Source organism: Pipistrellus hanaki (genome assembly GCF_964339955.1).
Source record: "Pipistrellus hanaki genome assembly, chromosome: 18".
NCBI lineage: Eukaryota > Metazoa > Chordata > Mammalia > Chiroptera > Vespertilionidae > Pipistrellus > Pipistrellus hanaki.
Window position 1 is genome coordinate 3,823,392 of NC_140520.1, and position 116,544 is coordinate 3,939,935.

Below are 116,544 nucleotides of genomic sequence, written 5' to 3' on the forward strand. Positions count from 1 at the left end.
AGGAAAGCTGCGGTCCAGTCCCCCGCCCCCTACACAATGAAGCTGTTGTGAGTCCCCGGGCTGGGAGAAGGTGGCTGGGTTTCTGGAGCTCCGTGGCCACAGTCTTTCTTGCTCCTTTCTGAACCCCCTCTTCTGGAGACACGCCCTGCAGGGCACGCTGGTCCGTGGAAGGAAATCCTCGTAGTCCCGTCTAACCCACAGGCAGCGATGCCGACCGGGAGCCACCGGCCCTCGTGAGCACGCGCCTTCCTGTCACCGGGCCGCGCGGGGAAAACGACTTTCCATCGAACCGGGAGCGCCCTCCCCGTGCCCGGGGCTCGCCCTGCCCCTGGTGACCGTTTCGGTGGGGGAGCCGCTGGACAGCTGGGTCTTTTTGCTGCGCTGGCTGGATTCTGTAAGCTACCCCCTCCAGGAATGTGCTGGATGGATGCCCATCTGATTGCCAGGGTCCAGAGGGACTTCTGTGCCTACTGCTCACGAGATCTAATCGGCCGGCCCCCGACATGGCTCTGACCCCTGTCTCTGCCAAAAATTTCCCAAATGACAAATGGCTTTTCCTGCTGAACCCCTCTCTGTGCGACCGTATTTTTCTGCGCGTGAAGCGCCAGCAGTTGACACAAAAGGAAACTGAGGCTCTCAGAGACGGAGGCAGGCGATGCGTCCGATACGGCACTAACACGGTGGACACCTGTTCGGTGCTGGCTCTGTGCCAGGCCCTGGTACGGGCTCTTTGGGAGTTTAATTCACTTCATCCTCAAAGTGGCTATCTGGTAGATGTCACTGTCTTCAGCCGTTTAAGGTTGAGGAGACGGTGGCCCAGAGAGGTGATGTCACGGAGCTGCTGGGTGGTCGGGCCAGGACCCCGTTGTGGTGCTCGGAGCCGGACAGGGTGCTGATTTCCCGTGAGCGGGTGGCCCCCTCACTCTCCTGCCTCTCGGTCTCCTGAGGGCCATGCTGTGTTTTAGTTCTGGATCCGGTTCTTGACTGTTGTCTTTGTGCTCGGGTTCCCAGACATAAGATGGGCAGAAAGTAATGGGAGAGTCCATAGGGATGGAGGGTAAGGGAAGAAGCCATGTATTGAGTAAACACACGTGTGGGTGCGTGCACACATATATATCAACACATGTGTATACAGGCGTGCACATGCACGTGCATGCATGTGCACAGACATGCATGCACACACACACTCTCGCTCACAGGCCGGCCCATTTGTTTACTTTCTGTTCCCGCCCGGCTCCAGGCCCCTTTCCTGCCAGGTTATACATAGTCCTTCCCCGGGGACCGGCCCTCTCCCCGCCGGGCCCTGGGAAGGGGCAGGGGGGAGCGGCTTCCTGCCCGGGCCGCCGGAAGGCCGCGTTTGGGGCGGAGCCGGACCAGCACCGTCCGTGAGAGCAGCGGCCGCAGTGCCCCGGCACCCGGCCTGCCTCTGGCTTCCGCAGGGCTTGGACAGAGCGGACCCAGGTCCCCCTTCTCCCAGCCTCCGGCCTCCCTCCGCGTCTCCCCGTCCCCGTCCCCGTCCCTGTCCCCCCGTCCCTGTCCCCATCCCTGTCCCCGTCCCCGTCTCTGTGTCTGTCCCCCCCGTCCCCGTCCCTCCCATCCCTGTCCCCATCTCTGTCCCTGTCCCTGTCCCCGTCTCTGTCCCTGTCCCCCCGTCCCTGTCCCCGTCCCCGTCTCTGTGTCTGTCCCCCCCGTCCCTGTCCCCGTCCCTGTCCCTGTCCCCGTCTCTGTCACCGTCCCTGCCTCCGGCGCCCCCTCTGAGGCCGGCAGTGCCCCTGACACCCCTACGGCCCAACAAGGGCTCCAGCCTGTCAGAGTGACCCACCCGCTGGGTGCCCCTCACCCCCTCTCTCTGGGGGACCCCTCACCCCCCTCTCTCTGGGGGACCCCTCACCCTCCTCTCTGCGGGGACCCCTCACCCCCCTCTCTCTGGGGGACCCCTCACCCCCCTCTCTCTGGGGTCCCCTCACCCCCCTCTCTCTGGGGACCCCTCACCCCCCTCTCTCTGGGGGACCCTCACCCTCCTCTCTGCGGGGACCCCTCACCCTCCTCTCTCTGGGGTCCCCTCACCCCCCTCTCTCTGGGGACCCCTCACCCCCCTCTCTCTGGGGACCCCTCACCCCCCTCTCTCTGGGGACCCCTCACCCCCCTCTCTCTGGGGACCCCTCACCCCCCTCTCTCTGGGGGACCCCTCACCCCCCTCTCTCTGGGGGACCCTCACCCACCTCTCCGCACGCTGTGGCCCGAAGGGCGCGGGAGTTGCGCCGCAGGAGCGCGAGGGTCCGAGCGGGCCTGACAGATGCAAACCCCGCGCCGCGGCCCCTCGGCCTCCGGGATGGGTGGGCAAAGCTGGGAGCCATGGCAGCCTCGCAGGTGCTGCTGAAGAGCCAGAACCGGCCCTTCTGGAGCCGCATGCCAGTGCAGACGCTCAGCTCGGTGACTTCCGGGAGAACCACTTCCGGGAGAACCACTTCCGGGAGAACCACTTCCGGGTGAGGAGGTGAAACTCTGACTCGCCACGTGGGCCGCTGGCCCCAGGCTGGCCCGGCACGTGTCTCTTCCAAAGGCTCCCCCTCCGGCAGGACCAGGAGCCCAGACACCCGCCGCCTCCCTCGGTGTCTGGCTTTTGCCTCCGTCTCTCCCTGAAGCTACCAGCCATTCCTTCCACCACCTGAGCCCTCTCCCAGGCATTGGGTCAAAGGGAAACAATAAAGCTTTTTGCAAAAAAAGGAAAGAAGCAAGAAGAAAAGAAGAAGAAAATTGCCAGTGTAGCCGGGACCGGTTTGGCTCAGTGGATAGAGCGTCGGCTTGGGGACTGAAGGGTCCCGGGTTCGATTCCGGTCAAGGGCATGTACCTTGGTTGCGGGCATATCCCCAGTAGGGGGTGTGCAAGAGGCGATCGATGACTCTCTCTCATTGATGTTTCTAACTCTCTATCTCTCTCCCTTCCTCTCTGTACAAAATCAATAAAATATATTTAAAAAAAAAAAAAAAGAAAAAAAAAAAAAAGAAAATTGCCAGTGTAAAGGCCGGGCCTCTGGGAGTGAGAGGCACCATCCGCAGCTCGCAGAACCTGGCAGGAAATCCTCTGTGCTCTCCTTGAGCAAAGCAAACCCCAATCCCAATGGGTCACCCCACACGCGCCCCCAACCCAGGACCCCAGGATTGTCATCTGGGGACATACTCTTTTTTTAAAAAAACATTTTTTTATTTTTCAATCGCCATTGGCATACAACATTGTATTAGTTTCCGGTGTACGTGGGGACATGAGACACGCTGTCATGTGCTCTAGTGTCTTGCACCCTGGACTTGAGAACAGCTCCAACCCTTACAACTATCCCATGGAGAGCTGTGCCGCCATTACAACCAAGGAGGCTGAATTAATCCTGAAAGATGCCCGGGGTGTGCTTATCAGGTGAAATAAATTTTCAGAACTGTGTGCATGGCACAATCCCATTTGTGTGACAAAGATAACACCTGCACCTTAACAATAAGAATGCACAGTAGGAATACCTACCCAGGCTTATTATGCACTTGCCATTATACTAAGTATATTTATTAATGTATTAGTCCTCAGAAAACAGCCCTAGGAAATAGATACTCAGACCGCCTCAGTTTTATATGAAGAAGTCCAAGTACAGAGAAGTTAAGTAACCTGCTCAAGGTCACCCAACTCAGAGGCCACGTCAGGATTCAAACCCAGGCATCCTGGCTCCAGAGCGTCTGTCACTGAGCAGCACAAGCTACGAAGGCAAAGGACAATTCTAGACCAGCACACGGCACCCTACGAACAATGGCTGGCTGAGAGCCGTGGAAATGGTGGGTGGGACGAAGGACGACACGGGGATTTTATTTTTATAATCCTACTTCTGTACTTTTGGGCGTTATCCTTCTTTTGTTGTTGTCGTTCATCCTCACCCAGGATATGTTGTTGTTTTTTTACAACTGATTTTTAGAGAGCTTGGAAAAGAGGGAGGGATGGGGCAGAGAGAGAAACATCGATTGGTTGGCTCCCGTCAACACTCTGACTGGAGCCAGGGATCGAACCCAGGGACATGCCCTTGACCAGGAATGAAACCCAGGACCCTTCTGTGCATGGGCTGGTGCTCCAACCACTGAGCGACAGCAGCCAGGGCCTTGGCATTGTTCTTAAGCTATCTTATTATCTGTACAGTTTTAAAAACCCTCGAAGGGCTGCAGGCCACCATTGATTCCAGGGTAGCGCAGCCAGAGGAAGAGGTTCCACAGACTCGGTTTCTGGGAGGACAGAAGTGGGCCGGGCTCATGAGCAGAAGGAAAGAGCAGAGTGTGACGTGAGGATAAGAGGAGGTAGGAGGGGCTTAGCCAAATCCCAGAGACAGGAAGCGGATCGGCCCGCGGGGCTGGGGAGGGGGATGGGGACGGGGAGAGAGAGGGGCTCAGTGTCTAACGGGTGCTGAGTTTCAGTCACACAAGGCGAAGAGCTCCGGAGGTGGAGGGTGGTGACGGCTGCACAGCGGTGGGAACGCCGCAATGCCGCCGACCTGGGCACTTAAAGACGGTCAAGCAGAGCCCTCACCAGTTTGTTCAGCAGATAGAGCACCAGCCTGCGGACTGACGGGTCCTGGGTTCGATTTCTGTCAAGAGCACATGCCTAAGTTGTGAGCTCAATCCCCAGTATTGGGTGTGCAGGAGGCAGCCAAGCAATGATTCTCCCTCATCATTGATGTTTCTACCTCTTTCTCCCTCTCCCTTCCTCCCTGAAATGAATTTTAAAATATTTTTAAAAATGGTGAAGGTGGTAAATGTTATCTTAGTATCGATTACTAAATTAGGAGCATTGAGGAGATGCCTGGCCAGGGTGGCTCAGTGGCTGAGCAATGACCTCAGTCCAGGAAAGCCATCCTGCGTTGCCACGGGTGACAACAGAGGGGATGTGGGCCCAGCTCACTGAGGGAGGAAGTCACTCACTCAGGCTACGCGGTGTCGGTACTTTCTCCCTCAAGATGTTTTCCTGAGACACCTTCCTGTCTCTGAATGTTTCATGAACCGTGTATGTGTCTCTGTGTGTGTATCTGCGTGTATATATGTGTGTGCACATGTATGCATGTCTGTGTGTATGTGTGTTTGTGCGTGCATGCATGTGTCTCTATGTATGTGTCTGCGTGTGGGCCTGTATGTTTGTTTCTATGTGTGTGGTGTGTGTGCCTGTCTGTGTGTGTGTGCGCACCTGTGTCTGTGTGTCTCTGTGTGTGTCTGCATATGTATGTGCATGTGTGTGTCTGTGCATGTGTGTGCATGTGCATGTGTGTGTCTATGTGCCTGCGTGTGCATGTGTGTGTGCTCACGTATGCGTGTGTGTGTTTGCATGTCTGTGTGCATGTGTGTATGTGTGTGCAGTGGGATGAGACCACAGTGGGCTGGGGCGGAGGATGGACAGAACCAGGGGAAGCCGGGCTGGCAGTGGCCTCCCTCCACCAGCAGCTCCGTTCAGAGGGGTGGAAACGGCGCCTAAAATAGTGGCGGCCTCCACGGCCCCTGAGGCCAGCAGCGCCCAGGGGTTGCACGTGATGCCCGGGCTGGGCGGGGAGACAGGCACGGTTTCTGGCTTTCCCAGGCCCCCTCACCCCATCCGGTGTCGGGAGGCGTCAAGCCCTCTGCGGGCAGACCCGGGCCGCCCCAGGCGGGCACGGATGAGGCTGCGGCCCACGGGAGCCTGGCCCCTCGGCGCCCGGCCCGCTCCGGGCACCCACCCGGCCTTCTCTGCCGAGGAAGCCGCTGCGGGCGGGGCGGGGCAGCCCCGGGGAGACAGGCCAGGGGTGGCTGGAGGGCCGATGGGGGTGGGTGTGCTCCCCACGGCCCCGCACCCCCCTGTGGGCCTCTCGGAGCCACCGGCCTCCGAGCGCGGCCCCCGCACGCGCCCCCCGCATGGCCGGCGGGAGGAGGGCTATTTTTAAGCCGATCTGGGTGACTTCCTTTGGCCTCCATCCTGCGCTCCTCTCTCAGAGGCTGACGGCGGCTTCCTGCTTAGATCAGCCCGGCCCGGGCGGGGTGCGGGGTCCCGGGGGGCAGGGTGCTGTGTGCAGAGTGTGCTGGGGCGGAGGAGGGAGCCGCGGCCCGGCAGGCAGAGTCCAAACCCAGTATGACAGGGCTGTCGGAGGCCTCCCAGCCTCCCAGCCTCCCAGCCTCCGCTCGGGTCCCCATGGGGTGGGGGAGGGGGCTGGGTCGGTCCCCAGCAGCGGCCACAGGGCACCTGCGGCTCTGGCGCCAGGTCCCGGCTCGGCGGTGGGGAACACCCTCCGTGCCCTGGCCGGCGGCGTGTCCGGAGGGTGGGCCGGCATCCTCACCTTGTGCCCGGTGAGTCACCGACAGCCCCGCACACCGAGCGCCCGGGGGCCCCGGGGACGCGGCCCCGCCCATCCCTCTGCCTCCTCCGGCTCTCAGCCACCGCTGGGCTCAGCCCGCTGACCGCCCCGCCGGGGGCTCGCAGCCCCTGCCCCAGCGCTGCCCACCGGGGACCCCGGCCGCCGCTGGGCTGACAGCTCAGGGCGGGGCTCGGCCCCCAGCAGGCGGGCATCCCGGTGCCCGGGCACAGGGAGACGGGCGGGAGCGCCCCTGTGTGCCCGGGCCCGGTGCCCACGGCGTGCCCAGGTGAGGGTCGGGGCCAGGGCCGGGGCCCGCTCGCTAGAGGCTCCTCCTCCAGGGGCAGAGCCAGCCCAGGCCGTCCTCCTGTTGGACCCTCAGCCTCGGGGACTCTGTGCGGAGACTGGCCGTGGCCCCCGGGCCAGTGTCCCTGCAGCAGGCGGGGAGCCCGGGGGCCTCACCCTGGGCCGGGACCGCCGGGCTGGAGGCTGGCTCCCCGCCCCCGGCACTGCAGCCTCCGCAGGTCACACAGCCCGCCCCAAGGTCAAGGCCCTCACCTGCAGGAAGCAGATGGGAGGAGGGGGCTGGGGGCTCCGGGCGGGGCCACACCCGGGACCATGGGAGAGCCCGCGACAGCGCTGGGCACGGTGCCAGGCCCAGCGGAAGCCCAGGAGGTGGAGCTGCTATTTTTGTATGACTGCTGAGGAAAGTCCCGGGCCACGCTGCACACGCACACGCACACGCACACGCACAGACACACACGTGCACACGTACACCCACGCACACACACACACACCCACACACGTGCAGGCACACACTGTGCTAGGCGTTACTTTATTTTTTAATTTTTTTAAATAAGCAGTGCTTATTATTTTATCACATTTTGTGATTTGGTTCTTTTTGTAAATATGTTTTATTGATTTTTTTTTTAACAGAGAGAAAGGGAGAGAGATAGAGAGTTAGAAACATCGATCAGCTGCCTCCTGCACACCCCCCACTGGGGATGTGCCCGCAACCAAGGTACATGCCCCTGACCGGAATCGAACCCGGAACCCTTCAGTCCGCAGGCCGGCGCTCTATCCACTGAGCCCCACCGCTTTTGGCTGGGCGTTACTTCAGACTTTGCTGCTAACGTAGGCACATCTGCCTCCTCTCCGGGCCTCCGTGTGTGACGTGGGGCTGGACTTGCTGTTCTCGAAGGCCCGTGGCAGCATTCAGCGAGCTCAGCACTCAGAAGGGCACCACACAGGGCCCTGCAGACCCCCTTCCTGTGCGGGCGGAGGGAGGGAGAAGTGGGGGGCCTTACCCGGGGCCTCTCAGCCTCGGGCGGTCGGATCGAAGCTGTGCCCTCTGCCCTCCCCGAGGTTCTGGCATCTTCCCCCCCCCCCAGCCCGGCCCCAGCCCCTGCCGCCGCCTCCCGGCGGGCTCCCAGCCTGTAGATGGCACGGGGGCCACGCCGGTCACTTGTTCCATCTGCTCAGGAACAACGGCCGGCATTATGGGCCGCGGGTGGGGAGGGTGCCAGCTCCACCGGACACAAAAAGCCCCAGTCAGGGCGCCAGCGGGGGCAGGCGGGGGGCAGGCAGCGGCCTCAGGCCCGGGGCTGCAGCTCCAGTCCCGCTCTCCCCGGGGCAGGGCCGCGGCCGCCCGGGGACTCCCCTCGGAGGGACAAAGATGGGGTGTGATTCCGGCTGCGGAGGGGCCAGGCCTGATGGGAGTCCAGCCCGGCCCTGAGGCCGAGCCCTCGACCCAGGCAGGACAAATCCTATTTCTTTGTTTCTTCGAAATCAGGAGAGAGCCCAGGGTTGACGAAATCAATACAAATATATATATTATTATTTTTTTAAAGAGGAAGCTGGGTTGTGAGGAGACCCAAGGTGCTTGGAGAACTCACAGGTTCCGGATGGGGAAAGGTCAGCCCGGGTCCAGCACAGGCCGGGAAGCTGGCCAGGGGCCCTGTGTGCGGAGCAGGGAGCGGGCAGGCCGGAGGTGAGGCAGGGGTGGCAGGCAGGTTGCTAAACAGCCCAGGGGAGCCTCACCCCGGCAGGCCCTCACCTGGAGTGCGGGGGCCGGTGGGGGGAGGCCTCTTTCCAGCGGCCTGGCCTCGGGCAGCGCTCTCCGCCTCCGCTTCTCCCGCCCTGAGATGAGGTGGACGGCGCCCGCCTCGCGGCGCTGCTGGGTTAATTTAGTGAGGAAAACGCAGACATTGCTTTTATTGGAACAACCACGGGTTTGAATGGGGAAGCCGCCTCTGCTCAGCCTTCTTGAGCCAAAAGGATGGAGTGTATCTTTGTCTCCTTTGCCCTTAATTCTCACCTTTTTTCTTCTTCTCCTTCTTTCATTTTCTGCACGTCCTGAGGTCGCGGCTAAGGAGGGCTTGAAGCAGGGATGCCACTCAATTCTCGTTTTTTTCCCCCCAGCCTGCGTCCTGCGTGGCAGTGGGGCAGTGCTGCCACCTGGTGGTCACTGCTGAGCATAGCAGCCAGGCAGGGATACAGGAAGAAGCTTTTCAAGCACTTGAAGCTGGTGCCTGCTAGCTTCTACCCACTGAGACTCACGCAGTTCGAACACCTCTCCCTTTCTGAGGGCCGAGAACCGGGACTGGAGGGCTAGCCGACCCCTTCTGTGGGTTCTCCGCTCGGGCCCGGAGACCTGGCACACCGCTGGGGGGGGGGGGGGGGGGAAGTCCAGTGGGAGGGGTGTGGTGCCTGGAGTGGTTCCCCTTTGCTGGCAGGATTTCCTGTTACTCAGAGTGAAGCAACACACACACACCACACACACACACACACACACACACACACACACACCACACAGCCTTCCCAGGCTCTAAGGGAGCCTCCTGAACTCTGCAGGTCTCAGGAGGCCCTGGCTCTGGGGCCACCGCTGGGTTGGCTCAGGTCACTGGGCCGCATTAAGAAGTCCCCCGGGGACAGGGGCTCCAGGCCAGCACCTGCAGAAAGCCATCTGACGGGCCCAGCCTCCACCCTCTGGCCGGAGCGGCGAGGAGGGCAGGCTGCCGGGAGCCGGGAGTCAGGGCCGGCCACCTCGCGGGGCTGACCGTGGGTCCTCGTCCTTCCTAAGCCCCTGCCGTTGGCCAGCAAGACTAAAGCTCTGCGAGGTTTTGGGGAAGTCGCCCGGAGCCGAGAGGAAGTGAGCACACTGATTTTGTGCAATTCCGCAGGCAGCTGTGGGCCCGGGAGAGCCAGCCCCACAGAAGCAGCCACCTCCCGCCTGCCCGACATCCTGTCTCGGCTGCCGCCTGCACCCGCCGTGGGGCCCGCCTCCCTGCCTGGGCCCTGCTCACGCTGCCTCTTGCTGCCTTTGCAGGCTGGCTGCTGGGGTTTCCCCGACTGACCTGAGAAGCTGCAAAATATCTGAGAGTCTCTGGCCAGCCTCTCGGGATGTTAAGCAGAACCCCAAGGTCAAGGCTACAGGCTTGTGGGTGAGCCCTTGGCCAGGAGGCTCCGACCCAGGCTGGGTACAGGGCAGGCCTTTCCTCAGGACTCCAGTGGCCTTTCCTCCCACAGCCTTGCCTCCTCTACCAAGTTCAAGTTCTTTAGTAAAACTGAAACCAACATGACACTCCTTTTATGGGAAAATCCCTCAGCCACATTTCACTTGTAGTTTATTTTATTATTTAGAACTAGAGGCCCAGCTGAAAACGGTTTGGCTCAGTGGATAGAGTGTTGGCCTGCGGACTGAAAGGTCTCAGGTTCAATTCCGGTCAAGGGCATGTACCTTGGTTGCAGGCACATCCCCGGTGGGGTGTGCAAGAGGCAGCTGGTCGATGTTTCTCTTTCATCGATGTTTCTAGCTCTCTGTCCCTCTCCCTTACTCTCTGTAGAAAATCAATAAAATATATTTTAAAAAAAGAAGAAGAAAAGAAAAGAAAGAAGAAGAAAAGAACTAGAGGCCCAGTGCATGAATTCATGCACCAGTGGCCTGTGGGATCGGGCCTGGCCTGTGGGATCGGGCTGAAACTGGCTCTCCAGCTTCCCCCAAGGGGTCCCGGGTTGTGAGAGGGTGCAGGCCAGGCCAAGGGACCCACCGGTGCATGATCAGGGCCAGGAAAGAACTCAGGATGCTGGCCAGCTGTGGGGAGGGCTCCAGGGTGTGTCCAGCCATCTTGCTCAGTCCCTATCAGCTGGACCCCAGCAGCAAGCTAACCTACTGGTCAGACCTTCTTCCCCCTGGTGGTCAGTGCACATCCCAGCAACTGGCCTACCAGTCTTCTGCCTGCCCCCGGTGATCAGTGCATGTCATAGCGAGGGGTTGAGCAGCCTTAGCATATCATTAGCATATTACGCTTTGATTGGTTGAACGGCCGATCGGTTGACCATTCATATGAGGCTATTCATATTGGTTAACCGTAACATATGAGGCTATTATGATATAGGATAATACTTTCTGGCATCTTGGTCCAAAGGAGGCTTTTCTTTGTGGCCGAGGTCTCCCTCGGACCCCAGCCCCAGTGGCCGATGTGTGTGTGTGTGTGTGTGTGTGTGTGTGTGTGTGTGTTTGTGTTTGTGTGTGTGTGTGCAGCGTCGTCTGCCTGGTGCCTCCCTCTCTCCCTAACCCAGGGCTGCAGCCCGACCTGCCTATACCTGCGCTTCACTCCCATGGCCTTGGCCACTCCTTTCTTTTCCGGACGTGAGGTTAGGACCTTCCCCTGACCACACGGCGCCCTCAGACCTCGGGGCTCATCCACGGAAGCCTCGCGAGGTCCTTGGCCAGCTCATTCCCTCAGCGAAGGCCGAGGTTCGGACCCTGTGCCCTGCAGCCAGGGCCCCGGGCAGGGACCCCCCACGCCCTCTCTGTGCGCCACTGGGCAGGGAGCGTACCCCCTCTGAGCCCAGCTGGCTCAGCGGGGCAGACGGTCTGTCTTTCATGGCAGAGCAGTGAGTCAGGACGTGAAAGTCCAGCGGCGGACACAGCAGCTGTGACCATGGGGAGCGGTCCTGGCGAGTTACTGGTGCTGAGTGCAGCCCCGGCTCCCGGAGGCGCTTGCCCAGCGGGTCACGTCCCGTTAGACTGAGCGCCCGCCACCCGCCAGGCCCTGCGCGGGGGACAGGCAGCAGGCAGGGAAGTCGGGGCGCTGCCCTCCAGAGCTTGCAGGAGAAGCTCAGCATCTCGGGGCGTCAGGAGGGGCGGCGCCTGGCACTTTCCCCCAGGCCTGGCTCCCGGGCAGCCCAGGCCTCCCGGCGGGCCCGGAGCCTGTGCAGGGGCGGGGAAGTGAAAGCTGCCTCCAGCCCCGGGGATCCGCCCGGGGGCCCGTGGTTTCTGGGAAATCAGGCAACGGGAGGCTGCAGGGGCCAGGAGACCCCATCGCAAAGGGCCCCCTGGCCGTTCCAAGGAGCGTGGACTTGACCCTGGGGGCCGCCGGAGGCTGTGCGGGAACCTGGCCTCCGGGGTGGGCGAGGAGGGGGAGGAGGTCCCCTCACGAGGTGGTGGGGCAGCTACGTAACCAGGACTCCTGTCCTCTGTCCCCTGCGCCCTTTGGCGGAGAGGACACTCAGGCCCCGTCCTCAGCCCCGACGTGGAGCGACCCCGAAGGCTCTCTCCGCTCAGAACGAGCAGAGAGGCAGTCCCAGGTCTGCACAGGGCGTTCTGGAGACCGAGTCCCGGGTGTGACGTGGTGGCGTGGTCGGTGGCCCCCAGCAGGGGTTAACAGGGGTTAACGTCTCCCGGGCTATCCTGTCCCCACCACGCTGCTCTTTCCCTGGCTTCTCTCACGCAGCTGAGCGGGTCCCCTGGGCACCGAGGGGAAGAGAGGGGCAGATGCCATAAAACGCGCCCCTCAGGGACTGGCTCCGTGGCTTGGACACTTCCCGGCCTGACCACCTCTCCATCGGCACCTGAGCTTTGCTTGTAGGAGCCCTGTGTCACCCCCAGCTCTCCCACACGGAGCCCGCCTCCCTCGGCAGCCGGGCTGGGTGCGAGCGGACCTGGCTCCCCTCCTAGAGGGCCTTTCTCCAGGCTCCTGGCTGCCCTGGGCGGGAGGGGCGGGGGGAGAGTGCGCTTTTCAGAGTGACTCAGAGATTGCTGCAGAGTGAGAGCAGCCGCCCGGTCAGCACGGCCTCCTGGACATGGCTCCTGTGGCTTCCTTCTCTGGGGAGAGATAATGAGAGCGGTTTCAGGGGAGACGTTGACAAGTGACCACGTGGAAGCCAGGAAGGGGATGCAGTCAGAGGCCCCTTCATGTCTGGGGAGTTGGCTCAGGGAGACGGGGCAGGGCAGGCGCTCAGACAGACGTGGGCCTGCCAGCCTGGGGCGCCGTGGGCCCCCGGGGGTGGCCAGGAGAGCCTGGCAGGCCCCGGCGGAGGCGCCGCTCAGTTGACCGCGGGAGGCACTGGGGGCTGTGCGTAGGCTGGTGCTTTAAGGTAAATATTCCAGACCTAAACCCACCGTGTGGGCTGAGGCTCAGCTGTTCTGTAAACGACCCCTTTGGGCGGCACAGAGAGGTGCCTGGACGAGGTGGCCCTTGCCTAGCAATCACCCCGAGTGGGTGGTTCCCTGGAGCGGAGACCAGGTGAGCAACTTCAGGGAAAGGGCCCGGTTCCCAGACAGACACTTGTTCCTCACAGTGGGGTGGGCTTTGGGCACCAGAGGGGCCGGGGATGCCCTGTGATCACGTGAACACATTGCTCTTTCCCTCCTTTTTGCACGTCCGGCCATCCTGCCATCCTGTTGGCCCTCAAGTAGATTTGACACAGGTGGTTGTATGGTGGGGTGAGGGCTGGGAAGGGGAGGTGGGGTGAGGGCTGGGAAGGGGAGGTGGGGTGAGGGCTGGGAAGGGGAGGTGGGGTGAGAGCTGGGGAGGGGAGGTGGGGTGAGGGCTGGGGAGGGGAGGTGGGCTGAGGGCTGGGGAGGGGAGGTGGGATGAGGGCTGGGGAGGGGAGGTGGGGTGAGGGCTGGGAAGGGGAGGTGGGGTGAGGGCTGGGAAGGGGAGGTGGGGTGAGGGCTGGGGAGGGGAGGTGGGGTGAGGGCTGGGAAGGGGAGGTGGGGTGAGGGCTGGGAAGGGGAGGTGGGGTGAGGGCTGGGGAGGGGAGGTGGGGTGAGGGCTGGGGAGGGGAGGTGGGGTGAGGGCTGGGAAGGGGAGGTGGGGTGAGGGCTGGGAAGGGGAGGTGGGGTGAGGGCTGGGGAGGGGAGGTGGGGTGAGGGCTGGGAAGGGGAGGTGGGCTGAGGGCTGGGAAGGGGCGATGGAGCAGACGTGATGCCATGGGATGTGCCGCATCTTCTGAGCAGGGAACCTTCGCTTGTCCCCATGACAAAAGACCTTTACGTGAAGGCTGGGTCCCACTTGTGCCCAGCAGAGCAGGTGGTTTATAAACAAGAGGCTGGGAAGTTCAAGATCAGGGCTCGGGCAGAATCGGCTCTGGCAGAATCCGTGTCTGGTGAGGACCACTTCCTGGTTCATGGATGTGGGAGGGGCAGAAGAGCTCTGTGGGGTCTCCTATAAGGACCCTGGTCTCATTCCTGAGGGCTCCATCCTCATGGACTAACAACCTCCCAAGGATCCCGCCTCCACAGACCATCGTCTTGGGAGGTGGATGTCCATGTGTGAAATGTGGAGGGACACACAGTCGGGCAGTGGGAAAAGTGAATTCTGGGTAAGGTGAGGGGCCACTTCTTGTTCCTCTGGGTCTCTGTTTGCCTCGTTGTCACGGGATCTTCTGCTAAGCCAGCAGAAAGCCAGAATAGTTCGCTCTCAGAGCTCCCGGCGCCTCTCCCATCCCATGCTAGGCTAGCATCCAGCATCCGGTCCTGAGCGAAGAATGCTGAGCTTTCCCCGGGCCACTCACACCCCCTCCTCTGTCCTCTCCATCTTCTTGCTGAGGGTTCCTGGCTCTGTGCTTCCTCTTGGCCCATCTCACTTCCTGAAACACCCTGCCTGACGGGGGCTGCTTATCTTGATGGAGCTTCGTGAGCCCTATGGACTGGGAGAGGCGGAGCCCTTGAGCGCATCTGTCTGGGGAACTAAGAGCAGCAGCTCTTTCAGATCCAGCTCGAGGAGCTTTTGGGAGCCCGGGGATGTGTGGCCGGCCGAGGGGCTGGAAGTGAGCCCTGTGATGGGCTCTCTCTAGAGAGCGGACATCCTCCAGGGGAGCGCCCCACCAGAGACCAGAAGGCATGGGCGAGTGGTGAGCATCTTAACCATTAGGCGGCGGCTGCTGCACCTGGGCCTCCAGGAAGAGCTGGACTCCCCGGCCCGCCCGGAGCCTGTTTGTGCACCTGTCACTTGGGAAACCAAGATGCCTGACCACAGCACCACCCTGACGTTGGCCAACATAGTCTACATCGCCATGGAGATTGTCATCGGGCTCTGCGCCATCGTGGGCAACGTGCTGGTCGTTTGGGTGGTCAAGCTGAACCCCAGCCTGCAGACCACCACCTTCTATTTCATTGTCTCCCTGGCCCTGGCGGACATTGCTGTTGGGGTGTTGGTCATGCCCCTGGCCGTGGCCATCAGCCTGGGCATCAGGGTCCACTTCTACAGCTGCCTTCTCATGACCTGCCTGTTGCTGGTCTTCACGCACGCCTCCATCATGTTCTTGCTAGCCATCGCTGTGGACCGATACCTGCGGGTCAAGCTCACGGTCAGGTAACCTGCTGGAAGAGGGGCGGGGAGGGGCGGTGATGGAGGTGCCTGGGAAATGGGGCTATCAAGTTTCAGGCCCCAGACTTTTTGAACAAAAGCAAATCCAAATTAGCCCCTGAGCCCGAAAGAGGTTGTGTCACCATTGGGACTGTGGGGGCTTCGGCGGTGACGTGCTGAGACTCGGGGGCGAGAAAGGGGACTCAGGGTGTGGGTGCTGGATCAGCCAGGGGAGCCAGCGATGATAAAAGCTTGATGCATTTTTTATTAGCAAAACAACGCTCTGGACTTTTAGAAACGATGATAGAAACCTACTAGATAAGATAAGGAACAGACGTCTAAGATAAGCTCCAGCTTCTCTTCTTTGCAAATAAGTGTGGGTTAAAGTTGTTTCCATGTTGCTTCCTCCTCCATGTCGAGAAGGGGACCAAAAAAGTTCCCCATTGCTCAGAGTAATGACAATCTTTCGTGTGACCGAGTGAGTGGAACAGACCACCTCATGGAGGAATCCGATTCCCCTGACTGCTTCCGTCTTGTGTTTCTCCTCTCTCCTCTCAGGGAAGGATCTCAGGGAGGGAGCTGTAGACAAGCTTTTGATACAAACAAACCTGGGTTCAAATCCCAGACCTTGAGATCTGATCTTGGGAATATGATAGAACTTTCTCTTCTTCGATTCCTCATCTTACCCCATAATGGTTAAGATGCTCTGCGCCTTCCCTCTTCTCAATGTGAGCTGCTCCACTTGTGATCTGTACACGTTACTTAACTTGTCGGGTTCATTCTTCTCATCTGTAAAAGGGGGACAGTGATTGCACCTTCCTCATAGGATTAAGTGGATTAACACTCGCAGAGCTCTTAGAACAATGCCTGGCCCGCAGTCTAGGCTCAATAAATGGTAACGCTACTATTTATTTCCCCTATTACTAATGAAATGGAGATTCTCATAAAAACTGTGAGATTTCATTAAGAGAAAGTCTACTAAGTGCACAGTACTTAACAAAGTCTGTGTCCTTCTGTGCAGAACGTTGTCAGGAAGGATGGTTTAAGGAGAAATGGAGACTCTCGATGGATGAGCATTTATGGTCCTGAAGCATTTCAACATGACCTTCCCAACTCCACAGTCACTGAACTCAAACACCAGTGTGGTGTCAGTGTAAGAAGAGAAGCAGGGTATTCAAAGGCAGAGGGAGTGTGGGGGGAGGCAGAGTATAATTAAAGCACTTCAGAACAAAAAAGCAACCTGACAAGCAGAGGATGCAGGCAAACAGGCTTTGAGATCATTTCTCACCAGGTAGGCGACCCCAGGAGACTTAGATGACTCTTACCTCCCAGGAACTGAAGAATTCTTGGCCTGGAAATGGACTTGTGAGTTAAGCATGTGAGCACCTGAGTCCAGGTAGCATATTCCTGATCCATAACAGACCATACTTCTTTTTTAAAAATATCTTTTATTGATTTCTCACAGAGAGGAAGGGATAGGGATAGAGAGCTAGAAACATCCATGAGAGAGATACATCGACCAGCTGCCTCCTGCACACCCCCCACCGGGGAATCGAACCTGGGACCTTTCAGTCCATAGACCTATGCTCTATCCACTGAGCCAAACCGGTTTCAGCCATACTTCTTTTAAGTATGTTTTTTTAAATTTATTTCAGAGAGAGAAAGGGAGAGGGAGAGAGAGAGACAAACATCAACGATGGGAAAGAATCATTGATCGGCTGCCTCCTGCACACCTCCTACTAGGGATCGAGCCCGCAAACCGGGCATGTGCCCTGACCGGGAATCAAAACAATGAGCTCTTGGTTCAGAGATTGGTATTCAACCACTGAGCCACACGGAGAGGGCCAGATCATGCTTCTTTAGAAAGCTCCCCCAGAGAGGTTTTCGGGTTTTCCTCTAGTTGTTGTTTGTTCATCTCATCTTCAGATCCAGCAGCATTTAGCCAAAATCATCATAGAATACCAACTCTCCACATTCCTCACTCCTGGGCCAGCTCCGCCTCCCCCCGTCCTTGAGCAAATGCTGTGAACTCACCCACTCTCTCCCGTTCAAACAGATACAGGAGGGTCACCACTCAGAGGAGGATATGGTGCGCCCTGGGCCTTTGCTGGCTGCTGTCAATCCTGGTGGGGTTGACCCCCATGTTCGGCTGGAACACGAAACTGTCCTCGGAGTCCCCCCAAAATGAGACCTTCATTCCTTGCCAGTTTCGTTCTGTCATGAGGTTGGACTACATGGTGTACTTCAGCTTCTTCACTTGGATTTTCATTCCCCTGATTGCCATGTGCGCCATCTATGTCGACATCTTCTGCATCATCCGGAACAAACTCAGTCTGAACTTTTCAAACACCAAAGAGACCGGTACATTTTATGGACGGGAGTTCAAGACAGCCAAGTCCTTATTCCTGGTTCTCTTCCTGTTTGCTTTGTCCTGGTTGCCTTTGTCCATCATCAACTGTATCACCTACTTTAATGGTGAAGTGCCCGAGGTGGTGTTGAACTTGGGTATCCTGCTGTCCCATGCTAACTCCATGATGAACCCTATCGTCTACGCCTTTAAAATTAAAAAGTTCAAGGAGACCTATCTCTTGATCTTCAAAGCCTGTATGAACTGCCAGCCCTCCGATTCCTTGGACCCAAATATTGAACAGATTTCTTAGTAGTTATCCACGAAAGATGATTGTCTGCCCAACTAACCTTCAGATTCAACATCAACATTCAATTCAGGTCCTGGGCCAAGGTCTTTCACATCCTTAATTCCCCCCACTGATGTGGGGAGCATTTGGCCGGCTATCTCCAATTATACCTCTTCTACTACCCTCTGCCTCTAATTTGATTTTTTACAATACCTTTGTCAATCCTCCCTAATTCAATTCTCTGGATGCCTGACTTGGGTAAAATGTTCTATTATTGTTAATATTGCCCATGTTCCTCCTTCCCCCCAAACGGAGCCACCGAATCTGAAGGATGCCTCACTGACTTACTGACAAAAGTTTCAGTTCAGGCTGAACATGTGTGTGGTGGTGACTCAGTCCTACTCCACGGACCCTGCTCTCAGTAGATGCCCGGGAGACGGCGGGGACAGGAGTGAGCTGAGCTTAAGGGGGTACTTACATTGCCAAATCCGTCTGTAAATGTATCTGAGTCAATAAAAGATGAAAACCAGCGATTGTGGAGCTCTTTGGTAGGGGCCAGGGTCACTTGGGGCTTGAAGATCCAGCTCTTGGCATTCAGCCTACTTGCTACCCGGAGCCACGTGGCATGTTCACCTGTATGAATTCTGGGCCTCTCACTGCTTACCCCAACTCACTCTGCTCCCTTTTCCTGGGCTGATCGGAGCACTTGGTCAACTTTATGATCCATTCATGGATTGATAAGGAAGGAATGATTCTCCCTCGAGAGCTGAGTCCTAGTAGTTCCTCTGGTGTTTCATTGTAATGGGAGTAGTGGGGGCGGGGCAGAAAGAGACAAGGGCATAGTTAGTATCTGTTGGGTACTTTCAATGCACTAAGCTCTGCGCATTCATTATCTTTTTAGATCTTGACAATCTTTGAGGTAGGTACCACCAGTATTATCACCTCCATTTTGCAGATGAAAGAACTGAGAGGTGAGGTCCATGGTCGGCAAACTGTGGCTCGAGAGCCACATGCGGCTCTTTGGCCCCTTGAGTGTGGCTCTTCCACAAAATACCGCAACCTGGGCGAATCTATTTTGAAGAAATGGTGTTAGAAGAAGTTTAAGTTTAAAAAAATGTGGCTCTCCAAAGAAATTTCAATCGCTGTACTGTTGATATTTAGCTCTGTTGACTAATGAGTTTGCCGAACATTGGGCTAGGTAATCTGTCTATAGTCACGCAATTAACAAGCAGGAGAACCAGGATATAAACTCAACCCTGACTTATGGGAGGACCCCAGATTCTCAGCACCTATTCTCAGACATGAAGAGGGACTCGGAGTTGCCCCAAAGTCCAAACTCTCAAGTTCACCTAATGGACCAGTAGCAGATGCATGGGCACAAGCTATGATTTGTGTACTCGAGGGCTGCTGGCTTCCTCTTCTCCCCTCCCCCCCCTCCCCACCCCCGCCTTAGTTATCTCTTATTAATCAGTACACCACATGGGGACAGAGTTTATGTCACATCCTTCAAGCACTGAATGTGGCTTTGGAGAGTCAAGGTGACATCTCTGGCTTGTCCACCCAAATTCGCATCTGTGGACTCTCACTCCCAAGACAGTAAGTACATTAGCTTGGTGAGAGCCGCAGGATGGGGATTTCAGTGAAACCATGTCCCACAGGATAAGTCGCTGAAATGGTGTTTATTAATTCGTAGCTACGTCCTGAAAGTTTCTCCGGACCACCATCGTAGGCTGGAGCCTGATGATCATGTTTATCTGGTTAACGTTTCAGGGAAGGGTCCTTGTTTCTCCTCCTGTCACCCCAGGAAGAATCAACACTGGGAAGTTCAACTTGGTCACCCCACCCGCCCACTTCCTGGCGTCACTCACAATCACATCTTCCAGGGAGAAGAACCGGAACAGCCCCCACTGTCCCCGTCGGTCCCTGGGCGTGGGCAATGGCTTTATTCCTGACAATCTCTCCCGTTCAACATTTTGGGGGATATTTTTCCTTAAGAATTGCACGCACTGCCCAGGTTTTTTTCTTAGTGGTATCCCCTTATTCGATTAAATGTCTGTGTGTAGTTAGAAAGCCCCTCCGGGACAAGGCCCTGGGCTGCCTCTGGGGCTGCTGGTGACCCCCGTACAGCGATCTGCCCAGGAACCGCCTTTCCCAGATGGCTACTTGAGGGAGGTACTGGTTCCTTCTCAGTCCCCACTGGTCTTCACATGAGCTTCTTCATTTGCAGTCTCGCACTTCATTGCTGTAGCAACACTCAGCATCAGCCCTTTTTGGAAACTTGATATAAAGTGATCATTTCCCATCAAACAAAACAGCAGTCTGTCCTGGGTCATCTGATGTCATTCTAGGGGCTGTAGCTCCTGAGAGTCAGGAAAACACTGTTTTCTTTTCTCCCTTCCTCCTCCTCCTCCTCCTCCTCCTCCTCCTCCTCCTCCTCTTCCTTCTCTTCTTCCTCCTCCTCCTCTTTGTTTTTCTTCCCAATGGAGCTATTTTTTAAATTTATTTTTTGGTCATGTGGGTGTCCCCTGAGCTAAGGAGTCCCACCAGCCCAGAAGTAGCCATTAAAGTAGAAATATCCCTAGGAGTGAATTTAAAAAAAGATGAACCAAGAATCACGCGTGAGGAGCTTGGGTAGAAGCGGCGAGTCCCACGCTGGCTTCAGGTTTAGAGATAACACCACAGGGTCTTCCCGACTCCAGCTCCTGGCTAGCGCCCTTCGGCTGCACACCGGAGGGCAGCTGTTAGGCTTTTATTCCGAAGGAATAAGGTGGGAAGACCACCCTGACACAACGAAGGTTCCTCCTCCCCTGTATGGTTTCCCCGGAATCCAGACCGATATTGAGTAGGTGGGTCTGTTTGCCCATTGTTTTATCAAGGCCGCTATGGAAATAAGCTAAGACCAGATGAGAATAGCCAAGGCCATTTCTTCCGGGTCCACTGTAACAAGGGAGTCAGCCACCACCCTGCGTCTTGGCAGAGACTCAGAGGCGGGCGGAGCAGCGGGGAAGCTCTATGTGGGGAGAAAGGAGGCTGCGGGGCCTGGCCGGAGGCTATTGTCCTGGGGAAGCTGCAGGCGGGCTAACTACAGGGGCACCTCTTGTGCGCTTGGTTAGGGGGGCACATTGGCCTTTCTCTGGCTGCCCCCAAGCTGGAAGCAGGAGGAGAATGTAGGGGAGCTGTCAGTTATCAAGTCCTGGCTGCTCGGGGCTGATGGTGGATGGGTTATTGTTGGGAGGTCTGGGCTAGTACTAGCTTCCTGCTCATCTGACTTCTGGCCCCTGAGCCTCTGACTGGAGATAAGGGGCTGGTTTCCTGGGCTGCTTGTGGGCCTGCTCACGTGTTGCAGACACCACCGGACACATCTGCTACTGACAGCTTCATGTTCCAGCCCTGACCCCACGCCCAGGGAGGCTTCTGCGTCCACTCGGGAGGCAGGGGAGTTAGGAACCTCCTTGCTAGTCTTCCTCTGCGCTAAAGAGGAATTGAGCAAGAGTGGTGGTGGGCCCGAGGAGTGGCCTCTGGGATACCCGGAACCTTGGCAGGGCGAGGCACAGCTGCACACATGAGCATGTGCCAGCGACAAGGTGCCCATGTGCTCCTCTGATTGTGTCCAGGTGGATTTATCCAGGTTGGGGATCTCCATGCCTGCTTGGGGCTCTGCCAGGAAGCCCAGAATTTTCTCAGCTGCCACACTTTATCCTATACATTCATGTCCATGAGGGGCATTCCTCCGATGAGGTACCCTGGTGCCATCATGTGATGGACACCTGAACATGGCAGCAGTGCCTGGACTAGGCAGCTGTTCCCTCTCCCCTGGTTTCTCCAAACAGGATAGAACCACCTTGAGCTCAGAGATACCTGTTTCTCTTAAACAGATCCAGGATTGCTGAGACCCCTGGGTGCCTCTGGCCAGTGCAGGCTCATTTCCGTCCAGCCATGGGGCTCTTCGTTCTGCTCTCCCTGACTGTCCTTTCAGGTAAGACATGGGGAGAAGTGTCCCCAGCCTCCCCAACCTCCCAGGGACCTTCCAGTACCACCTCCTCTCCTCCTTATTAGCTCCCGCTGCCAAAGGACTGGGATGGGAAAATAGGAGGCAAAATAGATCTTGCCCAAAAATAGTTCTTGTTCTTAGCTCTGACTAGAGAGCTGTGGGGAATTTGAAACCCTCGGCTAAACTGAGGGCCCTGCATTCTCTCTTTCAGTTTAAGTTCCTCTTCCCTTCCCCCGTATTCCCTTCAAAGAACGTTTCTGCAGATATACGAGAGTGAGACCTTTCCCTTCCTGCCCATTCTCTTTTTTATTTATCACAGAGAGGAAGGGAGAGAGAGAGAGCTAGAAACATCAATGAGAGAGAAACACCAACCAGCTGCCTCTTGCACACCCCCCACCGGGGATGTGCCCGCAACCAATGTACATGCCCTTGACCGGAATTGAACCTGGGACCTCTCAGTCCGCAGACCGACGCTCTACCACTGAGCCAAAGATGAGACTGGGAGGACTGGGCTGGCCCTGACTCTGTCGCTCCAGCCGTGACCTTTGAGAGTTGCTGGGGTCTCTCTGGGTCAGCGCCTCTTCCTGTGAACTGAGCATCACATGATCTTCCTTGTGAGGTGGATATGAGAACAAAATACCAAATGGTATCCATTGGTACCAAGGACACGAGCCTGCCTTGCAGGCCAGTCCCCGCTCACCGTGAGCCACGCTGGAGCTGGCGTTTGAGGGGATCCCAGCGCACCTCTGGAGGCTCACACAGATGGGCTGCCGCCCCCCTCTCTTCTCCTTGGCTGGACACTTCCCCAGCCGCGGTCAAGCTGGACGTGGCGTGCACGGCTTCCTCGTTATGCAATATTCTCAGTGACAGAGGTGCTCGTGCTGGCCTTGCAGGGAGGAAATATAAAGTTCCTGGCCTCTAAGAACCGCCCCATACAGTCAACAGAAGCCCCCAGACCTTCTCATTTTCTTTCTGAGGGTCCGGGGTGGACTGTGGGGGAGCGTGGCTGAGGGCAGAGGATCTGTGAGTGGTAAGCCTCAGGCTCTTCAAGCCTCCCGCCAAGCAATGGTGAGAGGCCTCCTCAGTCCTTGCAGACGGGGGTGGGGGGTGGGGGTAGCGGGGGCATATTTTACCTGTCCAGAGGCCAGGGGGGAAGACTTCTCCAGGCTGCTGTGTTCATTTGCTAGGCATTTGCTAGGCCTGCTGTAACAGGCCTCACAGGCTGGTGGCTTAGACAACAGAGATTTAGTTCCACGTGGTCATGGAGGCTGGAAGCACAAGGTCAAGGTGTTGGCAGGTTTGGCTCCTCCTGAGGCCTCCCTCCTTGGTTTGCAGAGGGCCGCCTTCTTGCTGTATCCTCACACGGTCATTCCCTCCGTCGTGTGTCCTGATCTCCTTTTTTAAGGACAGCAGTTATGTTGGTCTAAGGCCCATTCTAACAGCCCCATTTCAATGTAACTGCCCACTTAAAGGCCCTATCTCCAAGCACAGTCACATTCTGAGGGACGGGGGGTAAGCACTTCAATGTATGAGTTTTAGAGATCACACCACTCAGCCCCTAAGAGTTGCCAACCCCCAACAGGCAAAAATCAGCCTCCAATGTTTTCATTAATTTTCCTCAAGGAGGGCAGAAGCTACAACCCGTTCAAAGAACACTGGTGTTTTTGTATGTGTGCGTGTGTGTGTGTGTGTGTGTGTGTGTGTGTGTCATGTTTTTTATTGAGTTTATTGGCGTGAATTAGTTCATAACATTATGTAGTTATGAACTACATAACTCTATAATATATCATCTGTACACTGTATTGTGTGTCCACCACTCTGAGCCAAGTGTCCCCATCACTGTTGGTCCCCCCTTACCTCTCCTGTCTCCGTGTTTTTGTTTTTTTTACAGAAGCCATAGTCATGGACAAAAAGCTCAAGGAGAGCTCTGTGCTGGACACGGTGTCTGCCGTCTGCAGCTACGCCGCCCGCTACAAGGACCACCTCAAGTACTGGTGCCGAGGCTACTACCGGGACTACTGCAGCATCATCGCCTTCACCCCCAACAGCACCGGCCGCGTGGCCCTGAGGGACACTGGGGAGCAGCTCATTGTCACTGTGTCCTGCCTGACCAAAGAGGACGCGGGCTGGTACTGGTGCGGCATCCAGCGGGACTTTGCCCGGGATGACATGGACTTCACTGAGCTGGTCGTGACTGACTCCAGAGGAGCCCACACCGGTGACTTCTGGTCTATGAAGGGTAGGGGCATGCCAGGGGTCCATGTGGGGGCGCCCCTACAGCGGTGGCTCAGCGAGCAGAGTGCGGTGTCTCGTTCCCTCGACCTCGCTCCCTGCAGGGTACCTGTCACGCCACGGTGCGTAGTGCCTCTGCATGACCAGCCATCACGCACGCGGTGGAGATTGAAGAATGCCAGACGGAGATGCAGAGGCCAAGGGTGGGCCTGGGAACAGGCCTTGCTTGGCTCTTAGCAAATCCTTTCTTTCTGATGCAGATGCACCAAGGAACACGAACAGAAGCTGCAGGGCTTCCAAACTCGTGTACAAGGCAGATCACTACTGGTGAGCAGACGCGACCATGGACTCACATCCGCCACTTTCAGAGGCATAGTTTCTCCACCTCCACGAGGTCTCCCCAACGTGACCATATGGTTCCTTCCCAAAGGATACAGTTTAGAGCTCTTGGTCACAAGATGCCGCAGCCTGTTTTCATTTGAAAGGAGGAGAGAGCGGTGTCTCACAAATGCAAGGGCAGGACGCGGCCGCCCTCAGTCAGCGGGAACTTCCATCTCCGTCTCCCATTGGCTGGTCTCGCGTGTGTTTGCTCCCCCCACCCTCCCATCCTGCTCCCTGTTCTTCATGTTGCCCTGGGAGAAGATATCCATGTCTAGCTCCTGAGTTCTTGTCTCCCCTTCGAAGGCCTAGTTAGTCTGAGACTGGATCCTTCTCCTCCAGGTCTCAGGTTGGTTTCTGAGGAAGGGACTCAGCCCAGCGAGGACACACACTCGCCCTGGGTGCGATCAAGTGCGGCCTGGAGGGCGGCGGCCCCTCGGAAGGCATACACACACTTGGCAGGAGCTGCTGGAGAACTGGCCGGGGCAGGAACAGGGCGGAGGGGGCTGATCTCAGACAAGGGGATCCTGAGCAGAGAGTCAAAATGTGGTCTCTTCCAAGGGACATAAAAGTGTCTGTGGTTCCTTCCAGGATGTCCATTCTTATCACCTGCGTACTGATCACAGGCGTGGGGATCATTTCGCTAACGACTCACTTGTTCAGAAGGAGGAGGAGTCAAAGAAACAGAAGAAGTAAGCAGTGGTTGAGAGGGGGGCGGGGGGGGGGGCAGTGTAGGGGAAAGAAAAAGGGGAGCAGCTTTCAAATGGGTCAACGTGACCTCTTCTTATGGCCTGGACCCCTGGAAGCCAATGCGGCCGGCCAGGGGATTGGGGAGGTCCTGCTTCATGGTGACAAAGGCATCATGAGATGTGACAGAGACAGCGCTGTCCCCTCGCAAGCGGGGGTGTGTGTGGACCAGGGAGGAGGGCGGCCCGGAGACAGCCACAGCACAGCGGCCATGACGAGGGGCCACCTCCCTGCCCAGCACCCAAGCTTTGGGAGGCAGCCTTCCTCTTGAGACATTTCGTTCTCTCTGGAGGGACTAGAAGCCACACCTCCTGTCAAAGGGAAGCCCCAGGGGGGAGGGGGCATAGAAAGGTCATCTTGAGAAGGGTCAGGAGCGGAAGAGGATGGGACCACCAGCCTCAACCCTAGTCCGGGGTCCTTGAAGCCTCTGCCTTCGGGCGATTCCAGGTAAAGGCCTAGCTCGAAGCCAGAACACCAGGCAAGCTGCTTCTGCGTTCGCCACGCCTCTGGTAGGTTCCCTCCTTGGCTCTTCCGCCTGAGCCCTGTGCCCCACAACTCCCCAGTCTTTGGGGCTCCCCGTTCCTAACCAGAGAGCAGGGGCTCCCTGCGGGGCGGGCTATGTGGACCTGCCCACCTTTCCTTTCCAAGTAATAGCCAGCTGGTTTCAGCCCTGAAAACAAACTGCGGTGTTCCGGCCCCGGGAAGCCCTCAGGGGAGAGCTGGTAACTTTGGCTCAAGAGACACTCGGCCTGGGCAGGCCGTAGATCTCAGCTCCCTTTTTCCTTCTGTTTCCCACAAAGTAAACTACTCTCTGAAGCCCCCCTCGTGTGTCCAGACTCCAAAGAAACTGGCTCCATCTGGACAGATGTGACTGAAGGTTTATTTAGTTCCTAAGCCAAGTGATGCTCCAGTAGAATCACCATGACAACCAGCCACATCTACAGCTAGGTAAGAACAGTGGCCATGCCTGCGCAAGGCTAGTCAGAAGACACCTCAAGATCGTGGTTCTCATGCATTGAGCTGGCTGGAAGCAAAGAGGAGGGGCAGAACTTATAGTCAGGGGCCCAGATTACTTGTATTTTATTTGTGAGCCAATAAATTTCTAACCAGTGTTGAAAGTACTCCAAAATATGACTAACTTCTCTTGGGATGTTATGGGGAAAATATTTCTGGAATTTTCTTTTAAAGTATAATATTCCAGCTGAAACTGGTTTAGTTCAGTGGATAGAGCGTCCGCCTGTAGACTGAAGGGTCCGGGATCGATTCCGGTCAAGGGCATGTACCTTGGCTGCGGGCACATCCCCAGTTGGGGGTGTGCAAGAGGCAGCTGGTTGATGTTTCTCTCTCATCGACGTTTCTAGCTCTCTATCCCTCTTCCTTCCTCTGTGTAAAAAAAAAAAAAAAAAAAAAAAAAAAAAAAATCAATAAAAAATAAAATAAAATACAATATTCCAATTAATTCCTGAATTAATATTACCTGCTATCCTACCCAAAGAAAGGGAGAGAGATAGGCTAGATCCTTGATTTTCAGATTCTCTTGGTGAAAAACTGCTCTTTGAAGACTGAATGGATGCTGGTTTTAGTCAATGAGAAACCAAAATGCAAAAGCTTTAAATGAGATATTCATTCAACTCAGGAACACAAGTCAAGACAGAGGCATCAGCCGCTGTAGGTGCAAGTGAGGTTATATTGTCATTAACACCCAAATTACCAAATTAGCTCCCACCAGCATGTCTGCAGCCACCTCTCTTACCTCCCACCTCAGGTCTGCACCCTCTTTCCCCATTAGTGTCTCTCCTGCTATTTCAGGGAGTTCCCAGGGTCTCGCCATACTGCTTCTGCTGTCCTCATAAAAACCCTGCTCTTCTGGTCTCCTCCAATAGGGTGCGGCCAGGCTCAGTGCTCAGGATACTCAGCGGCCCTGTGGCCTGAGCTGGGCCAGGACAGGGAGGCTGGCTCGATTCTGCACACAGGTTGCAGGTTCTGGTCCAGGCTGTCACCGAGCCCCCGATGAACACAGCTCCTTCCCCACCCATCCTAAAAAAGCCCTCTCTCCACAGGGAGGGAACTCGAAGCCAGCCAACAGCCTGAGGAAAAGGGGAGGGCATATGGGCATAACCCCGTTCCTGCATCTTCCGTGTTTCCATATAGCCAGTCCCCCTTCCTTCTAGAATCTTAGATCAAACATCAAAGTGCTGCCTTATCCCTCAGCCGCACACCAGCCCCAACCCCTTCCCTGTGGCCATGCACCCAACTCACTGGAGGAGCCACTACAAAGAGCGACCCAGTCCAGGCTCGGTTAGAACCTCCTACGACACCAGGCAAGAGAGCAGACAGCCACCTTCCCCGAAAGACGAAGCCACTCTGGATGTCTTGGGAGAGTCGCTCTTACCTGTGTGGGAAACTACCTCCCTGAGGGCCCCGGGGGCTTGTCTGCTTCCAGGATCCAGGGCCTCGTTTCTCTCCTCACCTGCAGATTCCCAATCAATGGTCAGTCATTCACTCACTCATCTCGCTCTCTCCAGCAAGGCTAGCTGCACACCACTCTTCATGACGGAGACAGAAACAAGACTTTGAAAACAGAGCTCTGCTGTTAAAAATGGGAAGCTTCATGAACAGAGGGAAAACAATGAATCTGATGGTTCACATGCACGTGGCTAAGGAGCTGGTTCCCAGCTGTTGCTAAGGAACTGGCTTGAACTGAGAAGCAAACTTGGCTTCTAGCGTAGGGGTGGGTAGGATTGTTTGATGTCATTCTATAGTTTGGGAACCTCTGAAAATAAATGAGGCTCAACCAGTGTGGCTCAGTGGTGATGTGGCTCAGTGGTTGAGCATCAACCTATGAACCAGGAGGTCACAGTTCTATTCCTGGTCAGGGCATATGCCCTGGTTGTGGGCTTGATCCCCAGCGCACAGGAGGAAGCCATTCAATGATTCTCTCTCATCATTGATGTCCCTCTCTCTCTCTCTCTCTCTCTCTCTCTTCCTCTGAAATTAATGTGATATATATATATATATATATATATATATATATATATATATATATATAATTTTATTTATTTATTTATTTATTTTTTTGCCGAAACCTGTTTGGCTCAGTGGATAGAGTGTCAGCCTGCAGTCTGAAGGGTCCAGATTCGATTCCGGTCAAGGGCATGTACTTTGGTTGCGGGCACATCCCCAGTGGGGGGGGGGGGGGGGGTGTAGGGGGCAGCTGATCGATGTTTCTCTCATCAATGTTTCTAACTCTCTATCCCTCTCTCTTCCTCTCTGTGAAAAATCAATAAGATATATTAAAAGAAAAAACTTTTTAAAGAGAAAAAGTTAATCGTAAAAGAGAAAAGTAAAGGAAGTGAATGAGGCCTCCTGCGGCAGGGGAGGGGGAAGTAAGAGGGGGAGCTGGTGGCGCTCTGCTGCCCTCGTGGGGCTGCCTGCTCTGCTGAGCCCAGGCCTTTTCGCAAGCCTGCATCCCTAACGTGTCTTTCTCTTGGACCTGTCAGCCCCCTCGATCAAACCCCAATTCCATTTTCTCCTCCAAAGCCAGCTGTCAGCCGAAACCGCTTTGGCTCAGTGGATAGAGCGTCGGCCTGCGGACTGAAAGGTCCCAGGTTCGATTCCAGACAAGGGCATGTGCCTTGGTTGCGGGCACATCCCCAGTAGGGGGTGTGCTGGAGGCAGCTGGTCGATGTTTCTAACTCTCTCTCCCTCTCCCTTCCTCTCTGTAAAAAAATCAATAAAATATATATTTTTTTTAAAAGCCAGCTGTCAGGAGCAGCTGCTCTGTCTCAAAATAACCACACTCTCCTGCCCGTGTGGCCTGCCCCTCACCTGTCTGATTTCTCTGCCCCTGTTCGTGCTGGGGCAGCGGGCAGTGCAGGCCAAAGGCAAGAATCAGAAGTCAGAGGATCTGGTTTTGATTTTGTTCTACTACATGCTGGCTGGAGACCTTGGGTAGATTATGTCAGCTCTACGAACTTTAACATTATTTAATATATTTTTAAAAGAGGTTTGAGGAGGAGGTTCCCCCCCCTGCCCCCCCCCACACACACTCTCTTGCTTCCTGCTTCCTTCCCTGTGCACTGAGCCTCATTGGGGTGACACTCCTTAGCGATGCCCCTTCGGAGGTACAGTGACCTATGTGAAGTGGGAGACGGGCAGAACTGGGCGTACCTACTCTGTGCTTCCTCTTTCTTTTTTCATCTTTGGTGTAGCTTACAAAGAGCACGTGCCCTGTTCTGAAGCGCATGGGGATAGCGGGCGCCGGATGGGTGGGCAGGGGACCTGCCTCGCTCAGTGCAGCTCTGTCCCCACGGGGCTCACTGGTCTGAAGCCCACTGTCTGCAGCTCCAGGACACGCTGTCCTCTCCAGCGTGAACTCTGTAATAAAGATGGCACTTTGTTCTCTGTCTACCGAGTCCTCTTCTCTCTCAGTTGGCTCAGAGTTCTGGTGGGGAAATGAGCACTAGATATCAGGCCCCTGAAGATGCCCAACAGGTAAAGGAAGAACGTTAAAAGTTACAAAAGGCCCTACCTGGTTTGGCTCAGTGGATAGAGCGTCAGCCTGCGGACTGAAGGGTCCTGGGTTCAATTCCAGTTAAGGACACATGCCCGGGTTGTGGCTCCCTCCCCAGTAGGGGGCATGCAGAAGGCAGCCAATCAATAATCTCTCTCGTCATTGATGTTTCTCTCTCTCTCCCTTCCTCTCTGAATTCAATAAAAACATATTTTTTAAAAAGTTACAAAAGGCATTTAAGAGAAAGCCTATGTCTTTCCATGCCACCCCTCAGTCCCTCAGATACCAAGTGATTAGGGGTGATCACTAAGACCAGTTAATAGTGTTTCCTTCTGGGAACAAACTAAATATCAGATGTTCCAAAAAATGTATATACACCCTCTGAATAATTATAAAGGCAGTGTTCATTAAAATACATTTCATTTTCAAAATTGAGCTATCAGCTAATAAAATGTGTATACATTTTTTTGAATACTCTGTATCTAGGATACAAACACAGGTGTGCACGCATGTATGCGCCACACACACACACACACACACACACACACACACAGGTATTTTCTACATGAATCAAGAATATGCAAAAATCTGTTCAACTGCATGCCTTTTCCTTTAACATCACTTGAAGATCTTTTGGCCCTGGTATCTGGAGGTAACAGGGTCACATGATGAAGAATTGCCAACATCACAGAGGGTTTGCTTTTATTTGTAATTCTTGATAGATTGTTAGATTGGTTGCCTCTTCCCAAGTTGATCGATGACACTGAGTGAGCACTCTTGGTGCACTGAGCCTGTAGCACACACTGGAAGAGGACACAGAGAGGCAGTCTCGGCCCTCAGGGGCCTTCGTTTTGTTAGTCCAGGTGGGAGATCCAGGAAAAAAACTGACCCTGGTCACAAAACTGACGGCTAAGGTTGCCAGATCACACCCAAACAACTCCATCTGCAGTTTCACCCAGACTGCGTGCACATCTTCTACAGAGGAAAAGCCATGTATGAAGATGCAGCTGACGTGAGAGGAAACGGATTCAAGCCTCATTGGAAACTCAGGGAAAGTTTGCCCCTTTAATCTGAGCATAGACAACGGAGTTCGAGTCTGAAGAAGGATTTGCAATCAAGTCGTCTCTCTTTCCTTTTGAGGTTCTGAGTGCCTCCTGGGTGGATGGCAGCTACAGAGGAAGAAGGAGGAGGAATGAGCTAGTTCAATTTGGAGAAATGTGTCTCTTCAGAAGCAACTTGAAAGCTTCAGTCAAGAGAAGACCCAGCGACCAGAAGAACCCTTCAAAGCATCACTGCCCAGCATCCAGAAAGCAATGCTACTGTTTAGCGGAGAAGCCATAGAGCATAGAGGGAAATTCCAATAGCAGCAGGTCTCCAGTTTCATGGAAACAGCGTGGTCATCTTACCTTGGCAAGAGAATCTGAGTGAGGATCCAGAGCTCGGGGACTTGAGTGATCTGCCAAGGAAAGGGCCAGGAAAGAAAGGGACACATCTCACCAATGGGGTCTGGAGGCCTTAGAAGCCTCTCCCTTCCATCTTGGGTGAAGGGGTGGGGCTGGGAGGGAGGCGGTGCAGGTGGGAAAGGTGGAGGGGCTGGAGGGCAGCTGAGAAGTGAAGGAATTCAAATCTGTGGTCTGCAGAGAAGGCGGGCTGAGCAGGCTTTATCCCCTTCTTTCCAGGAGCCACCCCAGGCCAACTCTATTCTCAACAGCAGAGAGAGAATCGCTGCCCCATCTCTCGGAGGCCACTCACATTTTCTGTAGCTCTTTGCGATGAGGAAGACAAGGGCCATCAGCAGCAATGTCAGTAGACTTCCAGCAAGAAAGGCTAAGGCCAGATGAAGTTCTTTGCTGTTGTGGCAAAAAAAGAGGGAACAGATGACCTTCTGGGCTTTCTGAAGGCCTTTCCTAAAGATCAGAGAGTAACCTTTTCCTCTAAAACAGCTTTCACACCTCCTACTGCTTTCCAACGTTTTGGTTTCGGGTTTCAGATCCATTTGAGGCCTCAATGAAAGCTGTGAACTCTGTTTCCCTCTAAAAAAATATTCCTAGTTCTAAATCTATTCCAAAAACTGAAGGAGAAAAAGCTCCCAAACTCATTTTATAAGGCCACCATTACTCTAGTACCAAAACCAGACAGAGACACTGCCCCGCCCCCCAAAAAAGAAAACTACTCTAGGCCATGAGCACAGACGTAAACATCCGCAAAAAAATTTTTAGTAAACCGAATTCGGCAAAACATTGAAAAGGTCATACATTATGATCAAGTGGGATTTATTCCTGGAATGCAAGGCTGGTTCAGTATACACAAATTATTAATGTGATATAACACAGAAACAAAATGGGGGGAAAAAACAAACATACAGTTATATCAGATTGATGCAGAAAAAGCATTGGATAAAATCCAACATCTATTTATGATAAATACTCTCAGCAAAATGAGGATAGAGGGAACATACTTTAACATCATAAAGGCCATATATGACAAACCCACAACTAGCATCATACTCCATGGTGAAAGCTAAAAGCTTTTTCTCTAAGATCAGAAACAAGACAAGAACATCCACTTTCACCAGTTTCATTTAACATAGCATTGGAAGTCCTAGCCACAACAATCAGTCAAGAAAAAAAAATAAAAGGCATCTGAATTGGAAGGGAAGAAGTAAAAGTGTCTTTTATTTGCAGATGACATGATACTATATAGAGAGAACCCTAAAAAATCTACCAAAAGCTATTAGAATAAATTAACTCAGTAAATAGCAGGATACAAAATTAATAACCAGAAATTGGCTGCATTTTTAATGCATCAATAACAAACTATCAGAAAGAAAATTAAGAAAACAATCCCATTTACTATTGCATCAACAAGAATGAAATACCTAGGTATAAATTCAACCAACGAGGCAAAAAATTTGTACTGAAAACTATAAGACATTAAAGCAAGCAACTGAAGACGACACAAATAATGAAAGGCTACATATACTGTACTCATGTACAGGAAGCACTAGCATCGTTAAAATGTCCATGCTACCTAAAGCAATCTACAGATTTTAATGCAATCTCTATAAAAACATCAACAGCATTTTTCACATAATTAGGACAAATAATCCTAAAATGTGTGTGTAACCATAAAAGACCCTGAATAGCCAAAACCATCTTGAGAAAGAAGAACAAAGTTGGAGGCATCACGCTAATATCAAACTATACCACAAGGCTATAGTAATTAAACAGCATGATACTAGCATCAAAAGAGACACATAGGTCAATGGAGCAGAATAGAGAACCCAGAAATAAGCCCATGCCTGTTAAGATGAGCTACTCCTAATCTCTCCTACTTGGACATGTTTTCTGAAATATGTATTGTCATAAGCCTTTCCCCATAGCTTGGAGCAGATGGCTGGTGCCTGCAGAAGCCAGATAAGAAGTCCTTCCCTCTGACTGACTTGTTTACTCTCCTCCCTTGACCAGCTCCTGCCCAACTGCTTGACCAACTTGTGCACACACATCTTGATCCTATTTTTGCATACTTCTTCCCTATATAAGAGAAGGTAACCACCCCCTCAGGGCTGACACTGACACACTGGTCTCAGCTGGCTGTGAGAGAAAGTAATAAAATTTCTTAAACCCTCACATCATCTTTGGCCTGCCTCCTTTCGGTGCAGACCAAACAATGCCTCTGTGGTTAATCTCTGACAAAGGAGGAAAGAATATACAGTTGGGTAAAGACAGTCCCTTCAATAAACACTGTTAAGAAAACTGGACAGACACTTGCAAAAGAATGTAACTGGATCACCATATACAATAATAAGCAAAAATGGATTAAGTACTTAAAAAGTAAAACCTGCATAACACTCCTAAAAGAAAACATAGGCAATAAACTCTCTGACATTGCTCTTGATAATACCTTTTTGGATGTCTCTTTTTGGGCAAGGGAAAGATCTCAACAACAAAATGCGACTACATCAAACTAAAAAGTTTTTGCACAGTGAAGGAAGCCATCAAAAATAAAAACAGCCAAAACCAGTTTGGCTCAGTGGTAGAGCGTCGGTCTGCGGACTGAAAGGTCACAGGTTCGATTCCGGTCAGGGGCATGTACGTTGGTTGTGGGCACATCCCCGGTAGGAGGTGTGCAAGAGGCAGCTGGTCGATGCTTCTCTCTCATCGATGTTTCTAGCTCTCTCTCTCTCTCTCTCTCTCTCTCTCTCTCTCTCTCTCTCTCTCCCTTCCTCTCTGTAAAAAATCAATAAAATAGATTTAAAAAAAACAAAAAAACAAAAAGACAACTTACTGCCAATGATAGATTCAATAATATCCAGAATGTATAAGCAACTCATAAAACACCACCAAGAAAACAAACTGGTTAAAAAATGGGCAGAGGACCTGAGTAGACATTTCTCCAAAGAGGACATACAGGTGGTCAATAAACATATGTAAGTGTATTCAACACCAGGGTAATGCAAATTAAAACCACATTGAGATATCACCTCACACCTGTCAGAATGGCTATCATCAATAAATCAACAAATAAGTGTTGGCGAGGATGTGGAGAAAAGGGAACTCTAGTGCAATGTCGGTGGGTTATAAATTGGTGCAGTCACTATGTAAAACAGTATGTAGGTTCCTAAAGAAATAAAAAATGGAACTGCTTTATGTACTTTTATGTAGAATTTGAAGGAATCCAAAACACTAATTATAAAGACACATGCATCCCTATGTTCATTGCAGCATTATTTACAATAGCCAAGATATAGAAACAACCTAAGTGTCCACCAATAGACAAATGGATAAAGAAGATGTGATATCTACACTAATAAAAAAGAAACATGCAAATTGACCATACTTCTGCTATGCCCACAAGCCAAGTATGCAAGTATGCAAATTAACCCAATCAAGATGGATGCGGTCCCAGAGCGAGCAGGAGGTGGTTTCTCTGGCAATGGAGGAAGGCAAGCTTCCCAACCGCTCTGGCCGGCCCTGGCCTCCACTCAAGGCTACAAAGTTTCAGTTAGAGAAGATAAATAAATCCCAACAAAAATGGCGGCAGCCACAGAGCTGGAGAGAGCAGGAGGCTTGAGTTGCCCCCCGGCGATGGAGGAAACCAAGCTTTCTGCAGCCCTGGCTTGCCCTGGCCTCCATTTAAGGCTACAAAGTTTCAATTATAGAAGATAAATCCCAGATACCCAACTCTGCTTGGGTTGCCAGGGGGCGTGGCTGGCCTGCAAACCACCACAGGCCCCTCACCCAGGCTGCCCATGCCCCAAGGGAACCCCCACCATGATCTGGGACACCCTTCAGGGAAAACCAGCTGGCCCCCACCCATGCGCCAGGCCTTTATCCTATCTAATAAAAGTAATATGCAGATTGACCATCACTCCCACACACAAGATGGCTGCCCCCATGTGGACACAAGATGGCCAGCAGGGAGGGCAGTTGGGAGTCACCAGGCTGCAAGGAAGGGCAGTTGGAAGGGATCAACCCTGCAGAGGAGGGCAGTTAGGGGTGATCAGGCCAGCAGAGAAGAAAAGTTGGGGCAAACAGGCTGGCAGGGGAGCAGTTAGACATCAATCAGGCTGGCATGGGAGTGGTTGGGAGTGATCAGGCTGGCAGGCAGAAGTGGTTAGGGGAAATCAGGAAGGCAGGCAGGTAAGCATTTGGGAGCCAGCAGTCCTGGACTGTGAGAGGGATATCCGACTGCCCATTTAGACCTGATCCCACAGGGCAGTCAAAGATCCCTCTATGAGTCCCAGATTGGAGAGGGTGCAGGCTGGGCTGAGGGATGCCCCCCCCCCCCACCTCCATGCACAAATTTCGTGCACCGGGCCTCTAGTGTAGTATAAGAGGAAGTGGGTGGGAGAATGCTCACTTACTCGGAAGGGCAGGGTGCAGAAGTACTTTTTGGAGCTGCTGTGGTGTGGATTTGTTTGCCTATGAGAGAACATGAAGGGGATTAATGTATCTGCCACTTATCCAAGTAACCAATGGAGATAAAGACAGGAGCTACAACTCCTCAAATGGAGGGAACATCCTGCCTTAGGTCCTGAGTACTTTAACATAGAAATTAGAACAGGAACTTAAAAAACCATCAGCTACACAAATAAAAGCCTAGCGTATGTCCTTTGATAAGCCCATATATCCCTTTGATCAACAAAAACATCTCCTGTGTCTCCCTCAGAGAATCTCAAGGCCAGGGAGTCGAGTATCTAAGTGAATCCTAGAACTAGTGTTTCCCAAGGTCCTTGGGAACCTTACCTTGGCACCCTCTGCCTTGTAATTTTTTTTTCCTTTCATTTGTTTGCAGTGAAGCCAAAGGCAGCCCCGGTGAGTTTTCCCAACCCTCACACCACAAATGGGGTGGGGACTAAGGGAGGTAAGCTAGATTTCCGCAAACCACCCAGCTGGTCTAATACCGAGCAAAGAGACACTCTGTTCTCAAATTCAGAGGATCAGACAGTTCTCTCTGGTTCCCCCGTTCACTCCCCTTGGTATTACGGCATCATGGTGAATTCTGATCCTTCCAACCTCAGAAACATTGTCCCGTTACAGCCATTCAGCGCACTTTCCAATTATTCCAGTTCACGTTCACCCGGCCGTGAGGCAGATAACGGTTTCTGCCCCGAACTTACCAGTGTTGGGATCCGCTTTGGATGCACCTCCTCCCATTCTGTCTTCCCCCGAAATAAAGAAGGAACCTCTGAGAAAGCCTGGAAAAGGAGAGGCAGTGGACGGGTCAACCGGGACCTCGAGAGAGGAGCAGTAACAAGGAGAGGCAAGCCATGACGAGTGTTCTAGTGAGGTCGGTGGTCACAGACTTTATATGGTGTGGTTGCCACGGCTCAGCAGTCAGTCCTCAGCTCTGCAGGTCCAGGAATTTGATCTTATCAGGGCACCTAGAATTGACTACACAAGAACTTCCACGAACCAACTCAGAGACTGATGTATCAACTGAAATGACATAAGGAACGTGTTGGTATAACGAGTAGCAACCAGAACATATAAGAAAGCCAATGAGAAACTTAATTTTGCTTGGTAAGCGTGGAATTGAAATAAGGATGGGAGATGAAAGGATATCTTGAACTGAGTATCATCTAGGTCTGATGCATCTGCCTCCCTCTCCCCTGGCAGTATGGAGTGAACGTTTACAAATTTTTGTTGCGGATGTCCTTCCGCTAGGTTCCATCAGACTCTTCTATTCTGTTTTCATATTGTCTTTTAGAGTGAAAACATTCTCACCTAGGTTATGGTCCTATTTGTTATATATCAAGCTTTCTATATTACCCTCTATTTTTTTTTATGTATTTGTACCAAAAAGTATAAAGCACCAAAAAGCAGAAGTCAAGTCATCTAAACCACCACTTCCCATAGTTTAATATTTTAGGGTATTTCCTTTTTTTTGTACTTCCACGAAATCTAAATATTTTTAATTTTTCGCTTCCCCCCCCCCGTTTTATTGAGATATAATTGAAATATCACATTGTATTAGTTTAAGGTATAACAATTAATGTTTTGATATACATATCAAATGAGTTCAGTTAACATCCATCACCTCAGTTACACTTTTATTAATGATAAAAATGTTTAAGATCTATTCTCTTAGCAATTTTAGAATGTGCAATACAGTATTATTAACTACTAGAGGTCGGTGCACGAGATTTGTGCCCTTGGGACAGTGGGGGTGGTCCCTCAGCCTGGTCTGTGCCCCCTCACAGTCCGGGAGCCCTCAGGGAATGTCATACTGACGGCGTTGGACATCCTTAGCTCTGCCATGGAGGCAGTGGAAGCTCCTGCCACCGCTGCTGTGCTCACCAGCCGTGAACCCGGCTCCTGCATTGAGTGTTTGCCACCTGGTGGTCAGAGTGCGTCATAGCGACCGGTCGTTCCACTATTTGGTCAATTTGCATATTAACCTTTTATTATTTAGGAGAATCACCATGCTGTCTCCAGGACTTATTTGTAACTGAAAGTCTATACCTTTGACTATCTTCACCAATTTTCAACACCTCCCACGCCCTCTTCTGTCTCTGGCATCTATTCTAGCTATGAGTTTGATTTTTAAAGATTCCACATATAAGTGAAATCAGAGTGTTTGCCATGCATGTTTTAAAAGGCTAGTTGAGATATATCTTCATATATCCATTAAAAAAAACACACAAAGCTTATAATCATAGACATTCTCCCATTCCACTAAAAACTTTGTCTAAATATTTTTCATGGTAATAGATTTTTCTGTTACAGCTGTGTATTATGGCTTGTTTAACCAGTTCCCTGTTTATTATTTACAAGTTATTTTAAAATAAAGCAGTTCTAGGAGGCCACAATTTCATTTCATATTTAAGTAAACCCATTCTAAGAATGTTTGGCTTTGCTATATCTATTGTGTTTTAAAGGTAGTTTATTTAGACAACAAATGCCACTAGTTATTTGTTCAGCTCTCAAAACTGAATCCTCCAAGTTCTGTGGCATCAGGGAGGGTTGGAAGCAGGACCTCACTGCCAGGGACCAGTAGCAACAGCAACCTTCTATGAAGTATACCTCACAATCCGACCAGATGTTTTCAGATCATGCGTGTGGGACAGTGAGAAAGGCCACAGGGGAAGCGGGTGAGAGAAGTGTGACCCGGGAGAACCGGACGCTCACCATAAACAGCAGAATCAGCAGTGGAAACCAGCTTCCCAGCACTTTTTCTGTTCCTGTTTTCACTCAAAAGGCCATAATCCTCTTTGTGAAGCACCATAAAATATTTAGATAGCATTTTAAATATATTGAAATGCATGTTTGTGCTAAATAAATGGAGTAGGGACTAATCCTATTAACTTATACTAGACCTTACCCCTGGGAGGTGGAATAGAAGAGCCTGGTAGATTTCTGTGTGTGTGTGTGTGTGTGTGTGTGTGTGTGTAATTGATTTCAGAGGGGAAGGAAGAAGTAGGGAGAGATAGAAACATCAATGATGAGAATCATTGATTGGCTGCCTCCTGTATGCCCCCTCCTGGAGATCAAGCCCACAACCCAGGCATGTGTCCTAGGCTGGAATCTAACCTGGGCCCTTCAGTCCACAGGCTGACGCCCTATCCACTGAGCCAAGCCGGCTAGGGCTCTATATAATCTTAACCTTTACATCAGTGCCTCTGGATCTGCAACTCTCCCAAAGAAACGTTACCACAGCCACCTGGACAAAAAGTTGAGTCATCCAACCCTGAAAGACCAAATGATCCCACAAAACCACAGGGCCATAGCCACTTACAGATCCAGGTTGAGAAAAGAAACACGTCCCTTTAAAAATACTCACACAGTCACAGAAGCATAAATTAAAATAGAAACGATACCATACATACCCTTTCACGGTTTGTCAGGCACCAGAGAGAATCTTCCAGATTGCCATTAAATTAACCAACTCAACACAGGCATTCAAATATAACCCTTCCCCCCCACCAAATAAAGTTGTAAAGAAAAAGAAATGATAGAAACCATTGCCAATGAGAGGACATTTTTCTTTGGAGAGCAATTATTCTGTGTTAGATTAAAAACGTGAGATAAAGGCACTTACCTTGAAAAGTCCAGTCACGAAATGCCCCGTCTAAAACTGAACTTTTGCTTCCGTGGCTACTCTTATTTTTTGGAAATGACGAAATAATTGCTGCCACTGTCAATCAGCTAAACTTGAGGGCAGACTTCCTCTTTGAGGCGAACACTGAATTTTTTTTAATCCCATAAGCAGAAAACTTTCGTATCTTTGGACACATGAATGTTCGAGCACAGGGGATAAGACTTTATTTCTAATTACGGACACTTGGAGCAACCACACGGCGGATACTAAGGGGGTCACAGCAGTATGACATGATCCCTGTCATCAAGCATCGCACTGTGTCATTTACTCTAAGCAATGAAAGACACTGGACAGTCATGTTAGTTAAGTGCCCGCTGTGCAGACTGTGTGCTAAGAGCATGGAGAGCCCTTGGAAGAGAAGGCAAATCGTTTATAAACGTCTATTCATAAAACAGCGTCAATAAATAGACTCAGTAAATAATTACGGTGGGTCGTACAGTCGGCTGGGGTGTGGTGGGTAATTCTGAGAGCAAGACAGAGAGGTTCCTGTTGGCGCTACCATCTAATTGGAAAGATGTGCTAAATGAGCGAAGGGATCACCCTGGGTTGCCTTAAAGGCCATGAAGAGAAGCAGCAGGATGCCATGCTCGCGAGAGAATGAGAGGACGTCTTCAGAGAACACGGGTGACCGGAAGGAGCAGGTGCAGGCACGTACGGTGAGAACCATAGGACAGGACAGAGGTGGCCAGGCAGCAAGGCCTGGGAGAACGGGGGAACTCAATGAGGGAGGAGCTAGCAGAGCTGGGAGTCAGACTAGGGGTAGGCCCACAGGTCGGCAAACTGGCGAGCCACATGCGGCTCTTTGGCCCCTTGAGTGTGGCTCTTCCACAAAATACATTTATTTTGAAGAAGTGGCGTTAGAAGTTTAAAAAATTTGGCTCTCAAAAGAAATTTCAATCATTGTATGTACTGTTGATATTTGGCTCTGTGGACTAATGAGTTTGCTATTACTAATGAGGCGTGAGCATATAGCCTGGGTAGGCTATATGCCCACGCCTGGGGCTGGGCTTGGCGCAAGGGCGGGGTTTGGACGGAGGGAGGAGAAACAATGTGAGTGAGGAGTGCCTCAGGCCCCAAGATGGATTTCTGAGATATCAGCAAGGGTGAAGGGTGGGGCATTTGTAACAGGTAGGAAGTAAAAAACAGTCCAAAGATGTACTTAAGCCAAATCGTAGAGGCCTCTCAATCCAAGCAATAAATGTTGTGTTAATAAGGAGCAACAAACGATTTTTGAATTGGAATACAATAAACATGGCCGTTAAAGAAGGTTCCACCACATCACACAAGATGAGGGGTGGGAAGAGGAAGAGAGGAGGACATAAGCCAGGAGAGTCGGGCAGCATTTTAGGTATTTAATAGAGGCACCAGCAGCAGGAACAGGGAGGAAGCCCCAGGAAACCTGCTTGAAGGCTGGAAGTTCTAAGACTTGGGACATGGTTCCGGGAATGAAACAGCAGGATGAGTCAATGATAGGGTGACCAGACGTCCAGATTTTTAACAATTTGTCCCAAGTCCCGCAGCGAATACTTTTTTGAAAACGCCGCAGGACGCGGGACAAATTGTTAAAAAGCAGGACGTCTGGTCACCTTAGTCAATGATGATGCCAAGTTTTTGAATCTCAGTGGCTAAGAGAATTCATGTTTTCACCCACGCCACAGTGAACCATTATTTGTGCCATGTATGAGCGTAAGTTCTGAGGATACCGTGGTGAGCAGAGAATGGCCTTCCCTGCCTTCATGGAACTCTGAGGAGGAGGCTGGGACCAGAGGAAGGATAGCAGCCCCATGGCTGTGAAGGAGCAGGCCCCTCAGGCTGTGTGTGCCTGTGACACAAGGAACCAGGGTGGGCTTCCTGGAGAGACACAAGCCAAACCTGAGGTGGGAGTTGGAGTTTCACTAGACCAGTGGTCAGCAAACCGCAGCTCGCAAGCCACATGCAGCTCTTTGGCCCCTTGAGTGTGGCTCTTCCACAAAGTACGACGTGTGGGCGCGCATGTACAGTGCGATTGAAACTTCGTGGCCCATGTGCAGAAGTCAGTTTTTGGCCTGGGCGAGTCTATTTTGAAGAAGTGGCCTTACCACACTCAAGGGGCCAAAGAGCCGCATGTGGCTCGCAAGCCGCGGTTTGCCGATCACTGACCTAGACCAAGAGACATCCTCCTATTCCAAATCACAGTAAACAGTGCCTCCTTTTCTTCTCTCAAGCGAGAAAGCTAACTCAATTCACTCCTTCTTCCAAAGTCTCCCTGCTCAAGTCCTACTAATGTTGCCTCTAGTATTTCTAGTAATTCCTTTCTTTCCATCCACACTGCTAAGGCCTTTAGTTAAGGTCTTCAATGTCCTTTAGTTAGAATGAGCCAACATCCTATCTCCAAACCACCCTCTTGTTGCTACCGATTGTTCTGAAACAAGAATCTAGTCATCATTTCTCTGATTTAGATCTTTTTCATTGGCTTCCCGTCTTCAAAACAAAGTCTAACTTCTAAGCATAGAATTTAGGGACTGGAATATAATTCCTTACTACTTATGTTTTACTCTTTAACTTCTTGAGTTTAAAAAATGCTACTCTCCTCCAGGGCTTCTCTACACTCAGATGCTGCTCCACCTTCCTGGATTCCAATCCCAAATTCCTTGGCTAACTTCCTCTCAATGCCAGCCAGACACCATTTCTTTTCCAACCTGTGGCTTTTCTGTTCTCCATGTTTTACTAGATGCTTTCATTGACTTCTAAGGACCAGAACTTTTGCTTTAAGTTTTACTCATTCAGTTAACATTTGGCAGGATAGTTAACATATGGTGGTTCATAACATCGATTTGGTTAGACTGAACTATACTTTTCAGAATTCTCTTCCTTGAATATTCTAGTGAGAGTGACTGCAAGAGATTCTTGAGCAAGTTTAGAGGGCGGATGTGAGGCGACTATTTTGCAGCCCATGTATGTTGTCATCTGTTGGTCCACCAGTTCCGTTGCAGCCAGGTCTGCAACTTCCCAATCTTTCCCTGAATCATCCTTCAGCTTCTCCAACCTTCGGACTATGTATGTGTGATGAAGGGCCCGGGGTTTTGTAGGACAATCTTACCATCAAGGTCAGAGGTAATAAAACTGATGATGTCAGTATGTACTTGTGATTTTCACTCATTCCTACCCTCTCCCACTTTATATCCATAATCCCTTCTTAACTGGCTGTTCTGTGAACTTCAAGCTCCTGCATTAGAAACAAAGACAGGGACTGCTTTAACCAGCTCACTGACAGATCAAGTCAAATTCCTTATACAATCTGATTTCTAGAGTAAATGAATATATTAGCCATCAATAAATATTGGTCCAATTTTACGTAAGTTAAAATCATAGAAAGTTAAGAAAATAGTAATTACTCATATGATACATATTTCCAAATATTTCCTATTACGTAAGTTGCCCATTTGTGTACAAGTAAAACATGTAAACATGAAAGAAATGCAGACAAACCTATGGAAGGGCAGAACTTTCTGATTTATCTGTTGGATTCTTTTTTGTTTTTGTTAATCCTCACCCGAAGGTATTTTTCCGTTGATTTTTAGGGAGTGAAAGAGAGAGGGAAAGACAGACAGAAACACATCGATTGGTTGTCTCCTGCAGGAGCCCTGACCAGGGCCCCGCCCGGGAGAAGTCTGCAAACGGGTACATGCCCTTGACAGTAAGAGAACCTGGGATCCTTTGGTCCATAGGCCAACACTATATAGTGAGTCAAACCAGCTAGGGCTATCTACTGGATTCTTAAAAGCAATTTTACGACACACTGAGTTGATAATATTTTCCATTGATATACTACTAAAATTCATACAAAGTAAATGGAATGGCTTGATGTACAATATTCCCTTTCATTATTTTAAGAACTCTTAAATTGTCCATAACCTGTCAGTTAGCCAGAAGCAGCTTACCAATAATAATGGTCTTATAAACAAGAATATCATTTCAATGACATCTTTAATTTTTATCCATATGGCAAATGTTGAAATAGTATTTCAGAAGATTATGCAATTTGAAAAAAGCCTTGTTTCAACTGTCATTTATTGTTTCAAATTTAATTACAAATTTAAATTATAACTTGGTAATCTTTAGTCAGGTTCAAAACTGTAGTAAAAGGAAACTGCTGATTCAAAAGTGATTATAGAACTCAAAATACAGAGCAAGAAGGACAATAAACATCTTACTGGCCAATAGTTTTAATTCTCTCACTAGATGAAACTCACGCTTTTCATTTTTAAGTAGTGTAAACTGTAACTCCAGCAGATGGCGACATAGAAAGCTTTTGTCACAGCCTAGTTTCCAGTCAGTCACTCAAGTGTTTCTAGCTGTCTCTCAGTCAGGATAGATGCATTTACATAACCGGCTCTGCTTGAGCTTTCTTTGCAAGCAGCTTTAGATCTGAAATGCACTTGGCAATTGTCTCCTTTTCCTGTGATAAGGAAAGAGAAATCTGGTTAGATCTTTCCAAATCACGGAAAGATATAAACACATAATTCTTATCTCATACAAAACCTTGAGATTCTTACACAATCTTTGGTTGTATTACTGACTTAATATCATAAACTAATAGGAATTATTTACTTATTTACACAGGGAAGAAACAATTTATTTTAAGAAAATCCCCTGGCTCATAGCTTTTATAAGTGAAATCCTTGTCAAGTTTGAAGCCAGTTACTCCTGAAACCACATGCCATTGGTGTGAGCTATACAGCTGCTAGCTGCTTGAAAGAGCAAACATTAGCAATACAGATTTAAGAATGAAAATAACTTCTTTTACTTGCTGCATTTTTTTTTTTACATTTTCCAACTTTTAAAGATAAGTATATGCTATTTTTACATAAAAGTTTATTAAAACATAATTCATTAATATAACACTATATATCTGGGAAAGAAATCATGTCATAAGTAAATAAAGAACATAATTTTTAAAAAGGAAATCAAATATAGGTAAATTTCTGTTCAAGACGAATAAATCAGGTGTTGGGAAAGAGGAATGGAATGAAAATCATGAAATTAGGAAATGGAAGGGGCTCAGAAACAGCCTTCTCCAGTCTGTTTTATAGAGAAATTAAATGTGTTGGTTGTTTCCCAAAGAATGAACTTGAACACAGTCTGCAACACCCAGTGTTCTGAACAATCTACTGTTCTGAGCTGAGCTAAGGGGCCTTTAGCCAAATTCTAAAGGAGGAGGCAGAAGCCAACCAGGTAGTGGTGCAGCACATTCTAGGTTCCACCATTCAGAAAAACCAACCAGAGATTGTCTCCAAAAACTGGCCGGGCCACCAGCGGACACCTGTCAGAGACCCCACTCCACGCCCAGAAGCTTCAAACGCCATGTACCTGCTGTGCAGAGATGCTCTGCACCACATGCTTCTCCACCCACTGCACCATGTGCTCTTGTTCCTTCCGACGCATCATGTTCTGCACAGAGATGTGATAGTCCATGCGACTCTTGACCTCCTTGTACACTCTATGCAGCCGTTCCCGGTAAGTGACCTCCAAGGCCATAGCAATGTTATTCTGAAGCAAAATTAAGAAATGATGAAAACTATTTGCACTTCAACATTTAGTTTACAAATTGTTTTTTTTATTGAGTGTAATTGACCTCTATGTTAATTTCATGCATTCAATGATTATGTATATACTGTGAAGTGATTACCACAATGAATCTAGTTAACATCGTACCACAATATTTTAGAATCTAATTCTGCTCTGACCATGGTAAAAAGCTCTACTACTATCTGAATCTGCTTATAAATTTGGAATGTAAGTATCAGATTTTCTTACAGCAAACATGTTTCTTCATGACGTGCCTTAGACAGTGAATTCCATTCTTTAATCAGCTGTAACTTAATGACCGTTTTCCTCTTATGTGGATTTATAATTTTAGCTCTTTCTAATATTTAGAGTAATAACATTTACACACCTGATAGGTCTTTAATGTCTAAACAGCCTGTACTGCCAACCTCCACCTAAATCTTCTCTTTTCTAAATAAAATATGCTCAATCTCCAGCCATTCCTCATGTAAGAGAGTTTAATTTTTTTTTTTTTTTTTTTTAATGCATACAAATGAGTAACTTCATTCTCCTTAGAAAGTTCTGAAACTTACCCTCTGGACATCAAAAAGGTAATGGCGCTTTTGAACCAATGCCTGCTGGGACTTCTCCAGCTCAATTGCATCCTGGATGCTTTTGATGGTAGCCTGTTTCGCTTCTTCTAGTTGGGCAATTTCTTGCTGCAATTATGATATTTAGAACAAAGATCAGTGAAAGTACCAAGAGTAAAAAAAAAATCATTTTATTTTTCCTCAAAGTTATATCCCTCACTTATAAAAAGACAGAAACATACACACATATAGGGAGAAATGCACAAATCCTTGAAAAGAATTGCCCGTGACAGCTACACAGTATCTGTTGGATGAACAAAACCATGGAAAAGCTGGAGAAAATTTGGTAGATTTCTAAAAATTTCTGATTTCTGATCTCAGATTAGTAGCATATAAACACCTGTAATTGTACTCATAATTAGATTAATTTTTAATTATACTGAATACACACACACACACACACACACACACACACATATATATATATACACCTCCATATCAAAAACATCACTTGATGGCCTTCTACTATGGCAGGGGTCTTCAAACTGCAGCCCGCGGGCCACATGTGGCCCGCAGAGGAGTCTGATCCTGCCCGCCAGGTTTTTTGGGCAGTGAGCGCAGCCGAGGTGTTACAGTTCGGCCGCCAGGACCTGCATATACACTGTCACTGCACGGCCGCTCTGACCCCTCTGCCTCTTTAAGAGCACAGTGCCTGCTGGGGCTCAGAGCGTGTGACGTGCCGCCGCACAGGCACGTCTGTGCTGTGCTGCGCGGCAATGATGTAAAAAGGCGCCCGCTTCACCCCCAGGCAATGTGGTGTCTGTGTGCTGTGCCTGCCTGTCAGTGAGGTTCTCCTCCTCTCCCTCCACTGCCTTCACCAAAGGTCGGTCGAAAGTGCCATAGAAGAAATTTTTGCCAGATGGGGGATTTCTGCCCGATTGGGGGGTGGGGGGTTAGTGACTCATATGAAAATTCCCCTTTGGGGGGGGGGCGTTCGGTGCTGAAATCAAAATTCTGCCAGTTGGGGGGTGGGCGGTGGGGGGTGGTTGGGAGGTCAGGGCTTCGGTGCTGAATTGCCCGTATGGAAAATCCTGCCAGTTTTTGGGGGAAGGTGTTCGGTGCTGATATGAGAAATCAAAATTCTGCCAGGTGGGGGGGACACACACACACACACACACACACACAGACTTGGACCAAGTCTCTTTGTGGAAGAATTGAGACTGACAGCATGCCGCCCCAGCCAACAGCCTTTTTTTTTCCATGAGGCAATCCTGATCGCATCTTCCTACTAATATGGCCAGGCCCATTCCAAACCAGAAAGTCAACTCCAGTGTAAAAAGACGATTAAAGCCTTTTAAAGGGGTTTACATTAAAAATTTTATATGCATTTTGCATTTCCTTTTCAGTGTTCACATGCTGATTCCGAACATATCAATTTGGCCGTTATATAGGGAGATATAACCGAACCCCATCAGGGACTGAGCTGGTCTGCTTAGAAAAGCCTGCAAGAGGTAAGTGTCCACATCGGGGGCAGAGACCTACTAATGGGAGTTCATACACTGTGTGTGTGTGTGTGTGTGTGTGTGTATATATATACACACACACACACACACACACATATTAGTATTTTACTAATAGCAATTTGGAATCCCTAGGAAACAATGATGTCAAGAAAAAGAAAAATTGACTCCGAGTGTAGGATATTCAAAGAACAGTGGACTTATGATTACTTTTTCACGCGGTACAAAGAAAAAGCTGTGTGTCTGATATGCCAGAATATAGTTGCTGTGTTCAAAGAATACAATTTGCGACACCACTATCAAACTCAACATAAAGATAAATATGATTGTTTGGTAGGAGAAGTGAGAAAAGATAAAATATTAAAACTGAAACATACACTGACAACTCAGCAAAATACTTTTGTGGAGCAGAAGCAGCTAAATATTTCATCACTGCGGGCAAGTTTTCAAGTTGCCAAGCTAATAGCGCGCAATGGCAGACCATTTGTGGAGGGAGAATTTGTTAAAGAATGCCTTCTTTCTGTTGCCAAAGAGATGTGTCCAGAGAAGGCCGATTTATTTAGTACAGTGAGTCTTTCAGGAGCTACAATGACACGAAGGATTGAAGAAATGGGAGACAATTTGCAGCACCATTTGCAAAACTCTGCAAAAAAAACTTTGCTATTTTTCCTTGGCACTCGACAAAAGCAATGATGTTCGTGATTCTGCCCAACTTCTCATTTTTATGCGTGGGACAAATGAGTATTTTGAAGTCACAGAAGAGCTTGCTGCACTGCAAAGTATCAAAGGTACAACCACGGGAGTGGATATATATGAAAAGGTTTGCCAAACTGTGAATGGTTTGGAGCTGGATTGGGCTAAACTAGCCAGTGTGACAACTGATGGTGCTCCTAGCATGGTGGGGTCTAAGAGAGGAGTAATTGCTCACATTAAACAAGAGATGGACAAACATAACCATCCTCATCCAATTGCCATACACTGCCTCATCCACTAACAAGCGCTGTGTTTTAAATCACTGAAGTGGGACTCTGTTATGAAAATTGTGGTATCTTGTGTTAATTTCATTAGAGTTCATGCACTAAACCACAGACAATTTCAGGAATTTCTGTCTGAGCTAAATGTTGCCCATGAGGATGTTCTGTACTACACAGAAGTCCGTTGGCTGAGTAGAGGGAGAGTTTTGAAATGTTTCTATGACTTACTTCCGCAGATTACAGCTTTTCTACTTTCAGAAAACAAAGAAGTACCAGAGCTCAATGATGCAGAATGGAAATGGCACCTTGCCTTTCTGACAGATATAACAGAGCTACTCAACAGTTTCAATCTGCAACTTCAAGGAAAGGGGAAGCTCATCTGTGATATGGCATCGTATGTGAAAGCATTTGAAGTAAAATTAGGCCTTCTCATCAAACAAGTAAAGGAGGAAAACTTCAGCCATCTCCCAACAATTCAAAACCTGTCAGCGGACAAACCATTGGTTGCATTCCCAAAGAAAACATGTGTGGATTCACTGGAATTGTTGCAAAAGGAGTTTCAATTTAGATTCAAAGAGCTTCATCTCCATGAACAGGACATACAGCTTTTTCGTAACCCATTTTCTGTTGAGATTAAAAATGTCCTTACAATTTACCAAATGGAACTGGCTGAACTGCAGAATTGTGACTCTCTGAAAGACGCATTCAAGTCAAGTAGCCTTCTGAATTTCTATGCATCTCTCCCCTCTGAGACATATCCAAATATCAGGAACCATGCACTCAAAATGGTAACCATCTTTGGTAGCACTTATGTCTGTGAACAGACTTTTTCAAGAATGAAACATCTGAAATCTCCAACCAGATCAAGATTAACTGATGCCCACTTGCATCACTTGTTACGACTAGCAGTGACAAATATGGAACCGGACATTGACCATCTCATTAGCCAAAAGCAGGCCCACAGTTCCCATTGAAATACTGGTAAGTGATCTGTTTATTTATAAATGTTCTTCATTTTATTTATATTGTATTTGTTACCTTTTTTTTTTTTTTTTTTTAAATATATTTTATTGATTTCACAGAGAGGAAGAGAGAGGGATAGAGTCAGAAACATTGATGAGAGAGAATCATCGACCAGCTGCCTCTTGCACACCCCCTACCAGGGATATGCCCGCAACCAAGGCACATGCCCCTGACCGGAATCGAACCCGGGACCTTGCAGTCCGCAGGCCGACGCTCTATCCACTGAGCCAAACCGGTCTCGGCTGTATTTGTTACCTTTTTGCGAAATAAGATATGTGCAGTGTGGGTAGGAATTAGTTCATATAGTCCGGCCCTCCAGCTCTCTGAGGGACTGTGATCTGGCCCCCACTTTAAAAAGTTTGAGGATCCCTGTACTATGGTCTCAAATGGGAAATAAGGTTTATTGGTTCTTACCTCATTGAGTTTATCAATAAGGTTTATTGGTTCTTACCTCATTGAGTTTATCAGCAAATTCCCCAATAGCGGCACCATATTTTTTAATGATATAGACAAGCAACCCTATTGTTGATACAGCAGAGATGGTGTCTGGAGTAACCACATAGATTTCTTTGGATAGAAAATATAAGATAAGCCCAGTTCCGAGCACATAGGGTCCTGAAAGAAGGAAAAAGTTATTTTATGATGAGTAAGATAGAAAGATAATTCTGCATTTAATTAGTTGAAGGCCAAATAATGATTAAAATAATTGGACTCAAAGACAGAACACTGGATTGAGAAGCATTATGGTAGAGTTGAGAGAACAAGAATCTGAACTCAAAGAAATCTGACTCTACAACTTATGAGAAACTGGGGAATGTAAGTAATTTCTAAGCTTAGATTCCGCATCTGTAAAATGAAAACAGTACCTTCTTCACAGGGTTGATGAAATTAAAAATAATGTATGTAAAGTGCATAGCACAGCCCGGCTGGTGTGGCTCAATGATTGAGTGATATCCCAGGCACATTTGATTCCTGGTCAAGGCACATACCCACATTGTGGGCTCAATTCCTACTAGGAGGTGTGCAGGAGGCAGCCAATCGATGTTTCTCTCACTGATATTTCTATCACTTTCTCCCTCCCCACTCTCTATAAAATCAATAAAAATGTTAAAGCACAGCTGCTCAACAAACGTTTTTGGACCATCCGACATCTCCAGAGGGGTCCCGGGTTACAAGCGTGCAGGACAGGCTGAGGGACCCCAGCAGTGCACAAATCCATGCACCAGGCCTCTAGTTGCATTATAAAAATGCAATGTTTTACAACATTTTATGCTTTTTTGAAAGGGGAAAAATATAAACACAGCCCACTTTCTGTTTTCATACTTATATATACAATTTAATACACTCTACTGCCTTACCTGACCTTATTCTAATTCACAGCTATTTCTATTAGATAGTATATTACAGTTACTTGTTTCTTTATTGTGTATCCTACAATAGAATGTACGTTCTGTGATGGCACACCACTGCATGCCTAGATCAGTGCCTGGCAAAGAGCAGGCATTCAATAAATTTAGTATATCAACAAATGGGAACAATGTTAAAAGTCAAATTAAAACCTCAAACAAATTTATTCCAAAGACAAGTTAGAGCAACTAAACTGTTATAATGAATCACTTCCACAAGTACATTTAAAACAACTGGCTTGATTTTTGTGGTGTAGGTGAAGAGGTAAGAGGCTGCGCAAATCCCACGTTAACATAAATCACACAATCCAAACATGCTATCAATACTGGGCAAATGCTCACCTGTTACTCCGGTTTTAGGGTAAAGAAACTGGAAGAATTCCTCAGGGATCAGTCCAAGACGAACTTTTCCTCCATGTTCAGGAAGAGGTGGTAGTGGGGCAAGACTTGGCTGCCCAGTGTGAAAGATCCTTGTTGCTTGCAATGCCCTAAGGTAGCAATTACACACATTTAAAGCCTATTCAGTGTATGAAGTTAGTAGAAACAATGAATGGGGATAAGAACTGAGGCAAGAGAGAGACCAAGAACAGAAAGGTCATAACAGAAAGAACAGACCAAGAACAGGAAGGTTAGGGTTAATGATTAGCTGTGTGACAAGGACAAATGGCTTACATAAAGTCGTATCTAATCGTCTACCCCAAACTAGAATCCCTTCTGTAAGCCTCATCAGTCATCTATTATCAGGATGGAAATATAAAATAACATAGACAGAAGGCTAACTATTTGGGTTCAAATCCTAAACCTGCTTAGAACGGTACTTGGCATGTGTTAGAGTCCTATGTAAGTGGCTATTACATGTCCACTGTGCCAGGAGCTCCCTGATGGTAAGAGCTGTGACCTATTTGAATATTCTCTGGGATGGGTGCTGACCAGCACTACGTGAAACAGGAAAGCTCTAATTATGTTCATCTTTGAATTGAACGGCTATGTACGTCTTGAAACCTCCTTTCATTGGTTCTGGTTTTATCTTTCTCTGTATGAAGATAACGCTCCTGCTAGTGTATCTGGGTTAAACATCTCACTCCCCACACAATCCTGACTGTACACCACAAGGAGCTCTCTGGTTTTGTTGCAAATTATTCTTGTACTGAAGTAGCCTAAGATTCCATTTTTAGCAGTTATAGCAAATTGGTGTCTCATTAGGTTTCAGATGAAATAAATAAAATCCACTAGTCGTTTTCCTATTAGCTGTCAAGCAGTCTTCTTCAAATACTCGGTATGTTTTTGCCCCCCTCCCAACTCTCTGTACCTCTATCCCCTTGCAATGTAAGAGTTTATATTATTTCTTTGATTGTGGTTCACTGCTTGTCTTTTTAACATTATTGTTTTTTATCCTTTTGAATTACAGTTTACACTCTATGGTTATTTTCTTTTAATTTCAACACCCCACCAACTTTTGAAATCTGAGAATCGTGCTCAAGATTCTCTCATTTAAATCAGGGTTTCTCAACCTTAGCAACATGACAGTTGGGACTGCTGACAATACTTTGGGGTAGCAGACTGTTCTGTGCCCTGTGGTCTGTACACACTAGAAGGATCTACTGTAGTATCCCCCCTCCAAATGTCCCGGCACTGGCCCAGGCCGAGGACCACCGGTTTTAATCACAGCGCTGGAGAACTGGACACAATTCTCCCCTCATGTCCTGCTTGAACTTAATAATCCAAAACCCGGTCTGTCTTCTTCTGGTCAAATACCCCTTATCCTAGCCCCTGGCACACTGCTGCCAATATTTTTAAAATGCAAATTTTACGTAAACCCTACAAAAAAAACCAAACTACTTAACCCTTTGCACTCCCAACCATTCTGGACATTGGCAACCAGCTACTCGATGCTACTTTGCGGCGGAAACGTGCGTTGAATTAACTCAATTCCCCTGAGAGGGGACATCCGAGTGATATGCTAGAATTCCGATGTCCCCTGAGAGGGGACAGTGGAGTGCAAAGGGTTAATATAGCACACATAATCCAGCACCTGTCAAATTTTAGACCCTCACCTTCCTTCCTTCATTCTTCTATCCTGACTAGTCATTAAGAAGTACTCACAGCTCTCAAAAACAAACAAAAACCAAAAACATGCGGCATGCTGCTCCTTCTGCCTGATATGCCTTTCGCTTAAAAACTGCCAAATCCAACCAGCCTTCTGTTGTAAAATCCTTGTGGCACGCAGGTTGAAAATCACCGCTCTAAACCACTGCTCTACAGGAATCTCCTCTCTAGACTGTGAGCTCCATTAAGCCGTCCTCATTTTCTCTCTCTGGCTCTCTGGGTGGCAAATAAACAGCTACTGAATCCATCGATTTCCCTAACTCTTCTCATCTGGCAGCAAAAGTCCGAATCTGGGAGACAGACTGCAAGCCAACTCGCTTCATTTTTAAAGAGCCTGTTCACTCATGTGTGGGATATGTAACAGAAAGCAACAAAGAAATAAACGCATGGACACAGACAACAGGGTGACCAGAAAAGGGCTGGGGGAAGGCTGAAGAGGGTAAAGGGGGTCAAATATCCGGGGAGGGAAGGAGACTAGACTTTGGGTGGTGAGCACACAATGCAATATACAGATGTGTTATAAACTGTGCCCTTGGGACTCAATGTTATTAACCAATGTCACCCCCACCCACTGAATTAAAAACAAAGCAAAAACTCGTTCTTGGGTCTGCAAAAATGCCGACGACAGGACCTCTGATTCGCAGTGTGGCAGCTATGTCTAGCTGAAGGTCACCAGGGAGAGGGGCGGGGCTTAGGAGACATCAAACCAGTCTACAGTTTAGTTAGAACACATCCCCTAAACCCTTCAACTTTGCCCTTCTGTGACACGACGACGATATTCTAGGTGGTGCAGAAGCCCAAGTGTTTGAAGGAGACTACGCGTCCCAAAATTACTTTAAAAAAAAAAAAAAAAAGGTAACTTCTGGCCCAAAGAGCTAAGAGGTCACAGAGAAGCGCAATGCGAGGATAAAACAAGGGCGAAGGGGGTATTAGGCCCCTCTCACTTACCCTGGACCGAGGAGGGCGGCGTTCCTCAGAGAGGGCGCTGCAAATACACACGGCGCAGGTCAGCAAGCTCAAGGTGACACTTACTCTGTCCCTCCCTCGGTCCCCGCGAGGCCCGGCCTCGAAGGCCACTCGCCTCTCTTTCCTGCCCCCCGAGACCTCACGCTCACCTCCCGCGGGGCGCAGGTCACTCCCCGCTCAGGCCCAAGGCTCGCTAGCGTTCCTTCCGCCCCTTTCCTCCCGCCCGCTCCGCATAAGTAAACCCTAGACGCGCTTCTCTACAGTCACTCTGGCAGCCCCCACCGGGCCTACACCTCTCACCCGCGGCGGCGGCTGCAGAAAACACCACCCGGGACAGCATGGTCAGCGAGGGCAGGCTGCGCGGTCTCGGCGTCCCGGTGACCTGGGCGAAGGGTTCTATCCGAGTCCGAGCAAGATGGCCGCCCCCAAGTATCGCGAGAAGAGAACGCGAACCTCCGTTCCCTCAACTTCCGCTCAAGGTTCTTTATTCTCGCGAGAAGAGGCACGCTGCGCGGAGTACCAGTCGCGGAGGGAGGGCGGCAGCTGGAAAGCGGAGCGGAGCCGTAAGAAGCAAGTCTCGCGAGACGTAGAGTGCCGCTAGCCAGTCCAGAGGGGCGGAGACCCAGGGGGGGTACCACGTGGGGACCGTCGGAGCTGGAGTCTCCCGCGGGCGTCCCGTTTGGGTCCAGGTTGGCACTGAAACCGTGGAGATGAGGAAGGAAACCCCGCCCCCTCTCGTGCCCCCGGAGGATCGCGAGTGGAACCTTCCCCCTAATGCACCCGCCTGCATGGAGCGGCAGTTGGAGGCTGCGCGGTACCGGTCCGGTGAGCCGAGATCCCGGGCCTGGGACTCTCTCCCCTCCCCTCGGGGCGACCCTTCCCGAGACCGTTCCTTCTGGCCCGCCCCCGCCCCTCCTGCCACCCTGTCCATCCCTCCCTGAACTCAGTCCCCAGCCGTGCCCCGCGGTCCTGAGCTCACGTCCAGCCTCAGCCCGCGTGGTTTTCGGAGCTGTCGCCATGGAGACGAACCCTTGCATTCCCCACGCGCTGACAGCTTGTCCCTCCCTTAGATGGGGCGCTCCTGCTCGGGGCTTCCAGCCTGAGTGGCCGCTGCTGGGCTGGCTCCCTCTGGCTTTTCAAGGACCCTTGTGCCGCCCCCAACGAAGGCTTCTGCTCCGCTGGAGTCCAGACGGAGGCCGGAGTAGCTGACCTCACTTGGGTCGGGGACAGAGGTATCCTAGTGGCTTCCGATTCAGGTGAGTCACTTTCTGAACCTCAACCCCAAAGGTGCAATGAAGGCTAAGGGGTACAGGTCGGGCTAGGTCCAATCTTTCGTGCCCCACACTCGGTGTATGGGGTAGCTTGAGGGTGTTGTTCCCTAAGGAGAACTGCCCCATAACCCCCCAATCCAGATCTAGGATAATCTTAGTCTTAGAGATAGCATTGAAGCCAATCTCTGGTGTCGCTTTCCATATTTTCCCATTTTCTTCTGAAATGTCTCTATTCTGCTTTCTTTGTTTTGAATGTCAGACTCAGTAGTGGAGATTTTGTTATTTTTTTAAAAAGATCAGAATTGGCGTGTTGGCAGGCATTACGTGAAATTCAAAATTGAGCTTCTGGCAGTGGCCCTTGAACACTACATATATTCAAGACAACTTTTGGGGTGTTTTCAGTACTTAACCAGTCACTGTGCAAGCCGTTGACTTATTCAATGTATTTTTTGTTATTTTTTTAAAATATATTTTATTGATTTTTTTTTTACAGAGAGGAAGAGAGAGGGATAGAGAGTTAGAAACATTGATGAGAGAGACTTCGATCAGCTGCCTCTTGCACAACCCCTACTGGGGATGTGCCCGCAACCAAGGTACATGCCCTTGACCGGAATCGAACCCGGGACCTTTCGGTCCGCAGGCTGATGCTCTATCCACTGAGCAAAACCGGTTTCGGCTTATTTACCGTATTTTTAAAGACTGCGAGACATTTATTGAAAACGTTCAACAAATCATCCTATATAATGAGAGGAATATGCTAATTATACATCATGCCCTGAGGCATAAGGACCAACCACATAACCGCAGGAGAGCGGAGCAGCGAACTACTGGGCTGGGGAGCTACAGGAGGGAGCAGGGCTGCAAGCTATGAGGGGAGGGGAGAAGGGGAGGAGAAAGGGGACTTGGAGGAGCTACTAAAGGGCGGCAGTGACCTACTGGTACATAGATTCGTGCTCAGGGCTACTAGTATTTATTATAATTGGGAAGCTTTAACCACACTGGACTGTGTGTACATAGACGATTGTGGCGCTATCATCCCTTTTCTCCCAGGAACTTATTTTCCAACTGGAAGTGGGGTGATGGATTTTACCAGCTGGCTCATCTTTTCCTAGAAGCCTTCCCCACCTAATTGTTTGGACTGTTGTTAGGAAAATAGTAATACCAGCATCAAGGCAAATGGCTTGGAAGATAGCGAACCCCTCTCACAATAGGGATTTTGCTTCTATCGAAATCACTTACTTTGTTAGCTTAGTGACAGTGGACTACTTAAGTCCTAGAAGTGAACTGCTGTGTTGGTATCATTCAAGCTTGTTTCTTTCACCCTCCATCCATCCCATCCCTGACAGGTGCTGTGGAATTGTGGGAGCTGGACGACAATGAGACGCTCATTGTCAGCAAGTTCTGCAAGTACGAGCACGACGACATAGTGTGTACAGTCGGCGTCCTGCGCTCCGGCACGCAGGCTGTCAGCGGGAGCAGAGACTTCTGGTGGGGCCTTGTTCTCAGCACTGTCTCTAAGCCTCCTTTGGATGTCTTCACCGTTTGATTAGCCTTATTATGCTATATAACGTTTGAGACTCATTATAAAACCCCAGTGACTAATTATGGCATATCTATAAGGTTTCCCTGGAGGTTTTGCAATCCACTGAAGTATCTGTTTCCTTTTGCTTCTTAGCATCAAGGTCTGGGACCTCACTCAGCAGATGGTACTGAATTCATACCGGGGTGAGTGCCCACTCTTTTTTTAGCAGTCCTGTCCTGCCTTAGCCGTTTGTTTGTTTGTTTATTTATTTATTTATTTATTTATGTTTTTATTGACTTCAGAGAGAAAGTGGGGGGGAGAAACATCAATGATGAGAATCATTGATCAGCTGCCCCCTGCATGCCCCTTACTGGGGATGAGCACGCAACCTGGTCATGTGCCCTTGACCGGAATCGAACCTGGGACCCTTCAGTCCCCAGGCCGACGCTCTATCCACTGAGTCAAACCAGTTAGGGCAGCTGTTTTATTTTTATTTTATATTTGGACTCTTTTTGAACTTTGCTTGGATGTTAGGGGCAGCAGGTCCTTGCTCTGACTACGACAGGCAGCTACGCATTCACTTGGAGGAAAGAGAACATTCAGGAAATCTATTCCCTTAAAACCTAGTGTCCAGAACTCCCGTGAGGCATGCGTCGTGCAGTATGAAGAATACTCTTCTAGAATGTTCACTATCAAATCTTTCACTGTTCCTACTCAGCCCTAATTTCTCTCTCATTGTCTTTGCTAATTAATTTTTCCCAAGCCCTTTTTAGGTTTTGTAACTCCATCAACATCTCCTCTTCGGTTTTATTTCATTCAACATCCCTTGTGAAATTTATTACATTGCATCCTAGCCTAGGCCTGCTTCTGCCCCTCCCTCCTGCCCCTCGATAGGGTCTGGCTGCGGGTAGTAGTGGCTTCCGCTTCTCACCTTTCTCCCTCCCTCCTGCACAGCTCACTCCGGGCAGGTCACCTGCGTTGCTGCCTCTCCTCACCAGGACTCCATGTTTCTCTCGTGCGGTGAGGTGAGATAGAGCCTCTTCCCTCCCCACTCCCAGCCGCACTCCAGCCCCCGACGCCCAAGTCTGGTGTGGAGACCTCCTGGCCCAGCTGCGGCTTTGGGTCCTGAAGCCTTTTCTCTCCTCTGCTTCTAGGACAGTAGAATTTTACTCTGGGACACCCGCTGCCCCAAGCCAGCGTCACAGATGGGTGAGCCTGAGAGAGCGCCGTGGGGGAGAGGGCCTGGGACCCTTGGCCAGAGTCAGAGGGAAAGTTGTCAGAGGCCAGTTGCTGTACATAAGCTACATGACCACTCTCCTTCCCACTGAGGCTCTGCTGACCTCAGGGGAAGGGCTGGTTCCTGGGTGGTGATTCACTTTCCAGTTCCTGGATGGGTCAACACGGGGGCCAGAGCTGAAATCTTCATGTTTATGCTTGAAACTCGCCTGCAACTTATGTACAGAAAGGGCAGGAGGCCGGTGGGTAAATGGAAGTTATGAGGGTCAGGGATGAGGACCCGGCTGCCTTGGTGGCTTTGAGAATCGGAATGAAGAATTCCTGGGACTTAGACTGACGTCACCTGAGAAGCGTCTCCTCGGAGCCGGGCCTCATACGGAACCCTCTTCTCTCCTCTGCAGGCTGCAGTGCCTCTGGCTACCTTCCTACCTCGCTAGCGTGGCATCCTCAGCAGAGCCAAGTCTTTGTCTTGGGTAAGGGAGCACCTCAGACTGTGTGTTGACTCTAGGAAGGGGAGGATGAGAGAGGGAGAGCCAGCTCCATAACGCACAAGGCTCCGGCTGCTCTGCCTCCGCACACCTGGCCGCCACTGAATGGTGCTGACGTGGTTTTAGTCCAGCTTTGGACATGGTGGTTTCCTCCCCCGTGGACTTGAGTCCTGACTGTTTGTTCTGGCTCTTGTGTCCTGGCTATGACTAGAAGTCAATGGGCTACAAAGCTCGGGGACCATGACACAGCAGGTCCTTGGATAATGTCACTTCATTCAGCATCATTTCATAACATCGATGAGATGCCACGGGAACTTAAAAAAACTTGTTTATATCACTGAGCCTATGCAAATTGGTTTCATTATATGTTGTTTCACTTCAATCACAATCGATCAGTGATGTTAAGTGAAGACTTACTATAGGGGGAATTTCGTTCTCCTGTGCATAGGCGTGCTGTTATGGGGACAGGGTCTGCGGTTGAACTGATAACTACATCATCCATTAGTTTAATTTTCACAGCCACCCCGTGGCTACTTATTTCTCCTTAACAAAAGAAAAAACTGATCCTAAGAGGGGTTGACTTGTCCAAAACATCGTGGGACTGGCATTCAAATCCAGGTCTGGCTGACTCCCAACGCCCGCCCTCCTAACCCCTGCGCTGCGCTCTTGCTTCTCTGCAGGCGATGAGAACGGCACTGTCTCCCTGGTGGACACCAAGAGTGCCAGCTGTGTCCTCAGCTCCGCCGTGCACTCCCAGTGCGTCACCGGGCTGGTGTTCTCCCCGCACAGGTACTGTTCTCTCATCAGGGCCTGCCGGGTCACCTGGGCCCAGCGAGGGGACCTGCCTATGTCAGCCGAGCATAGGAAGTTCCTTAAAGCAGACCCGGCTCTGCTGAGGTTTCAGAATGTCGGTGGCCTCTTAAGACGGGTCCTTTTTTGGGCTGTGCAGTCCCTGTCTGCAAATGGCTGATATCCAGCTTAGCACCAACACCGTGAATTGCGCGGGCTTCTGGGACAGCTGGGTTGAGAATCCTGTGTTTCTGGGTTATTGCTGGAGCTGCAGGGAGGGACCAGATGGGGTGGTTAGTTGCCAGGACGATTGTCCACCCTGGATTTTTTCCATTTCCCTCATCTTTCCTTGGAATTTACAATATTGACTTGAGTGGTAGCCGGACTTTAACCCCCCATGGGGATTAGGCCCCCTTCTCCCGTCACTTTGGAGTGGGGGTTGGGAGCTGGCCCATCGGGGTTTGCCTTGGGACCCACGGGCTTCCCTTCCCCTCCCTCTCCCAGCGCTCCCCTGCTGGCCTCCGTCAGCGAAGACTGCTCCCTGGCTGTGCTGGACTCGAGCCTGTCCAACGTGTGAGTGCCCGGGGAGCTCTGAGCGGGAAGCGGGAGGGGAGCGGCGGTGCCGGTCCTTTTCCTCCTCAGGAAAGAGCATTGTCTCTCACGGGGACCAGGCGGGGGAAGCGGCGGGTGTTGGCCCTCCCTCCTGGGGCTGCTTCACAGCCCGCTCTGTCCCTGGAGAGGAATGTGGTGGCGGGCGGCGTTTCTGAGCCTGGCCTGCCTCTCCCAGGGCAGCCTGCCCTCTTCACACAAAGCATCGCTTAGTGAATTGGAGCCTGTTACCAGGAGAAGAGCACCAGGTGGAAGGTCTGTCTGTCTTCCTTCTTGGCCATGACTTGCGATCTGAGCTTGGCCCAGGTCCCTGCTCTTGCTCTAGCCACTGTTTCTTCGTCCATGGAAATAAGGTTCCGTGAGGTCCTCGGGGGTCATACCTATGACGGAGTGTGTGTAACACAGCCCAGCGATGTGCCTGGAGGTGGTGGGTGCTCTCTGCCTGTCCCTGCCACGCTCACACTTTCCTTTCCCCTTCCAGGTTCAGAAGCCGAGCCCACAGAGACTTTGTGAGGGATGCTACCTGGTCTCCGCTCAACCCCTCCCTCCTCACCACGGTGGGCTGGGACCACCAGGTCATCCACCACCTGCTGTCCACAGAACCGCTCCCAGCCCCTGGGCCTAACAGTGTTGCCAAGTAGACTGGGTTTAAGGCACAAAGCACATCCCCCAGGAGTACCCTCTCAGTCTGGGAGACCACACAGGAGCCTTTTCAAATCCAGGCCAGCTGATAACCCCAGACCTGGGCAGTCACTGGGCGTGTCTCAGCCTGGGGTGGCTGATTCTGGGATCCCGTAGTCATAGGGGAGAAACTGTCTGGGAGATGGATAGGTATATGTGTCTGAGTGTGTGTGTGTGTGTCGTTTTTTTGGTCAGGAGAGAGAGGAGGATAAAAAGTCCATCCGAAGCCCACCATCTCCACCCCCTAAAAAAGAGGTCATGAGGCTTTTATGCTCCCCATGTAGTTGTGGGTGCGGAATCAGCTGAGTCTGGATGAGATGTGGGCACTCCTGGGTTCTAGAAGCAGCTCCTATACTACTCAGAGATGGGAGCAGCTCAATTTTTTTTTTATAGAACTTATTTCACTTTTAACATGGACAGTGCTTCCATTCACAGAAACCCAGGCCAGCTCAGCTGGAGGAAGAGCCACGCCACTCACCACAGTTTGCACATCTTGCCATTAAACTGAGTTCGACCTCCATTTTCTGGCCGAATAAAGTTTGGTGCCTGCGTAGTGCCTCCCCGTCTCCCGCAGAGCTGGGTACCTGAGAGACGAGGGTTTTTCTGTCACAGAGGCCATGGATGGGGATGGTGGAGAGCTTACGAGCATTTCAGTTAGTTAAAAACTGACATGAGGACTTGGGACTTGCAGAGAAAAGGCTGCCACCTTTCTTAACTGAAAATTGCCTGGGCCTGACCTGCCTCGGCCCTTTCTGTGGATCCTGGCTGATGAAATAAAACGTTTAGGCTTTGTGGGCCTGTCTTTTCCAACGCGTCGTACGTGCAGTTACACATATTTCACTTCTCAGGGTCTCAGTCCTACGCCCCCAGAGCAGCTGGTTGGAACTTCAGCTAAACATTGGGTGACTGGGGTTGGACTGGCGGCTACTGCCAGTTAGAAATCATGGATGAGTTACTGAACGTATTGAAATGAAATATAATCCATCATGTACTTTGGTACTTGCAAGTTCAGCTTAGCAAAAATCTCATGGAACTGGGGCGTTTGAAGGAACATGGACACATTTTTATAAGTAAAGATTCAGGTCAATCCCTAGCTGGTGGACTGAAGGGTCCTGGGTTTGATTCCAGTCAAGGGCACATGCCTGGGTGGTGGGCTTGATCCCCAGTAGGTGGCGTTCAGGAGGCAGCCAATCGATTCATTGATGTTTCTCATCTTCCTCTCTGAAATCAATAAAAATATTTATAAAAAAATAATTCCAGTCAAGCCTGTCCAGTCAAGGGCATGTACATTGGTTGCGGGTACATCCCCGGTAGGGGGGGGTGCAGGAGGCAGCTGGTCGATGTTTCTCTCATCGACGTTTCTAGCTATCTCTCCCTCTCTATAAAAAATCAATAAAATATATTAAAAAAAAAAAAACAAAACTAGTTTCAAAGTAAACTTTGCCATTTCTGTAGGAAACCCTTTACCTGGGGTTTGGGCATAGTACTGACCTCTACTGCTTTATTAAAATAGTGTGTGTTTTTTTTTTAACTGCCTCAATTTTCTTAATAATTTTATATGATTTTGGGGGGCATTATACATTTTCTAATACACATTAAACATTAAAAATTTTTAATCCTCATGTACAACCAAAATCATTTTACATTAAATGTTGGAAAGTGCTCTCTAGTCTATTTCATTCATTTACAGGACATGGTAAGGCTCTTGGATGTTCACACTGATCGGTAGCTAGCACTCGAGTTATACCAATCAACCAACTGATCTTGTCCAAGTCGTACCTCTCCAGTTCTTTCGGGGTAACTCATGAAAGGTTTGGTCAAATGCTTTGTTAAAACTAAACCACTTGCCGGAACCGGTTTGGCTCAGTGGATGATAGAGCGTCGGCCTGCAGACTGAAAGGTCCCGGGTTCGATTCTGGGCAGGGGCATGTACCTTGGTTGCGGGCACGTCCCCAGTGGGGGCTGTGCATGAGGCAGCTGATCGATGATTCTCTCTCATCGATGTTTCTCTCTATCCCTCTCTCTTCCTCTCTGTGAAAAATCAATAAATATATTTAAAAAAAACTAAACCACTACCTTCTGTGGTCTTGTCTTCACCCAGCAATGTTACACAGGAGGGGCTGCACTGTGTAGGGAATTCTTCGGTAAGTCCCCTGTAAGAGCTGTAGATGTCTTCTGTTTCGTGGTAACAGGCTAAGCCCCAGCAGGGAGTGCCGTGTGGGTGTGTAAAGATGAAAAACAATGGTGGTATTCTCTGACAGGGACTCAGGAGAGAGAACAAACAGTAACATGCCACACTGCTTTTCAGCATAACCCATTCAGCTTCTTACTATTCATCTGCTGTCCACCGAGGGGCATAGTCTCCCACTCTTTGGCACGGTCATCCCTGAGTGAAGCAGAGGTCATTCCTGGGCATCCATTGTTGGATCTTGGCATTTCCCTCGGCGTTATCAGTCCCTTCTGGGGGAATGAAATGGTTAGGTCTGCTTTCCAGCCTTGCCCACTGCAACAGAACAGGAGCCCGAAGGAGTGGCCCTGGCGCAGGTGAATGAGATTGAGATAGGCAAACAGGGCGCTGTGATGGGTACGGCATTAATAGCCAGTGCCCCCGGCAGGAGGCTGTGCAGGAGGGCATAAACCGAGTGTGAAATCTCAGTGATGTGGAACCTGGGCTGGGGGAGAGGAGGAGAGTGGTGCTGGTGGTGAGGGGAGGCTCAAAAGAAGAGAGGGGTAGGCATTTTACATCAAGGAGGTCTTCAAAGACAGTCAATAAGGCCCCAGAAGCTTGGCAAGACTGAGGGAGGACCCATGTCCTAGGAAACAACTGAAGGGCCCACAGCATGTAGATCAGGAAGAGAAATCAAAGCAGAGACCTAGTAACAAGAATGAGGACACATGGGCTAGAAACTGCAACAACTCAGAGCAAGGTCCCAGATTAGAAGCCACACCAGGAGTCACCTAACCAACAGTGCAGTTGCCAAGCCTGATCCACAGTTGCTCTCAGAGGCTTAATTATCTCCTGACTGAGGTGAGCAATGGCCTAAGGCAGTGGTCGGCAAACTCATTAGTCAACAGAGCCAAATATCAACAGTACAATGATTGAAATTCCTTTTGAGAGTCAAATTTTTAAAACTTCTTCTAATGCTACTTCTTCAAAATAGACTCACCCAGGCCGTGGTATTTTGTGGAAGAGCCACACTCAAGGGGCCAAAGAGCCACATGTGGCTCGTGAGCTGCAGTTTGCCAACCATGAGCCTAAGGAATGGAGGATGGGATAAGTGCACAGGTGGGATTCCAATGGCTCCAGTGATGGTGCCACGCAGGAATTCATCTCAAGGCAACAAAAAACTCATGTTTTTCCCATTGCACCCATCCAAGAAAGATGAGAGACACACACACTGCTGCAAGAGATCACACACACACACACACACACACACACACACACACTCACTTCTCCAAGAGAGAGAAAGAAGGACTCACTAGTTCTTGGGATATTCACTAGACTAGAAGCCCTTTAAGAGCAGAAACCATTGTATTAGATCACTTGTATTAGATACTCTCGGAGTGCCCAGATGGCACACTCAGTCCCTGGGGCTGAACACCAGGAAGAAGGGCTGCCCTCCCCCTGGCTCATGGTGCCAACTCACTCCTTGTTCACCCTCTGACGGAGCTTTGCTTTGTTGGCTCTGAGAGCTGGAGAGGGAGGACCGGAGTGCTGGGGTCGCTGTGACTCTGGGCGGCAGCCCATCCATCCATCACTGTCCCTGTTTTGCGCGTGAGCAGCTGGGCCGTCCGGTGCTATCCCACGGCTGTCCCTGGGACGCCCCTATAAAGGGGCCTGAGCTCTAGCCTCGCAGCTCCCAGACCGTGGCCATGGGGAGGCTGCTGCTGTGGGTCGGTGAGTGCGTCCCGCATCCCCGAGGGACCAGGCCTCCTCCGCCTGCCATCCCTCCGGGGCCAGCAGGCAGCCTGGGCCTCTGGTGGCCTGGATTGGAGGGAGCGGAACGGGACACAGTGAAAGGCCAGAGGGGCCCAGGGAGGAGCAAGGAGGGAGTGGCTGTCAAACCTGGCTGCACGGTAAACACTTCATGGCTGGTTTCCACTTGGGACCAGTGAAATCGGAATCCTGGTACGGAGGGGCCCGGATGCCACTGCTTTTCCATCGGCAGCAGGGCTGCGCAGCGCTGGCCTGGAGCTCTCCCGGGACTTCTGAGAGTCCTGGCTGTCCCCGCGCCCAGCCTGTGTGTAGTTAAGGGGTGTTCAGAGAGTGAGAAGGAGGTAGATAGGTCTGGCCGCACTGACTCAGCTTAGAGACAAGAGACAAGTAAATGGGCAGCGAGGTGCTGGGCCGGTGGCCGCTCTCCAGGGCTGGAGGCGAGCTGGGTGTGTCTCTCCCTCTGGGCCCTGAGCCCTGGGCGGGCACTGACTGTGCGGGTCATCCCTTCCTTCCTTTGCCGCAGGGCTGGCTCTGGCGCTGAGACCCCGGGATGGTAAGGAGACCGAGTCCCTCTCTCCGGAGCCAGATCGATTCCCTGGCCGAGTCGTGCTCTGCGTGGTGTCCCCTGAGTCCTCACCCGGCCCTGGTCCTGTGGCAGGGTCACCGGCCCAATCCAGTTCAGCAGAGGAATCTGTTTGCGTCCCTGTCTGTGCTGAGATCCAGACCCGAAAACCTGCTCTGACCAGGATTTCCCAGGCCATTCCTTCTGGGACCGCAGCAGCGGGGCTCCGTGTGGCTGGGGGTGTATGTCTGTGTGTGTGTGTGTGTGTGTGTGTGTGTGTGTGTGTGTGTACGGGGGTGGGGGGATTGCAGTGGCCTGGCCTCTGGGGCTGTGTCCACGATGCTCTGTGGAAGCTGAGCCCCCTCCCCACCCTCGGTCTCTTGTCGACTAATGTACGCTCTCCCTTGCCAGGTGCTGCCCACAAACTGGTGTGTTATTTCACCAACTGGGCACTCAGTCGGCCCAGCCCTGCCTCAGTCTTGCCCAGTGACCTGGACCCTTTTCTCTGCACCCACCTGATATTTGCCTTTGCCTCGATGAATGACAATCAGATGGTGGCTAAGGACCTCCAGGACGAGAAAATCCTCTACCCGGAGTTCAACAAGCTCAAGGAGAGGTGGATTCATATGGGACTCGGCGGTCGTACTTCCAGATTTTACAGATGGACGAGAATTAAGACACTCCTCCTCCCCCCCGCCCTTTTTTTTTGAGAGAGAGAGAGTGGAAGGGAGGGAAAGTGGTAGGGAAAAGAGAGAGAGAGAGAGAGAGAGAGAGAGAGAGAGAGAGAGAGAGAGAGAGAAAGAGAAACATCGATGAGAGACACACACATTGATTGGTAGCTTCCCACATGGGCCCCAACCGGGGCCAGGGATCGAACCTGTAAAACCAGGACTCTTCAGTGTATGGGCTGATGCTCTAACCACTGAGCAAGGGCAAGAATTAAGCCTTTTGTTATTTGTCAACGTTCCTCCATTCTTCTGGTCTGAGCCTCCCCTCACGCAGGACTCCAGAAGGTCCCTGAGTTGGGGCTCCCTGCTGATAACACCCTGAGCTGCTTCTTTGCGGTGGCTGTTGCCTCTGTCCGAATGTCCTTCTTGCTCTTCTTGGCTTGGCTGCCCCCCACTCTCCCTCTTTAAGGCCAGCGGGAGGATTCCAGGAATTTATCCCGTTAAAGTGTTTCATCCCAAATGCTTCACAAACACCTGCCACCTTTCACCTGCAATCCCCAAGCTGTGAACCCCGAAGGGGATTCCTGTGGGTGGGTTACCCCCTCTCTCCTCCTTTGTTCCCCTTTCCTGTGCCCTGCTGTGCTCCTTCCCTCCTCCTGCCCTTATCTCTTCCCCTCCCTCCCACCCCTACTTCCCATTGTTCCCCCAATGAATGCAGCTGCCCACTGACCTCTCCCACCTCATAGGAACCCGGAGCTGAAAACTCTGCTGTCCGTTGGCGGCTGGAACTTCGGCACAGCAAGGTGAGACTCTGCCGTCCCCATCTTCTCTCCGGGTGGTGATGGCAGGTGGGAGGGTGGAGCAGGCCGGTAGGAGCCAGGACAGGACAGGCGGGGAAGCCGGAAGAGCTAATGCAGACACTCGGCCCAGGTCCTGATCTGGCCCCGGACTCAGGGGCCCCCTGACCTCTCCCTGTGGGTGAGAGCCTCAGGGAAGTTCTCACAGGTGATGGGAAAGGGGGCGAAGAAAATGAGGGGCAAAATGGGGTCCTCAAAATCGTCCCCCAACCCTTCATAAGAGGCAGGGGTTTTGTCTCAGACTGGGGAGGAGTCTTGTTTGGGGCCAGAGGAAGGAACCCCAACCCTCACAGGGCCTGAGTGTCCCCGCTTTATAAATGGGTACTTACAAACATCCACCGCAGAGGGCTGTCCGGGTGTGGGGGTGTGGGAAGGAAGTAGCATCCATGAAATGCCACACTAGGGCCTTGGCACATGGTGGCAGCTCGGCGAGCCCCTCACCCCCCAAGGAGGCGGCGTGCAGGTGAAAACTGCCTTCGTGTTCCCTGAGGGAGCAGTTCCCCAATGTCATGGCTGAGGCCTGGGAGGAAAGAACCGCAGGAGAGGGCGCCCTGGCCGCCTGGGAGTGCCAGGATGCACCAGTGAGACAGTGGAGGGAGGACATGGGATGTTGGGTGAGAACTGGCTCCGCCCACCAAGGCCCCGCCCCTCTCTGTGGCCACGCCTCTCCAGCTGTGGCCCGCCTCTCTGTGGCCACGCCTCTTCCTCTGTGGCCACGCCTCTCCCTCTGTGGCCAGGTTCTGAGCACTGGCCATTGCAGATGCAGGACGGGGAGCTTACACACACGAGGCCTCAGGGTGGTTGTTTGCATCCCACGTTTGCAGAAAAGAGAGCAGGAGTGGGAGGTATTAAGGAACCTGCCACATTTCATGCAGGTGTTCCTCAGTGACCCCCGGGCTAGGAGGTGGCCTGCCTCACCCTGACTCTGGCTGTGTCAACCAATGCACACAGAAGTAGCCCAGAATTGCTTACAGTTCAACTCCCATGAATTAGTTTTTCAACAACGAAGAAGAAAAAAAATAGAACATCATCGAACAGCCAATGAACGAAAGAGCCGAGAGGCCAGACCCCCTAAAGAGTTTGGGCCTCTGGGACCACGTTTTGCGGGCCAGGCCCCCATCAGCTCCGAGATCTCTGTGGACAAGCTGGCCCTTGGCCCGGGTTCCCTCCCTTAGGCAGGCCAGGGAGAGAATGTCCGAGGGAGGACGGGTGGTGAGGATTGAGTAGTTCCCCAGGAGGGCACAGCAGGGGCAGAGGGCCTGGCCTGTGGGCACCGTGTTTTCTGCAGCCGTTGATGCTGAGCCCGCCTTCCACCCCAGGCGGGCGCTGTCTGTCCAAATCTCCGTGCCTGGGTACTCAGCCCTGGGACTGGGAAGGAATTGGAAGACGGTTTGAGATTTTCAAAGACCTGCCTTCCTCTCCTCCAGCCACCTCCCCGTGCCCTTCCTGGGGAGAGGGACCAAGGCACCTTACAGGAGGTCATGGTTCTACAGAGAGCTCCTTGCCCCCCGCCCCTCCCCGTCTGCCCGCAGGTTCACCGCCATGCTGTCCACACCCGCCACCCGGGAAAAGTTCATCAGTTCGGCCGTGTCCTTCCTGAGGACACACGGCTTCGACGGGCTGGACCTCTGCTTCCTGTACCCCGGGCAGAGAGGCAGCCCCACGCACGACCGGTGGAACTTCCTCTTCCTGATTCAAGTAAGGCCTGGCGGGCAGCTCCCGATCTGGAAACGATTCTGCTTTGGTCACAGGTGGGCTCGTGGCCCAGGAGGAGCAGGCGGCCCAGGGCTAGGGCAGGAGAGCGGTCAGGGAATGTTCCTTTCCTGCCACTACCCTAGAGGTGGGGTGCCAAAGAGCTGCGGGGCCGGTGACCCGCAGTGGCTCTTGTGGCTCTTGCTCTGTCGTAGCCAGCGCTGGCCCCAGGCCTTCCGCCCCGGGGACGCCTTCTCTGGGCAGCTTGCTGGGCTCCTGCCGGCAGGTGGTCCGACCCCTGGCTCCAGAGCCTGCCTGCCACCCTCTGTGCCAGTGGTTCTCAGCCTTCCTAATGCCGCGACCCTTTGATACAGCTCCTCATGTGGTGGTGACCCCAACCATAACATTATTTTCATGAAAATTATTTTCATCCTGTTAATGAATCGTCATGTAAATATCTGTGTTTTCCCATGGCCATAGGTGACCCTGCTAGTGGTTCTTAACCTGTGGGTCGCGACCTAAGACCATCGGAAAACACAGGTATTTACATTATGATTCATTAACAGTAGCAAAATGACAGTTATGAAGCAGCCACGAAAATAATGTTATGGCTGGGGGCCACCACCCCAGGAGGAGCTGTGTGAAAGGGCCGCGGCGTTAGGAAGGTGGAGAACCGCCGCTCTGTGCAATCACTGAGCTCTAAGGGCCTGTGGACAGGGACTGCCGCTGACCCACCTTTCTGCTTCCAGAGCCTGGTCCAGGCTCTGTCTGTAGAGGCTTCCTGAGCGGTGTCCTCTCTCCCTGACCGTTTGGCCTGGTTCTCTGCGTCTCCCTCTCTCACGTCCCAGGAGCTGCTGCTGGCCTTCGAGAAGGAGGCCCAGCTCACCACGTGTCCAAGGCTGCTGCTCTCGGCTGCCGTCTCTGGGGACCCGCAGATCATCCAGTCGGCTTACGACGTGCCCTGTCTGGGAAGGTGAGCAGGGCCGCCTCGGAGGGGGGCACCTTGAAGGGTAGGAGGCGTTTCGAGCTCGGACCCCAGGCCCGGGGTGGGGATGAGAATCAGCTCCATGAGCCCAGCTTCCTAGGAGTCAGAGTGAGGTGGTGTGGTACCAGCCCCCACATCATCGTGGGGAGCGTCTCTGGGTAGCCCCCTTGCCAGGTCTCAGGGAGAGAGTCCCATGAGCCCGGCCTCTGCTGTACCAGAGGACACTGCGGACACTGGCTGTTGGCAGGTGGCTGGCCCTGAGAGCCTCTGAGTACCAGCCACTGACACAGAACGAAGGCTGTGCAGGCCCAGGCGGGCCCAGTTTGCAGAGCAGCCAGACCAAGAATAGCTCGTAACTCCTCCTCCTGAACGGGCCAGCTCTGGACTCATTCGCTCAGATGTCAAGACCTGAGCGTTTACAGAAGGGAAACGGAGGCAGATGCTGGGGTGCTTCTGGGAGTGGTTACACCAGGGTGTGGTTTCAGCGTGAGCGGGAGGGTGGGACACCCAGGGGGCGCGGAGTGCGTCAGTCTGACAGCCAGGCAGGGCTGAGGGTCCTGCCTGCACCAGCGGGGTGTCCTTGGGCAAACTGGTTAAGCCACCCCAGTCCCAGTTTCTCAGCTTTCAATCGGAGACAGTGGCGGTACTTGGAGTATTGGCTGATGGAAATGAGATGAGATAAGCCACCTAAACCCTTACACCAGCGACCTGGTAAGGGCTCAGTAACACTTGGCCACTAGGACAGCTTTCCGGATGAGGTGGGTTTCAACGTCCCTGGAGTTGCAGACGGACAGAAGCCCTCTCGCTGCTGTGGGACAGTATTGCTTTACTCACGTCAGGTTCTGCAGACCTGTTAGTATGTGTGTCAGGCCCAACTGCCTTTGTTTTCCTGTTTCCATGGATACAGGATGCTCAGGATGGCATCGGTCCCCAGGCACAGTGGTCCCTGTCTAGTAATTTGTTCTAGTGGCAGTATCTTAAGTGGATGGCCCAGTATGGGCAGGCCCGTTAGGAAGCTTGGGTGGCCACCGCACAGCGAGTTAGCTAGTTAGTTGGCTAGTTAGTGCAGTGATGATCTGACTTAAACACCTAAGCTAGCTCAACCCGAATACACATTTCCTCCTCCTGCTCATTACAGGCTCCTGGATTTCATCAATGTCTTGACTTTCGACCTACATGGGAGCTGGGAAGAGTTCACAGGGCACAACAGCCCCCTGCTCTCTCAGCCAGGAGACCCCAAATCTGTGGTAAGAGAAGGGAAGGTCTCAGAGGCAGCCGGATCTCTGCCCTGGAGCCCAGGCCGTAGTAACAGGAGGGTTTGTGATGTCCTACGTGCAGGCACAAGCCATGGACTACTGGCGGAAGCTGGGCGCCCCCTCCGAGAAGCTTCTCGTGGGGTTCCCCACCTATGGGCGGACATTTCGCCTCCTCAAGGACTCTGAGCATTGGCTGCAGGCGGAAGCTGTGGGACCTGCCTCTCCAGGGAAGTACACCAGGCAGCCCGGCTTCTTGGCTTACTATGAGGTGACAGGACAGGGACCTCTGTATGCTAGTTAAGGCTTCGCCACCTGCGGCCTGGGCAAGAGTAAGGTCAAGGGGCAAAGGAAGGGTGAGGGCTACAGACAGGAAGGAGAGGTAGTTTCCTGGGGCAGGGGAAAGCCACTCTCTGGGGTTGTTTCTTTTTCTCCAGGGGAGTTAGCTGAGTCCTTTGTGAGGGATGAGGGGCGAGGTGGAATCTGAATAAAGGGGGGCAGATATTTCACTCTTTTTTAAAAAAATATATTTTATTGATTTTGTACAGAGAGGAAGAGAGAGGGATAGAGAGTTAGAAACATCGATGAGAGAGAAACATCGATCAGCTGCCTCTTGCACACCCCCTACTGGAGATATGCCCACAACCAAGGTACATGCCCTTGACCAGAATCGAACCCGGGACCTTTCAGTCCCCAAGCCGACGCTCTATCCATTGAGCCAAACCGATTTTGGCAGATATTTCACTCTTAAAAAGAATCTTAAATGTCACACACAACAATCCTGACTTCCTATATGGCCTAAATATAATTAATATTTGCTTTCTATGTGGCTTTTCAAACATTTGCAAAGTAAAAGAATAGTGTGACCTCCTCTCCCTGACGCCACTACCACACATCCCTCACCCTGTTTCATTGATTAACCTCTCCTGGCCAATCGTTTCATCTCCGCTCCCTGACTCCATCCCCACTACGAGATCATTTTGAAGCGATTCCAAAAATATCCTCTACCACATTCTCTTCCTTCTCTACCCCAGTTCCACTTCTTTAATCCCAGTCTCAGCAAAGCTTGCTGTTTTGTGGAGAAGAGACGAAAAGACCCAAGGGGATGTAACACCCAAGAGAAGGCCGTGAGAGGCACAGTGTGTGTGGCTATAGGATCAGGAAGGGTCTTATGGAACAGGTAGAATCCCGCTGGGCAGGAAGGACAGGGCGGGAAGGAGCTCCCAGGTAGAGGACAGGACAGAAAGTGCCAGGGTGCCAGAAGGAGTTACAGCTTTGCCTTAAGTAGTAGCGGCAGGGCCCGTGTCTCTCCAGGCTTTGCTCTGGGCTGACCTGCTGGAATGTTTTCTGGATTGATTGCAACAACTGACTTCTCGTTGCCTTTGAGAACTTGAAACTCATCAGAGGTTCAAAGACTAGTTTGATAACTACCTAGTTGGGGTAGTTTATCCTAATTTCTAATGAACAGAAGAGAGACTTGTTCATGAAAAATCTTTGAAAACAGAACAGGTTTGGTCAAGGTCAGGTGTGCTACTTTTGGTACATTGGCATTGGCATTATTTACCAAACCCAAGAAAGGTTTCTTAAGGAAGTCATCCATCCACTTTGGTTCTCTTTCTTTCTTTTCCATCATGGACACTAGAGGAAGGAATGTGTAATAGCAGGAATTGACGCAGAATAGATGGAGGTCCTGCCTGATTGGCTTCCCCACACCCTTCTTCTCACTCCCCGTGGGGAATCCTTTGTTCCTGGGCAAGGAACAGCGTGTCTGCTGGTGCTTCTCTCCATGGCCCTTCACAGAACCAACCTGCGATCCCCTGGCAGGTTTGCTCCTTTCTCCAGAGAGCGCAGAAGTGCTGGATTGAACATCAGCTTGTCCCTTATGCCTACACGGGGGAGGAGTGGGTCGGCTATGATGACGCCAACAGCTTCAGGCACAAGGTGAGGCCTTGGTTCTTTCTTGATCCAGCATATAGTTTCCATCTGGCTGCCCAAGGCCCTGGTCTGTGCTGTGTGTGTGTGTGTGTGTGTGTGTGCGCGCGCGCGTGCATCTGCATCCACTGGGTGGAGGATGAAAATGCCAGGGTAACGATGTTGGGTGAGTTTTAGGCATACCTGAACTAAATGGGGTTTCCTAATTCCATATAACCTAACTCTCTTCTTTTGAGAGAAGAAATCTCAGTTTCTCAAGATCCCATAGCTAAAAAGTGGTAGATTCAAGCACAGGCTATACGCCTCCCCATCCTGCTGTCTGGCCTCCCGGGAGTCCATCTTCTGCTTTTCTACCATCGTGTTCCATCTGGAGGGCAGCCAGGGTAGCAAGTTGACTGACCACTCCTTTGCAGGCATCGTTCCTAAAGAAAGAGCACTACGGGGGGGCCATGGTATGGACATTGGACCTGGACGACGTCGGGGGCACTTTCTGTGGCACCGGCCCCTTCCCCCTGGTCTCTGTGTTAAAGAACCTCCTGTTACAGGCTGGTGAGTAGCCATGACCTGGAAGCTGGGGTCGGAGGTTGTATATGCAGGCCCTGGGTGGGTCCCTCCTGTTAGATCTAAAGGCTTTGGTGAGGCAACACGACGTTGAGAAAAGAGAATGAGCTTTGGTTATTCTCAGGCCAATCTGTTTTCTAATCTTGGTTTGGATGTATGTTCCACTGGACCGCTCTGAGCTTGGTTTCTGTATCTGGTAGATGGGAATCGTCCTTATGCTCCTGGCATTATTATAAGAACCGGATGAGATAGGGAATGGAATCTGTGCTGGCTCATAGTTAGTACTCAGTATCTGTTAGTTTATGTCTCTATTTTATCTCCTGCTTTCATGGCCAAGGGCCAGAGGAAATTAGATTTCTTTAGCTATCTCTTTGATAGGAGAGCCTTCCCTGGCAGTTAGGAGATGGCCTGGGATTGATGGTTGCTAGGGCTGATAGTTGATAGTCCTCATTTTATGGATAAGGAGCTTAGGGCTCAAAAAGGTACCACAGCTATACAGTGGTGCAGACGGGACTCTGACCTGATTCTTTATGATATACTGTCCAGAGCAACTTTCTTTCTTTCTGTTTTTTAAAATAGTTTTTATTGCTTTTTAGAGAGAGTAAGGGAAAGGGATAGAGAGATGAAAACATCGATGAGAGAGAAACATCATCCATCGGCTGCCTCCTGCATGCCCCCTACTGGGGATGGAGCCCACAACCCAGGCATGTGCCCTGACCAGGAATTGAACAAGTGACCTCTTGGTTCATGGGTTGATGCTCAACCACTGAGTCACACTGGCCAGGCCAGAGCAGCTTTCTTGACCTCAATGCTGCTCTTGGTGCCTCCTACATTGGGGGACAGAGGAGGTTTATCCTTGAGAACTCAACAAGTAACGAACTAGGCCATGGGGGACAAGGTCTTGCTGAAGGTGCTGCCAGAGAGGTCAGAGTGACAGCTCAAGGACAGAGAATTGGCAGGCTACTTCTTGGGGTCATTCACCAGGAATCTAACAAATCCCCTGAGGGCCCATGGGCACCTGGGATCATGTTAACACGATGGGTTAGGGGAGCAGAGCTTCCATGTGGTGGGATTTTATCTGTGTCCTCAAGTACATGCATTGTGGGATCCTCCAAGTTTGGATTTGGGGAGCAGGTACTTCCGCCCTGGAGTGGTGCTAGCCCTGCTAGTAGTTATGGGGTGGGAAGGAAGGGATAGGACTCTCATCTTTTTCTGATGATTTTCTGTAGAGTCCAGTTCAACTTTTTCACCAAAAATTTGGCCCTCGTCTGCTATGAGTTCTTCAAGCACTGGCCCTGGAAGGCTGACTGTGACCAAGGCACTGCCCACTGTTTCGGGGATTTCGCTCTCAGGAGGAGAGGGTGTGGCCACTGAGACCCAGAGAAACACTGAAAATATGACTACAACTCCCGGAGGTGGGATCGTGACCCCTACAAGGGGAACTGCATCCTTTGTGAAGCACACTGTAGTGCTACAAGGGAAGACTGAGACCCCTGGGGAAAAGACCAGGACCTCTGTGACCCCTGAACAGATGCCTGTAACCCCTGGGCATCTTCAGACTGAGACCCCTGGAGTGAAGATCAAGGCCCGTAGAAGGAGGGCTGCAGCACCTGCAGAGATGATTATCCCTCTGGGAAAGATGACTGTCACCCCCGAGGGGAAGACCAAGACTCTAAGAGGAGAGCACTGGACATCGGAGGTGGACACAGACCCCTGATAGGTTACTTCGCTCTTTAGATGGAAGCTGGAACAGGATGCTACCCTCTGACCTGTCACCCAGCTCCCAGGACACTCCTTTTGCCTTGGTGACCCCATTTGTTTCCGTTGATGGAAACCATTCTGTCAACTCAGTGATCCTTTCAACCAGTCCTCTCTCTCTAAAGACAGGAAACTCCGCTGTGGATCAAGGAGCCTGCGCTCTGTTGGTGGCAGACACTGGGGAAAGCCCTTGTCTTCTCTTCCAGGTCACCTGGCAGAAGCCTCCTGTGCCTGACCATTCATAGACCATTCATGGGGCCGAGCAGGCCCCAAAGCCACAGTGAGCTAATCTCTTCACTGTTGAATAAACCAGAAGCAAAAAATCCATCCGAGTTCTTTGATGTGACTCCCTCCCTCCCTCCCACTCTCCCTTTTTTCCTTTCTCCTTCCACACAAAAAGACTAGAATATCTTATGATTCCATAAAGTAAGGAAGTACTCAAAAATCAATGAGGCCATGTCAGAGAGACTCAAAGGCCACCCTGAAAGAGTTCTAAATGGCCAAAATTGGGACAATTTGCACAACAAAATAATAATAATTTTAACCCATAGAATAAAGTAAATATTTTGAGTTCATACACTATTGATGAATAAATAAATTAAATATGGTGAAGAAGGGACAGCTGATCCATCCTTAAAATAGAATGTCAATTGATAAATGTTGAAGAAAGAGTCTAGGGTGTGACAAGAGACTGAGGCACAGATAGGTGGGAGCCTTAGGAACCACCGGCAAGGTGACGATTTGACGGATTGACATGGGTGGGAGAGGGGCAGGGCGCAGGCTCAGCGGGCATGACTAATGAACAGGTACAGTTGTCTACACTCAGGAAAGTGAGCTGAGGAGAAAATGTTATGAACTTTCATTACTTTCTAATTTGAATTTTCAAAAAAAACCCACGATTTTTTAAAGTCAGAAATACTGCCAACAGGTGGCAGCACCATACAGGGTTACATTTTTTTACGTGGACCAGAAGAAAACTTGATCATTGTAGGCAAATGAATGAAAAAAAAAAATTTGCCCCCCCATAAAATAAAATGTATTTCCCCCCATAAAATGAAATACCTTTCTACAAAAAAAGGGAAAGCAAATATAAATCTTTTTGTTGTTGCTATCTTTAAAATTGATAATTTCATGCACATTGAAGCTGAGAGTCTCCATACACCAGGCTCAGAGGAGGAGGCTGTGGTTAGGGAGAGGTTGAGTTCAGACACACCAAGACTTAGTCCCACCTCTACCATTTATTGACCATATGATCATGGGAATGGGGGTCATTTGATTATATGTAGGTCATTTTAGCAGGAATGCAGACATTTGCACACCAGGGCCATTTCTTAATTGTCTTTGCACTTCCAGAGCTCACTACGGAGGTGAGCATAGAGTGGGCATTCAATACATGTTAGCTAATTTGTGAACTGAGACGTTGAAAATAAGGAGCGAATATGATCCATGAAAAGCTATAGACGGGACTGATCAGAGGAAGAAGGAGGAAAAAGAAGGGTAGGGTATAGACTGTAAATCTCAAAAGAGCGCATGCCCTTTGAAGCTAGAGAGCAAACTGTTCCGTTGTTCTGGCAGAAGTCGCCAGCACCCACTTCCCAGTAGACACGGGCACTGGGATCCTTTGTCTCCAGTAAACTTTGCATTTGTTATCACACCCTAATCTTTAGATTCCATCAGCAAAGCCACTAATGGCTCTTTAAACAGACCACAGAGGAGATAAAGTCCTTCATGCTTGCCAAAGGGAAAAACAAACAGAATCCCTGGAAGCACAGGGGAACAGGCTGTTACAAAGGCAGAAACGTCCAGGTGCCTGGAGATGAAAAGGGCAGGGAGACCAGGGTATAAGAGAGGGACCCAACCTGCCGCTGTGCGTTCCAACACTTGGGTCTGTCACTGTGTCCTGTGTGTTGGTGAACATCAGCACCATGAAGATCCTGGTCTTGGTCTTGGTTTGCCTACACCTCTCAGAGGGTGTGGAAAGGTGTGTATGGGGATTCGGCCTCACTGTGGATTCCAGCTCTAAGGGAGTGTGACAAGCTAGGGAAGAACAAAGGGTTGCAGGACCCTAGGAGAGGCAGTCAGATTGTACCTCGAACTGAACTCCCACTTGTGGCCAAGACTTGAAATGGATGGATGGATGGATGGATGGATGAATGGATGGATGGATGGACGGTGTGTGTATGTGTGTGTGTGTGTGTGTACACATATGTACGTAAGAGTGGGTTGAGTGTTTTGTTGGCTTAGAAGAATGGACAATCCCTATTCCAAGCTTACAGCAGGCACTGGGTAGAAACAGTTATTCTCAAATATTATGAAGTGTGTTTCTGTGCTGGGAATCCAGGAATGACTGTCGTGGTTAGAACTTGCTAAAATCCAGGAGGATTTCCTGTGCCTCGCTCTTCTTGAGCAGAGAGTCCTGAAGAGATTTGAAAACTCCTGGTCAGATTATTGAAGAGGTTGCTTTAAGAGGGCAAGGTGAAGCTCATTCATTTTTTTAAAAACCCTATTCTTTGCAGAATCATTCTTAAAAAAGGCAAGTCTATCCGCCAGACAATGGAGGAGAAGGGAGTCCTGGAGAAGTTCCTAAAGAACCACCGAAAGGAGGACCCAGCTGCCAAGTATCATTTCAACAACGATGCTGTTGCTTATGAGCCCATCACTAACTACTTGGATGTGAGTGCAGGTGGAGGGGTGTCCATCCTCTGGGCTGATAACCATTTAAAAGTACTCACTTATACCCCCCATTAGCTCTGATTTGGACTAATTACTAAACCCAAGTCTCACTTTCCTATGGAAAGTATCAAAATAAGTTATGATTTGGTAGTACCCAATAGGATATTATATTAGCTCCCTTTCCTTTCCCCTTTTCTCTCATTACTTCATTACTGGCTCATCTCTCAAAGCCCCATTTATATGGTAAAGAGACTTATAGGGGTAATCTTCAACTCAATGGAGAGATCCCAGGGAAGTCCTAGTCATGAGCTGAAGGAAAAAGAAGGAAAACACGTGCTTATCTAGTTTGGCTCAGTGGATAGAGCATCAGCCTGCTGACTGAAGGGTCCCAGGTTAGATTCCAGTCAAGGGCACATGCCCAGGTTCCGGGCTTGATCTCTAGTAGGAGGTGTGCAGGAGGCAGCTGATCAATGATTCTCTCTCATCATTGATATTTCTATCTCTCCCTCTCCCTTCCTCTCTGAAGTCAATACAAAAGTATATATTTTTTTTTAAAAAAAAGAAGGAAAACATGTGCAAGGCCACTAGGGGAAATCGCTCCCTTTGGAAAGATACACTGGTGTCCAGAGAAAGTATTAGAATGTTCTTGAGGCTAAGATGTCTGCTCAGGGCAGCTTGACTTACTGGTGTCCAGTGGACGGTTCTTAGTAAGATATTACACAGAGCACCGGAGCTGGAAGCCACTTTAGGGAGTCCCACATTGGGTGGGAAAATCATGGGAGAAGCCTCTTATTCCCCTAGGGAATGATTTGGGCAAAATGGGACTCCCAGTGGGTCAGCTTCTTCCCCACCCCTCGGACAAGGCTAAACTGCGGAATGAGGGTGACAAACCTTTCTTTGCAGGCTTTCTATTTTGGGGAGATAAGTGTGGGGACACCACCCCAAAACTTCCTCGTCCTCTTTGACACGGGCTCTTCCAACCTGTGGGTGCCCTCCACCTATTGCCAGAGCCAGGCCTGCTGTGAGTATACCACCATGCCACCCCGGCCATGGTTGGGAGCTGAGTGAGGGGCGGAGTCAGGATTGACCCAGGTTATGATGTCAAGTGCGGAGTTCTTGGTGCATACCCATGAATCTCCTCCTTCTTAAATTAGAAACCTCTAGAAATCTTGCCCTCAGTCTTGCCAACAGTTTTGGAGAGAGGCACAGACCTAGACTAAAACTTCCCCATCTTTCTGCATCGTCCCTTTCCCTCCTCTCTCTCCAGTGGGCCAGAATCCCTGACATTTTTTAGGGATCCATCCCTCAGGGAATGATGGATTGAAAGGAATTCGGGCAATGTTTGCTGCCTAAGGGGGCAGACTTTTTTTGGGTGAACACAGTTTGTCTATAGTGTGAAGGATCCGAGGCTGAGCCCCATCCCAGACTTAGTGTCTGATGACCCGAAGCCATTGAGGGTATGTTTCCTCCAAGCATTCTGGAAAGCGGTGCGTGATGCGACTATTTCATTCTGTCTTTCCACAGCCAACCACAACAGGTTCAACCCCAGCCTGTCCTCCACCTTCAGAAACAACGGGCAAACCTACACCCTGTCCTACGGGAGCGGCAGCCTGAGTGTGGTCCTGGGCTATGACACTGTGACCGTGAGTGACGTTCTCACAGCCTCCGAGGTTCTGTGCTTTGGCTCCCATCTCTAAAGCCTTGAGCTCCCCGAGAAATCCACGATTACAAGTTTAGGCCAAACCTTCCCAAGAGCTGAGGGTTGGAAAAGGCATCCGAGGCCGCCCCCTTCAGCCTTCCTCCCGAGACAGGCGTGGCCTCCACAGCAGGCCGGGCTGCAGAAAGCCCTCAGTGCTGTGTTGAAGCCATGTGTCTTCTTGTGACTTTGTTCCCGGCTCTTCACCCCTACCCTCTGCCACCACACAGGGCGTCCGCCTCCTCCTCCCCGCAGCTTCACCTTGGTTATTTGAAGATCCGTCCTTTCACTGTTTTCTTGTGTTTTTATGCCTAACACCCATAGTTTCTCTGCTGTGTTTGCACGTGGGCTGCGCAATCGAAAACCAGTCGCTGTCCACGGAAATGGGAACCAGAACTCCAGAAAACAGCCGCCTCTGCCTCCCCAGCACCCACACCCCTTTTCCTAAGACATACGTGGTTGGGTGGCGCTGTTGCTCTTTCACCTTCCGCACCCACGCCCAGGAGTGAGCTCAGCATGAACGAGGCCAGCGTCTCTTCCCAGAACACGGTCTAGGTTCCAGGCCCGGGCACCTCCGCCCGGGAAGGCTCTGTCCCCGTGGAGTCGCTCAGCTGCTCTGTCTGCTCGGCCCAGGTTCAGAACATCGTCGTCCAGAACCAAGAGTTCGGCCTGAGCGAGAATGAGCCCAACAACCCCTTCTACTACTCAGACTTCGATGGCATCCTGGGGATGGCCTACCCCAACATGGCGGTGGGCAAGGCCCCCACCGTCATGCAGGGGATGCTGCAGCAGGGCCAGCTCAGCCAGCCCATCTTCAGCTTCTACTTCTCGCGGTAAGAGGTCCGGCCCCGGGAAGAGGTCAGCAAATGGGCTCCCTAGGGGCCTTGGACAACTCAGCATCAGGCAGAGTTCAGGTTGCAGAGTTTTCTGGCTCAGGGACTACAATTTGCTGTGCATTTCTGAAATTTTATAAACACATTTTTTTGGGGGAATTTTGCTTTAAACGCACTGGAAAAATTTTGAATTGTGGCCATAAACTATACAATGACTCTTTTTCTTTTTTTTCTTTCTTTTTAAAAAATATATTTTATTGATTTTTTACAGAGGAAGGGAGAGAGATAGAGTTAGAAACATCGATGAGAGAGAGTCATTAATCAGCTGCCTCTTGCACACCCCCTACTGGGGATATGCCTGCAACCAAGGTACATGCCCTTGACCGGAATCGAACCCAGGACCCTTCAGTCCGCAGGCCGACGCTCTATCCACTGAGCCAAACCGGTTTCGGCTACAATGACTCTTTTCTTAAAAAATAAGTAGTCCCTCAATATTTATCCAGTAAATCTGGAGATTGCTGTGAGCAGTCAGCATAACTGTGGAGCTACAGCACAAGTGCCATTGACCAGTGAACAATAATGAAATGATAATTATAACGGCATCTCTGGCTTTGTGAAGGGTTCTTGTAGCAACAAGAACTTCAAACGACATCTTACAAATCCTGTTGTTGGCCTCATTTGTTCAGTGAGGAAGTAGCAGCTCAAACAAGTTGTGAATGTTAAGAAAGCCACACACCCCCACCCCCCAATGTGGGTGTAAATCTTGATGTGAAAGCCAGTGCTTTTCCTTCTCTGTCTGGCCTTGAACTTTTGTGACACGCTTCACTCCCTGCTTTTTTTCCCTACACACATGATCCTCAGGGAACCTGAAGTCCAAATGCCTTTAGTCTATGACTGGCAGGTGCAGGGTCGTGAACACAACAGACCCCAATCCTCTCAGAATTACCTGGTGACCCCCCTGGCCACGACAGAAGCACCCCCATCCCGGCAGCCGTAGCATCTCTGTCAGCCATCCCAGGTGCTCTCAGAGGGGGCTTTGCCCCAGGCAGGATACTTTTATAGCTTTTTTCCAGGTGCCTGATTTCCAAGTCCATCTTCTTTATGAACATAGTCTGTGTTTCCAATTCTCTGATAATTATTTCTGAGAATAGCCGGGTGTCTCTCTGAGAATTCCCCTTTCCCTGGTACCTTGAGCCCGGAGAAGTCTGAAGAATACCCCCTCGTTCTGTGGGAGGGAAGGAGAAAGGGGAGAAGGGAAGAGGGAGAGGAACACCTGACCCATCTGTGTTATGGAAACTCATGCTTGTTACGTTTCTTTTCAGCCAACCAACCCGTCAGTATGGCGGAGAGCTCATCCTGGGCGGCGTGGACAACCAGCTGTATTCTGGTCAGATCGTCTGGGCCCCGGTCACCCAGGAACTGTACTGGCAGATCGCCATCCAGGAGTGAGTAGAGAAGCAGAAGTTCCTGTGGATGAGGGACACTCACGGGGTGTCTCTCTAATATGACAGCATTTCCTGTTGCTGGCATGGCATGGCATGGCTTTCTCGAGGAATCACCAAACCCTCAGGCTGAGCTAGACTCCGGCATCCAGTTCCTGCCTTCCAAGAGCTTTCAGCCAGAGCTGGAGGGCTTGCCAGACCAAGACTGAGGGCAACACTCCTGCGACCAGAAAGGCACAGAAGCACGCGTGGGCAGGGTGTTAGGGGGTGGCTGCTTCCTGGAAGAGCCAGGATGCCGGAGCTGTGTGGTTGGCGGCAGACACTCCTGACTCTCTCGGTCCTGGTGTCCCCCTCAGGTTTGCCATCGGTAACCAGGCCACGGGCTGGTGCTCCGAGGGCTGCCAGGCCATCGTGGACACAGGCACCTTCCTGCTGGCGGTTCCCCAGCAGTACATGGGCTCCTTCCTGCAAGCGACGGGAGCCCAGCAGGCTCAGAATGGTGACGTGAGTAACCGGAAGCCATGGGAGTCTCTGTGTCACAGCCAGGCAGGCTCAACACGGGAGCCCGCGCTCAGGCAATGAGCCATCAGAGGGAGGGGGAAGGGCTGGGTGGGCCCCTGAGCCCCTGGCGGGACAGATCGGGTGGGAACACGGCATGAACTCTCAATGCAAAGAAGGGTAAGGGGGTGAGTAATACCGACTCCATCCAGACTGTGGGTGTGGGACCGATGGCTACGGGAGGTGCTGTTATCACAGGTCTTAGGAGCACACGCCAGCTTGGCCTGGCCGCTGTCATTTGGCTGCAGTGTCATTGGGCACAATGTACTTTCCCATTCCACTTGGGTTTCTGTCTTGACTAGGAATCCATCTTTGGAGTTTACTCCCAGAAGCCTCCTGTCCCCACCCCTCCTCCTCTTTGCACACATATCATTAGTTTGCTTCTCCCTGTATGCGAGAGACTGGGCCCAGACTGAATCCTGGCTCCCCAGGCTGTGTGTGCATGTGTGCGTGTGTGTGTGTGTGTGTGTGTGTGTGTGTGTGTATGTGTGATATCCCACACCTTTTCTCTGTAACTTGTCCTTTCTGGGTTTAGAAATGGTTGTGGAATGAGCCTAACTCGTATAGTCCTATGGATACAACCCAAGTCTAAGAGCTGAGATGCCTGAAAGGAGAGGATTCCAGAAGAAAGACGAGAGTCAGGCCCTGTGGTTCTCGCTCTGAGAGAGCCTGTGCTGCACGGTCAAGCACAGAGTCACACAGGAAAAGGGGGCCCCACCCTTCATCTGGGCTCCAGGGGGCGCTCTCCAGCTTTGCCTTTTCTGTCTCCCAGTTCGTGGTCGCCTGCGACTCCATGCAGAGTTTGCCCACCATCACCTTCATCATCAGCGGGTCCCAGTTCCCTCTGCCTCCCTCCGCCTATGTCCTCAACGTATGTCGTCACTCCCAGCATCTGTGGTTGGCTGGCTGGCTGGGGCCTACAGCTGTCCCGTGTCCCAGCTCACATCTGGGCAGCTATGGGGAGTCCGGGGCAGGGCTGGGGGTGAACAAGAATTCAGGGACCCCAAAGGGTGCTGTGGAATGCAGGGAGGGGAGAGTCCGGGTGCGGGAGGTCTGTCTGTACAGGGCAAACGGTCATATCCCGGTGTCCCCTGTCCCCTCAGAACAACGGCTACTGCAGGCTGGGCATCGAGGCCACGTACCTGCCCTCCCCCAACGGGCAGCCGCTGTGGATCCTGGGGGACGTCTTCCTCAAGGAGTACTACTCGGTCTACGACATGGCCAGCAACAGGGTGGGCTTCGCCGTGGCCGCCTAGACGGTGAGGGGCCGCCGTCTGGACCCCGCCCGCCGGGCTGGCGTGGCTGTGGGCTCATCGCCCCGTTTCAGACTGCCCGACCCCTTCTGTTCATGCAGTCCTACCTCCCACAATGAATACATGGAATAAACCGGGAGACTCCGAACGTCTCTGACGCTCCTTCCAAAATGTCCTTTTTGTGAGTGTTCTGCTTTCAGGCGTTTATTCTAAATGAAACTCAGCAGCGGCTATGTCCGGGGGTTCGTTCACCGAGCCATGGGGGAGCACCCAGGGGTGTGCATGGGGGAGCAGGCCTGTGCGCAGCTGGCTGCAGCCCAGACAGGAGGACGCAGTGGGACCTGCGGGAGGCCTCCGCCCGGGTCAACCCCCTCCCAGCCCACCACGCCAACGCTTCTCTCTCCCTTCTGGAAAAGAACACGAACCAGACCAGTCCCCAACTTAGGAACGTTAGAAAGAAGCCTTTGTATTCCAAATAGGTGCCGAGAAGGCCAAGTACAGTAAGAACCGGCCTTGATGCGCTCACGTGGTCCGCAGGGGCCCCCGCCCCTCCCTGGGCCCCATGCTGGCCCAGGAGAGGCCCACCTGGGGCCGGGCCGAGGGAGAGGAGCAGCTGTGCTCAGGAGGAGAGGCTGTGCTCAGGAGGAGCACACGAAGGCAGGCCCGGCTCCGGAACCGTAAAACAGGCTCAAGTAGGCCAAGCGGTTCCGGTATCTTCTAAAGTCCTTGTCGCTGGGCAGCTGCAAGGAGAGACGGCGGGCTCAGACCCCCGCGGCCCCCGGACTCAGACCCCCGCGGAGGAGGGCCCCCGGGCTCAGACCCACGCGGAGGAGGGCCCTCGAGCGCGGGTCCTCCTGGCTGAGCAACATAGAGCTGCTCATTGCGGCCGCTGTGACCCAGCCAACCCCCTCCCCACAGTCATCTAGCCTTCGTGATTCTACCATTAAAAAAAAATTATTTACTTATTATGTATCTATTTATGAGGGAGGGGAAGGGAGAGGGAGAGACAGAAAGCGACATCAATTTAAGAGTGGAACATTGGTCGAGCTCGCAACCCAGGCAGGTGTCCCGATCAGGAATCGCATCAACAACCCTTCCGTGCAAGGGATGATGCCCACCCCACTGAGCCACCCCAGCCAGGGCTGATTCTCTCGGCTTTTGTATGTGCAGTGACTCTTTGTCACTTACCTATCATGTTAAGAATTATTATTACTGTTATTTTTAATTTGGTAAATCTCTAAGAGTTCACTGGTAAACTTTTTGAAAACAAAGATTCTATGTTCAAGTCTTGAATGTTACCTCGAGGCCCTAGCACAATTATACTAACACATCAGGCAATTAATAAGTATTTGTGAAATGAATCCAAAATTCCACTAGGAAATGAAAGGCACCTTTGGGATTATGAGAGCTAACATGTATTGAGCATTTGTTATGTTACAGGAACTGTGTTCAATGCTTTTCTACCTTAACGTAATCTTTACAACCTCATCAGATCGATTATTATACTCATTTTAAAGATAAGGAAACTGAGGCTTAGAAAAAGTAGGGGACTTTTCCAAGATCATACATCAAGTAAGTACTGGAGCTAGGATTTGAACCCAGGCAGTTGTCCCCAGAATCCATGCTCTTACCAGAAAGCTCTACAACCGCCTGGTGATCTAATACTTAAGTGACATGATGGAAAGAGCAGGGTTTTTTCCCCATCATCCTCTGGATCTAGATCTAGATTCATGTGTAGCCTGCACAAGTCACTTAATCTGTCTGAGTCTCATTTTCCTCCTCTATCATATACAGACTGGAGGCCTGGTGCACGAAATTCGTGCACTTGGGGGGAGGTCCTTCAGCCCAGCCTGCGCCCTATCGCAGTCTAGGAGCCCTCAGGGGACGTCTGACTGACTGCTGAGGCCTGCTCCTGGGGGACTAACATCAGTTAGACATCCTTAGTGCTGCCCTTGATTTCGGGCTTGAACCCTAGTAGGGGGCATGCAGGAGGTAACCAATCAATGATTCTCTCTCAGCATTGATGTTTCTCTCTCCCTTCTTCTCTGAAATCAATAAAAATATTTTTTTTAAAATCTAATAAAATTGTACAACTTTCCCCCAAATCCCCATATGCATATACACACAAAATTGTGCATATAATTTCAGGGGAACAGGACTTTCCAAAGCTCCTTCACAGACTCCCTGTTAGGAGCCCCACGGAAGAACCAGGTAGTGTTCTAAAGAAGCCGGTGTTGTTACCTCAGCTTTTATGGTCCTCTTCCGCAGACGTGGAATCTGATCCCAGTCTGGAGATCCAAATTTCATTGGCCAGGTGACTTTTGGGGGTGGCTTTATCACCGGGTTGTACATGTCAGGGCTAGACGTAAAAACATGCAGCATGATGTCTATGACGCAGTGGCTATTGGTGAATCCTATCAGCGGACCCTGAAGTAGGTCTAACTCCCTGATAACAGGCAACAGACTGATCCGGTTTTTAATGGTGGGCAAGCACCTTCGGCGGGTAAAGTCTCTCTAATTAGGTGTCATCTTCCCAGAAAGACCTCTCTCCACAACCCTTGATAAAGTAGCCTCCAGTCCATCCATCACTCAGCACTATATCATCATCCTGTTTTATCAGTCACCGTTCTGCCTGGCTTGGCTCATGGCAGTCTTAGCTTATGGCTACTGTCTTGGTAGAGTTATTAATAAGGTCCCCTCTAACTCTCGAATGTGTCACTGTCAGACTAAAACATCATATGGCCACTCTCTTTCTTACTGCTGTTATTTTCTTACTTGCTCCTGGCCTGTCTGGATTCGAGAATGTACGCTCCAAGGAATCAGGAGCCTCATGTGATGGGTTCAATGCAACATCTCTGGAACCCAACGGAACTGCCTGGCACCTTTATGAATATTTATTAAACAAATCACTATGGTTTACACTTCTGTGATGCCAGACATCTGGAAGGCAAAAGAGGCTGAATCTTAAAGACGAGTGGTTATGCACCTGTCCTTCCTTTCCTATTGCTTTCTGTTGAAGTGCCCCAGAAAAGAGGACACGTACCCAGGATAACTCACGTCCTTTGAGCGTTTCACAAATCGAGGCAACATGACATTAAATGGAGCAAAACTTTGTTTTTGTTTTCCCTCCTGAAGATCTATTGACTGGTACGTGGCTGGGTGAGGTGTCAGATCCTGTTTCCAAGAAAAAGATCAATATGTTAGAAGGTGACGCACAGGTATACATGTGAAGCCTTATAAGTAACACACACACACATACACACACACATACTCCAAACCGATCCTCTTCTGGTTTATGAATCAGCTATGGTTTAACCATCTCAGAACCTGGAAACAGACCTATGATAGGTAGAAAACTAAGATAGGTGTGGTCCAACCACCTAAAAATGCATCCTGCTTAGGTTGTAGAAATCAACCTCCTCCTGCACGCCCCCCACTGGGGACTGAGTCTGCATCCTGCATCCCGGGCCTGTGCCCTGACCAGGGAGGGAACCGTGACCTCCCAGTTCATAGGTTGATGCTCAACGACTGAGCCACGCTGGCTGGGCTTGTTTTCTTTTCCATCTTCATCGGAGAATATGTTTATTGAATTAAGAGCAAGGAAGGGGGAGAGAGGGAGAGAACCCAGGTATGTGATTGGGAACCCGGCAACCTTTTGGTGCACTGGATGATGCTCCAACCCACTGAGCCACACCAGTCAGGGTGGAATTTTTTTAAAATATGTTTTTATTTATTTCAGAGAAGAAGAGAGAGGGAGAGAGAGATAGAAGAATCAATGATGAGAGAGAATCTTTGATTGGCTGCCTCCTGCATGCTTTCTACTGGGGACTTAGCCCAACACCTGGGCTAAGCTCAGAATCGATCAACCACTGAACCACAACAGAATGGGCTGGTTTGTTTGTTTGTTTGTTTGTTTGTTTTTTTCAATTGACAAGGTAATTTGATGCATATAAAGCTTCCAGTACTTTAGCATCAGGTGTCTCAGCCAGCACTGAAACTCTAATTTGGTACCACTTCTCCTGCTCATTGTTTCTCACTCTCCCAGACCACACACACACACACACACACACACACTCCCAATGCATTAGCCCAAGCTTTTCAGCGAGGCTTAATGTCTTTTGCCTAAATGTCTACATTTCTTTAATTTCAGAGCATATTGTCTAGGCAACCTCCCACACACTGCCCTGGGCTCCCCAATCCAAATACATACACCGCCACGGATCACACAGACATTGAAGCACATGCAACCGGGTCTCACCTTATTCGGCTTAAACCTCATGGTTGTTCTGGCTCCCAACGCATATCCTTTCTTACTGGTCGGGGTTTTGGAGAGGTTGTACGCCCAGTCATACCTCTTTGGGTCGAATATATATCAATATATATATATTTAAAACAAAGAAAGAAAAACACGAAGAACATTATTGTCATCAAAACAGCATGAACTTAGAACGAATCTTCTCTGCAAGCGTTCCTCTCTCTTGACTTCTTGGCTTCTGTGGCCCAAGCCCATAGAAACAGGGGCATACGGAACAGGTCACGTGGCAGGGGAACACGCCGGGGTCAGGCAGAGCGGGTGACATTCTGCCTTCCCGTGAATCCAGTCCTCTGACCGCAGGGCTGGATGTGCTCTCATGCAAGCGTGTCTGATCCTCTCTCACTTCACCAACTCTCCTGCCAACACCGGCACCACCCAGGTTCGGACTAACGGGTGGGTCACTGGCATTGGCCACAAGCCTCTGGGGGTGGGAATGGCGTGGGGACTAGCCTGTTAACGACATGAAGCCGAGGCTTGTGTTGGATGGAGGCTGGGAAGGGGGAGGGGTGGTCCTGTCACCTCTGACATTGACCCTAACAGCTGGCTGCAGAGCACAAGGGCACTTTCTCCTGTTGGGGACCCTGAAGGTCACACACTCTGTAGCTTTTTTTCTTCCACTAAACTTGGCAATCTTTAAGTTTTTAAAAAAAATGTATTTTATTGATTTTATACAGAGAGATAGTTAGAAACATCAATGAGAGAGAGTCATCGATCAGCTGCCTCTTGCACACCCCCTACTGGGGATATGCCCATAACCAAGGTACATGCCCTTGACTGGAATCGAACCCGGGACCCTTCAGTCCCCAGGCCGACGCTCTATCCATTGAGCCAAACCGTCCCGGCGTAACTTGGCAATCTTTAAATAGAGGGGGAATGGAGACACCCCTGGGGGGAAGGTGGATACTCACAGTGTCTGTTGTGTAACACCCAGGCCCCCTATGGGGCGCTCCTAGAAGGGGGAGATACTTGTTTCCCAAAAGGTTGTGCGGGTGGAACTGCGGAAAGATCTTCTTCTCTTCCCCTGTGTTGAAGGGGGGCTGAACCACACGTCCTGCAGGGCGAGGAGGAGAAGGCCGCTGGAGGGATCTGAGGGAGTGCCTTAGAGGGAGGGGGCGGGGAGACACTGGGAGGCTGAGCAGAGGACAGGGCCTCGCCGCCGAGCTCTTGGTAAAAACCAGACCAAGGTCCACGAAGGGGACCCAACTGCCTTTCTTCCCTGCACTTCGTCTCCCCAGCCGCCCCAGCCTTCACCCCCGGCCCTCCCGCAACCCTCCTCACCCTCTTTGTCGAAGCCCTTCTTGCCCATCTTCGAGGTTAGCATTTCCTCCTTGTGCTTCTTTGGGGTTAGCATCTTTGTGTACCGCTTTGTGTACCGCTTTGTGTACCGCGTTGCCAAGGGAATGGACGCTACCTGCCCGGCCTCTGCGGGCTCTGCGCATGCGCCTGCGCAGCAGGTGGGAGGGCCGCCCTGGAAGCCGGCCACCCACAGGGCGGGACCGGCACCTCCTCCGGACCCTGGACCCAAGCCCAGGGGAGTGTGGGCCCTGCAGCCGGGCTGGCAGCAGATGGCGTTGCTGGACCCGTGACTCCTGGGGCTGCGGGGGTAAAGGATGGGCCCAAGGGCTTTGGAAAGTCGGCCCCTGGGGCTGTGCTGAGGATGGAGGGGACACGGGGCTCAGAACGCCTGGAAATCGGGGCCGCTGGGATCAGGGACTAGTAGCAGCCGCTGCAGCGATGGCTCATGTAGGTGCGCGCCCAGGGCAACCCGAGCAGGGGAATCGGGGACCCTCTGAGACCCCTTTTCCCTGTTCCTCAAGCCCTTTCCCATCAGGGCTGTCTCCTGGTCGCCCTCAAGGGAGCACAAGGCTGTCACAGGGCTGGAAGCCTTAAGAGGAGCAACAAAACCACGGACGTTTTCGCAGTGTGGACCTCGCGGGCAGGCTCTTCAATGTCTAAGTGCCCGTCTCCTCGTCTCTACATGGAGAGTAAGAAGAATTCTTTACAGGGCTGGGGAGAGGATTGGGATCCCAGAACCAGAGCAATCCGGTGTCTGGGAGGCGGCAAGGCAAGAGGTGACTGTTGCTGAAGACCGCCTCCGGCTGCTCAGCAGCACTCCCTCCCACCCTCACCCACCGAGGGCTAAGGTGGGTGTTGGCTTCTTTTCCTTGTCCCGGATGTGATCACTAACTAGTTTTCACCTGGGTTTAGGATGGCTTTAGGAACTGGCAGCTGTAGGAACACGTGCCCCATGCACCCCTTGGCCCCTACCGAGACCCTGGAGTCCACACTTACCCCGAGCTAGCATTGTATGCGGGGGATGATTTTACAAATCTAATGTAGGATTTCCAGAAAGGTGATACTGAGCCCTGGAGGACACTGGGGGCACTCGTGGAGCATTTGACTTGTTGAAATTATTGGCGGGGTGCCCCTTCTCAATGGACCAGGGAGGCTGGACACCTGGTCTCATGTCCTCCCTCACATTCAGTGGCCTGCGGAACACTATGCAAATAATTGGCTGTACTTGACATAGAACATCAAAACTGTTTTTTAAGTAAGAAATAATGCAGAAAGCCCAGTAAGATAGGAGAAGGTCATCATGAGAAACAAAGATTCCATCTCAAAGTTATTGTATAATTTCCTCCAAGCATTCTGTCTACTCAAATTGCAGTAATACTGATGGATAAAGAAATCCTGGCATTGCTCGATCACTTTCACTTTTATTAATATTCATAGCAAAATTAATATTGTAGGTACCCACAATGCATTTGAAATTCGTGTTTACTTTTATTTTATTTTAGTGACATGAAACATGTCTTACAAAGGACTCTGAACATATGACAAAGGACTTTGAACATATGGAAGCACACCAATCATTGGTGGTTAGTGTGCTTCCAACTAATCCTCTGGCAGAAATTGAAAAAAAATAAATAAAGCTAGACTAAATAAAATACTAGTATTTGAAGAGATCAGAGATATTCCAAGCAAGAGGAAACATGCAGACCCAAGCTCCCAGACAGAGGGGAAGCCCGAAGTGCTGAGCCCAGCATTGGCGCTGCTCTTCCCTTTGGGTATTTGCTAAGCAGAAAGCTGGCTGCAAAGCAGAAGACTCCAGGGGAACTTTGAACAGCCTCTGAAAGCTGGGGGGCAAGAATTAGGCTGACCACCAGGAGGGAGAACTGGAAAGCACCTTGGGCTTTTAGTTGGGACTTAAGAGAGATAAACTCTAGGAATAAAGGTGTCCATTTATAATTCTGCTCTTTTATTTAAAAAAAAAAATAATAATAAATATATATATATATATATATATATATATATATATATATATATATATTTTTGATTTCAGAGAGGAAGGAAGAGACAGAGATAGAAACAACGATGAGAGAGAATCATGGATCTGCTGCCTCCTGCATGCCCTCCACTGGGGACTGAGCCCACAACCAGGGCATGTGCCCTGACCGGAAATGGAACCGTGACCTCCTGCTTCACAGGCCAATGCTCACCCACTGAGCCACAGTTCTGCTCTTTCGTTTTCCTACACTGCTTGTATGAAATGGCATCTGACCTCTCTTAATTCTGTACTTTATTCATTAGTCATTATATGGTGCAAGAGTCCGACTACTTCATTGTCTTCTAAAGTAGTCAAATCTGTCTGGCTGATGTGGCTCAGTGGTTGAGTGTCAGACCATGAACCAGGAGGTCACAGTTCAGTTCCCGGTCAGGGCAGGTGCCTGGGTTGTGGGCTCCATCCCCAGTAGGGAGTGTGTGCTGGAGGCAGCCAGTCAATGAATCTCTCTCATCATGGATGTTTGCATCCTATCCCTTTCTCCCTCCCCCTCCCCCTCTCTCTAAAGTCAATAAGAAACATATAAAAAACGTAGTCATATCTGAGCATTTATGTTATTTTATTAGGAATTATATTTTTTCCTTCTTTACATGAAAATTAATGGCACTATGTTGTTTTTGAAATTATATATGGTAGGTAATGTTACCCATGAATTTGATTTTAGGATAAAATAGTTACAAAATAATGTTTTACAAAATAATTTGTAACTCAAAGCAGGACTTGAGTCTGAATAGAATCGAGAACCCATGACCCAGATTCTGCCAGAGGATGGATGTACCTAGTTGGGAAGAGAGGAAAATAAACTTTCTCTATCCCACCTTCCAGTCTTTCTTACGTACCAGCCTCTCTCTGCCAGTAGGAGAATGGACACAGTCTTTGAAGCCACTCGGAACTGGTTCCCAACAGGTCCTACCTAGTCTGTCGTTTACTATCGATAGCAACGTGACTTGTGGAAGTTACCCAGTCTCCGAAGCTTTGGTTCATCTATAGAATGGCTCCAACCATTCATGCCTCTTACGGCTGCCGTGGGACTTTAGGAGACACCGTGGGACAAATCTTGCACAGCCAGGGACGGACCTATCATTGGAATTTAACAAATGTCCAATGCACTTCCAATCCATCACCTCCATGCCCAGGGCTACAGCTAACTCCAAAGGTACCTTCCTATAAATTAAAAAAAAAAAAAAAAAAGTGCCCTTGCAGCTGGGTGGATGCCACCCCCTGTCAGAGCTCATGACTTGGTGAGAGGAGCACCTCCCCACCCCCCACCCACATCAGGGTCCTTATGGAATCCCGATGCATACCCCACCCCTTTCCAGTTAAGACTCCAACATTGAAAGAATGGGTTTTCATAACGTACGGGCAGTCGTGAAGGGTTCTTCGAAGTTCCAACGGAATGGATGGGAGATCAGTTTTTTCCCCCTTTTTTTCTTAGGTGTACTGGGCAGCGAGGCCTTGGAAGACTTCGAAGAAGAACCTTTCTCAGAGGTATTTTCCATAATCCCCTTTTTCCTCGCCGCAAGCTCCATGAGCCGCTGCTCTCATAAGTGGACTTCAGCCAAGAAAATGAAGGCTCCCACCTAAACTGGCTGCTAAGCAATAGCCCACCTTCGAGGTCCCTTCCTGGTCTTTGTGACATGACTCTCTTGGAACCAACACATTGTGGTGTAAAGGAGCCAGGAAGGCCTAACATGGAAAAGCAGCTCTGCTAATTATTCACTACACGATCTTGGGCAAGTTTCCCACCCACTATCTCAGTGTCCTCACCCGTAACTCTATGAATATTGTTAGCTGGGAGCCTGTTAGTTTCTCTCTCCCTTTCTGCCTTCTTTGACGTATTCATTTAACAAGTACTTATTAAATATGTCAGGCACTGCTTTAGGCAGTGGGAAAAGAGCACTGAGCAGAAACCCATGTCCTCATAGAGGTTAATTTTTCTCCAGGCCTTGCGATTCTTTGGCTAGAAATATAATTACATTTATGACAATACCCAATTTGACTGGCTCTTGCCTTCACCTGCTCATTGAGGACCCTAGTCTCCCATTTTTTATTTATTTTTTAACAGAGAGGTAGAGAGAGGGATAGAGTTAAAAACATCGATGAGAGAGATACATTGATCAGCTGCCTTTTGCACACCTCCTACTGGGGATGTGCCCACAATCAAGGTACATGCCCTTGATTGGAATCAAACCCGGGACCTTTCAGTCCGCAGGCCGATGCTCTATCCACTGAGCTAAACCGGCTTCGGTCCTGGTCTCCCATTTTTATGTCTTTGACCTCCAAGGCATGTCACGTGAGGGCTCAGAAGTCGATACGTTGGCTGCAATCATAGGGTGCGTGATTTTCCTATGTTCTGTGACGATATCCCAGCGTCTCTTTATCAATGTTGAATTGTCATCACCCCTCCGTCCCTGCTATGCCCTTCTCATGGCTCCTCAGCTCACTTACACTAAAATGCAAACTTGACCACTGTCTTTAGTACCTAGAACATAAGCTGGCACATAATAAATCATCAGTAAGGCCCTAGCCAGTTTGGCTCGGTGGACAGAGAGTTGGCCTGCTGACCCAAAGGGTCCCCGATTCCATTCTGGTCAAGGGCATGTGCCTTGGTTGCAGGCTTCTCCCAGGCCTGGACCCCGGTCGGAGTGCATGCAGGAGGCAACCAATTGATGTGTTTCCTTCACATTGAGTAAATACTCGAGAAACAGTTAAAGCAGAGTGTGACATATAGGAAGCGTGCCAGGAAGAAACAGGAGTCTTTGTATTCTTTTTTTATTAGTCAAAGTTCTTTTAGTGGCAAGTAAAGGAAAGAAAATAAAGCAAAGAATTTGTTACGTAGTTATAGGGGAGTTTCACAGAGTCCACAGGCAGAAACGCATCTGGGCCTCAGGAAGGAGCTAGAATCCAGTTGGAAAGCCATTGCTACATGTTCTTTCTCCATGGTGTTGTGGCTTTCCTCTGTAGTTCCCCGTTAGTGTTCCTGCTCTGTGTCCAGGGCAACTTTCCATTCTCAGTCTCTCACCACAGCTCCAGAGCTGACACATTACAGGCACAGATTCTCAGGGACCGACAGCCAGTCCTTGTTCCCTGTTGCATATTCCAAGAGGTGATCATCGGATTGGCCCTGTGGAGTCTGATGTCCACCCCAGTCAACCAGCTAAGCCAGGGGAGGACCTGATGGGTGAACTCACAGTGGCTGGTGACCACCACGATGTGTTCAAGGAGGGGGGCAACCTCCTGAGAAAGGGACACTGCTGGCCCATGGGCTGGGCAGACACCCCAGAAGGAGCCCACTGCATAGGTCTTCCCAAAGCTGCCAATCCAGGAGGTGCTGGACTAGCTCCGGGAGCTAGGAGACATGGAGAGAATGCCCTGGTCTTCTGCTCTCTGAGTGAGCCGAGCGGGCCTGTGCCCTCTAATCTCACAGAATCACTTTGGCTTCTTCCTGAGGACAGACACCAGGCAACAGACTGATCTTCGTCATGTCCACATCCCATCCCAGCACCAAACCTTCAAACCTTCCCATCTGACAGCCGCAGCCTGCATTTTCACATCTAGTGAGGTTTCCACCCAAATCACTTATACCGAGGCCACTTGTGTTTTGACTGATGGATTTTATTGCAGAACTTCAGTTAGAAGCGAGATAAAGAAAGAAGACTGTTCAGAACCCCAGGGGATGGAGAACAGGTCAGGTTCATGGCCAGTTGCAGCAAGAACAGCTGGGGTCAAAGACAAGCCCGGCCTGGCAGTACTGCTGGTACGTGATCCCATTTATGCAGTGCCAGAAGGCATTTCTGTTATCTGCCACAGGGTAGAGGCCATCAGCTTTGTCAGCACAGAAGCCAGAGCCCCCACTTCCGCTCCCACTTCCACTTCCACTTCCACTTCCACTTCCGCCCCCACTCCCGCTCCCACTGGTGGGAGGAAGAGTGGTTGGTGTAATGGGCGGAGAGGGGGCAGTGCAACCTGGAATGACACAAGAGCAGACTAGTGACTGGTACGGTGAGGTCTGGAGGTGGGATACAGTTAGCTCTGGATCCCTACAACTGAAAGGATCACAGGATAGGCCCACACTCAGTAGGGAAAGCTATCATTTTAAGCCAGCCTGGTCTCTAATTTTATTACGTTCTCTCTTTCCTGATGATGTCAAAACCATTAAAACAAATTTACTGAGCACCCAAATGTGAAAAATACTTTTCTATATGATCTGAGTATATAAGTCCTGAGCAAATAAGCTCTAAGAGAAAATCTGGGGAAAGTTCAGGGAGTTGATAATTTTCCTGAATTAAAGATTAGAAATAGGTGAGCACTATTAAGGCTTTCTTGTTAAATCTCCCCAGAGGGGTTAAAAGAGACTTTTAATAAAGAGATCATAGAGAAATAAATGCTTAGATTATAAGGCCAGCCTAATTTCTTGAGGTTTTGCTATACCTTTAAGACTCAGAAGACCTGGAAAACCCACCCATGTGGGCTTGGTTTCCCATAAGAGCATGACATTTCTGACATGGAAGTTCAAGGGTAGGGAAGGATTTTAGCACCTATCTCTCAAGAGCAGGGAGATGAAATGGGAAAATGCCCCCTGGTCAATGGGGGTGGACAGATGCGAGAACTATCTTTTGAGTTGGAGAAGGAGCCCTTATAGATCCCTGGACATCCTCCAGCTGTCACTCACTTCCGCTCTGCAGGCCCAGGGCATCCTTCAGGGTGGTGGTCAGGGGGAATTTGCCCTGGTTGCAGAAAGTGCCCGTGAAGTCATCCAGATCGATGGCCCAGACCATGGCGCCTCCAAAGTTGTTCTTCTTCAGCCAGTCAGCCTTTGGTAATGACAGAGACACCCAATGAAGTGCAGATACCAGGGCCAACCTGGGACTCTAGGGCTACAGAGGGGAGTAAACAGGCCACAGCGGTCCACGGCACCCAGTCCACCTTGATTTTGAAGCTCTTGGTGTCGTCATAGCCAACCCACTCGTTGCCTTTGTAAGCGTAGGGGACTTCCTGAGCAGCCTCCCACACTTCAGTGGCGCCATTCTTCAGGAAGGGACAGATCTAAGAGGAGATAAGGAAGAGGTCAAAAGGTGGGCAAAGGGTCCATGTTGCAGGGGTAGAGGGCACAGGGGAGGGAAGTAGAGAAGAGATACATGAAAGATACTTGAAAAGGAAGGCCTAGAGCTGAAACGGTGTGGTTCAATGGATAGAGCGTCGGCTTGGGGACTGAAGGGTCCCGGGTTCGATTCCGGTCAAGGGCATATACCTTGATTGCAGGCATGTAGGGGGTGTGCAAGAGGCGGCTGATCGATGACTCTCTCTCATCGATGTTTCTAACTCTCTATCTCTCTCCCTTCCTCTCTGTACAAAATCAATAAAATATATTAAAAAACAAAAAGAAAAAAAAAATAAGAAAAGGAAGGCCTAGAGCTCTATCAGCAAATTTCTCACTTCATTTAGGATTCTAAATATTTGTCCCATTCAATGTAGGAGAAGCTCTTAAATCAAAGAATGCCGTGGCCGGCAGTGAGCAGTGCCCGCTCACTGATGTAATCTCATTGATGGATCTCTTTGTCCTACTCTCTCTGAATTTGGAATCCAGTCTAATATGCAACGTGAGTGCTCATCCTGCCTTCCCTATAAATAGCCAGGTGCACCTACTTTTAGCCCCAACTACTTCAGTGAGCCAAGATGTGTTGGATTGTTTATATTGTTAACCTGTGGCTTTTCTCTGTCTCTCTCAGATTGCCGGGAGCATACCTCATAGTAGGCCCAGAACCCAGACTGCCTGGTGTAGGGCCCAGCAGGGCCAGGGCCAGTGATAGGAGCCCCGATTCCATGGTCGGAGGGGTTGCTCAGGATGTAGGTGTGTCCGTAGGTTGGGAATCCAACGATGAGCTTCTCAGCTGGGGCCCCGTTGTCCTTCCAATAGTTCATGATGTAATCCTGCAATGGCAACAGGTTACCAAGAGGCCCCACCGAGCCGATGGCCCGGGGCTTAGTTATGTTAGACCCCTGTTCTGGGGGGCAAATTGTTTGATCTTAATGACAGGGAATTTGTTAGTATTTTTAATACACATTTTGGTGGAATAATAGTTAAGGAGATTTGATTAGCCACTTACGCGAACAGTTATAACAAGTGAGATTTTTGTAGAATCTATGTTTTCCCCCAAATCCCCATGTGATGTAGGACACCATCTCTGGTCTGTGTATGAGTTGGTATAGGGACTCACCACATTGAGGTAGGCATTGCTGCCAGTGTCGGTTGGGTATTTGTAGAGGGGGCTGTTCTCTCCAGTGTAGCCCTCCCAGGAGCCATGGAGGTCATAGGACATGACATGGATGAAGTCCAGGTACCTGCAGGGCAGGTAAAGCAGGTAAAATCATCTCTGATGGTCATCTCCCACGCCTCTGCAGGCAAAGGTACCCCTTCCAAAGCCCCCTCAACAAGGTCCCTGGACAGCAAGACAGACTAAGGATGAGCGCCTCTTACACAAGCGGCACAGAGGAGCTGGGGACAGTGGTCACTCACTGGGACAGCTGGGGGATCTCATAGCCAGCCTGGATGTTGGAGATGCCACCCGCGACTGCGGCAGTGACCATCAGCCTGGGCCTGTTGACCTGTTCGGCCTCCTGCTCAAAAGCTTCACGCATTTCCTGTGCAAGAGGAGGAGAACGTCTATGAACGTGAACTCTAAGTTGACCTTCACGATTATTCTTCGAAGCAAATTTAACCAGTTGTCCATCTTTCATTCTTCAGCATTCTCACGGCAATAGGGCATCCAGGTCCGTCCTCTCGCACTGAGGTTGCGGGCAGCTGGGTTTTCTGCACGGCCTCACTGACCTTGTACATGAAATGGGTTGTGTGCCCTCCAGAAACTAATACCAAATGATACTGAATGCACACTGGCATTTAAAAATGAATTTTTAAAAATGACATGGAGCACAGCTCACCTGCACCAGGACAGTGAAGAGGTGCTTGTCCTGGGGCGGGCTCCCCCGAGAGCCAGGATACTCCCAGTCAAAGTCCAGCCCGTCAAAGTCGTACTGGCGCAGGAATTTGATGACCGAGGCGATGAAGGTCTGGCGGTTCTCAGGAGAGGACACCATGGCAGTGAAACTACGGGCGACCCCAAGAGGGCAGGTGAGGGTTTGCCTCCAGAGTCCCAACACCTTGTTGTAACATCAAACTCCTATATTTTTGCCTCCAAACTCTTTACCAGGGTCCACAACCCAAACAAAAGAACGTTCCTGGTTTTCTCCTGTCCTTACTTGTAATCACAGCCATGGCCCCTCAGTGTTGCCTCTGTTTTATTGATCCAAACGCTGGTCTTCCTGCCAAGTTGTGCTGGTTGCTTTGAACACCTGAGCCCCTCTGCTCACCTCACAGCTCTCTGTAATCTCTCTCCAAACAGTCCCCCAAACACATTCGCCCTCAGCCAAGTCTCATTCATTTGCATGCCTTTCCCTTCCCTTCCCACAGAAGGTAAATAGAGAAAATTGCTCCAACATTTTTCTCAGGGGCTGTGCTCTTGAAAGTCTCTAAGAAGAGATTGTTTTGCAATCCTATTCACTAAACCTTGATGAATAGGATCCCAGAATATCCATCCACATTTAAATGTCTAAAAGCAATCGCATCCTACGTATTATTGAGGCTCTGGTGTAGTAACTTAGTTAAGCAGCCTATTTGTTTCTTGTGCATCCTTAATACCCTGCATTAGACTGTGAGGTCTGAAGGGACTCGGGGCACAGAGGGCCACCTTGTTTTCAGTAGCAAATAAGCACCAGCCCTCCCACCGGGACTCACGGGGCAGTTCCGAAGTTCCAGCCGCCGATGGCCAGGAGCGTTTTGAGCTGGCTGTTCCTGGAAGGCGAAGGGTAGAAAAGAGGACCTTCAAAACCCCCGAGCCACTCTACTGAGAATTCCATCGCTTTGGTATCGGGCCCAGTCTTATACCTTGACATGTTTATTGCAGAACAATTTTCCTCCACTACCAAACACTTTATAACAATTCTTTGTGTTGTGGTTATCATAAATTTACTCAGGCTCTTTGGGGAAAACTAAATTATGGAAATGGGCTGTTTGTTTTAAAAGAAGTATGTATTGGTGACATTTTTTGAAATATCTATATATCTACATGTAGCTATCTATATCTATCTATCTGTCTATCATCCATCCATCTGTCAGCATAATATGATCATATTCAATTCCATCAGATGAAATGGTAAATGGGGCTTGAGCATAGTTACTTTCTCAGCCTCTGGGAACAGTATTTCTCAAACATCAGTTTACGGAAGAATAAAATGCAAGGGTCAGAGTGGGAGGGCACCATGGAATGCCAGGTTTATGGCCGCCTTCCCAGAGATTCTGAAGCAGCTGGACCAGGGTAAGCATTGGCATTTTTATCAAGTGCCCCAGGTGATTTCCATACAAGTAGTCAAATGGGCCACATTTCCAGAAACACCACTCCAAAGGGGTCATCGCCTCTTAGGTTATCAAAACTTTCCTGGAGCAGCTGCACCCAGGACAGTGCTACTCCCAAGGGAATGCTACTTCTCCCACATATAACTAAACCGAACAAGTCAGAAATGAAAAAATAGTAGGGGTTTCAGTTGTTTGATTTGTGGATTTTTTACACAAACCAGAACTCCATTCAAATTCAGCGAACGCTTCCGTTTTCTTAGGTTTAACGACATCTAATCGTTTATATCCTCTGCCTCCTGCTCTGAAAGTAGCTAAGATGGCTTGCAGTTTCCTGGGTCATAAAAAAGCTTGACAAAGAAAGGAAGAAACACAACTAATATGTTTCCAATAGCTGCTAGAGCTCTCTATATTCTTGCTACTTAAAGGGCAGATCTTGGGCCAGAAGCATCAGGGAGCTTATTGGAAGTGCAGGTTCTTGGTCCCCATTCCGGACTCATCAAATCAGAGCTGCATTTTAGAAAGACGCCAGCTGATTCGCTTGCACATCATGTTTGGGAAGCACTGCACTGAGAGATACTCAACCAGATATTTCCCCCTTCTCTTACTTGCTCTTCAGGCCATTGAAAGCCTGGTAGAGGGTCACGTCATTCCATTCGATGGTGGTGATCTCGTTGTTGCGCATGCCCGCGAAGGCGTAGATCAGGTGAGTACAGAGGCAGGGGTCGAGGTCCTCGGGCGTGAAGCGCCCCAGGCCTGGCCGGTACTGGGCCCAGTTGGTGAAGTAGCATATCAGCTGGTAGGCAGAGCCTATGGGCAGTAAGGAGGAAGGACAATGGCCTTGGTTTGGACGCTGCTGAAACGTGCCATGAGTCTTGGCCCTCCTGTCTCCCTCCCTCTGCCTCAGATGCCGCATCTCCGTGTGTGAGCACGCTCACAGATGAGTTCAAGGGTTCTGACTTGGGAACTAGTGGGCAACCGGGGTCAGGGGGTGGGGAGGTTGGCTATTTTTAACTTTGATGAATTTATTTTGAGATCTTGTATAAACAGACCTGGGAACCACTGAAGAGAAGAGTCTTATGAAGCCCAGTGGACCCCCGTTTCTAACTGGTAGGTGGCCGTGCTGAAGAAGACAACATGGCAACCGATCCTAAACCCTAGATTTTCCCAACGTCAAACCCACCCGTCTCTGAAGAGATCGTAGCTCTCTTTCCTAGTATGGCTTATCTCTTATATACTTTTGGAAAAAAGGATTGGAATATTTAAAAAGCACATATCTTAGCAGGTCATTGCAATGGGAAGAATTGATAAGAATTTGAGGGGTTTGGAAGGCAAAGATAAAATCCAGGACTTACCTAGCTGAGCATTCAGCAGAAGGGCCAGACCTAGAGAGAGAGTGGGAAAAATGAAAACAAAAGCATGTGCTCTGGAACGGCCATCTATCCTGTAGAATCTAATTCTGAGGACTTGGATGCCGTCCTATTTGTCAGAGGTTGTTACAGCTCCAGCAGCCCTCAGGGGTTATGCCAAAGAGTATATTGAGTATGTGAGTGACTACACATACACACACACTTCACCCCCTGAACTGGAATGAGTACAGCCTTCCACAGACAAGGCATTCTCCGAATCAATGAATTCAGTATCTCCTGGGGCCTGGGAAAAATTATTTTTTTAACCAACTTTTAGTCTGTGAGGCCAGACTCCAGATCCCTCTCCCTGGCTTCTATAAAGTGCTTGCAATATGATTTTTAAATAAATTGAGCTAGAGGTTTTATTTGGAAAAGGTTCTGAAACTATGAGTATAGACTGCCTCTCAGCTGCCAGCTCCAGAGAAAAAGCTGTCAGCTGAGGCAGAAGAAGGCTCTATTCCTGATTACGAACCCACCTGTGAGGAGAAGCAGCTTTGCCATGGCTGCTGTCGGTACTGGTCCAGCAGGGCCCGGACTGGCTTTTTATGCCGTGCGAGTTGCTGGTTATCAAACGGAGAACATTGAACCCAGGTGTGCATATAGCTTATCAGGAACCCACAGATCTCCTTTCCTGCAAACAGGAAACAGGACCTCCAACCTACGTTCTCCCAGCACCACGCTCCCTGCCCTGTGAGGACAGAACATGCCATGGCTCCCAACAGGGTGGCGGAGACCATCACCACGGAAAGCACCAGCTTAATAGCCTTTTTGGCAGTGCCCAGGGTTGATAAGCATCTGTTTCAACACGGGGCTAGGTTTTTAAGTTGTGGACATTTCGTGCCTAGAGCACCAAAGCTTGTGTTTATTGGAAAGTAAATAATAAAAGCCTTTGGAAGTTATTAGCTGTTCTTAAACTTGTTCATGGAATTACTTGTATGTAATTTGTACAATCGGTGCCTAAGGAACGTCTCCACTTTAGGTGCTGCCTTTTAAACATTCTACCCACTCTGGAATAACCTTAAGTCATTTTTTTTAATCCTCACCTGAGGATATTTTTCTATTTATTCTTTTTTATTCTTTTTAAAAATATATATATCTTATTGATTTTTTACAGAGAGGAAGGGAGGGGGGGTAGATAGCTAGAAACATCGATCAGATGCCTCCTGCACACCCCCCATTGGGGATGCACCCATAACCAAGGCACATGCCCCTGATCGGAATCAAACCAGGGACCCTTGAGTCCACAGGCCCAGGCTCTATCCACTAAGCCGGTTTGGCCAGGGCTCTATTGATTCTTAGAGTGGAAGAGAGAGGGAAAGACAGAGAGAAACATCGATGTGAGAGAAACACATTGGTTGCCTCCTGCACAAACCCTGACCAGGGCTCAGGACCAGGGAGGAGCCTGCAACCGAGGAACGTGCTCTAGACTGGAATCGAACCCGGGACACTTTGGTCTGCAGGCCAATGCTCTTATCCACTGAGCCAAACCAGTGAGGGCAACCTTAAGTCATTCTTATACAATAATTTCCTCTAAGAACGTATGAATCCATAAATATTCTTTCCAAAGGTCACGGACAGCTCTCTAGGGTTCCACAGTTCCAAATTACCTCCAGAAGAGGTGAAAACATATTTCATGTTGCTGATAGAGACGATGGCGATGATATTGAAAAGAATCTCTTTTGATAGGAATATTTGCAACTTGACTATTTCTAGAATTTCTTGTTTGAAATTTATTTCAACCTACCTTTCCAAAAATTATCCATTGTTTTAAAATAAATTTCTGCTTCAGCAAAATGACCTATTCATGATTCCTAAATATATCATATGCATTTGTTCTCACTATCCCTCCTTTGCCTGTACTGTAATGTCTTCCCCTCTCCTCACTGCTTATCCTGATATTTCAATTCTTCAACACCCAGCTCAGATCCTCTCGTTGAAGCTCAATGGTCTCTCCTTCCTCTGAAATACTTGATAGACTCTAGTACATGTTGTCTGTACTGCTTACTGTCCTGTGACAAACCTGGAATCCAGATGGTGGGCATCCCCATCATGGGATGTCAGCACCTTAGCAGACTTACTGTGAATGCAGACTCGTTTGATGAGGGAAAGGACAGGGCACTTGGATTTTCATTTCCATCAGGACTGGTCACAAAATGAAATTCAAAAGAATGGAGGGTCGATGGTGAGTGACCAAAAAACAATGAATGTTTATCAGGGGGCTCTCCCCATTATTTAATTTACCTTTTCTTATTATCAGCCCAATTTTGTAGATGAGAATATGGACCAGATCCTAAGCACCAGACCCAGGACTCAGTGCCAAGATTAGCTGCCTCTAGAATGAAAATCTAACATTTACACTGCGCTACCTCCTTATATCAATTGAGTAGGCTGGTGGTGGTCTAGGTAGAACGGGATAGGCATTTTCCTGAGACACCCAGGAGAATAATGTTGGGACTAAGAGCCAGAATTGTGGCCAATCAGGGTTAAGTCAAGGACTTGCAAGAGCCAGCCGCAAGGCAATCATCCCAGGTTTATCCTATTTGACCATCAGGTCCAGCTGCTGTGTAAACTTAGTGAAGTATTTTCTGTTGAATTACCCCTAGCTCCATAGGAGTGACCTGCAGATAAAGCATCCCTCCCTGATAGCTCCTTAAAAACTCCAGGTGAGTCCCCATCCAGCTTGCCCGCCATCTGAGCACTGGCGTGTTGGAAAGAATCCCCATCCTAGAGGTCATACAAAGGTTAGAGCACTTTATGTGCACCAGCACCATGATAAGAATGGCTTCTTAGTGCCCACGTGGCAGAGTTCAGGGCCCGGAGCAGGTACAATAATGGACCCAGCTGCAACTGGGTAGTTCATCAACAGCCAGGTAGAGATAGCAGCAACCCAGCTTACTCTCCACTCATTCCTTAGCCCAGGCAGCAACCTGATTTCACAGTCACCAAGAGAGCAGGGCTGGGGGGATAGAAAGGAAAAAAGGATACCTGGATTGGGTTCTCAACCCACAGTTATTCGTCACCAGAAAACTTCCTGTTTTATTTTTCTTATCTTAGACTCAAACAAACTTAAATATATAATTTTGTTGAAAAAAATTTTTCTACTATAATTTACAAAATTATTTCTCTCTGGCCTGACTGGCCTGGCTCAGTAGTTGAGCTTCGACCTATGAACCAGGAAGTCACAATTCAATTCCCAGTCAGGGCACATGCCCCCGTTGCAGGCTCAATCCCCATTGTGGGGCAGGCAGGAGGCTGATGATCAATGATCTCATCACTGATGTTTCTATCTCTCTCCCTATGGAATCAATACAAATGTATTTATAAAAAATTATTTCTGGCTGGCTATCAATTCTTTCACTCATACATATAATGGCTAATGGTTACATAATATTTATAAATACTAAGAAATATAGTTGATGAAATTGATCCTCTAGGGAACTGTGTAGTATTTTTTACTTCTTAATTATATACATGTATTATATTGACAAAAATAAAATTTAAATTTAAAAAGAGATAAAGTCTGAGAATTCAAAAGAAGATATGATTGCCGAAACCGGTTTGGCTCAGTGGATGGAGCATCGGCCTGCGGAATGAAAGGTCCCAGGCTCGATTCCGGTCAAGGGCATGTACCTTGGTTGCGGGCACATCCCCGGTGGGGGGTGTGCAGGAGGCAGCTGGTGGATGTTTCTGTCTCATCAATGTTTCTGACTCTCTATCCTTCTCCCTTCCTCTCTGTAAAAAATCAATAAAAAAATATGAAAAGAAAATAAAAATAAAAAGAAGATATGATTTTGGTGGTAAACATGAACAAAATTTAAAAAGTAGCTTAAATTTTCCAGAGTATAATTTGTTGTTAAATACTAAGATCCCAGGCCATGTAAGAAAAGCTCAGAGCTAACATAACAGTCTGTGTGAAAAGATGAAAGCTTTTTCTGCAAGATCAGAACTAAGTCAAGGATGCACCTTTCCCACTTCTCTTCAACATAGCACTGGAAGTCTTAGCCAGAGGGATGGAGCAACAAAGAGAAATTAAATTTTGCACAGCAAAAGAAGCAATCAACAAAGTGGGAGAAAAATATTTACATGCCATATATCGGATAAGGGATTAATAACTAAAACACATAAAGAACTCATACAACACATTAACAACAACAACACCTTGTTATGACAAAGTCAATGTTGATATTGGAAGTGCTCAAACCCCAAACCCATTTAAGAACCCATTACTGACAGGGAAACCATATTATCTTGGTTTCGCTGTACAAGAAGAATGTTTGGGCTCGAGCCCAGGCACCATACAAATAAGCTCCATCACGGAATAGCTTACATAATTCGAGATGGTTTTGTACAGTGGGCTGGACTCTCTGTTTGGATAGCCCTAATTGGCTATTTCACCCTCATCTATGTGTAGCAAATGGTTTCCACAGTCCTTTCCAGAAACAGGTTAGCATGCTCTCACTCTTTCCCCTGATGCTAGAATATCTAACAGCCCTTAAAAAAAATGTACAGGTACTCAAATTTCCTATGTACAGTTTTCTAGAATTTATTTGCCTGAAGACTAGTCTGCACTCTGAAGATTTTCCTTCCTTGTCTCCCTTTTCACAACTGTTGTTCTCCTCCAAAGAGGAGAAGCAGAATTGGAAATGTGAGTCAAGAAGGAGTGTAGCTGTGGCTCTTTCTCTCCAAGGAGGCAGCCAGTCGCCTAAGTGCAGAGATGCAGACCTTTGTGAGACCCTGGTGGACAAGATCATCGCCCTTGAGATTGAACCCAGTGACACCATTGAGAATGTTAAAGCCCAATTTCAAGACAAGGAGGGCATCCTGCCCAGCCAGCAGCACCTGATTTTTGTGAGTAAGCAGCCAGAGGATGGCCACACTCAGACTCTACCTTCCAGAAAAAGTTCACCCTGAACCTGGGGCTTTGCCTGCCAAGTGGCATTACTGAGTCTTCCCTCCTCCAGCTCATTCAGAAATGCACCTTCCACAACATGTTCTGTCCCAAGTGTTTCCCTTGCCTGCACTTCTGCGCTGTCACATGTTACAAACCACCACCAGCCTCCACCCTAAATGTTACAAACCACCACATGCCCTCCAGCCCTGCAGGGTGGCCTCCTGCATAAGCCCCATGGGTGTGGGGTTTCAGGAAAGCTTCCTTTTAGTTAGTTCACTGGAGTCATAAAAAAAGAGAAAAAAAAATGTAGGATTCAACCTAACTACACCAGTAATTACATTAAATGTAAATGGACTAAAAATTCTAGGTTGTTTATATCTCGTCTTGTTTAAAAAATGCTTAAGTGTATGCTGAGAGTGTTGTCATAGAACTTAGCATATGGGAAATCCGTCAGGAAGTATTTTTAAAAAATATATTTTATTGATTTTTTTACAGAGAGGAAGGGAGAGAGATAGTTAGAAGCATCGATGAGAGAGAATCATTGATCAGCTGCCTCTTGCACGCCCCCCACTGGGGATGCGCCCGCAACCAAGGTACATGCCCTTGACTGGAATCCAACCCCAGACCCTTCAGTCCGCAGGCCGACGCTCTATCCACTGAGCCAAACCGGTTTCGGCAGGAAGTATTTTTTTTAAAAAGCATTCTTCCAGTAAAATTTGAGTCACAAATTGGAAGGAAGAAAGGGAGGAGGCATCGTTCTTGCCTTCAATAACCTTAGAGTCAATACTGCACTTAGAGTAAATACCGTGTGAATGGTATTTCAAGCTGTTTATTAATGCTCATTAACTTATTTAATCATGACCTACGTTGTGTCAGGTATCATCTGAATGCTAAACTGTATGAGTAAACACGACACAGGGCTCACTATCACTGCTGCAGGCAGACACATAAAGGGGAAATTATGGTTGTACATCTAAAACTAATATTATTATTGTACATCAACTGTAATTTAAGAAATAAAATTTTAAAAAGAGAAAAGAAAAGAAAGAAAGAAAGAAAGAAAGAAAGAAAGAAAGAAAGAAAGAAAGAAAAGAAAGAAAGAAAGAAAGAAAAGACAGCTGCAAAGATGCCCATGGATGGAGGCTGAGGGTCACAATGCTTAGGACCTCCCTCCACTCCACCCCCCGCCTTACTACCCATGCAGACAGGGCTGTTCCTCCAGGAAGCCCACCAGGATGCCACGTCACTGGTGCCCAGATCGCGTCTGAGGGCTCCCCAGCCCCAGAAGGCAACCCAGGGAGAAGCAAAGGCGTCATCTTGAGCGTGGAAACCAGCCCCAGGGCATCCACCCAGCCTGACCACAACCCAGTTTGGATGGACAGCTGCAGCGCTGTGGGAGGCTGGGGGACGTGGCGCCCTCTGGTGGCGGCTGAAAAGAGGCTCAATACCCGGTGGGTGTGGCCTTGTGTCTTCCCCAAGCTCTCAGCCTCTTTGGGGATGGGGATTGTCTCAGAGAAGTTGGGAGGATGAGTCCAGGACCCGGCTCACCGTGGCACCATCGGACCAAAACAGGAGGAAACAGAAGGAGAACTCTGGGGAAGGTCAAAGGGGCGAATGCAGAAAACCCGCTTCTTCTGTTCAGCTCTAGATGCGGAGACATGGGCTTTCCTCATCTGCCCCACAGGCAGGCATTCCTGAGGCTCGGGACCTCCTCCTTGTTGTCTGGGCTGGTTCAGACCTCACCTTGGCGTAAGGACAAGGGGCTTTTGTTACTGTGCCTCTGGGCAGAGGAGACGGGCTCTTCCCACATAGGCCAGCCTGGCACCTGTGGGACAGGGGGCGAAGAGAGCCCCACCCGCAAGGCAGGACGCTGGGAGGGAGGGTAGCCCAGGCCAAGCGACCATCAGGGGAAGCGAGGAGAGAGAGCAGATTCAAGAGACCTGTTTGTCCCCTGGCGAGAGGGGCAGGCCTCGGAGGCACCCGGAGAACCTAATCAGAAAGGCCCAGCCCCCGAAAAAGAACGAGGGAGGAAGAAAACAGACAGCTGGGGACACCCACATGCCCACCTTGCCCAAGGACCCCTTTGGCGTGGGAAGTTGCTATCAAACCTGAACTAAGAATCTCAGACATTCTTTGGGACTTTGCGAGTGAGACTGGACTATAGTGAAGTCGTTGAATTATGGACTCTAACCCTTTTCCCTCAACTATGAGGTCAACACTTCACTAGCTCTCCAGCAGGTCTCCAAGACTTGTCTCAGACAAAATAGGATCTCCGTAAGACGCCGTTGACTAAACAAGTGTGAGAATGAATGATAGGTCATCCATCTGTTCCTTCCAGAAGGCCCACCTCTGGGAGTCCGTCATTAGTGAGTGAGTGAATAAATGAATGAACGGGAGTCTAGACTTGCTGGCCACCAGGCCGGCCATAGGCTGCATGGTGCGACCTAAAGGCTTGTCTGGGTTGAACCACCGTGAGAACTTTGCTCAGGTACAGGATGTGGGCTGAGCATCTCACCATCCGAGTTTCGAGAGTGGGGTTGGGCCCGGAAGGGGCCTCTGATTTGTTTGGTGGGGCCCGTGCGGGGGCTGCCAGAGCTTCAAACTGAGAGCTGGGGGAGGAAGGAGGCGCGGGAGGATGGGAACAGCGGGCAGAGATGAAACGGAAGCCGTTGTCAGGGCTCAGGCTGCAGGAGAGAGGGCCCAGGCCTGGGGGGGCTGAGATAGTCATGTGTCTTCTCTCCAGGGGCCTGCCCCGACGCCGCACACAGAGGCCAGGGCGCGCCTTTACCGATGGGGGGATGAGATGACCTTGCCCTTGTGTTTGTGGGGATCCTGTGTGGTCATGCATGTGTGCCATTTCATGCATGTGAGCCGCTTCATGCATGTGAGCCACTTAGCGGAGTGCACGCATCAGAATGGACTCTCAATAAATATCTATTTATTTATTCCAGCACTTTCTAGCCATTCGTTTCAAATTCCTGTCACGTTGGCAAAGAAGGGAGATGGAGAGTTGTAAAGAGCCAAAGCCAGGGCATCGGGGTGGCCTGACCCACCTCCTGTGGCCTCATCACCCACCACCCGACCTTGAGGCGCTGGCTGCAGGGGACCCGGGCTCCATGCGGTGCCCAAGCCCAGGGGTGGTTCCCTGCCACAGGCCAGGAGCTCTGGAGGCAGATGTGGAGCTAGAGCTCGGGCCATTCACCAGGAATCCTTACCCGTGAAAGGAAGGGGGAGGGGACAGGACTGTACCGGGGGAAGTTTTGGCCAACCTGGACTCCTGCATCAGAGTTGTCCACCTGCCCCAGAGTGCCTGGGCCTGTCCTCCCGTCCCACTGCGTCCCAGGGGTGGGCTACCCGGGGAAGGACATTGTGAGCCCTGGGAAGCCAAGAGCAGGAGGCCTCTCCTAGGCACCCACAGCTGGGCACAGGTCTACAGTGAGTGCAGGAGGCCCTCCCCTAGGCGCCCACAGCTGGGCACAGGTCCACAGTGAGTGCAGGAGGCCCTCTGCCTGGCACCCACAGCTGGGCACAGGTCCACAGTGAGTGCAGGAGGCCTCTCCTAGGCACCCACAGCTGGGCACAGGTCCACAGTGAGTGCAGGAGGCCTCTCCTAGGCACCCACAGCTGGGCACAGGTCCACAGTGAGTGCAGGAGGCCTCTCCTAGGCACCCACAGCTGGGCACAGGTCCACAGTGAGTGCAGGAGGCCCTCTGCCTGGCACCCACAGCTGGGCACAGGTCCACAGTGAGTGCAGGAGGCCTCTCCTAGGCACCCACAGCTGGGCACAGGTCCACAGTGAGTGCAGGAGGCCTCTCCTAGGCACCCACAGCTGGGCACAGGTCCACAGTGAGTGCAGGAGGCCTCTCCTAGGCACCCACAGCTGGGCACAGGTCCACAGTGAGTGCAGGAGGCCTCTCCTAGGCACCCACAGCTGGGCACAGGTCTACAGTGAGTGCAGGAGGCCCTCCCCTAGACGCCCACAGCTGGGCACAGGTCCTACAGTGAGTGCAGGAGGCCCTCTGCCTGGCACCCACAGCTGGGCACAGGTCCACAGTGAGTGCAGGAGGCCCTCTGCCTGGCACCCACAGCTGGGCACAGGTCCACAGTGAGTGCAGGAGGCCCTCTGCCTGGCACCCACAGCTGGGCACAGGTCCACAGTGAGTGCAGGAGGCCTCTCCTAGGCACCCACAGCTGGGCACAGGTCTACAGTGAGTGCAGGAGGCCCTCCTCTAGGCGCCCACAGCTGGGCACAGGTCTACAGTGAGTGCAGGAGGCCCTCCTCTAGGCGCCCACAGCTGGGCACAGGTCTACAGTGAGTGCAGGAGGCCCTCTGCCTGGCACCCACAGCTGGGCACAGGTCCACAGTGAGTGCAGGAGGCCTCTCCTAGGCGCCCACAGCTGGGCACAGGTCCACAGTGAGTGCAGGAAGCCCTCTGCCTGGCACCCACAGCTGGGCACAGGTCCACAGTGAGTGCAGGAGGCCCTCCCCTAGGCACCCACAGCTGGGCACAGGTCCCACAGTGAGTGCTCCAGCATCCTCAGCTCCTAGTGGCTGGCACACAGAGGCAGATGTCCACTGGTCTCATTATTCCCCGATGACTCCTGTCGCTGCTCACAGCACAGCTTCACAGACACGCCAGGGGCCTTTGGGGCAAACCGCTCGTCCCACTGGCCGGTGGCGCAGCTGGTCTCCGTCCGAGATGGTCTGAGGACACCTGGGCCTGGAAGCCCTCCCTCGGCTGGTCTGAAAGAGGGTGTGGAAGGTGTTGGGGAGCGGGGTGGTGGGGGAGGGGTGAGGCCGGCTAAAGAAGTGGGCATTCCGAGTGTTAGACAGCAGGAGGGAGCGGGAGTGCTCAGAGGAGCTGAGCTGGGGTAAAACGATACAGCCTGAGCACAGAGCACAGCCTGGGAATGCGAAACACCTGGACATTCCTCCGAGCTGCCTGGACTTCCCCACCCGGAGTTTCGGTTCCTCTGGCTTCATGCCGGTGAACTCACACTCCACTGCACACCCTGGTCACTAGCGGGGCTAAGACGTACCGCAAACTAGTATTTAAGGGATTGCAGCGGAGTAGCCCTGGGGCCATAACCTGCTGAAACATTAACCCATAGATCCAGAGACACAGAAGCATAGCAGAATGCAGAGGCTCAGAGGGAAGGCTGGGAGGGTGGGCGGGCGGGAAGAGCTCAGCCAAAGACCTCGTATGCGTATATACACAACCCATGGACACAGACAAGAGGGTGTGAAGGCCTAGGGTGGGGGGTAGGGTGGCGGTGGGCTAGGAGGGGTCAATGGAGGCAGGGGGTGCAGGGGAGAAAGGAGGACATATGTAATACTTCCAACAATAAAGACCTAAAAACAAAACAAAACAAAACAAAAAACATGAAACCAGTGTTTCATGTGGCAGGCGACAGGCAGTGCCGTGCAGGAGCCCCTCCCGGCCCGTCTGTGGAAACATCTGAGGTGAGGGTGAAGGCCCTCGGAGGCCAGCGAGCTGCGGGAGCAGGTGCTGGGCAGGAAGCCCGCAATGACCTTGGGAACAGGCAGTTTCCTCTGGTGAGCGCTGTGGGTGACGGTTCCACCTCCTGCCCCGGCACAAGCCGGTAAACAACCTGAGCCCCACCTCTGCCCCGGCCGCTTGCAACCAGGCTCTGTGCAACCCGGGCTGCTTCCTGACGGGCAGGGCCTGGTACCTGGGCCCCGAGAGAGTAAAGCGCGCTACCGATTTAGCGCTCTACCTATTTGCATTTGGTTTCCTCTGTATAGTACCAAAAGGAGGAAGGGGAGAAGGAGGAGGAGGAGGAAGAGGAGGAGGAGGAAGAGGAGGAGGAGGAAGAGGAGGAGGAGGAGGAGGAGGAGGAGGAGGAGGAGGAGGAGGAGGAGGACGAGGGGAAAGCAAAATGAAACAGTATTTAATTGCACAGCCCCTTGGCCCTGGGAATTTGCTGCTCCACACTTCTCATGTATTTACAACTCGGCTCCGCCCTCATCCCCTCCATGCGGTCCAGCAGGTGCTGTGCACCGAGTCCCCCGCCCTCCCGGTGCTGAGGACACAGTGAACCGTTACACATCCGTGAACTCTAGGGCAATCATATTAGATCCGAGACCCCAACCATTCAAAGCATTTTCATAACTGAAAATCTCCCTTGGATTTTTTAAAATGTATTTTTTTATTATTGGTAATAATATTACAGATTCCCTTGGTTTTTTTTTAACCAAAAACCTACAAGTCATGTTGAGTGTGAAATCTCCACTGAGAGCTGAGAGGGTACCTCCTTGGAGCCAGGTTCAATCTGTAGCACCCAGCAGCGTGCCTGGGACCCAGGAGACACTCAGGAAATGACGGCTGAGGACGTGTGAGAGGGAGGTGTGCGTGAGCAGAGAGGTGGAGAGGGATGAAGCCGGCTGTGGACCTAGACGGCTCATAAGAAAGTCTAGTAAGAGCATCCCCCAGACTGGTGAGGCTGAGGCCAGCCCTGCCCCCAGCTCTACCACCACCTCTGTCTCTTCCCTCTGGGTCCCCACCCACTGCCACCTTCTCTCTTGCCTCACAGGCTTGTCTTTCAAAGCCTTTCGCCATTTCCCGAGCTTCCCTACACGGTGGCCGTGCTCCCTGAGCAGACAGCCCTCTGGCTAACCAGGCTGTCCAGCCCAGCTCCTTCCCGGGTTGGGAGGGGCGGGGGGAGAGGAAGGGGATCATGGCGGCAGGAGGGTACCGCCTGGGGCTCTGTTATTAGGATGAACATGGACAGCTGGGGATCGATGCCATTAATCAGGCGATAACAAGGGCCTGCTGAGCTCCGTGTTCTAAGGCTGTGCTGCATGCACTCAACACTCTGCTTATTTGTACAATCTCCAGAACTACATTTTCTGGAGGCCCTTTCTCTCCGTGATCGCTGCCTGCTGAGTGAAAAGAAGGGAAACTAGTGGAGACAGTTACCCATCGATCCCTTCGCTGGGCTGAAGACAGGGGTCTGCACAGAGCTCTCCTGGTTCGGGTCCTGCCAGCTCTGAACTCGCTGTGTGAGGATGAGGCTCCACCCCCACCCAGGGAGGCCGAGGGCAGGGCAGGCAGCTCTCAGTTCTCAGGTGGGCACTTCCTGTGGCTGAGACCACAGGGCTGCCGCTGACACTGTCCCTCTGACATGGCATTCGACAACTCTAGGTTCTTTCTATCAATTAATGGCCGATGATGGTTAATGAAACAAATGAGGTGCAGCCAAAACCGGTTTGGCTCAGTGGATAGAGCATCAGCCTGAGGACTGAAAGGTCTCAGGTTTGATTCCGGTCAAGGGCATGTACCTTGGTTGTGGGCACATCCCCAGTGAGGGGTGTGCAGGAGGCAGCTGGTCAATGTTTCTCTCTCATCGATGTTTCTAGCTCTCTATCTCTCTTCCTCTCTGTAAGAAATCAATAATATTAATATTATATATATATATATATATATATATATATATATATATATATATATATTTTTTTTTTTTTTTTTTTTTTTAATGAGGTGCAGAGGGACAGGGAAGGTGTGAAATCAAGAGATTTCATCGCCATCCAGGCAAGGAGAAGAGTCTTTCAATTCAAATTAGTTGATTCAAGGTCACGTGGGAGACCTCTCAGGAAACATGTTATGAAAGATTACCGCTTAAAAAATGAAAAAGGTGATAGAAGATGTGCTACAGTGCAAGAAATGGCATGGGATTGAGAACTGGTCTACAATGATCTTGGAGTTAATGAGCAAACCTAGTTTCCCTCCTCCCTTCTCTCAGACCAAACTCTGGTTCTGAAACGTTGGTTCCCGTAGCCATGGGACAGAGATGGTTTTTAGGTTTCTCTTGGTTGGATGAGAAAGAAAATGTAGTTCTGGAGATTGTACAAATAAGCAGAGTGTTGAGTGCTGGGCCGCTTGTCAACTCCGCAGACGCCATAGCGATAGTTGGGGTCCTCAGCAGTGTCCCATGTGCCTGGAGATAAGGTCCCCATCCCAGTATGAATAAAAGGTTCGCTTTAGCTGCTGTGTGACTCCGGGCAAGTTTCTTCACTTCTCTGAGCCTGTTTGTCCATCTGTAACTCGGAGATAGTAATACCTACTCAAGGGATTATGGGTAATGCTGATTTGAAATAACGTTTACAAAATGCTTCGCATAGAGCCTGGACGTGTAAAGAGCTCAGCCCACGAGAGCCATCTGTTCCTTTTCTGTGAATGGCCCAGGAGAACTGAGAAATGCCCAAGTCTTCAGGTGTTAGAACTGCAGTTCAGTTAAACAATTACAGAGTGGCCACGTGCTAATGTGGTGGTCATAATGCTGGGCATGTATTCATATTCGTCCAACGAGTATCATGAAGTGGGTCTTGCAAGGAAACAGGTTATGCCATTTGGTGTTTCAGAGCCTTGCACAGTGCCAAAGAGGCACCCACAATTCCACCTGTTCTTTTGCTTCTGAATGTATCGAGAAACAGTTACCCATCAGATCTTTAAAAAGTGAGTAGACACAAAGGGAAAGAAGCCCATCTAAAAAGTCCTCGTGCTGCATGATTTCAATTCTGTGGAATTCTGCAGACAGCGAGAGGATTGGCCAGTGGTTGCCAGGGGATCCCAGAGAGGGAGGGAGGAATGAGCAGGTGGAGCCCAGGGGATTGTTAGGGCAGTGAAACCGTCCACATGACACTAATGGTGAGTCACGTCATATACATCTGTCAAAACCCACAGCATGTATGGGACAATGAGTGACCCTAATACAAACCATGGGCTTGAGTTAATCACACTGTGCTAATACACAAATGAAAGATGGAAAAAGTATGGGGAGAGAACATCTAGGAAGTCTCTCTACTTTCCATCCAATTTCTCTATAAACCTAAAATGGCTCTAAAACTTAGTCTGTTCTTCTTTTTTTTTTTTTTAATTTAGAATTTTTGCAATTCATTTCCTCTCCCAGTGCTACCTCCTGGAGATTAGACTCCAGTCTTCGGGCTGGAGTGCATTTCTCCTTCCTGTCCCTAAACTGCTCTGTGTCTCTCTTAATCCCGGCAACTCCATCGAGTAATGTCTTTCCCAATGTCAGGTCCTCGGGGACAGGGGCCACGCCGCACTGGTTTTTGTGAGATCCTGTCAGTCTTCCTTTCAGACCTCCCACTGGCTTCCCATTCCAAGGGGGAGGGGGGGTTACATGAGCAGCAAAGCATGATCACACAGTGAACATGCCTATGTATCTGCCACCAGATTAAGAAATAGGACACTCCCAGCACCGAGAATCCCCAGGGCAGTGGTCGGCAAACTCATTAGCCAACAGAGCCAAATATCAACAGCACAACGATTGAGAGCCAAATTTTTAAACTTCAACTTCTTCTAACGCCATTTCTTCAACATAGACTTGCCCAGGCCTTGGTATTTGGTGGAAGAGCCACCCTCAAAGGGCCAAAGAGCCGCATGTGGCCCGCTAGCTGCAGTTTGCCAACCACGGCCCTAGGGGGTCCTCTCAATTATAACTTCCCCTTTCCTCTCTACATTTAACATCCTCCTGACTTCTCACACATATAATTGCTTTGCCTATTTTTAACTTCATATAAATGGAAACTCACATTACGTACTCTCTTCTGGCAGTTTTGCTCAATTATGTTTGTGTGAACTAGCCGTATCATATATGTAGCAGTGGTTTATTCACCTTTTACTGCTGGATGGTGCTCCATTGTCCGAATATGCCCAATCCATCCATTTCACTGTTTCCAGACATTGGAGGCTGTTTCTGCTTTGAAGCTACTTCAAATACACGCTCATTCTTGTGTAGATGGACACATATTTTTTCATTTTTAAAGGAAGGAAGTGGTTTAGTCAGGACCACCATAAAATGAGTTGGGGAAATTAAGGCATAATAATATCCAACCAGCTGAGACCGGTTTGGCTCAGTGGATAGAGCGTCGGCCTGGGGACTGAAGGGTCCTGGGTTCGATTCCGGTCATGGGCATGTACCTTGGTTGCGGCACATCCCCAGTAGGGGTGTGCAAGAGGCAGCTGGTCGATGATTCTCTCTCATCGATGTTTCTAACTCTCTATCCCTCTCTCTTCCTCTCTATAAAAAATCAATAAACTATATTAAAAAATAATAATATCCAACCCATCGGGCAAGTTCTAAGCTTAACCCAGAGATGCCTAAGACCCACGTGCAGCCAAGAGAAAAGGTCCGTGGGGAAGACACGTGCCCCTTGCGTGTGGGACGACACGGAGAACAAGGAACAGAAACCACCTTGTTATTAAGCACCAAATTGCAGAGGCCAGCGCAGAGGCGACTCTCAGAACCTCCAGGCTACGACCAGACAGCTTAATGCCAGGGCTGGATCCCTCCTCCTGCGCACCCACAGTCTGCGACAGGAGAGTCACTCGGAGGCCATGCGCCGGGTGGGGAGGGAGCTGTCGCGTTGGGGGGTGTATCTCTAGACCCTAGCCATCTTCCTGCCAGTGTGTCTTCTTCTCTCCGCCTCCCACGCCTGAGGCTGAGGCTAAACCTGCAGGGAAAAGAGCAACTTCAGATGCTGGTCCTGAGGCGGGAAGGGAGCCAGTGGGGCTTATCAGATGCAGATCTTCCTGCTGATGAGGGAAGTCTGGAAGCCAGCGAAGGTGGGAAGCATGGAGGAGGAACTGAAAGTTTGAGATTTGGGATTAGAAAACAGGGTGTGTGGACAGCTGCAGCCATCATCATCATCATCATCACCATCCCTTAAAGTTGTATTACATAAGAGTTTACAAAGAGCCTCTGTTCCCTGACTTCCACAGGTCATGGGGGCTGGGCGTGGCAGGACAGGGTTTGCTCCTGTGTTGTTCGTCTGCCCAGGAGCACGCTGGGTGATTTGTGCCTTTTTCTTTTCTGTCCCACGTATCAAAATCATACAGCTCTTGCCTCCTTTTTTTTTCTTTCTTTTTTTAATACTCACCAGAGGATACATTTATTGATTTTTTTTTTTTTTTTTTAGAGAGAAAAAGGGAGGGAGGGAGAGAGAAAAACAAACATTGATATGAGAGAGAAGCATCAATTGGTTGCTTCCCGTATGGCCTGGACCTGGGGATCGAACCCATAACCTAGGTATGTGACCTGACCAGAAATCAAACGCTCAACCTAACAAGGCTCCTGACCAACGGAGCCACCCTGAGCGCCGGGTGAATGGATTACTCCGACACAACGTGTGCTGTGAGAGAGAGGCGAAGGGGCGGCCTGGCCAAAGAGACCGGCAGCTGCCATTGCCTGCCTCGCTAGGCTTTTATTGCTGTTTTATCTCTCAGATACCATCAGTCGGGTGAGTCAGCTTGAGAGGGCACAAGCATTTGCATTGTCCTCTGGCCAAGGCGCCCAACGATCAGCGAATACCCGGGCTTCTGCCTGTGCACAGACTTCTCTGGAAAGGTCAAGGGGTAATCGGCGCCTTCAACACTCCCCTGATCGCCTCTAAGTCAGAATTCTGATAAACAGGGCCCGCAGCCGTCCACACTTCCCTTTCCTCCCAATGTCCTCCTTACAGCTGTCCCACCGAGTCTGTGTGCTCCCCAAGGCTTTCCATCCGACTTACTTCACTTAGCGCAATACTCTCCTGACCATGCGCCTTGTCACAAATGGCAAGATTGCACCTTCTCATGGCTGAGCAGTATTCCCTTGCATGTTATATGCCACAGCTTCTTTAGCAAGCATCCAATGAAGGAGAAGACAAACAAACAAACAAACAGACAGACTCATAGATGCAGATAACAGAATGGTGGTTACCAGAAGGAAAAGGGTGTGTGTGTATGTGTGTGTGT

The 116,544-nt window shown here is 50.5% G+C and overlaps 8 protein-coding genes across 13 annotated transcripts; 4 read left to right on the forward strand and 4 right to left on the reverse strand.

Moving 5' to 3' along the window:
* Window positions 1–13,584: 13,584 nt before the first annotated feature.
* Window positions 13,585–26,178, forward strand: ADORA3 (adenosine A3 receptor). 5 transcript variants are annotated; one of them, XM_084866274.1, is made up of 7 exons: window positions 13,585–14,941; window positions 21,447–21,547; window positions 23,454–23,801; window positions 24,055–24,121; window positions 24,764–24,864; window positions 25,367–25,428; window positions 25,720–26,178. In XM_084866274.1, exons 1-7 carry the CDS (start codon window positions 14,592–14,594, stop codon window positions 25,720–25,722), a joined length of 1,032 nt encoding a protein of 343 aa, XP_084722400.1. In that variant the 5' UTR covers window positions 13,585–14,591; the 3' UTR covers window positions 25,723–26,178. The 5 variants fall into 5 exon arrangements, with proteins under 5 accessions (XP_084722400.1, XP_084722398.1, XP_084722399.1 ...); XM_084866272.1 differs by having other exon boundaries at window positions 25,367–26,178; XM_084866273.1 differs by lacking the exon at window positions 25,367–25,428.
* Window positions 26,179–28,983: 2,805 nt separating this feature from the next.
* LOC311612929 (transmembrane protein C1orf162) lies at window positions 28,984–42,514 on the reverse strand. 2 transcript variants are annotated; one of them, XM_084866304.1, is made up of 6 exons: window positions 38,976–42,514; window positions 36,055–36,132; window positions 35,299–35,356; window positions 31,185–31,282; window positions 30,839–30,888; window positions 28,984–30,601 (listed from the first exon to the last, which is right to left on the reverse strand). In XM_084866304.1, exons 2-6 carry the CDS (start codon window positions 36,089–36,091, stop codon window positions 30,479–30,481), a joined length of 366 nt encoding a protein of 121 aa, XP_084722430.1. In that variant the 5' UTR covers window positions 36,092–36,132; window positions 38,976–42,514; the 3' UTR covers window positions 28,984–30,478. The 2 variants fall into 2 exon arrangements, with proteins under 2 accessions (XP_084722430.1, XP_084722431.1); XM_084866305.1 differs by having other exon boundaries at window positions 36,055–36,373.
* Window positions 42,515–43,067: 553 nt separating this feature from the next.
* On the reverse strand, window positions 43,068–53,633 carry ATP5PB (ATP synthase peripheral stalk-membrane subunit b). Its single transcript, XM_084866288.1, has 7 exons — window positions 53,447–53,633; window positions 53,129–53,165; window positions 50,417–50,562; window positions 49,120–49,283; window positions 45,155–45,280; window positions 44,385–44,564; window positions 43,068–43,473 (listed from the first exon to the last, which is right to left on the reverse strand). Exons 1-7 carry the CDS (start codon window positions 53,484–53,486, stop codon window positions 43,396–43,398), a joined length of 771 nt encoding a protein of 256 aa, XP_084722414.1. The 5' UTR covers window positions 53,487–53,633; the 3' UTR covers window positions 43,068–43,395.
* Window positions 53,634–53,643: 10 nt separating this feature from the next.
* Window positions 53,644–60,548, forward strand: WDR77 (WD repeat domain 77). The gene is made up of 10 exons (XM_084866279.1): window positions 53,644–53,971; window positions 54,217–54,402; window positions 55,764–55,905; window positions 56,093–56,142; window positions 56,894–56,964; window positions 57,094–57,148; window positions 57,577–57,648; window positions 58,344–58,452; window positions 58,957–59,025; window positions 59,543–60,548. The coding sequence occupies exons 1-10, from the start codon at window positions 53,857–53,859 to the stop codon at window positions 59,700–59,702; spliced, it is 1,029 nt and encodes a 342-aa protein (XP_084722405.1). The 5' UTR covers window positions 53,644–53,856; the 3' UTR covers window positions 59,703–60,548.
* Window positions 60,549–63,615: 3,067 nt separating this feature from the next.
* OVGP1 (oviductal glycoprotein 1) lies at window positions 63,616–73,906 on the forward strand (the record flags this gene model as incomplete). The annotated part of the gene is made up of 11 exons (XM_084866507.1): window positions 63,616–63,640; window positions 64,203–64,232; window positions 64,653–64,857; window positions 65,656–65,712; window positions 67,299–67,464; window positions 68,307–68,431; window positions 69,582–69,690; window positions 69,782–69,967; window positions 71,521–71,637; window positions 72,042–72,177; window positions 73,419–73,906. 11 exons carry the CDS (start codon window positions 63,616–63,618, stop codon window positions 73,904–73,906), a joined length of 1,644 nt encoding a protein of 547 aa, XP_084722633.1.
* A 1,966-nt stretch (window positions 73,907–75,872) lies between these two features.
* PGC (progastricsin) lies at window positions 75,873–82,405 on the forward strand (the record flags this gene model as incomplete). Its single annotated transcript, XM_084866264.1, has 9 exons — window positions 75,873–75,928; window positions 76,464–76,620; window positions 77,524–77,641; window positions 78,145–78,263; window positions 78,950–79,149; window positions 80,472–80,594; window positions 80,948–81,095; window positions 81,922–82,020; window positions 82,253–82,405. 9 exons carry the CDS (start codon window positions 75,873–75,875, stop codon window positions 82,403–82,405), a joined length of 1,173 nt encoding a protein of 390 aa, XP_084722390.1.
* Window positions 82,406–82,585: 180 nt separating this feature from the next.
* Window positions 82,586–88,139, reverse strand: CIMAP3 (ciliary microtubule associated protein 3). Its single transcript, XM_084866292.1, has 6 exons — window positions 87,996–88,139; window positions 87,626–87,768; window positions 86,661–86,756; window positions 85,446–85,576; window positions 84,644–84,761; window positions 82,586–83,142 (listed from the first exon to the last, which is right to left on the reverse strand). Exons 1-6 carry the CDS (start codon window positions 88,066–88,068, stop codon window positions 83,041–83,043), a joined length of 663 nt encoding a protein of 220 aa, XP_084722418.1. The 5' UTR covers window positions 88,069–88,139; the 3' UTR covers window positions 82,586–83,040.
* Window positions 88,140–93,754: 5,615 nt separating this feature from the next.
* On the reverse strand, window positions 93,755–100,377 carry CHIA (chitinase acidic; the record flags this gene model as incomplete). Its single annotated transcript, XM_084866247.1, has 11 exons — window positions 93,755–94,026; window positions 94,733–94,874; window positions 94,987–95,106; window positions 95,806–95,991; window positions 96,279–96,402; window positions 96,578–96,702; window positions 97,000–97,165; window positions 97,853–97,909; window positions 99,076–99,277; window positions 99,823–99,852; window positions 100,353–100,377. 11 exons carry the CDS (start codon window positions 100,375–100,377, stop codon window positions 93,755–93,757), a joined length of 1,449 nt encoding a protein of 482 aa, XP_084722373.1.
* Between the last annotated feature and the right edge of the window lie 16,167 nt (window positions 100,378–116,544).

Coding starts and splice junctions, on each gene's coding strand:
- ADORA3 (XM_084866272.1), top strand. CDS start 14,592: ATGCCTGACCACAGCACCACCCTGACGTTGGCCAACATAGTCTACATC. Junction 14,942..21,446: donor CGGGTCAAGCTCACGGTCAG/GTAACCTGCTGG, acceptor TCTCTTAAACAG/ATCCAGGATTGCTGAGACCC. Junction 23,802..24,054: donor TGACTTCTGGTCTATGAAGG/GTAGGGGCATGC, acceptor TTTCTGATGCAG/ATGCACCAAGGAACACGAAC.
- CIMAP3 (XM_084866292.1), bottom strand. CDS start 88,068: ATGCTAACCCCAAAGAAGCACAAGGAGGAAATGCTAACCTCGAAGATG. Junction 87,769..87,995: donor GAAGGGCTTCGACAAAGAGG/GTGAGGAGGGTT, acceptor CTCGCCCTGCAG/GACGTGTGGTTCAGCCCCCC. Junction 85,577..86,660: donor TGAGGTTTAAGCCGAATAAG/GTGAGACCCGGT, acceptor TCTTGGAAACAG/GATCTGACACCTCACCCAGC.
- ATP5PB (XM_084866288.1), bottom strand. CDS start 53,486: ATGCTGTCCCGGGTGGTGTTTTCTGCAGCCGCCGCCGCGG. Junction 45,281..49,119: donor TTGCTGATAAACTCAATGAG/GTAAGAACCAAT, acceptor TCATAATTGCAG/CAAGAAATTGCCCAACTAGA. Junction 44,565..45,154: donor ACCTTTTTGATGTCCAGAGG/GTAAGTTTCAGA, acceptor ATTTTGCTTCAG/AATAACATTGCTATGGCCTT.
- WDR77 (XM_084866279.1), top strand. CDS start 53,857: ATGAGGAAGGAAACCCCGCCCCCTCTCGTGCCCCCGGAGGATCGCGAG. Junction 54,403..55,763: donor CCTAGTGGCTTCCGATTCAG/GTGAGTCACTTT, acceptor CATCCCTGACAG/GTGCTGTGGAATTGTGGGAG. Junction 57,649..58,343: donor GAGCCAAGTCTTTGTCTTGG/GTAAGGGAGCAC, acceptor GCTTCTCTGCAG/GCGATGAGAACGGCACTGTC.
- LOC311612929 (XM_084866304.1), bottom strand. CDS start 36,091: ATGGGAGGAGGTGCATCCAAAGCGGATCCCAACACTG. Junction 30,889..31,184: donor CGCAAAGAGCTACAGAAAAT/GTGAGTGGCCTC, acceptor TTTCCTTGGCAG/ATCACTCAAGTCCCCGAGCT. Junction 30,602..30,838: donor ACTCAGATTCTCTTGCCAAG/GTAAGATGACCA, acceptor CTTCCTCTGTAG/CTGCCATCCACCCAGGAGGC.